Below are 121,896 nucleotides of genomic sequence, written 5' to 3'. Positions count from 1 at the left end.
GGAAATACGAACATTCAATAGTGAAATTTACTTGATATGACACTTATAGAGGATTTGCTAATTTTTTAGAAATCTAATTTATAGCACCCAAACAGTTGAAATATATGAGTGCGCTTATAGGAATTTCACGCACTGTATGTAAAAATGAGTATGTTTGTACAGGGGTGTGATAGTAAATAAATATAATAAATATTTTTTCATACATGTACAGATATATTTTACTTCCAAGAAATGAGATCGTTTCATACTTTACTACTAATATCGTCAACATATTTATTAGATAGAAAACATGTGTCAGGCTACTACACAAGAGGTCACGCTGTAACAGTGAATGCTACACTCACTTCAAAGAAAAATCCCTACACCTCGTGGTCCAAACTCGTCCAAGAAAGGTTACACCGTGCTAATGACCGTCGCAATAGTATCCATTCTCCGTCCGCTGACATATTCAACCGATATCCAGATATGTTTCTACGTGTGCATTGGTATTACCTACATGTAGTGCGACTTCCGATTGCGTACCCCCGAAGAGAACGTGTTGATAATTCGCCAGCTAGTTTCGATGTCCTTCCGCAAGCTATGCCTCTAGAAGCGTTGAACTTGGGCGATCGGTTGGAAAGGAAGCACGTCTTAAGTGGATTCCTCTTGACTGTTGTCAATGCCATCGCCGCCGTCGTCGTCGTCGTCGTCATCGTTGAAAAAGAAAGGTTTTTTTTATACAGGAAGAGAGATCGAATAAATTGTGACGATTAGAACTACGGTAACGGTTTAACTTCAGATGAGTGGTTGGATATGGTTTGTTAACCGGATTTGAGTGGCGTAAAGCGTGCGAACTAATTGGCGGGTTGAGCATCTGTGAAATCAGAGATTTGTTTAATAAAACAAAGCGTTGCGTATTTTCGATCCTCTCACATTTGAGTCTTCAGCTCAGAGGAAACCATAAGTTTCCTTCGAGTTTGTTGTGATACTTCTGCAGAAAAACAGGAAGTGGGTTATATCTATGGTATAACCGCAAGGGTGACGTAGGACTATCGTTGATTTAGAGATCATTTGTTTGAAGTTGAATCTAAATCCATTCTGAATGAATGAATAAATGAATATTTGGGGGACTTCGAAAACGAGAGCGTTACGTTGGAGGCACAAGGTTTTATGCATCCAATATAGGATACGAAAAACCTTGTTCTGAAGAATAATCTTCAGAAGCTAACCTGCTAACTGTACTTGATTGACAAATCATAAACCCAAATGTATTATATGGATATTTTATGGATAGAAAACATTAAAATAAACTCTTTCACATGAATGTATTTTTAAATTCCCAGAGGAACTGGCAGATTATTTTTCAGTAACGATTAGATATTTCCACATTTTCCTCGATACTGGAAGCCCACCAGTGGTTAAAACTAACTCGATAACCACCTGTTAATAGTACTTGATTGAAAAATATTTGGTCACAGTGTTACATGGATAGAAAACATTCAAATAAACTCTTTCACATGAATGTATTTTTAAATTCCCAGAGGAACTGGCAGATTATTTTCCAGCAATGATTAGATCTTTCTGGAACTTTCTCGATGCTGAATGGCATCCAAACGGAAAGAATTCTGCACGTGTATGTGTCGATCCTTCGACGTCCACCTCCTCCAGCACGTTAGGCAACGATGTTGTCTTGTCGATGTCCTCACGAAAAATGAATGCGTCTCACCACCAGAATATCGCTTAAGTATGCTTTTTGTGTGTGATTGAAACGAGAGAAGGTGTGTTTTACGATGGCAATTTGGAAGGCAAACTAGAGGGGAATGAACTCTCTGAGCTAGGAACTTTCGGCGACTGAGCAATAATCGATTGCGGGCGCATACAATATTGGATACGGAAATATCCTACTGATGGGGAAGAATAATCTTCAGAAGCTATCCTGTTAATTGCGATTGATTGAAAAATCACAAAACCAAATGTATTTGGTTACAGTGTTACATGGATAGAAAACATTCAAATAAACTCTTTCACATGAATGTATTTTTAAATTCCCAGAGGAACTGGCAGATTATTTTTCAGTAACGATTAGATATTTCCACATTTTCCTCGATACTGGAAGCCCACCAGTGGTTTATGCTAACTCGATAACCACCTGTTAATAGTACTTGATTGAAAAATATTTGGTCACAGTGTTACATGGATAGAAAACATTCAAATAAACTCAATAAAACTTTTCAATCGCTGTTCAATTAGAACTGAGTGGATTTCCGAGCGGCGCTCGCTTATATACCGATTGGTGATTTCAATAGCCTGTTTTGAAAGCAATTTTAAGACTATTGAAACGAGTTTTTGGATCAAAAAGTAACAAGTATAGAACGCGTAGACATTTTATCTTTCGAATGAAGTGTTTATCATACCATTTCGTTCAGTTGTTTAGGAGCTATTAACGCTCAAAATCTCGGTCTCCGGCATAACGCTTTCGTTTTCGAAACTTTGATTTTACACCCCGGTATAGAAATGAAAGACGTAGTTCTATGTCAAAAAATACGGGTGGGTAATGTCAGGGACATAACCGGAGTGACGTAGGACTATACAAAGGGGACAGCTTTTGTTAAATATATATTTTAAATATATTGTTTTATTTTCTTCTCCTACGTGAATACCTACCTATCTACCTGAAAAATGGATTAGTTCACTGTTTACTCTTTATGAATATGTTGATCTGATGGTTCTGAAAAGAACCTTTGGTGTTGTGTTTTTGTTATCACTCGATATTCCCATCTTGTTCGGTTAAACCTTCCTGTTTAGCTATTGCGTTTGCCACTCGCCACAGCTTTCACAGTTGGAAAATTTCTTCCCATCCAGCTTGTGACATGTTGTTCAGTAAATTACAATTTAATGCAGCTTTGCAAGCCAACTCGAGCACTCCAACGGCCGAAACTCTATAATCGCTGTTAGGTATACTGGTGCTCCGGCACCAATCCGTTCGGCCTAGTTACCCTTGCGGAGCAATCAGTGAATGCGACCAACAGGGAACTGGAGACCTGCACGGTTCGAGTGGGACTTTGCCTTTCCCTTAACTTGTCCTCCTTTGTTACGTCCACGATGCCGATGCCGTACAACCACACGGGTTTACGGTTTGAAAGAAAATAAGATATTTTTTTGGGGTCCGCGTGTTTTATACTCTATCGGTACACACTCACAGGATAGAGACAAATCGGCAGACTCAGCCAGAGGGGCGAGTCCAACGAGACGAACGAATGAGCGTTAAAAGGGAGCGATGGCAAAAAAATACATTCATTACGATTTGTTCGCTCGTTGGATTCACATGCAGGTTAAAAAGGGTCCTTTTAAGGATCACAAAATTATCTTCAATCTAAAGAGTTTATTGTTTTGTTATCACTCGATATCCCCATCTTGTTCGACTAAACCTTTCTGTTTAGCGATTGCGTTTGCCACTCGCCACAGCTTTCACAGTTGGAAAATTTCTTCCCATCCAGCTTTGTGACATGTTGTACAGTAAATTACATTCAATTTGACGTGCCGAAGCGCCACTCAGTGTCGCATTGGAGGCGATTTTAACCTGTAATTGAACATTTGCGCGACCGTGGTACAGTGTCGACTTTCAATGTGGGGTCATAATTTGGATCTCTATGTTTACAAAAATGTCCCACTAAATAAGTCGCATTACATGTCCGTCTAATTAGCTAAATGTCGAACTAATTGTAAATTACTGTACTTTCAATCTGGAAACAATTTATGAATTGGTGAAAATTGAATAATTAGGAAAGTCCCCAACTATCAATAAGCTCAGAACAACTGCCAAATTCACATACTCATCAGATCCTGGCAAACAAATTATGAAAACATCAATTTGTGTTTCATTATTATTTTGGGTAATGGCCCTGATTCTCGAATACACTTCACGGTGGAAACGAAATGAACGGCACGCCATTGAACTACGTTTAACGAGTTAGTGAAGTGTCGAAGATAGTGATGAGTTTTCAGGCAGAATGAGCACTTTTCAAATAAAAATTCATTAATGAAAATTATCTTCTTCGTATCAAACTGGTATTCAATGTGAGTGGAAAACTTTGTTTTCTTCATGTGGTATAATAATCCCATACAAAAATTTCATCTGAAGATAATTTGATATTATAATGATAAATTTAGTGGGAAACTAATCTCGCATCCAGATGTCGACACCGTACCGTTGTCATCGCGAATGCGTTTCATACCGTTTCCACCGTGAAGTGGATTCGTAGTGTATTCGAGAATCAGGCCCAATGTTTTAGAAAGCATTGAACTGTAAACTCTAACTAAACTCTTTTTTGGAAGGTTGAATGGCCCTGAAAAGCTCCTTGTTCCTTCACTTTTCTTCCTTTACCATGTCCAGACATGGCTGCTTGGGTTGGCTTGTTGATGTGTTGTGATGCGAACCGATGTGGTGTACGGTTTGAATGAGAATGATCGTTACGGAAGGAAGGAAGGAAGGTATTGTATTATAGAGACTTTAAACTTTTGCAGTTCATTCGTCTCTAGCCTTGAGAAAGGCCCTTTGAAAACTCTACTCTATTCTACTCCAGCGCTACCACCTCCGCCCTCTTGCCTTGAGAAAGGCACTCGATCCCTCGCCGTCCAGCCCGTCCAGCAACGATGTTGTCCAGTCGGTGTCCACACAAAGAATGACGGAAGAATGACGGTGTGAGACTGCGACCAATGTTTCGTTCATTTTTTTCTTTTTTCTTTCCAATCGTGCGTCATTCTATTTCGCTGCTGCTCTGGTTGCCCGTTTTGGTCGGTACGATTTGAGGAGCACAAAATGGACCAATCAAAAATGGGCACATAGTGCATTTTGACAATGCTTGATATTTCACAATTATTCAATTATTTATCTCAAGAAAAATGAAATGTTATTCGTTATGATAGATGCGTAGATATATTTCCTATCAATTGATGCAAAAACCTTTGCGATCTATTGAGAAATGCTCGAGTTATAAGCGTTCCAAATCTTGCATTTTTTCCTACTTGTTCAGTGCCTAGATTTCCATTTCACCCCCTATATCTTCCGGTTAGACGTAGTCCTACGTCAAAAAAAAATCATAACTGAGCTTCACGGTTAGAAACTGGTTTTTCGTACCATCGAAATATCTATCATTCAACATCTGCTGACAGGATGTCGTTACCAGTTTGATTAGCGTTGTTAAGTTTCCGACATTCTCAATGATATGCAAAAATGCGCATGACTTTCAAAATGTTAGAAACAGTTGCGGAGTTTGCGTGAGCGATGCTGATGACAGTAGCAAGTTATCATTTGAAATAATGATGTGGTAACTGAAAGAGCTGTTTTTTTTCTTGCCAGTATTGTCTGTATTAATGTTTTGATAAGCACTCTTCATTCTCAAGCATTTCATAGTAATTGGTTTGTTCAAGACATCTCATGATTTTATCATTAATTTTGAGTACTCAATTAAACTGTTGATTACCATGTTATAGTTATATGGGATCGTTTGAAACGTACCCTTGTCAAAAAAGAGATCCTGATGAATATTATCTGAAAATAAATCACGAGACTTTTTGTTTTGTTGTGGTTTTGTTTCGAAGGAATGTTTCGTACATGTTGACGGTATTTTATCATTTTTTGTATATAACAAATTATCGGGCAGGGATTTTGGGTGAACAAACAATACACCGTGGTTTAATTCCATGTTGAGCTAACTACTTCCGCTAAGTATTCGCAAAGGATTGTTCGGTTTGTTTGAGCCGCCGCTGCTGATGATCAAATCGATTAAGTTCTCAAGAAAAATCCTCGGTACAACAACAAAAACAACACATAAATTAGCAGATGCTCTAGAGATGTTCAAATCCACCGTTCATGAGCATCTGGTGAAGCTCGGCTACGTGAATCGCTACGATGCATGGGTAAAACCGCACAATTTGACTGAGAAACATTTAATTCGCGTTGACGGCGGAATAGTGTCGACATCTGAATACGACATTAGTTTGTATCTGAGAGAGAGGAGCCAGCTGAATGACAGATAGTTTGTTTTCTTCTTATTCTTTTTGCGCTTTCTCATCAAGAAAATTCAAATCGGACAATTTCAATCAAGCAAGTTGTTGTCATTCATCTATGAGAAAAGTGTTCAAACTTGACGTGAATCTTTGTTTGTGAGTACATTTGTGCGTTTTTATCCTCGATTTGATTTTTGACGTAGGACTACGTCTAACAGGAATATATGGGGGGAAAACGAAAATTTGAACACTGATCATGTGAGATACAATGAAAGATGTACTAGGTCAGCCCACATCATGGCTTCCAGCAGCATCGGCCCACTCAAACAAGTTTCTTTTACTTCTGACTATTTCGATATAGTTGTCCTGAAGAATTATTTCGATGATTTCTAAAACAGTATCCGAAATAATAAGCAAACAAATTTTTATGATTCCTTTGCCGGATGAGATCTTGCGTGAATTTATGGGTGTTTTCGGCTCATTTGTGACTTTTTCCGATCGTTCATTTAGTTTTCGCGAATTCATTCATGGTTCCCGGATTAAAAGTCAAGCTGGGCGTGAAGAAGGCATTTTCCAGCGGCGAGAGCCGTTTTCTTCGATTGAAAACAAAAGGTGTTTCGAATGTTTCGTTTTGCGGCGGTTGCTATCACTACGCTGTCAAAACATTACCGGTTCGGTTCGGATTACTGTAGCTGTTCAGCGAAAGGTGGTGCAGACACAAATTTGTGGATTATTAATTTGGAAACGATGTTTTTCACAGCATTTGAGATGAAGTTTTGCTCTTGGCACCAAACAATCAACATGCTAATGTTGAAGGTGAAGGTTTACTCGGATGTTTTATTGCTTCACTGCTTTGATAATGGTTTGCGCATTTAGTTTGTCTACATTACATCTGCACTGTATATAAATATGAAACAATGAATTACGTATTTTGAGCTTGTTTTTCTGAAGTGAAATAACTTGACCTAAATTCGAACAAATGAAAATAAACCAATATTTATATTTTTTTATCTCGAACCGCCCGAACAGATAGTGAAGGTGAACCAATCAGTCTCGTCCACAAAACTAAAAGGTGTGATATAATTAGCTTCACCATATCAATCTTGATCAGCGATAACATGATCCATTCGCTATACAATCATAATTGAGTGGATTTCCAAGCTGGCACCTGCTTATACAGATTTTTGTGATTTCAATAGCTTGCTTTCAAAGCAATTTTTGAGCTATTGAAACTAGTTTTTGGATCAATAACTAACAAACATTAGACATTCTATCTTTCGAATGAAGCGGTTAACATACCATTTCTATCAACTAACAATGCTCGAAATCCTGTTTCTCTAATGTAACGCTCTCGTTCTTAAAGCTTTGAACTTATACCCCAGTATAGAAATGAAAGATGTAGTCCGACGTCAAAATCATTTTCACATAAAATTTCTTGCAATAAAATGTTATGTTAAAATTTTCTACATATTTCAATACTTCCCCTTGGTTCACCGTGACTGGTTCGCGCTGACATAAGGGCCATCACAACAAACGCGAGCTGGCTCCTCTCTCTCAGGTTTGTATGAGGCCATCTCTTCTCTATCAGATTTGTCTGCCCTAAGGCAGTTTTAAATTACTAAAATTTGTATGAAACTTTTTTCTTGGCGTTATTCACCTACTAGAACTACGTTGTTCTGACCCTAATTTAAACTATTTTCTATGAATTTTCAGATTTTGGCACCAAAACTTTTTTTATTTTAAAAGTGTGTTCATTTCTTCTACAAACCCATATTGTCATGCCTACCCCCCTATTTCGTAATACGAAGCTCAATATCGTCAACGCGGATGGAATGCAACCTCATCTGCGACTCGCTTTAGAAACGCAAGGAAAACAAACCGTTTCTGAAGCAAATCGTGCGATACTGGAAAAATCTTCAGAATTTGTCAATATACTATGGTGTTGAGTTTTATCAGGATAATGCCAGACCGCATGTCTCTGTGGAAACCCAGCTGAAATTGTTGGTGTTTGACTGAGATGTGATACTAACGAGTGAGTCATAAGTGGCGGGACTAAATTCATGTCTCGTTTTCTGCCACATGTGCTAGAGCTGTGTGTGGTTTTGTTCTCCTCTTTGTGGGCGCTGTTCGTGTTAAGTGTGTTTTCGTTTGTTTACGATGAAAGTCGTGAATCAGAGTTTTTCTGTGAGCGCGCCTCTCGGATGCGCATCGATTCGTATTGGGTTATACTGTAACAGTCGCAAAGCCACCACAGCTCAACAACTCAAATTCTGTATCATCAGATGTGTCAAAAAAGTGAACCTAAAGATGGTCCAGACCATGTTGGCGAAGGTTCCGGCAATTTTGAGGAAGACTGAAGACTGAAGGGCCAATTCATACGACACCCAATATGCTATCTTTCGGATCATTCCCATTGCTTTTAAACGATCGGATATGGTTTGCTGAGCTACTCCAAGTGTATCTGCAAGTTCTTGTTACGTTTGTGTCTTGATCGAGTAAAGCCTCCAATTCTTCATCTTAAAACTTTTTTGGCGGTCCGGAGCGTTCTTCGTCTTCCAAGTCAAAATTACCGTGTAAACCACGTCTGACACGTTCACTCAGTTGGAGCATGGTCACCGTAAACTTCCACCAAAATGCGATGACTTTCCGCAGCTTTTTTCTTCATATTGAAGTAATGAAGTAACACTCTCGTTGGTACGAAATTCGACATATTCGAAGTGGCAAAAAAACTATGTTGTTTGCGCTTCAACTTTTTGACAAAGACGCGCAATGACAGTAGCTTTCCAACGAATGTCTGGAAATTTGTTTCACTGGAATAATAATCAAGTTAAGCCATCTGTTGTAAAACGGAATAAACTTACCGGTACATCTAATATTTTTGCTGCGAACAGATTTTGACGATTTGCGTACCAATCGAATCGGAAATTCTCTAAGATTTGTTTGATATTCTATGCATTACAATCTCATAGTTTGTAAATGGTTTAAATTAATGAAAACTGGAAGCATTCCTATTTTCCCATACACTTTTTTGGCTGATTTGTGTGCTGATCCGTCAATAACGAGCAACTGATACATTCGTTTCTACCAGTTATCAACTTAATTGGTATCAATGTGCCATCCCCGACTTGATATCACAGTCTCAATCCTGCAGGCCAAGCGAGCGAACTATATTCATTCTTAATGCAGATATCCCACACATAGAAACACACACGGCTTGAGCTACCAGTCTAGAATAGCACTTCGGATCTTGGTCCCTGTCCCTCTCGTAGAAGGCGACTAATCGGGTGACAACGCGAGTAACGGCGCGGTAAAGCCTATGGAGAAGGCACGGGGGAAATGCCGAGCACATCAGGATCGACGCCAGTTAGATAAGTTAGTAAGGATGACACCTTCCTGAAATGGTGTGTGGGGTAATAGTGCGATTGCCCTCGTTCCGGTAATAACCTGGTAAGTCTCCGGGTACGTTCGTTGCTAGTCTAGGCTTTGGCACTAGGTACTAGGCTCAGATGTCACATTCCTGACCTGCGCTGATCCGGCTCTGAAGGACCGTGTCAACCCTCGCATGGCCTCACTGCTTGCATAGATAACCATGGGATCACAAAAAGGCGACTATGTACAACGAGCGGAGATAGTGGCCCGTAGTTGGGACCCAACCAAAATGGAGACAACCAACAAAAACAACGAAGAACGAAGAAACTGTACTATCCATCGTACCAATACTCAACCGAGTGGGAACACCAGGCTCTAGTGGCAGTAATGGAGGAATACCTGAGACTCAGCGAAGTCGGGGGATCAATCATTTGTTTCTGCCAAAGTCCAGCGGTAGTTTAACTTTAGTTCAATCCTGAATACGATCATGACGAGGGTCAGAGAACTCGACACTTTCGCGCAGGACAAACTCAACGTGCATAGGGAGATCAAGTCCAGGATGTCGGGTCTAAGATGTCTCTTGGGACGAGCTATGAAGGAGCACGATGGACTCGTCGAAAGGACGAAAAACCGCCGAGAAAACACTCGCGGAAGCGTTGCAGAGAGCTGGTGACGCCAAATATTCCTCGAAACCGTTCGAAAAAAGGAAAAACGGATTCACCAGCAAAAGAAGAAATGCTTAAAAACGCTAGGAAGAGCACGACAACGGCGATCAAGGCGATAGTGCCGCCCAGGGCGACTGCGACGACCAGAGAGGCACCGATAACAAGAGACCGACTGGAGCACGGTCGTGAAAAGAAACGAGAAAAAACAACGCAACATGGAAAAAGAGAGGGAGAAGAAAGAGAAAGAGGTTTAAAAAAGAAGAAAGAGAATGAAAAAAGGCAGAGACCGAAAGACAAGAAGCCTCATCTTCGGCGGGCGAGAGGCAAAGGCGATGCACTCATCATCGAAGCCAAGGGTATCATACGCTGACCTCTTTAACGTATCATACGCTGACCTCTTTAAAAAAATGCGAAAGGACCCTGGCCTGAAGAAACTGGACGAGAGCGTGGTTAGAGATGTCTAAATTTTTCGTTTATTCGATTATCGATTAATCGTCGGATCATTTTTAAATATTCGATTCATTCGAATAATTGTCTTTCAGTATTCGATTAATCGAGCGAATATTTTTTTCTTGTAATGATAATGAACAGACATTGCATGATAAAAAAGATTATGATATTATAATTTTAAAAGTTACATTAAATATAATTGTAAAATAAACATGGAGTAGAATCATGGTTTTTGAATGAAATGATGTTTCAGTATATTGATAAATTTACCATTTCATGATTGATGAAAAAAAAATCCATAGCCTAACTCATGACCTAAAAATGTATTAACCTTGAAAATGGTTTCTTTTTTCATTAATCGCGATTACTGTGATAACTATTCGATGCATTCATATTTTGATTTCTCATTATTCGATACCAAATTACTCGATTATAATTGCAGATATTCGATTATTTGAATTAATCGAACGATTAACCGACGTCTCTAAGCGTGGTGAAGTCCAGGCGCACTCGGAATGGCGAAATTCTGTTCGAGCCGAAGAGAGACTGAGAGGATTCGAAAGGATTCTCGGCGTGAGAGGAGGAAAACATCGTGAGCAAAGTTCCGATGGAAATCCGATTAAGAAAGGCATATCGCGGGACACAGATCGCAACGATTCGTCTCCAGGCGGACGCAGCGAACAAGTTGCTGAAGTTAGAGAGTATAAACTTCTGCTGGGCCATGGGTCATTTCAGAATCATTTCGCCTGATTCCAAGCAACTGGAGAGATGTTTCAGATGTTTAAACTTCGGCCACCTGGCGAAAGACTAAATACTAAAAAGTATTTAACTGACAACAAGTGAATTAAACTATATAATATTCTCCAACTGATGAATCTTGTAGGAAATATTCTCAATGCAGTGTGCAAGATAATTTCGACTAACAAAAGGAAGAAAAAATGTTACAGCTGATGCTGTGGGAAATCTTTCAATTAATCTGAATCATCCGCATGATCTCCATTACCATCGTCGCCAACACTCCGTGTTTTCTCACCAATACACCAACGACAGTGTGACCAAAGAGACAAATTGGACTGGAAAGCTAATTGAAGTTTTTCGCACGTTGTGCACAATTATGTATTTTCAATTGAACAACAATAAAACATAAATATAAAAACATAAATATGTGAGAACACATCGGACGCACAAAAATAACAGAGATTGGGGGATCTTCTGTCATGGAGATCTCTTACAAAGGAACTGGTGACTCTCAGTTGCTAAACAAACCTAAAGCGGACTCCTATCTCGGAAGACATATCTTTCGGGAATAAATCTTCCCATTTTCAGAAGTCTATTTATGAAAAACAAGCCTATCCTCTCAACCCTTACACCCAATTATCGTGTCCTTCACAGGGTTGCCATAATAAAATCTGTATTTTTGGTCTCAAAAAGTCTTTTCATCTGTGTTTTTTCTCAGAAAATCTGTATCGAAATCTGTATGAACCCTTTTATCGTTTGTTTACTTTCAGCCACCACAGCAAAGAAGTATACTAATATTATAATTTATACAATAATGTATCAGTTCGAACTTTTTCTAAACGAGTTTTATAGTCATATTCACTTGTTCACATAACAAAACGGTGCCACTATGAATAATAGATAACGGTACTCAGTATAAACATAATTTGTCATCCATACTCGAGGAAAGAATTAACAAGTGTAGATGTAAAGAGCATTTTTCTGTATGTTAAAACAAGAAGATAAAAGTCGAAAGACGCCAAACTAATTATTTTTGTGATTTCGTGATGCGAAGGATATCACACGAAGAAGAATTATAGCAAATATTTAATGAACATAAACATAAAAACATTGTTTAGTAAATACTTATCGTAAGTTTACAAAAATCTTATTCATCTTTCATAATCTCACAAAGCACAAAACCAAGTATCAATTTATGGTTTTCCTTGATGTCTAGTGAACCTGTTCACGAATCAATACGGAGCTCCGATGAGTAATAGATAACGGTACTCAGTATCAAAAAAAGTAGTCACCCACACAAGTCAACGCACAATGGATTAGGCATGTGGGACAGAATATAGCAGAATTTAGCCATCGTAACACTTTGGATCGATGGAAAAGACTGCTCATAAGTATCATAACTATTGTTTGCATAATTGCCTCATGTCATTTGAATAATCGCATAAGTGTTTCAAGCGACAAAATCTTTCTTATATAAAAACATCACACGAAAATACATTGTTAGGTTAATACATATACAAGTTCACAAAAATCACAAAGTTCACATAATCTTGCATGTATCACTTCTTTTTCAAGGAAAAATAACTCCGACCAGTACGACACCCATGCCCAAATTTAATACGACCGCAAAGGGTTAAATCGACAAATGACAACACATGAGTATTTTTGATTCGAATGATAGTTTGTATTCCGTTTGGGTTGGAAGAAATATGAGTTTTCCACAGCAATTGGGATTTTTTTTGACTGAAGTGTAGCTTTTGAAAAGAGCGTATCGATTTCAGTAAGAGAAATCTTTGATAATTTATGTCTCAAAAACTATGAGTTGAATCGAAACAGTGTTTTAGAAAGTGTTATTGAAGTGTATGTATCCTCCGCATTAAAAAAAATATAGGAGGTTGTGTCCAAGGTACGACTGCATTGTTGACGTAGAACTACGCTGTTATTTTATATAAGTCGCTTGTTTATACCTTCTGATATTATTCTATAATGCTGTGAAATTTTCGAAACAACTGCTGTCACCCTTAGTGGAGGATTTTTTTCTAATGGTAAGCGAAACCTAATCACATACAAAACTCCAGAACGACATTTACTTTCTTGGTGACTAAACAAGCGAAATAAACTCTTTTTGTTAATATCAACAACCTCGAAACAGTAGCAATGCTTCATTATGATCAATATTAGCGCAAATTCAATCCTAGTTGAAGGCAGTTTTGCGACTGGCACGCGAACCTAAATAACTTATAACATTTCAGTAAGACATTCAAGATGCTTGGTATTCCCCAAATATTTTTTTGGAGCATAACCTTAACGCCTGCTTCGCCATAACGTCAGTTTAATGCATTGATGCATTCTCAAAGGCACCAAAGAAGCCGTTTACATTTTCGACCGACGCGCCGAAATCGCCTATTTTGCTGTTGTTCGATGCGGTTCGTTTTTTGTAGGGCTAGAGCTTGTCTCCCTCTTCTTCTTGCTCATCACGCACTACACGAAACGTCCAATTTATGACGCGGGAAGAAAAACACACGATACAAATAACGAATAACGAACAGAAAAAGTAAACGACGATATCCAAGTTGGATTACCACTGGTGGGGTCCAATCTTAGATCGAAGCGCAGCGAAAGCAAAGTGAACTGGATTGCTCAACAGTCCGATGCCGAATGAAAGTTTGCCTCAGCGAGATCCACTGTTTATACTCAATACAAATATTGCCCTTCATTCTTCTACTTTTCCTTTGTTCACGGCGACTTCAAATCCTACGATTTCCCCTTCGTTGGTCGTCGATAAGTTGCTCGTTATTGACAGCTCTGTTCGGGAAAGCACACAAATGGACAGAACAAATGTATGGACAAATGGAAACGCATAAAGTTTTCATGAATTTTAACCATTTACAAACCAGGGGATTAGAAAAAAAATAGTTATTAACGTTAACTTTATTTCATAAAAACGTGACCTGTTTTCTGATTTGGTACTCTTAATGAAAGACGTAGTTCTACGTCAAAAAACGTTATAAGTTATAAGAAACGATATACAGGAGAACGGACTATGAAGAAGAAGCATGAACCACTGGCTCAACTTTATGGCGAACCCAGCATCCAGCTAGTCGCCAAGGCTGGACGAGTGCGATGGGCAGGACTTGTTGCAAGATTGCTTCGTGTTTCAATGCTTCTGAACAATTTACAGGGTAGCGCATCAATTCATAAAGGTCGGAAGACCTTTACATTGTTTATTAAGCAGGATCTTCAGATTCTGGAATAGGCTGATTATTTACAAATTCAAAACTCAAACGAGAACTCATGGGGAGCGATCGTATGGAGAATATATGCTGCTAACAAGCAATGTTAGAGTGTCGAGGAGTTCAAACTAGCAGCTACCTCTGGGAGAGGCGAGATAGAAATTTCCACATGCCGTAGCTTGGTCGAAAACACGTCGAATAGGTTGGTTGAATTGACTGAGAACTATGGAAGACCTATGAATTTAAAAAAACTTGTTGTAATTCATGCGAAATTGCTGTTGATTTTGTGAAGGAATGATAGTTTTTCATCTGGTTCTTCAGTTATGGAACAAAGGAATTTTCATTTTTGTAAATGATAGATGGTTGTTATATCTTACAAAATATACTTCATTTTGACCAATCTCTTACACATCCCTGGAAACTCAAAAAATCGAGTGGTTCTAACCAGTCCTCAGAATGCAACTTGGTGCTGATGCGCAACAAGATATTTGTACCCAGTTGAGCTCCCACTCCTTGTGCACACATGCGCTCTGGCAAATGAGCATGCTTCGAAACACAGATGAAATGTTTGTTTGTCAGCGCCGTTCTTACGCAGAGATTTGCGCCCAGTAGTAAGCTGAGTTTTATGCTGAAATTTACGCCGTGCTTGCGCCGTATTTCTATACTGCGCGCTTGAAACTGGATTGCTCTCTCTGTTGAGATATTTTTCTTCACACAAGCGTATAAGGTTCAAATGGGGGGGCGCTGTTGTTTTTATGCTTTGCTTAGAACGAACGAAGACAAAGCGGACGCTGGAATTTGATGTGTATGTGTGTGTGTGTGTGTGTGTATAGAATGAGACGCGCATCACACAAGTGAGAAGAAATGTTTAGTATCTGAGTTCTGCACCGGGTACATTTTGCGCTATCGTGCTTTGTGCTCTTCGTACCAAGAGAGAATACGAGTTTTCTCTGAGCGCGCGCTGATGAAAATTAAACTCAAGCGCTCTGCCGCGTTTGTTTGCTGAAGACTGGTTCTACCGTTACGACATGTAGTGCGTGTGTCGGTATAATACAATATTTACACGATTCAATTTGGATCTGTAACAGGTTTGTGTCAGTTACAGTTACCAATTAAGGTGAAGGTGGAAGCTAGCCATTGTTGTAGTATAGGTAAACCCACGTGTAAAATGGGGTAATAGTGTTTGTGAGAGAAGAGCAAAGCACACTTAAACAGATCAATTCACTTATCAGACTGTGACTGCTTTATTGATACGAGTCTTTGAATACATTTAAAAAAAAAATAACAATTCAATACTGAAGTTAGATGTATGAACAAAATGTTCCGATGAACAATTGCATACATAAATATATATATAGAAGGTGCATTTGCATATGAAGTAAAATTCTGATTATACGCGAGCGTAACATGAGCAAATTCATAACACATGCGAAATGGGGCTCTATTGATATTAACTAGTTCTTCCGCATAGTAACTCGATGCTGATAATTCATTAATATTTTCCTTCGTTGGTCGTATTGTTTCCACATATTCACGTTGGAGAGCCTTAACCCTTCTCTTCGTTGGCCGAGACATTTTGATTGAATGTAATGCTATTCTGTTTATTGTTTTTGAAAGCATAGGCAGTCGTGGCAGTGTTCCGAGCTCTGCAATACAATTTTCTTACCCAATGTTAAAGTCGCTAAAACTTACATTATAGACCCATTAAACGTAAAAACAATGATTGTATTGATATCAACACAATTTTATTCTATTGATTTTTATGACATGAAACGCTATGACTCACGAATAATATTTTATTGAGTGGTTTTGATAGCTGTTCCGATTATGTTGTCTGGCATCAGTGTCGAAAAAATAACGATGCTTTCACCAATACAAACAAAACCATTGCCGAAGATTGAAAAAAAAAATTAACTTTCAGAGCACTTGCTCGAGTTTTCCGACGTTTTTCTCTATACAGTGCGACAGCAGATGAGAATTTAATATCTTGTGAGTAATCGATTAGAGTTTGGTTGATATTACCTGATGGGAAGTGTGCGAAAACGATCATTTTCTTCACACTGTTTCGCAAAATTATTGATTTTCTGGCGAGGGGTGAGGGAGGGAAATGAAAGAAATGAACGCCATTGTGGCAGCCATTTGTGGCTAGCTTCCACCTTCACCTTAAACTATTTTTAATTTTCCGTAATCAAAATTATTGAAACTATTAGCGCAAAACTTGTCCCTGGCATTTATTTACAACGGAACCTTCCGAAAAAAGGTAGGGTTTCTTCGAATATTCACATAGATTGAAGGTGAATCTTTTCTTTTGTCACTGTATGTTAGGGTGGCAGAGAAATTGGTCATGTCAAATTTCTACAACCTACCATGAACATTTTGTTTATCGGCCCAAAAAAATTACCTATGCAAAGTTTCAGCTCAATCGGACATGATTTAGAGGTGCCTCAAAGCACTCAAAGTGTTGACTTTTTGATCCTCGAAAATCTTCCAAGGGGGGAGGAAATATGGAAAATCGAAAAAAAATTTTCTATGCCAAATGACTCAAAAATGCATGAAACATCGAGATCTGGTGTCATCTTGAAAAAAAATTTTGACCGAAAATCGACCTTTTGGGCCTGAGTGGCCAAAAATCAAAACTTTGAGTGCTTTGAGGCACCCCTAAATCATGTCCGATTAAGCTGAAACTTTACACAGGTCATTTTTTGGGCTAATAAACAAAATTTACATGGTCGGTTATTTAAATTCGACAATTATTTTTTTCCATACCTTCATTGCCTCTCAGGCTCAAGTCCCAAAAGGTCGATTTTCGGCCAATTTTTTTTTCGAGATGCATCGAAAAAAATTCCGATTTTCCAAATTTCCTTTATTCCCCCATTGGAAGGTTTTCGAGGATCAGAAGATCAAAACTTTTAGCGCTTTGAGGCACCCCTAAATCATGTCCGGTTGAGCTGAAACTTTGCACAGGTCATTTTATTGGGCCAATCAACAAATGAATGAATTTTTTTTCCATACATCGATTGCTACCCTACTGTATGTATACTAGGGTGCCAATGAATGTATGGTAAAAAATCGACCCTAAAATTTCAAATAGTTACCCTATACAAAATGTTCACCACCTCGAAAAAACACACTATGCCGAATTTTAAGGGAGAGTGGCGCAAAACGGTTTGAGTTTTTTGAAAATCGAAAAATCACCCAAGGGGGGGGGGGTGTTAGGTGTTTGTGTTGTTGGTAAAGGAAATCGGGGTTTTCGAAAAAAAATTGATGCCAAATGTCTTAAAATGGCATCAAACGTCGAGATCTAGTGTCATCCAGATTGTTTTTTTTTGTAAAAAATCGGCACTCTGGGACGAAATACGAAACGAAAAGTATGGTTTAGGGTGCCAAAACAAATAATTATCTCGATTTTTCATTTGGAACCAGCTACGAAATGTTGATTTGCACAATAATATACACTATGCAAAATATTAGCTTATTCGGACTTCACTTACTGGTGTCGCAGACGTTAAAATTTGAGTTTTTTGAAAACCGAAAAATCACCGGAAATCAGGATTTTAAAAAATTGATGCCAAATGTTCTAAAACTGCATGACACGAGATTTACAGTTATCTCAAAAAAAAAAAAATATTTTTGTCAAATATCGATTTTTCAGGCAAAAACCGACCAAGTCCAAAAAAACCTTTTTTAGGACAAAAAAACCTTTTTTTTGACAAAAGAAAAATTTCGAGATAACTGTAAATCTTGACGAGTAATGCAAACTCAAATTTTAACGTTTGTGACACCAGTAAATGAAGTCAGAATGAGATAATATTTTGCATAGGGTATATTATCGTGCAAATCAACATTTCGTATCAAGTTTCGAATGAAAAATCGAGATAACTATTTTTATTGGAACCCAAAACCATACTTTTTATTTCGTACTCCGAAAAAAGTTCCAGAATGCTGATTTTTGTCAAAAAATTTTTTTTCGAGGTGTCACTAGATCTCTACGTTTCATGCAATTTTAAGACATTTGACATCAATTTTTTTTTGAAAACCCCGATTCCCTTTACTCCTCCCTTAAGTGATTTTTCGATTTTCAAAAAACTCAAACTTTGACCGCTTAAGTCCGAAATTCGGCATAGGGTGTTTTTTCGAGGTGGTGAACATTTTTTATGTGGTAATTTTTTTTATGTGGTAATTCGAGATGACCATTTCCATTGGCACCCTAATGTATACTGAATAACGAATTCAACTATTTCCGGAATTCTGGAATGTGAAATGCACATTTAAAAGGCAGACAAACCATTATAACAATCCACACATCTGATACACGAGACACACACATACGCACATTGAAGCTGTCAAGCAATGAATGTCATATAACTTTTGAGGCAAATGCTAGGCGGAAGCATTAGGTGACCCATTTGGCAGTAGCAATAGTGATAGGGGTGACGCTTACATGACACATAAAAATAACATTGACAGCGTAAAGCGACAGCTCTGCTCCCTTCCAAAAAAGTATAGCATGCGGAAAACATTTACCTTCCGTTTGCTTACAGAAAGGGCCCCCGGAGGGGCGAGGAAACTGAACGCCATTCTCCCACGCTTATTGATTGTATTTGCAGGAAAATTAACTTTGATGACATGATGTGCCAGACTACGATGAGCTATGCTCGTTATTTGTTTGGTATTATAGAAAGCGAGTGTCGCTTTTCTCGATAGTAACTACTCAGTTTCATGAAACTAAATGGGGAACTTCGTGTTGATAGCAATGGGGGGTGGGTAAAGGTACACAAGATGGAAAAAGGCTCTCATTACACTTGCAGTGTCGACAGAAAGGAAACTGTCGCCCGATCCGATGGAAGACATTGTCCGAATGCTTCCAGGAGAAGAGGTTCCTCAGCAATTGCTTCCTGATAGTCCTGAAAAGAAACCTATAACAGAAGATTATTTTTTCTATTTGTACACCAGGTTAATAAAATCGAAATTTACCTTTCCATCTTTATCCATATCCAACTTCTTCAACGCAATCTCCACCAAATCCTTCACGCCCTCATCCGGATCCTCCTCCTGCGGCTGCTTGATCAAGCAGTTCCTCAGCAGGGCAAACATTTCGTCCTTCGTGATGTACCCATCGCTGTTCAAATCGTACACGCGGAAGCAAAACGCAGTCTTCTCCGCCTGTGATCCTTTCAGAAACGTCGACAGCCCCAGAATCCATCCCTCCAACCGAATCGGCAGCCCCTCGTATCCTTTCTCCCATGCACAAAAAATCCGTTCCATCAGCGTTTCGTCCGTAACGATGTCGAAGGTGCTGTGGAGCAGCTCCCGGAACACTGACCTATCGATACCATCGGTCGAGGAGCCGGCCTTCGCAATCACTCCCGCATTGTTCGCGGCGAGGGCCTTCGAGTTCAGCGTGGCGTTGGTAACCAGCTTGCGGAATATCTTGCAGAGGGCTTCCACTTCGATTCTTCCGAGGTGAGGGTAAACAAACAAGCAAAAACACAAATTGTTGTGAATTATTATAACGTGAATAAATTTTATCTAGATTAGTGAGGTCAAAGTTCGCCGTGGGAAACATGAGAAATGGTTTCGTTCGTTTGGCTTACAAATTGGCGAACAACACGCACCGCGTATCAGCTGATAGTTTTTAAAATGAAACCTGTTAGCGATGATTATCTTTTTTTCCCCAACGAGGGGGAAAAGTTTTTGGCACACGAAACATGAATGCGACGAATGACTTTTTACTTGTGGCATGAGTCATTAGAATGACATTGGGGAAATTAAAACTAGTTATGATGAGCATGTTTACGCGTGATGATAAGTTGGAAAGTTTTGTTTTCGTTTCAATCTTTCCGATGTCATTAGATCTTTCGTAGCGTTGTCATTCTGGGCGAATTTAGTAAATGAGCCCCGTTGTATATTTAGCATGAAAGTCGCATTCAATACCGCGAATTGTTGTGATGGAATTTTAAAAAAAATTGCAAGGTTAACGCTAAAAAAAATATCAAATGAAACAAACTGACTAAGAGTCTGTTATCGTGTTGACTGGGACTATTATAATATATGAACAAGTTTTTTTTTCCAGTTCAGAATTCGAGCATACTGTCGAAAAATAGAAACAAAAAAGTATCCAATTTGCATAAACATTCCACGGCCAAGTTCAAGCAAAAGTTATGTCCGTTGTTTTTTTCATCCGTTAATGTTGAATGTGCAAACTGGGAAATGGCTTCGTCATGGCGGGTATAATGGACATGTAGTGGGGGGAATATGGACAGGTTCATAATATACGAAGCGTAGAGGTTTATCGCTCGCGAGAGGAATAACTTTGCTTTCTCTCAATGTTTGTGCGTCCAATAACCGAAATATCACAAGAAGAGACAGCAATATAAATAAAACAAGTGGAAAAAACTTTTTAAGTTAAACGGTTTTATTGTGATTAAACATAATAATGTATTAAAAGCTAGAAAACAATTAGGCAAATAGCAGTTAGCAGTTATCACACCTCCCCTTCATTAGTCTAGGGCATTGATAAGACTAAAATAAAATCCAGGGACATACGATGAAGTCGCTAATTGTGGATAATGGAAATCCAACGTGCCCCACGATTTTATTTTAGTCTTATCAATGCCCTAGACTAATGAAGGAGAGGTGTGAGAATTGCTAACTGCTACTTGCCTAATTATTTTCTAGCTTTTAGTACATTATTATTTTTAATCACAATTAAATCGTTTAACTTAAAAATTTTTTTTTTACTTGTTTTATTTTCTAGTTTTTAGTACATTATCTATTTTATTAGAATATTTCTCTACAATAAAACCATTGTACTGTATTCTATTAATAAAAAAAAATCATTTGACACCGATATTGAGTGGATTGCAGAAAACACATAGTGTGTTCTCCAAGTCAAGTTCGTTCGTTTGATACACATATCTCAATCAACCTTTTTTTAAGATGATATGGAATCAGCTATTTTTGTAGCGGCGGCAAAATTGGATTCTTCAAGATAAGCAGTTTTAAAATAACATCAGAGATAAAGGTGTTTTACAAATTCGGTCAGTAATGTGGGACAACCCTACAGACGTACAAACATACACACAAACAGTTCAAGCTACAGTGTCGGACAATAGAATAGGACCACAGCTCAATCCAAAACAGAAAGTGACAAAACTTTGAGAAAAAAATTTCCATTTAAGTGCATCAAACCATTTACATATTGTAAATTCCATTCTTCGAAGAAATTAAAATCATCCGTAGTTAAACCAATTGTCCTTTATTTAAAAATGCGTTTTAAGCATACTTACTGACTAAAATAACGCGACATAAAATAGGACCGCTTTAGAATTCATGGTAAAAAAAAATTGAAAGAAAGGAAATTCATACCGTGATCGATTTGCAGGGTTAGTACTTGGTGGTATAACCCTTATTACGCATCACTTCTCGCACCCGGTTCGGCATCGACTCCACCAGCTTTTGGCACGTTCTCAGCGGGATAGCGTACCACACCGCCTGAATTCTCTCCCACAGCTTCTGCTTGTTTTTTGATTTTTCGGTGTACACCTTACGTTTTACTATTTCCCATAGGTTCTCTATGGGATTGAGATCAGGGGACTGTGCTGGCCACTCCATAACGTCTACCTTATTATCCTGGAACCACTTTTTAACACTTTTAGCGGTATGTTTGGGGTCGTTGTCCTGCTGGAACTGCCACTTTGGGGGCATCTCCCACTCGGCGTGTGGCAGCATTATTTCCCGAAGTATCTGGGCGTAGAGATGCTGGTCCATAATCCGGTCGATCCAGTACAAGGGACCCACCCCGTACCAAGAAAAGTACCCCCACACCATGATGTTACCTCCTCCATGTTTGAATGTTTTATTTGTATACTGGGGCATATACGCACAGCGGAGTGGGCGATGGACCCGGAAAAGGACAATTGGTTTAACTACGGATGATTTTAATTTCTTCGAAGAATGGAATTTACAATTCAATCAAACCATTTAATGCACTTAAATGGAAGTTTTTTTCTCAAAGTTTTGTCACTTTCTGTTTTGGATTGAGCTGTGGTCCTATTCTATTGTCCGACACTGTGAATAAAACCGTTTAATAAAGTAATTTGATATTTTGTGATCGCGGCTATCTTGGATTTGCATTTTTCATAAATAACTGTGTTCTACTAGTCCAGCTCTTTCATTTGATACCCATATTAATGGGGTTTTGAGAAAATATGTAGTCCGCCATTTTGTAGTGGAAGCCATCTTGGATTTGCATTTTTCATAAATAACTGTGTCATACTAGTCAAGCCCTTTCTTTTGATACTCATAATAATAGGGATTTGAGAAAATATATAGTCCGCCATTTTGTAGCGGCAGCCATCTTGGATTTGAATTTTTATGAATAACAGTGTTCTACTAGTCAAGCTTTTTCATTTGATACCCATATCAACGGGGTTTCGACATAATATGTAGTTCGCCATTTTGTTGTGGCAGCCATCTTGGATTTGAATTTTTCATAAATAACTGTATTCTACTAGTCAAGCCCTTTTATTTGATACCCATATTAGCTACTCAATATAGAATTATTATACAAATTATTCAAAATTTTCGAAAATCAAAAATAAAATACTCCGGATAATCGAGTCTAAAATTCCGGATAATCGAGTCCGACCTGTACCTATATTTTGATTTTAATTGATATTTGATCTTCAATGATCAATATTTTGCTTGCGCATTGCAAACATACGAACTACTCGCACGTCAAGTACGCCTTAGTAAATTGTTACCAACGTATTAAAGGTGTCCGGAAAAGTTTGTCAACAAGCAGCAAGCAGGAAGAGGGGGGGGGGTTTGGTACTGCCATTCAAATGAAACACAAATTTCTGCATTACTCGAGAATTAATCAAGCAAACGAAACCAAATGTGGCATGTGGAGGTTTTAGGGAGCAATAAATGTTTTTTGGTCGTTAGACACTCCTCCTCCTCTCACAGGGGAAAGGGGGGGGGGGTTCTGAATAACTCTAGAACTAATCAAGCAAATGGAATCAAACTTGGCATATAGAGGTTTTAGAGATCGATACATTTGAAAAAAAATAACAATTCAATACTAAAGTAAAATGTATAAACGATATGTTCCGATGAACAATTGCAAATATAAATATATATATATATATATATATATATATATATATATATATATATATATATATATATATATATATATATATATATATATATATATATATATATATATATATATATATATAGAAGGTGCATTTGCATATAAAGTAAAATTCTGATTATACGCGAGCGTAACATGAGCAAATTCATAACACATGCAAATTGGGGCTCTTTTGGTATTAACAAGTTTTTCCGTATAGTTACTCCATGTTGATGATTTCTTAATATTTTCCTTCGTTGATCGTATTGTTCTGTGTTCTGTGTTCTGAGCTCTACAATACAATTTTTTTACCCAATGTTAAAGTTGCTAAAACTTACATTAAAGACCCATTAAACCTAAAAATAATAATTGTATTGATATCAATACAATTTGATTCTATTGAATTTTATGCCATGAAACACTATGACTCAGGAATACCATTTTATTGAGTGATTTTTATAGCTGTTTCGATGATGTTGTCTGGCATCAGTGTAGAAAAAATAACGATGCTTTCACCAATACTAACAAAACTATTACCGCAGATTGAAAAATGAAAATTTAACTTTCAGAGCACTAGCTCGAGTTTTCCGACGTTATTCACTATACAGTGCGACAGCAGATGAAAATTTAATATCTTGTGAGTAATCGATTAGAGTTTGGTTGATATTACTTGATGGGAAGTGTGCGAAAACGATCATTTTCTACACACTGTTTTGCAAAATTATTGATTTTCGGGCGAGGGGTGAGGGAGTGAGATGAAAGAAATGAGCGCCATTGTGGCAGCCATTTGTGGCTAGCTTCCACCTTTACCTTAATAAAAACTTGATGAATGTTTTTATACTCTCATCTGCTGCGATGTATTTGAGTGGGTGGAGCTAACGCTGTAAATATTTGGGATTTTCTCTTTTGTGTCGCTGTGTGAGTGCACTCACTGCACAGAGAATGTGCTGTGCATGCATCGATAACGCCATTCTGGAGCGGTCTAATCGGATACGAACAGTGAATGTTCTCTCCATTTGTATTTAGAACGACCGATATACACGCGAATGATTCGAAGTGGGATATAAAAATAGAACTTTCAGTTTATCTTTCTTTTTTTGTTATCAGAATTTCAAATCTTTCGATTCATTCGTCTGTGAAAATAAATAGTGTATGTGTAACAAATGTATGTGAAATAGGGAATGCTTCCAACTTTAATCCATCCAAACCATTTACGAATTCGGGAATTCTAATGTATAGTATATTCAACAAATCCAAGAAAATCCAATCCAAATTCCAATTCAATTGGTATGCAATCATCAGCATCAGTTCACAAGAGTAATTGTTATTGATGTTTAAACTATTTTATAGAAACGTGACTTACGTCAAAAATGCAACCCGGCTGCTGGCTCAATTTCCGAAAATTATGTTACCTGATTTCATATTGAAACTCCAGATTTTATTTCTTATTTGGATCCCAGTTATAATTTAAACACCATTAGATACTCCCCAAAAATAGCGATACATAGTTAATAACAATTGCGCATACTCAAATTAAATAGACAAATATTCATCGAAAAAATAGAAATAGAAAAGTTGTGGATTCGTTTGTTCTTATCCGATACAATCGCACCGTTTATGCTTCGTTATACTGAAATCAATCAAAATCCGTAACTTGGGGTAGAAAAAAAAACACATCGTATTAAAGAAATGCACCTTCCATTATGTGCATACATGCCATCAACATATATCACCCCAGTCCCCGCCAGACAAAGCCAGCCTGGGCAACTTCGCTCGGGAAAATTGAACTCTATCGACGATAAATCGAATCATAACTAGTAAACAAATCAATAATATGTAAATTTTTACGAGTTCTTTTCAAACAAATCGCCGATAAAAGAACAACTCAACCGGGCGAGCGGAACTCCGGAGGGGTAACTTTTGTTTGCTTTTCCATTGCTATTATTGTGTTGCATCGGTGTGGAGTGGGTGGGCGTTCCGAAACAGAAAAAGGGTTTTCCGTCAAAGGGCACTCACCCCTTTTTTCCAGCCCCCGTGCCATGTGTACACGTTTGTTGCAAATATGGCATGAGCGAACCGACGATGGGCGAATGATTCCGGAGTACTCCCGATTTTCGATACAGGCAAATAAGCTGCCGCTATGATCGGGAATAGAAACTAAACCTTTGAACTGTAGGGAGACGACATTGAGTTTTGCGAGAAATTGGCGTTTGACAGTTTGTTTGAAGGAGAAATATTATCGAGCGTTAAAATTCGCAAATACGGTTTAGGCTGATGATTCGGAAGCCTTGTACTGGAGAACTGCTGATAGAGAGTGTTTTGCGTTGATCGGACTAGCATAGGCGTCATCGGTTTTGAGCAGACTCAGTTAATTTTATACAGGGTTTTTAGGGCTTATTCTCACTGCAACGTAACGTCTCAGTGCCAAGAGCATGCCCTGCCTTCCTTTTATCTTTTGTTACGTGCGTCGTGTTTTATTGTGAACTGAACTCTAAATAAAGAAGAGGAACAAATCCATGGTTTCAGCAGCAGCTACCCAAAATTACAATTTTCATTATCAATTTCAGTTAGGAATTATTGTTATAAGGATGTATTCAAAACCTGAGAGCGAGGAGCCAGCTGAATGACAGATAGATTGTTTTCTTCTTATTCTTCTTACGCTTTTTTATCATGAATCGGACAATTTCAATCAAGCAAGTTGTTGTCATTCATTTTCGGGAAAAGTGTTCAAACTTGACGTGAATCTATGTTTGAGAGATCATCTGTGCTTTCTTATCCGCGATTTGATTTTTGACGTAGGATTACGTCTAACAGGAATATATGGAGGGTAAAATGAAAATCTGGATACTGATCATGTAAGAAATAATGAAAGATTTCGAATGCGGATTTATAGGTGTTTTGAGTTGATTTGTGGCTTTTTTTTCGATCGGTCATTCAATTTTCGCGAATTTATTCATTGCTTCCGAGTTAAAAGTCAAGCTGGACACGAAGAAGGCATTTTCCAGTGGCGAGAGCTGTTTTTTGGCGCCAAAACGAAAACGGTACAGTTCAGACTTGTGTTTCTGTTCAACGAAAGTTGATGCATAGACAAATTTGTCGATTATTCATTTGGGAATGATGTTTTTGAGAGCATTTGAGATGTAGTTTTGCTGTAATCGTACTGACAAACTAATTTGATATTCATTAGGTTCAGTTTTTCAGGGTTGCTCTAGGCACCAAACCATCCACATTCCAATGTTGAGGATGAGAGTTAATTTGGAAATTTTATTTCTCCACTGCTTTGATAATGGTTTGCGCATTTAGTTTGTCTACATTACATCTACACTGTATATGAATATGGATGAGAAGCCAAACAACGAACGTCGTGTTTGCAGCTTGTTTTTCGGAAGAGGAATAACTTTACCAAAGATCGAATAAATTCAAATAAAGCAATATAAATATATTTTGACAACCTTTGGTGTAGTCCTACGTCTCCACGGTATGGTCTTGACATTACCCACTCTTTTTGTGTTTTGATCGGACAGTTTCAATTTGTGTTTGCCTTTTGTGATCTGGTGCAATTTTATTTGACGTGGTACAGCGAAGATGAGGCGATGTGGCAGGAGCAAAAAATCTTACCCATTATATCATTTAATTTATTGATTGCTTGGATCGATTTTCGACGTAGAAATACGTCTTTCATTAAGGATTTCAAATCGGAAAACAGGTCACGTTTTTATGAAATAAAGTTAACGTTAATAACTATTTTTGCTGCGAACGGATTTTGGCGATTTGCATACCAAACGAATGGAAAATGCCCTATGATTTGTTTGATATGCTATACGTTACAATCCCGAAGTCTGTACATGGTTTAAATTGGTGAAAATTGGAAGCATTCCCATTTCCTCATACATTTGTTGTGTCCATTTGTGTACTTCCCCGAATAGAGCTGTCAATAACGAGCAACTTATCGACAAGCAACGAAGGGGAAATCGCAAGATGTAAAGTCTCCGTGAACGAAGGAAAAGTAGAAGAACGAAGGGCCCAGAGTATAAACAGTTGATCTCACTGAGGCAAACTTTCATTCTTCGTGAGGAAATCGACTGAACAACATCGTTGCTTGGTGAGCTGGACGGCGAGGGATCGAATACCTTTCTCAAGGCAATGGGGGTAGAGGAGTAATATGATGGATAAATTGAGTTTTCCAAGGGCCTTTTTTTGAAGGTTAGAGACGAATAAACTGAAGAAGTTGAAAGTCTCTCTAATTCAACAAACAAGGAAAGAAGGCAAACTTTCAGTCTCGTCCTGTGTTCACAGCAATGAATATCACTTGTCCCCATTGTATTAATGTTTTGAGCTACACAACTGTGGGGAATCATCAAGCTAGGCTATCGTCAAATCACCGAGAAATCATTCGTTTCATTCAAAGTAACCGTCAGCAATGCCGTGTCCGACGTGGTCGGTGATCCTTGGTATTGGCCCGACGGAGTTACTGTCCGTGTGTTCAATCACAATCAAAAAAACAGCTCTGCTCTGCCACATCCGAACTTGCCTTAGAATCAGCAACGAACGATCGATCACCTTGTCAACAAGCTTCATCAACATCTTGCACTGAGGGCAATCCGGGACGCATGCGAACAGGTTCTATGGGTAGCCCTTATCCTTTCGGCACAGTCGAGCCAAATCTCATCAGTTCCAGCTGCAGTCGTCCCGGTCCTGTGTTCGATTCCGGAGAGGGGGCTGCCCAACCTGTTCAGTCGGGCAAGTACACTTACAATACGAACTCGACGCTTTCTGACCAAACCTCGGCTTTCAGCAACTTACTGCGAAAAGATCGCTGGCATCGACGCACACAATTCAATGGAATTCAGCATTCGCCGGGACGCATATCAAAAAGCACTACGGAAGCCCCTTCTACGCCCAGAACAGTCGCGACCGTTCAACCGACCACTTTGTCGCAACCAAATAAATTCAGTTCCAGCCGTCGCAGTCGTCCCGGTCCTGTGTCTGTGGCTACGGAACGGGGCTTCCAGCCTGTTAGGTCAGGCAAGTACATATCGTTCGCCCAATCATCGCTTCCTGATACTCGACCCGTTTTCAGCTGCACTACCGTCGACAGTTCCACACTCGCCAATGAACCTGCGAGCGGAACGCCAGAGTCTTATCGCCTAGCATCTTCGATTTCTGCCAGCAGCCACCACTGCAACTGCAACGGAGTCTCCATCCTGTCCATCTACTATCAGAATGTTAGAGGACTACGCACTAAAACGAACGATCTCAAACTTGCTTTATCGAGTTGTGACTATGACGTGGTCGTGCTCACCGAAACATGGCTTCGCCCGGATATATGCGACGTCGAGCGGAATCCATTCTTTCTTGTGGTTTGGTACAAGTGAACTCTCTCACAAATTGCAATGGTAGGCTCCTTGATTTGGCGTTCATTGATTCACCGGACGATCTCGAAATTTTCGCACCTCCACTTCCTCTCCTGAATATCGACGTTCATCACGTACCATTCGTCTCGCAAGTAGATACTGCATTTACGACCAGGTAGATTTGCATCCCGCAGCTTTCGATTTTGACTTTCGGAGGTGTGATTTCTCATCTCTGAATGTTGAACTCTCGTCAGTAAACTGGCAGAATTATTTCCAAGGTGACTCTGTCGATGAGAACGTATTGCTGTTCTATGATAAATTACTCGAAATCTTGCACGCTAATGTTCCCCGTCGTCGCCGTGCTATCAGCTCTACCTACAGGAAGCCTTGGTGGAATGCCGAGCTGCGTAACCTGCGAAACAGACTCCGCAAAGCCCGCAAACATTTCTTCGAATCTAAAACAGATTCAAATAGAGATCTTCTACTGCAAGCTGAAGTCAGCTATAAGGAACGTCTTGTCTCTGCCCACTACGATTATGTGATCAGGTCACAGTCATCACTGAAGAAAAATCCTTCGACATTTTGGAAATTTGTAAAACTACAACGAACCAATAATCGTGTGCCCAACAACGTAAGCTACAACTCATCTACGGCTACCTCTGCCGAAGAAGCAGCAAATCTATTTTCAAACTACTTTCAAAGTGTGTTCAGCTCTACCTCGCTTCAAATTTATGAAAGTAGTTTCCAAGATGTGCCTTTCTATAATGTTCATCTGCCCCTCATCGATTTCTCTAGGGCAGAAGTGCGGAATGTATTAGAAGATCTTGACGTGTCAAAAGGAGCAGGAGTCGATGGTTTACCACCACTTTTATTCAAAAACTGTGTTACATCTCTAGTGGAGCCTTTGACACTACTGTTTAATCGATCCGTGCAAGAGAAAACGTTTCCGGCTATGTGGAAAACTGCTTCTATGATCCCCATTCATAAAGCTGGAAGCTTGCAACGAGTCGAGAACTACCGCGGAATCTCGATACTCTGTTGCTTAGGAAAAGTTCTAGAATCCCTTATTCATAAAGTTTTACTGGCTGCAGCAACACCGTCGATTTCTGAATACCAGCATGGATTTGTTCCTCGTCGCTCCACAACATCCAACTTGATGTGCTACACAAGCAGCTTGTTCCAGGAAATGGAACGTCGGAATCAAGTCGATTCTATTTATGTCGACTTCTCGAAGGCCTTTGACACTGCACCGTATGCCTTCGCAGTGGAGAAGTTGAAGCACATGGGCTTTCCAAACTGGATCACGGACTGGTTACTATCTTATCTGACGGGCCGGAAGGTGTTCGTACAACTCAACTCTGCAAGATCGGAATTATTTGAAATAGCGTCCGGTGTTCCACGTACCGCGTACTGGGTCCTCTTATCTTTGTTCTCTTTATAAATGATCTATGCCCCCGATTGTCATCCGGGAAGCTATTATATGCAGACGACCTAAAAATATTCAGGGTAATCAAGACAACACTGGATTGTACAGCGCTACAAACGGATATCAACATCACTTCGCAATGGTGCTCCGATAATGGTATGCATTTGAACATCACTAAATGCAAGGTAATCACGTTCACCCGTGGTATGTCGCCGATCAACCACGTCTACTCAATTAACACAACTCCTCTAGAACGTGTTCAGTCCATCCGCGATCTGGGCGTTGTCAGTGACTCCAAGCTGACGTTCAACGAACATATCGCCACCATAACAGCCAAAGCGTTTTCTGTTCTCGGATTCATCCGCCGAAACGCATCGCAGTTTACCGACATCTATGCCCTGAAAGCGCTTTTCCGTACGTTAGTGCGCAGTACTCTGGAATATGCCTCGCCGATCTGGTCACCCTATCACGTTGCTCAAGTGATCAGCATTGAACGTGTACAGAGGCAATTCGTGCGCTTCGCCCTCCGTAACCTTCCCTGGAACGACCCGGCTAATCTCCCTGATTATGCGGCTCGCTGCCAACATATAGACCTTCAGTTACTATCAGCACGAAGAACCCAGACACAACGGCTGTTCATATTCGACCTTTTGAAAAACAACATCGATTGTCCGGACCTACTTGAAAAAGTTTCGTTTTACGTTCCTCAACGTCAACTTAGACAATTGCCTTTAATTATCGTTCCTAGACATAGAACAAGTTATGGGTTCAACAGCCCATTCAGCAGCTGCCTAAGGGCGTTCAACAATGTTAGTAGCAGTTTCGACTTTAATATGGCTAAAAATGATTTTAAAAACCGAATTATGAACGTAGTTTAAGTTTAAGATCTGTGCGACTAGGTCGAAGATTAATAATAATAATAATAATAATAATAATAAAATAAATGTTCTGGAATTTTGTCTGTGATTTGGTTTTGCATGACGGTAGGAAAACTCTCTCCACAAAGGATGACAGCTAAGGTAATCTAGACCGGCAATATCAACAGAAAGGGCTTCTGTTGAGAAGAGCGCAAAACGAAAATAAGTGTGTGTATATTTAGTTGCTTCAAGCCATCGATATATGGACATTTGTGTACGTACGTGCGTGCTTCATAACCCGTACGTAAAAATAGTGCATCTTCGCTACGCTGAAACCCCATTTGACAAATATAAACATGTTATTGAACATTTCTTAAACTGATTTTGATTCAAAAAAGTACGCTGCTTAGCACGATTCAATTGCTTCCATTTGAGGAAATTTTGTATAAAATTCTGTTGTGAAACAGTGTGGCACCAAGGAAAGAATTGTAGAGTGGTTGGAGAGCTTCAATTTGGTTGATAAAAACAATCCAGTTTATAATGCATTTTTGGAAAATTAATAAAAACCCATAAAAGACACTACATTTTAAAGTTCTTCTTTACTTGTTCAGGTTTCTTAATTACATTGTATTGAATGTTTTCTAAATTTTTTTAGTTAGTAGTAGAGTAGTAGAATTAGTTCAAGACATGAAATTAGGCTCAAGAAAAGTTCTACAACGGTGTCCTACTTGAGAATTGACCATATGCGTAGAAGAATCTTTTTCATCAAATATGATCCTCTATCACCTCCTGAAATATTCCGAATCAGCTACCTAATTCCATGTATATTCTTATCAGAATACTGGCTCAATTGTTATAATTTTTGACGACTAGTGGTGCATGGACAATCTCACGCGAATGTAAATATTAATTCCTAGAAATTGACGAAATTAAAACACTTTGGAAGAATGATTTTACGCGCTATTCTGTATGAAAAACTATACAGACATTAGTATCCTATGACTAACTGTTCTTGAAATATAATAAAATGTATAGGAAATTATATTAGATAAAAAAACCATTTACTCATTTCATAAAACATCAACAATTATGAAATCGTTTATTTTTGTAGCATACTCCGTTACTATAAAAAAGTTCGATCATAGGAAATAGCTTGGTCATTCAGAGTTTACGTGAGATAAAATACATGAACTTTTGACTGGGCAGCTGAATTCATTTACTGATAAATATGGCGAGTTTTGAAATTCTTGAATATGTATTATTTAATTTAATTTTGAATGTATAGATGATTGTGTTTAAACAAAATAATCTTCCTGTTCACGTGGACTCAGTGTATACCCCCTCCCCCCTCTCCGTGGACAAGCGTGGACATTTTATCACCCCCTACACCCCCCCTAAAGTTGTCCACGTGGTATGTGGACAGCCCCATACGTGTGATGATGCGGGACGGCTACGATCGCAAGTAAGATACACACACTCAGCAGAGTGTCGAAACGACTCACTGTGCTCGTGTTTGGGCCCTGTTGTTGGAAATTGAATCGTACGGCAAGGGGTTAAAAAGTGCATTGAAGTGCAATTGAACGGCAGAACTGAGTTTAGGAATAGCATAATCGATTTAGTCATCGGATCGTTTAAATGAGTCAATGTACGATTGGCGGATTGATTATGGTCATACATATGGAACGAAAAGAATAGTTTGCGTTCTTCAAATCACTCAAGACTTCGCTCAACAACTGCCTTCAACGAAAGCGTTGCGTTCAACTTTTTCATAAATCAAGTTATCTATGCATGCACTGTAATAAATTTAATATTTAAAATTGAATAAAAAAAAATTGTAAATTGTGGGTTTTTACTAAAAATCTGTAATTCTGTATCTGAAATTTGGCGAAAAATCTGTAAAATACAGAATATTCTGTATATGTGACAACCTTGCTCTCCGATGCTATGCGAATATGCAGTGCATGTGGAACACATAAAATAAGTGCTAATCCCCCAATGAAAAATGTCAAAATTTATTTCTTACAAGTACATTCTAAGGAAACGGGTTTTGAGACCGATGGAAATAATAATAGGTTGAGTAGAACGGATGCAGCACCAATAGTGTCTGGACTTACAATAGACAGTGATCACGATTCGGATGACGATAAGAACCAGCCTACCAGTCTCTCGGCGTCTTTGCCGCTATATTTCTTTCCATCGCTGGTGGATCATTCATATGCAAATTACAAATTTTACATGCAGGTCGTTAATAAAGGCAGTAGTATCACTGAAGACCCAATTGAATTGACCGATAGTGATGGTGAACTAATCAGTCTCGTTCACAAAACTAACATAGTCAAGAAACAATGTTTTGCATAACGTAATAAGTGAAAAGGACTTGCAGTTAAGTGGAAGAACTCAGTGTTCAGATGAGTTCGGTCGTTGGTTACACACGATTATCCCTAAGGTCTCGAGAAGGGCATGGTTCAAGGGATTGAATGTAGGTCGTGATTTCATTCGCGTGATATCTCGGCTCATGTCCAATCACTACAACCTAAACGCGCATCTCTATCGCATTGGGTTCGCAGCAAACAATCTTTGTGATTGTGGCGATGGCTACCACGACATCGAGCATGTTGTCTGGTCGTGTATCCGGTTCCATACTGCTCGCTGTCAGCTCTCTAGAGCACTGAGAGCACAAGGCAGACAATCGGAGATCCCCGTCCGGGATATTTTAGGTAGCCGTGATCCTGATCTTCTGCTTCATCTATACCTGTTCCTCAGAAACGCCGATGTCAACGTTTAATGATGTTTCCTTCGTTGTGTCCCCGTTTTATATCCCTCCTATCCGATCGATAAACTTTTACTTAGTCGCGGCAATACATACACACACTCTTTGCAGACACACGGGCCAAAGGTTGTGCAGTCCACTGATCATTCAACAAGAGCCAAAGGTTGTACCGCTCATGACAAATCTACACAAACTGATGATTGCGCCGGCTAGTGATCATTCTATCCTGGATTCCTCGAGTCGAGAAAGACGCACCACGCTAGATATGAGGTACAGACTAGGGGGGCGTTGCTGATTAATGGTCAGCTGCATCCCAATAGGAAGTATCCCGTGTCGGGCACACGTACAGAGCATTGGAGACAGCAACATCCCAATTACGAAAACACTTGTAATACTAACCTCGAGCCAACCGCGAGTAATCGGTTACATATTACTAACATAGATAATAAGAAAAATTGTCAAAGTATTGATGGTCTAATGAAACCATTACGGATGGATTCATAATATAAGTGTGCCGGAGGTATACGGAACATATCATCTGGCGGTTGTTTCATTCAATTCGACTTCGTTACCCACACAGATAAACACTCGCACTAAGGCACTTACTGATCTTATCGAGAAGAGTCGAATATTGTATCCACTTTTCGACTTACTGCTGCTGCAGGTTCTTGGTGGAGACTCCGTTCATCAGCGCTTTCTTTATGAACGAAGTTAGCTTCGCCACATCAATCTTGAACAGCGATAACATACCCCAAACGCTATCAGCTATCACTGTGTGGAGTTCTGAGCTGGCACCTGCTTTTATACAGATTTTTCTGATTTTATTAGCTTTCTTTCAAAATAATTTGTGAGCTATCGAAACAAGTTTTTGGATCAATAAGCAACAAGCATATAACGCGTAGACATTTTATCTTTCGAATGAAGCGGTTATCATACCGGGCCTTATTCCCGAATACACTACACGTGAAAACAATGTGTAGTGAGTACAACCTTATTCCGGATTACACGCCACTGTAAACATTTGGTAGAATTCATTATCAATACACCGAGTTCATCCACCGATGTTATTCTAGTTTACACTTCACGCTCTCTTTTGTGTAAACAGCGATTCCTCGTGCTCATCATAATCGCCGATCATACACTCTCCCAAAAAGTTGGTATATATGACGAGCTTTTTGGTAAATTTTACCAATATTTAGTAAATTTTTGCAATACGAATTCTTCGTACATATTACGCGATAACAATGGTAAACAAATGTAAAATCGGTCAATATAACCCAGTATAAGCAGTCGATTCAACATTGGATTAACATATACCCAAAACATGTTGGGCCTGATTCTCGAATACACTTCACGGTGGAAACGAAATAAACGGTACGCCATTGAACTACGTTTCACGAGTTAGTGAAGTGTCGAAGATAATAATGAGTTTTCAGGCAGAATGAGCACTTTTCAAATAAAAAAATCATTAATGAAAATTTATTTCTTCGTATCAAACTGGTATTCAATGTGAGTGAAAAACTTTGTTTCCTTCATGTGATAGAATAACCTCATACAAAAACTTCATCTGAAGATAATTTGATATTATAATGATGAGTTTTAGTGGGAAACTAATTTCGTATCCAGATGTCGACACCGTACACCGTTGTCATCGCGGATATATTTCATTCCGTTTCCACCGTGAAGTGTATTCGAGAATCAGGCCCGTTATGTTAACCCAACCTTTATGCATATATTGTCATGAATTTATTGAGCTTTTGTATGCATCTTTATTCATTTATTGAATTATCTAAACTATTTGAATTATTTATTGAACTATCTGAACTATCGACAGCTGATCCTGCATCCATGGCTACAAATTATGAAAAAATACACAATTATTACTACAAATAGCTACGACAGACTACTGAATTCTCCCTGGACCAGCGTGTAATTAGTTCTCAGCCATACACATTCTGGAGATATCACGAAGCTGACGACACCCAGGCGGCATTAAGTGAGGCTAGCTCAACGCAACATTGACTTAACGCGCAGAGTCTGTGGATACGGAACCTGCGTCGTGACGAATCCGGAAAACATCCAATTGATTGAACCACCGATCACAATCGTCTGCAAAACGTTTATGAAGTTGTCCTTGACCAAATCCAAAAGGATAAAGGTAGAACTAGGACTCGACAGGGCTCGTTTTGTGTATCGAAGTACCCAGATTCCATATTATTGAAGTAATGTCTTCGCATTCTCCCGCAGCAGATGAGCACAAATAATTGCTATCCAATATGTATCAATATTAATTAAAGAACATAAATTGAATTGATTTTCACGAACATTACTTACCTGTCTCGAATCTGAGTTAATACGATCTTCTTTTGTGAAGAAATCAATATCGGAAAGTAGTGCCGTGCAACTCAATTAACAACTCGGTAGTTAGGCTAATAAAGTTATATTTTCATTTTCGTCGCGGTTGCCTGTAATGACAATCGTAAAAGTTACTAATACCGCGAAGTAAAATGAATCAATCGTTGGTAGGGATGTGTATTGCATCTGACATTCATTTTACAAACATTCTACTGTTTGCATTACAAAGGATTTGGAAGTTTTTTTAGTAATCCATTTTCTGGGTGTATCAACACAACTCGAGGATAAAACAAAATACAATTGACGTTTCGCTTGCGGTGGGTATAGACTAGTGATATATTCATGTGAAGAAATATGATGATATTTATAGAAATCGCATCAACTGTTTACACTAGCGCGAACTTATATACTGAATATATTCATATTTTCGGTGAATGTATTCACCTGAAGTAGAACTGTATCCACCTTTAGTAATTTCTCACCAGTGAGAAATTCACCAGCGTTTACATATGCCTGAATTTATTCTATTCATAGTGATTATATATACCTTGAGCAAGTGTGTCATATATGTTCTCACCCGTTTATATCTATTTTCGTGTGAATAAATCCATCTATAGCTATAGATCTCTCTAATGTAAACGCGCCATTGGAAACGACATTGGAAATGAACACAGGGTCATTTTGGTATCCACTCCATTTTCTACACGAAGTTCATTCTTACACTTTACGAAACGGGAATGAGTACAACAAAGTGAAGTGAGATGTAAGCGTAGTGGGAACGTAAGTGTACGTGGATACGGGAATAAGGCCCACCATTTCGTTCAAACGGCAAAGAGGTATTAACAATCAATATCTTGTTTCTCCAATGTAACGCTCTCGTTTTCGAAGCTTTGAACTTACACCCCAGTATAGAACGGAAAGACGTCGAAATTATTTTCTACATAAAAAGCCTTGGAAAAAAGAAATATCATGTTTAAATTTTCTACAGAACAAAATACATCCAAATCATATTCCCCCAAATTCCTATCATCCAAATGGTTTGCTATTTCATAAATTGCAGCTAGAAAATGGTGACCTCAAGCTCGGGATTCTCTATTAGAGGAAATGACAAAAAAAAAGATCAATGATTTTGAACATGCCTTTATACGTCAAATTCGGCTTTTTTTTAGTTATTAGGAGTGGAATTGCTCAGATGTTCATGTTTGATACCTCACTGGTTTTGTATAAAATGTTTATTAATTATGATCCAATACAATTCTAAGAAGTGGGACCTTCATAACTGAATACGGGCAGCACTCGAAATTCCCGACAGAAGTCGTTATGTTTGAAGCTTCTTAACCAATCACTGCGTTTGGTTCACGACAGGGCATGATTTCCGTCAGTCACAACCAGAGCTTACACTGAATTTCTAGATTGCTCATAGTACTTCTTCATAGATGCGCACGAAGTTGTAATGTTATGTATTTAAAAATAACGAAAACAAGATCTCAGAAGACAGATATCGTTCTCTTATTTTTCACTATTTATCCCATAGTCTTCAGTTAGAAATTTTTTATCAAATTATTTATCAAAAGTTCGTCCAATATTGACAGTATCATCAAACTGTGCAAAAAAAAGACTCTCAATTCACATTCACATCACACTCACTTGGAGAAGTGCGTCCTCCGCTTGTACATCTCCAGCATCTTCGGGTTAAGCTTCCCGTTGAGCTCATCCATCCTGGCAAGTATCTTCTTGTTCCTGCGAGAATCGTGCCGACCAGGTTGCTGCTGCTGCTGTTGCTGATCCCGAGCCGCTACACAGCCGCGCACTGTCGTCCGGTCGCCGGATTTGGTCCGCTCTCTTGACACTCCGGAGGCCCGTCTGCCACTGGCGAGGAAAATCGAAACGCTTTTCATTATCATCGTACCTCGTGCATTTAGACCCGTTGCTAGAGCACCGCGACCCCCGCCACCGGTGCCGCTGGCAAAGACCAGCTTGGCAACGGATTGTTGCGCCTGGCCGCCGGGGGGCACCGAGCGGGACCTGTTCATGAGGGCGGCTGTTCAACTGTTTTGGTTACAGAGGGGGTAGCGCACGGTGAATTAACGACGGGGAGCTGGTGGTCGTTGTTTTGATCAGTTCGCTGTAGAATTGTTTAACCCGTGGAAGGTTGCTGAAAAGAAACACGAAAAGAGAAAATCGGAAAAGAGTGACATATTTTCATATCTATTTATGGATTTGTCGAAGCGAGCAAAATCGTTGCATCAATTTCCGATTAGGTATTTCTTCTAGATTTTCGATTAGATACAGTTTTTTCCCCTAATGTTTGTTACTACGTACTAAGTTAAGTAATATTTTTATGCATAGTTATAATAGTTATCATAAGCATAAGCATTGTTGTTCAAAGGCAGTTGTATAATGATGCAGACAAAGTATTATACGTTCAATAATATTGAGTTGTCCCGAAGGATTGTTTCGATTTCTAAGAGAACAATTCAAGACATCACGTACACCTCCAGATGTATACATAAGCAAATGGATATTCGACGTCTAACCGGAAGATATTTTTGCTTCTTCTTCTTCTTGGATGGCACTTACGTTCCCAGTGGAACTACAGCCTTTTCAACGTAAGTATTACTTGCGTCATTTTTATTAGTAGTACTGAGTTGAGAATTCTATGCCGAATAACATGTCTAGAACACGCATGACCACAGTGCAAGTACAAAGAAATATTTCGATGGAAAATTCTTAATTAATTATATAAAGATTTAAGGTAAAAACTTTGGAAGTATATTGATATATTTGGATTTATGTACCGAACAAAAGAAAAATGTCAAAACTGTCTCGACATTATTGAATTTATTATCAACAGAAAAAGTAGAGAAGTTACTGTTGACGGGTTCCAATGAATTGGGTTAAAATGAGCTGGATAGAGTTGTAAAGAATCAAACAACTCAATATGATAACTTCAAAAAGTTGGCAACAAATCGAAGTGATAAGAATTGTTACTAATATGTAATGAAAATTTCTTATCATTAACTTATTTTGTGTTAAAAAATAAATGTGTTAGAAACTTAAACCCAATTAGTTCCACTAGACTCATTAAAATTGAACATTCTTGACATTAATTTTTAGGCAATTCTCTCCTATTATTTTTTACATAGGACCAGGGCTCTGCATAGTCAAAGTCAACTGAAGATAGTCAGCTGACTATCTGACTGACTATATCCGTATTCAGTTAGTAATGACTTTTGGCTTCTTCACGCAGTTTCTCCGCCAAAACAACTAAACAGTCAGCCGGGCGTTAAGTCGATATCTCCCTCTACTACTATATCATTTCATTCTTCCCAGTTCAATTGTCCTCATTGCATTTTGAAGTGACTTCCCCCGAAACGAATTCGTTCCTCTCTTTCTCTCTCCCATGTACATGTGCCTGCATCGATGTTTGAGTTCAACGTGATTTGAGATACGCTACAGGTGAGCTAGATTATTTTGTATCGAACACGAAAACACGAAAATTACTCATACGTATAAAATAGCGTGCAGTGTGTGTGCGCTATTTTGCACGCTATTTACTAATACTAACGCCAAGACGGGTCTATAGTACTAGGTGAGGCCGTTTCGTCACTAAGTTGGTTAGGGGAGCGGTATATGAAAACAGTACGGAAGAAAGCAGAAGGGGAATTATTTGCTCAAAGCGTGAAAGAGACAGACTGATCAGGATCGAGCTTCGGCACTAGCGTACAAAACACAGTAGACTTCCAAGATGGCTGCAGAGTGCTTTTAGCAAGTTGGCCCACCTTAGGATATACTTCTAGGCGCCTTGAGTAACGCGAGGACGAGCTCCCAGATATATAAAAATATTTCTGTCTGTCTGATTGTCCGATCGACATGAAAATTGGTATGTAGGGGTTTTTGGGGTCGGGGAAGGTTTTCATGATAGTTTGAGACATAGTTTGGGGGGTGGTTTCGGGCATACAAATGAAACACAAATTTCTGCATTACTCGAGGATTAATCAAGCATATAGAGGTTTAAGGGATCGATAAATGTGTCTATGGTAGTTCGACACTCCTCCCCCCCTCTCTAAAGGAGGGCTCCCATACAAATGAAACAAAAATTGCTGCATAACTCGAGAACTAGTCAAGTTGAGCCATATTTGGCATGTGGAGGTTTTACGGGGAACGAAACGTTTCTATGGTGAATCGACACTTCTCCTCTCTCTCTGAGGGGGGCTCCCATACAAATGAAACACAAATTTCTGTATAACTGGAAAACTAATCAAGCAAATGGAGCCGAATTTGGCATGTGAAGGTTCTAGGGGGCACGAAACGTTTATATGGTAAACTGGCTGACCCGGCAAACTTCGTCCCGTCCAAAATTTATTTTGCGTTATCACACCCACGTTTTCTTACTAAGCGCTGTTCATGGGTCCAATCGCAGAATTGTCCAGTGATTGATCTTCTAATCTACCCTTTAAAATTATCTTTTACTAAAAAATTCCTAGTGCTTCTACTTCTACCTAGTACTTCTACCAAAACTCGACATAATATCAGATTATTTTCAGACACAATTTTCGTTCAAGATTTTTCAACCACTTGCAAATAACATGTTTCTCCGTAACGTTACATGCCAAATTTGGTTTTATTTGCTAGATTAATCCTCGAGTAATGCAAAAATTTGTGTTTCATTTGTATGGCAGACATGGTTTCGAGAAAAACGCGCTTGAAAATCCATACAGCGATACGGTATCCCTTGAGGGGATTTCATACTTTTGGCTGTAACTTTCCAAAGAAATCATATATCGAAAAATCCTTTTAGTACATCATTTCTGATGGCATAAGCTTCCCAAAAATGCAAAAAACAAAAACGATGTTTTTGCTATTATTCAGACCGGGGTTTCCCCATAAGTTTATTTTGTTTCAAATTTGACTAGCTGTACCCTGCCACGCTGTAGCACATTGAGGTTTTATGACAGAGAAATGAGTAGCAAAACGAATACGGTCCGCATCCGAATATAAATCATACAATTCCAAAGATTGATCTTGAGCAATCCCAATCGAATAAAAATAAATGGATTCAAAACCATTATCAGATACAATTTTAGTTCACGATTTTTAAACACTTTCAAAGAAATCTGCTGCCATCACATAAAATACATATTCAATACTAGAAAACTAATTTACATTCACAGCATAATTTCAGAAGTGTGCTCATTCAATCTGGAAATCTTAAAGGTTCCAGAGGCGTTGGCAGTAGAAACAACAATCTTTGAGGTGGATTGCATATTGTATCATAATAAAGGGTGTGTCACATCAAATTGCATCACGGAAAAAACGCTGTAGAAATTCGCCCAGTAGACCGATCCTTTTGAAAATTTTAGACAGTAAAATAAAAACTATTAAACAACTTTTGGCATTTTCTTTTTATTCATACTTCGAGCCCAAGCCCGTATGCTCGCACCTTCCTCTTTACCCCGTCCATAAGGTTCTGTACAACATCAGGTTGTAGTTTTTTTGAACAGAAATCCATTTTCTCTTGAAGTCCGCCTCCGATTTGACAACTTTTGGGTTCTTCCGGAGGGCCTGCTTCATAATCGCCCAATATTTCTCTATTGGGCGAAGCTCCGGCGCGTTGGGCGGGTTCATTTCCTTTGGCACGAAAGTGACCCCGTTGGCTTCGTACCACTCCAACACGTCCTTTGAATAGTGGCACGAAGCGAGATCCGGCCAGAAGATGGTCGGGCCCTCGTGCTGCTTCAATAGTGGTAGTAAGCGCTTCTGTAGGCACTCCTTAAGGTAAACCTGCTCGTTTACCGTGCCGGTCATCACGAAGGGGGCGCTCGGCTTTCCGCAAGAGCAGATCGCTTGCCACACCATGTACTTTTTGGCAAACTTGGATAGTTTCTGCTTGCAAATCTCCTCCAGAACGCTGAATTTGTCCTCTGCGGAGAAGAATAACAGGCCCGGCAGCTGACGAAAGTCCGCTTTGACGTAGGTTTCGTCGTCCATTACCAGGCAATGCGGCTTCGTCAGCATTTCGGTGTACAGCTTCCGGACTCGCGTCTTCCCCACCATGTTTTGCCTTTCGTCGCGGTTAGGAGCCTTCTGAACCTTGTATGTACGCAGGCCCTCCCGCTGCTTGGTCCGCTGGACGAATGAACTTGACAAATTCAGCTTATTAGCGACATCCCGGACCGAACTTCTCGAATCACGTCTAAACTGCTTAACTACGCGCTTGTGATCTTTTTCACTGACGGAGCATCCATTTTTGCCGTTCTTCACCTTCCGGTCGATGGTTAGGTTCTCGAAGTATCGTTTTAGTACTCTGCTGACCGTGGATTGGACGATTCCCAGCATCTTACCGATGTCCCGATGTGACAGCTCCGGATTCTCGAAATGAGTGCACAGGATTAATTCACGACGCTCTTTTTCGTTGGACGACATTTTTCCAAATTTACGAAAAATTGGCAGTGAAGCATGGCCAACGTGATCTATACACTCTTATCTGATTATAAGCGAAAGCTGAAGATATAATTCCTAAAAATTAAATTTCTACAGCGTTTTTTCCGAGATGCAATTTGATGTGACACACCCTTTATGTATTCCATCAGTGCCGAACTTTTCGAGTTTTTGAAGCGCACAAAAACGAACAGAACAGTTTTATATGCATGCATTAGTTTTTATCAATTAAAAATAATTTCAAGAAAAGAAAAGATTAAATAGGGAGCATGCACTGATATCTATTGATCCTTTGTCAAGATTGAGGAGTAAAGGTTCGAATTTTTTAAGGGATTTTGCAACACCTGTAACTTCGATACAAATGATGACATGAAGTTCAGGGATATCGTACGTACATGTTTTTAGTTTGATGTGTATATGCGTTGTAGACAAAAGACATTGTAAGAAAAGATAAAGCGTTTTTTGTTTGCTTTCAAAGTTTCTATAGATTTTGAAAATGAATGCACAATAGCAATCCAATCAACCTGATTGTTTTGCTTCCATTTGGTTCATAGAAAGTTTCAGTAGAACTATTTACTACAGAGGTATTCTCTATCGAATGGAAATTATCCTTTAATTTTGAATTAGGAATATTTCATGAAATAATGACCGCACAACAAATCGATAATCGAATATGCCCACCGCAAACTTGAAAATATTTTATACAAGGTCCAGTTGTGGCCTTGACGAATGCATTATTTTATAACAGAGTTATAGCGTTTCAAAAATCACTCTAAATGTTCGATGTCGCATTTTGCTCCTCTATTTTTATTTTTTGTCGAGTTTAGTTATTTGCCCACTTCGGAATACGATCGGTCACAGGAAATGTCGGAATATTTAGCTGATAGAAGATCATATAAAATCTTCCACGCTTGTGGTCAAATCTCAACTACGAAAGAACTATTGAACTTTTCCTCGAGACCGGTTTTTACCTTAAACTGACTTTAACTAGAGAAGTACGCTGCTTATCACAATATATCACAAATAAAATTCTGTTGTGAAACATTCAAATTAGTGGAAGATATACAGGATAAGATATAGACCCATTCCAGCGTGACGTGACAACGGTTTGACTCACTAAAAACGGTAAACGATTTTAAAGTGAAATTGAGAAAATATCCTACAATAATCTTTAGTTGGAGAATATTTTGCAGTTGAATGTGCTTGCCAGCCCAATACTTTTGTGACGTGACAACACCTGTCTTTTTGCGGGTTCCGACTTTTGAGCATTAATGTTGTATTTTCAGTTCCGTTTCAAAACATACAAATAAACTTTGTTCTATGATTTGTCAATGAAAGATGAACGTAGATTCCTGTATACTCAGTTTTTCAAAAAACTCGCAGGAACATGCATTTTGATGGCATTTTGTGACGTGACAACGCGCTCTGTGCGAATAGACAGTCTCCACGAAGCGTTGTCACGTCACACAATCAATAAGTTGTATTAAATAAGAATTTTACCGTATTGTAGCGAGCGATATACTATTTTTTATGTTTTTTATTACTCTGAATACTGTTTACTTTCCTCTGAGATCTTCCCTTCCCCTTCCAAAAGTTCATCCTATAGGGAAAGGTGGTCCTAACGCAACCGGTGGTCCTTTGTGTCTCAGGAACGGTATTTTCTACTGAATTTTCAATAGTGTCAAATGAAAGGTGTCATAACGCAGACAATTTGCTCTCTTCATTCTAACGTTTTAGTGCCATTTTACGTTTTCATTCCTTCATAAACAGAGAAGAAATATATTAGACCTGTGCGCAAAATGAGTTCTATGTTCTTTTAGATTGTGAAACATTGTGAAACAAGGCAGTTTTAATTGTTTATGGTATGTTCATCAAAATAAGCTATATGCATTGAATCTACCTGTTTCCTGTAATACACGGTATGTCTTTATTTGGGAAGAATCGGGGTGGTCCTGCACCGACCTCCAGTTTTTATATCGTGATTGTTTAACACGTTTACTCTGGCGCTTGTCATCAATGGCTAGCACAATAGTGGTTCATCGAGTAGCGCTCACTACAGGCGGAACGCATTTGATTTTACTATCAGAAACTTTTGATAAACTCTTTGTATGCCTGTATGTTAATGTTTGCGTGTTGAAGATAACTTTGACTTTGACGTTGACTTTGATCGTTGATCGTTGATCGTTGATGTTTGTGTGTGCATTTTTAAGTGCACTTTCTTTGTAGAACTCCACACACGTCGCTCTAAGGCTAAGTTCTTTCCACTCAAACATTATCTCCCTCTCACCTCAATCCTATCTCTCACTATCAAACATTATTCTTTTTTTATTCCTCTTCGCACACCCATGGATATATGCCGACATTACCATTCACGATCGTATTGTGGGATTTCATGTCATTCCCGGTCTTTTATATCCGTTTTTAACGAACCGGAAGTCACCATCCTCGATTTCAAAATGGCATCGGAATACGATATTCGACTTCCACTGGTAAGCCCAAATCGTATGGGTTTTTCATATTTTTTCAGCATTCAATACTACCATCAGCAAACCGGGAGTTGGAATGAGATTATATCTTATATTATGAAATCTACGTTCATATATTGTTTAGAAAATATAGGAGAAAGATCATTTGTATGTTTTGAAACGGAACTGTTATTAATTAATATAATCGTTAATGATCAACAGTCCGAAACAGCAAAAAGTCAGGTGTTGCCACGTCACAAAAGCATTTGACTGACAACAAGCCAATCTAACTATAAAATATTCTCCAACTGATGATTCTTGTTGGAAACTGGAATGGATCGTATACTTTGCGTGACGTGACAACAACTTCTGGAGACAGTTGATACTCCCTTATTTGTGGATCGATCTCAACCAAATTTTGTGGGTTGTTGACCTTCATTGTTTGCTCAGAGAAACCCAAGTATAAAAATGTTTGAACCTATGTAAACTAAAAAATGCTCTTTTTTTGTGACGTGACAACGCTTCAAAATACCTGTTTTTCAAATGCTTGTTTCTCATGAATTACAAAATGCAACGTAGGTCTACTCACGGCTCTTCAAACAAGCATTGAATCACGTATTCAATGGTATATAGACATTGAAGTTTGGTTAAGCATGTTCAGAGATATCTCAAGAAATATGAAAAAAGTGAAAACCTAAAATATTTTAATTATAATTATGTAGTTTTTTAAACTCGTCTCACTTAAAGGTTGGTGCATAAAAAATAAATTTGTTACAAAAAATTTATGATATAACTAGTGCTGATTCAAATAACGTTTTTAATTTTCGCCTAAAACTAGATTTGAAATTTGGTTCTCTGGTGCATAACCTCATGGAATGGGTCTATAGGAGGATAACAGTGTGGTGTCAAGGAAGGGATTGTAGAGTGGTTGGAAAGCTTTAATTCAGTCGATAAAAACAATCCATTTTATCATGCACTTTTGAAAAATTAACAAAAACACAATATTTTAAATTTGTTCGTTTCGCTACATCTAAAAGTTACTTGGTTTCATTAATTTAAATGTACTACAACTGCATTCAACGCAAAATTCTCTAATCTTTCAAATGAGCAGCATAATTATTCTAAGTAGTGTACTTTCTGAATTTTAGTCAGTTCAAGACATAAAATTAGGCTCAAGAAAAGTTCAACAACGTTCTAGTGACTAGTGATGTATGAGCAATCTCATACAAATATAAATATTGATTCGTAGAAATTTCTAATTTAAAATACTTTATAAAAATGATTTCACACGCAATTCTTTATGAAAAACTATACAGACATTATCATCCTAAGACTAGCTGTTCTCGAGATATAACAAAATGTATAGAAAATTATATTTGATGAAAAATCATTTACTCATATCATGAAATCTCAACTCATAATGGTTACGATTTCATGATATGGATTGTTTAATTTTAATTAGTTTTGGACTGTAAGGGTCTATGCATACCCCGTAACTACAGAAGTTCGATCATAGGAAATAGTTTGGTCATTCACAGTTTACGTGAAATATTTTTACAATACAGATTTCACTGAAGGTCAATGATATGAGAAAAAATATATGAACGTTTGACCGGGCAGTTCTCTCAGGTGGCTCAATCCGTTTTTTGATAAATAGGGAGTTTTGAAATTCTTGAATATGTGTTAATTAATTTCATTTTGAATGTATAGGTGGTTGTATTTAAAAAAAATCTTCGTGGACAAGCGTGGACCTTTTCTTACCCCCTACTCACCCTAAAGTTGTCCACGTGGTATGTGGACAGCCCCTTTTCGTTCCCCTTTATATGGACGTAAAATAAGATTGCGTACGCGGGTTTAAAATTAGTGTCAGGGGAAAATGGAAGTGTGGATTGATGTCAGTTGAATGAATAGGCAGATTTGTATTCATTAGTCGCGTCAGTTAAAATAACCACTGACTGTCAACGCTAGTCAATTCATTTTCTAGTCAAGTCACTTTTTGTTGGCGGCGACTGCCGAACCACTTCTAGTCGAAGCGAAGCTACGGAGAGTAGAGCCGCAATTAGCAATCTTTTTGCCAACATTCGGGCGTTAGTTCACAATGTTAATAGATGCGTATTACGAATTATTCTCTATTCTCTGGTAATAGGCATTTATTAGTTGTTGTATTGAATGTAGTCAAATCAATTCGTGTTTTCATCAAATCAATTCATGTTTTTATCGTATAGTCCTATACGATACTAACTTACTACCAACAGTTTATGCAATTGGTCCAAGATATCATGAGATCAGACATGTTGTTTGGTAATGTAAAAAATGCAAATCAAGAATTTAACTGGCTGCTAATTTAGAGGCTCGAATAGGTATACTCACGCATATCAGATTACGATAGCATCAGTAGTTGCGATTTTAATATATGTATGTCTTCCTTAGAAGCCCGTTTCACTTCCTCGAATGCACTAGCTCATTTTCTTTTCCCTTTCCTATACATAAACAGAACCCAGCACGCAATGAGATCATTTCACTACAGTAGCTACACGAACTTCCCAAGAGATCACTGATGGCTATAAAGTTATTACAACCTCCTACAAACAATGTTGCGGACAACGTTGCATCGAAGGAGAAAATTCTATTTTTATCCATAATACATTTCTGTCGTCATATATTTGTTTGACTTAGGTTTTTATTTATGTAGATCGTAACGATTTTGACATGTATGTGTGTGTGTGTGTGCTTTAATGGAATGTATATTTTTGAACAGAATATGGTTCCGAACTTTCGCCATCTCATCTAACCAGCTTATAAAAGAAACGGGGTTTTCAGGGCTTCCATTTGATGTATCAAAAAAAAATAAAAAAATACAGATTTTGAACAAAGAAAAAGCTCAATTCAAATGCAATTACAACGCACAATCACAGTCGTATGTCAAGATCCCGTCCGGGCGCCTAGGTTCAGACTAGGGATTATTAACCGGTTTTATCGGTAATACCGTGTCATATTCCATCACCGGTAATTTTAATTTTTACACCATAAATAATATTTGTCTTTATGCCGCTTTGAAATATGACTCGAGAACCAAAGTAAGATCGCAAAATTACAACCGGCAGTGTTCCGCCGATTCTACGACCTCCGAACTTCAGTTCAAAAAACGCTGCTCGATCTGAAACCGAAACACAAGATAAGGCGTTTCTTCAACACGGAACAATCGGTATAGTCAATGCACAATGGTCCAGGAGATGCATTCAAGTGGAAATTAGCATTTAGAGCTCGACAGTTATTCTCTAGACAAAAACTGTCTTCGACAAAGTTGTTACATATGATAGAGCGCTCATTGTTGCTAAAAATGGGTGACCAACATTTTCGACTAAATAAAAAATCTAACTTTCTTATCTCTATAGATAGAGGTAAACATAGTTCGATAATGTTGTAGTCCCAGTTATTTGAGACATCTTTGTAGAATAAAAAATGTTTCTATCTCTTGAAATAACCGATATACCACCTGTTTTCTAAGTTGCGTTAGGGTCACCATTAAAAAAACTGTTTTTTTTCTCTAACTTTTATATTTCAAATTCTACATACAAAGCGTTCTCGAAAGACTTGTAGAACATACTGATACAAACATTTTTCTACGCAGAACTTGTCAATATCTCAACTTCACTCTAAGTTATTGATATTACTTTCCAAAAAATACGCTCTCTTCAATCGCTCGCCATCCTTTCTGGGGCAAACATAAACAAAGTTTACTGGCGGAATTTGAAAGAGCAGAGTTCACTCACTACAGCTACAGCACTACAGCTTTGATGTAGAATTCGAAATAGGGTAAATGATCTTGGTGTGCCCAATTTGGGGTGTTTTTACGCAACTAGTAAATGCAAATCGATTTTTCTTTATGAAAATCACACATAAACGATACGAGTTTGGGTTTGTGGTAAAGCCCCAGGTCTCTAGTTGCTAATACTACCATAAGGTGTTGAAATTATTCAAATTTTTATGTTTTTTAACGATTTTCCTTAAAGAAGAATTATGATCATGGTTTGACCACCTCTGATCATGGTTTGCCCAAAAAAATGATCATGGTTTGTCCGGTTTTAGAAATCTCCATTTTTGAATGAAAACATTCGAATTCACAATTAGATGTTGCATTTATCATTGCTTGAGTTTACTGTCATCATATTGATTCATTCATAATTTAGGCTTTCTTCAGAATATTGCCTTTTCTTGGGCATTTTAGAAGTGTTCACCTCAACACAATCAACACAGAAAAACCATACTTCTGCTATGCGCGAAGCACACCACAAACAAACATAAACAAACTGCAGCGCGCCAAGCGGTTGCCATAGAAATCATGTGGACAAAACAACATTATTAAATTGGACAACTCATGATCAGAATTGAGTTCATCAAAATGCGTTAATTTAATGGTTTAGCTATGTAAATCCGATACAAATGGCGAGCAAGCATGATGTTTACAATATTTATAAGTGTTGTAATCCAGAAAAGGACTGAATACGTGCCAAATAATCATCTGGTGATCGATTAAAAGTTAGCTCGAATGAGGGGCGCATTGACACAAATAGAAGGTGTATTTTATAATCCTTTAAAACATGTGATTTCGTAAAAATATACTATCAAACTACTATAAATCATGTAAAAGGCAATTTCATTTATATGTTTCGAAACATTCGAAGGCCATATTTGACACAGGAGCGCTGAATTAGAGCATTCAAAAAAGTGGGCAAACCATGATCATATTTTCGACTGGACAAACCAAGATCATTTACCCTATAAAAGATAGAGCAAAAAACACGCTTTTTCATGGTCACCCTAATGCAACTTAAGAAAAAAGCGCTGAAAAGCGATTATATTAAAAAATATAAAAAGCTTTGTTCTACAAAGTTCTTCAAAATAACTAGAACTACAACATTGTCGAACTATGTTCATCTCTATCTATAAGAATAAGAAAGTTAGATTTTTTATTTCATCGATAATTTTGGTCACCCTATTTTTGATAACATTAAAATGAGCGCTCTATCATATGTAACAACTTTGTTGAAGACAATTTTTGTCTAAAGAATAAATATATCCCACAAGGTTGTATTTTAACTAAGTTACATTGGGGTAACCATGAAAAAACGGTCATTTTACTCTAACTTTTATATTTAAAATTATACATCAAAAGTATCTTCGTACGACTTTTAGAGCTTATCAATACCAATATTTTGCGATGCAGAATTCGTCAATATCTTAATCCTGCTGAATGTTATTGATGGGTTTTCATCCAAAAATCCATGATTTCAATTTTAATTTACTCAAATACAAAAAATAACATATTCTTGAAAATCATATATTATATAGAGTGAAATTTTTTCTTTCAAATTCCATCAACAAACATTTTTTATGTTTGCCCCAGAAAGAATGACAAGCAGTTGAAGAGAGCGTATTTTTTGGGAAGAAATATCAATAACTTTGAGTGAAGTTGAGATATTGCCAAGTACTGCATCGGAAAATGTTTGTATCAGTATGTTCTAAAAGTCTTCCGAAGACAGTTTGTATGTAGAATTTGAAATATAAGAGTTAGAGCAAAAAAAACAGTTTTTTTAATGGTGACCCTAACGCAACTTAGGCAAAAGAAACTATATCGATTAGTTCAAGAGATAGAAAAAAAACTTTGTTTTCTACAAAGATGTCTCAAATTACTGGAACTACAACATTGTCGAACTATGTTTACCTCTATCTATAGAGATAAGAAAGTTAGATTTTTTATTTCATCGAAAATGTTGGTCACCCTATTTTTGATAACATGAAAATGGCACCTCCATTGGAGGAGTATAACTTCCTTTCTCGTTTGATCTATGACAGCGCAGTTCGCGCTCAAACGAAACCCATCCCAGGTTCCACCATTTGCCGAAGGCCTCCCAATCTATGGTGGGATAGCCAATGTTCCATGCTTTAAATAGAAAAATCGAATGCATTTAAAGCTTTTCGGAAACGTGGAACTCCTGAAAATTTTCAAACGTATTTAGCCCTTGAGAATCAGTTCAAAAATTTTATCAAAGGGAAAAAACGTGCTTATTGGCGAAATTTCGTGGGAGGTTTGTCACGAGAAACGTCAATGAAAAAATTATGGAAAGAGGCTCGAAACATGAGAAATCGCTCTTCAACGAATGAAAGCGAAGAATATTCACATCGATGGATTTTTAATTTTGCACGGAAGGTTTGTCCCGATTCCGCTCCCGTGCAGAAAATTGTTCGAGATATACCACAAGATAGGTGCGATCTTGATTCCAAGTTTTTGATGGTAGAATTCTCTCTTGCTCTCCTTTCATGTAACAATTCTGCTCCGGGATCGGATAGAATTAAGTTCAACTTGTTGAAAAACCTCCCTGATGTGGCGAAACATCGCTTGTTGAATTTATTCAATCGGTTTCTGGAGAATAATATTGTTCCAGATGATTGGAGACAAGTACAAGTTATAGCTATTCAAAAACCCGGTAAACCCGCGTCCGACTTCAATTCGCACCGCCCAATAGCAATGCTGTCTTGTATACGGAAATTGTTGGAGAAAATGATCTTGTTTCGCCTTGATCGATGGGTTGAAACGAATGGTCTACTCTCAGATACACAATATGGGTTCCGCAGGGGCAAGGGGACGAATGATTGTCTTGCGTTGCTTTCTTCAGAAATTCAAATGGCTTACGCCGAAAAAAAACAAATGGCTTCAGTATTCTTGGACATAAAGGGGGCCTTTGATTCTGTTTCAATAGAGGTTTTGTCAGACAAATTACACTCTCGGGGACTGCCGCCTCTATTGAATAATATGTTATATAACTTGCTTTGTGAGAAACATTTGAACTTTTCTCATGGAGATTCGAGAATAAGCCGGGTCTCCTACATGGGACTCCCCCAGGGCTCATGTTTAGGCCCCTTTTTGTACAACTTCTATGTAAGCGACATCGACAATTGCCTTACACAAAATTGCAGCTTAAGACAACTTGCAGATGATGGAGTGGTATCTGTCGTAGGATCAAACGAATCCGACCTGCAAGAACCCTTACAAGATACTTTGAACAATTTTTCAACCTGGGCCATTGGGCTAGGGATCGAATTCTCCACGGAGAAAACAGAGATGGTGGTTTTTTCTAGGAAGCATAGACCAGCAAAACCAAAGCTTCAACTTTTGGGTAAACCGATCACTCATGCTATGTCATTCAAGTATCTTGGGGTCTGGTTCGACTCCAAATGTACTTGGGGGGCCCATATTAGGTATCTGAGTAAAAAATGCCAACAAAGAATAAACTTTCTCCGTACAATTACCGGCACCTGGTGGGGAGTCCATCCCGAAGATCTTATAATGTTGTATCGAACAACTATTCTCTCAGTGATGGAGTATGGCAGTTTCTGTTTTCAATCAGCTGCCAAAACACACCTCATTAAACTCGAGCGAATTCAGTATCTTTGTGTCCGTATTGCGTTGGGATGTATGCCCTCAACGCATACCATGAGTCTCGAGGTTTTGGCAGGCGTACTCCCACTAAAAGATCGCTTCAATTTATTATCTCTTCGGTTCCTCATCCGGTGTAAGGTTATGAACCCATTGGTGATCGCAAATTTTGAGCAACTGATCGAGCTAAATTTTCACTCTGGATTCATGAGTTCATATCATGAATTCATCTCCATGCAGGTTGTTCCTTCTTCGTATATTCCCAACCGTGTTTGTTTTCCTGACTACATCAATTCCTCTGTACATTTTGATCTGTTCATGAAGGAGAAAATCCATGGAATTCCAGATTATCTTCTATCGGGGATCGTTCCTACGATCTTTAATGCAAAGTATGGGCGTATCAAATGCGATAATATGTACTTTACTGATGGGTCCTCTATGAATGAGTCCACAGGATTTGGAGTGTTCAACGTATTTTTTAGCACCTCACACAGTCTTCAGTATCCTTGCTCAGTGTATATTGCTGAATTGGCAGCAATACACTGGGCGCTGGACAGCGTCGCCTCACGACCTGTTGAACACTATTACATTGTAACGGATAGTCTTAGCTCTGTCGAAGCTATCCGTTCAGTGAGGCCGGAAAAGCACTCGCCGTATTTCCTTGAGAGAATACGAGAAGTTTTGAGTGCTTTAACCAGACGCTGTTATGTCATTACCTTTGTCTGGGTCCCTTCTCATTGCTCAATTCCGGGTAATGAGAGGGCTGACTCATTAGCAAAGGTAGGTGCGATTGAAGGCGATATTTATCAGCGTCAAATCGCCTTCAATGAATTTTATTCTTTAGTCCGTAAAAATACCATCGCTAAATGGCAACGCAAATGGAACGAAGATGAATTGGGCCGGTGGCTCCACTCAATTATCCCTAAGGTTAGCTTCAAACCATGGTTCAAAAGTCTGGACTTGAGTCGAGACTTTATTCGCACCTTCTCCCGACTCATGTCCAACCACTGTTCGTTAGACGCGCTACTCTTTCGTATTAATCTTGCCGACAGCAATCTTTGTGTTTGTGGCCACGGTTACCACGACATCGAGCACGTTGTTTGATCGTGCGAGTTGTATCTTGTCGCCAGATCGAATTTAGAAAACTCCCTCAGGGCTAGAGGAAGACAGCCCAATGTGCCGGTGAGAGATGTGTTGGCTCGGTTAGACCTTGATTACATGTCCCAAATCTATATTTTCCTTAAAGCTATCGATGTTCGTGTGTGATTATCCTTATATCCTTATATCCTTTGCGTGCAATTGGTGTCCCCTTGCTACAAACAGTAGAATAAGTTGAAATGTAAATACACAATAGATATACGAATAGATTTAAGAATTGAGTGTGTGAGATTATCATTATTGTAACAATTTCCTTATATCCCATCCTTTTCCTGAACAAATATGTCACCCTACTAAACTCGAGTAGACCGCGAGTAATCGGTTTTCTACCTTACTTACCTTAGATTTAGAAAATGTTTATGTATAGTAATAAAAATATAATTAAGAATTCGGCTCCTTTAAACTTATGTAACTGAGCCTGTAAAAATAAACGAATTTAATAAAAAAAAAACTTTGTCGAAGACAGTTTTTGTCTAGAGAATAACTGTCGAGCTCTAAATGCTAATTTCCACTTAAATGCATCTCCTGATTCATTGTGCAATGTTAGGAACAGGCATTGCGGTCTACACAAATGAGGCAGGCAACCTGGTTAGGGATTCTAACAATCCGAACATTGAAAACTATTCCTTTGGAGAAAATTGAAAATTCGGACTCTTCAATCATAATTGATGAGTCTACCGAACTGGGAATTTTAAAAATTTTAGCGATTGTCGTTTGAAGTTTTCATGAAAATAAGTTCCAGATGAAAGATACATTCTATAGATCTATCGAGTTGCATTGAGTTCAACTCAATTCAGCAAATGGTAGAGCTCAAATCATTTAATAATCTGAATTTATCTGCAACAAGCTTGCTCTCACTGGAATCCGTCGTTGAACGCAGTCTGCGGATGTTCAACGAACTGAACCTGTTCTTTAATTTTCAAGTTCAATACGAAACCAAACAGCGAATCGAATTTTACATCATTTGAACGACTCGATGAGCAGATCTATTTTACTTATTTTGAACTACGTTTTGCTATTAAATTTACTCAGATCAACTAGGAAACTAGAACTTTTTATCTTACTCTTTGGATAATATATGCCCAGAGCAATACATCAAATCTAAGGACGCAGGATTAGACTTTGGAAATTTTGAGCAGAATCTATAGAACCCACAAAATCTTCGTGTGAGTTGAAGGTGTTGATACAGGTATTGAACTGGATAAGAGTAGACAAATAACTACTGCTGAAATGATTGGTAAACGGTTGAACAATAAAAGTTCAAAAAATGTTAATATAAATGAAAACATACCTGGAAGTTCTCACCCTCGGAATGGGTAACGACCCGGTGAATCAATGGCCTACGTAGGCATTTTGCTGACAACTAAGAAATAATGTTCACACGATGGAGACCTGCATCAGCAATTATCGGCCCTCCGAGGCGTAATAAAACGCACTACGATGTATGGAACAGAGCGAGTTCCAAGAAATCATCCGTAATCTAAACACAACAATGTTCGGCAGTGACAAAGTTGGAAATTCAATCACCATGCACGATGTCGCGTCCTATTCTGTGCATTTATCGTGGCGATAATAATAGCCATCATCATCTACCATTGGCGGAGGAACGCCAAGCGACTACAACAACTGGAAGGGGCGCAGCGGAGAAACCGCCTGGACCATGCGAGCGCTGTTTGAGCGGACGTCGCGGGCCACCCATGCAGAGGAGCACATTTTGTGCTTACCAAGCACCAAGCATCAAATGCACACGAAGGCAAGAAAATCCAGACCATGCCAAACTCTGTAAATTTAAGAAATAAAATAGACCAGTCTAGATTCAACCTCGGAAGTATAAACTTCATTTTATCCGAAATCCATGTTGGGCTCTTGCCCGACATTAGTGATTCAACAACATTTAGTTTTAATCAAAAACAATACCGATTAATTTATGTAGCACTAGCTGACCCGGCAAACTTCGTCCCACCCAAAATTTGTTTTTTTGTTATCAATAGCAATTAAAAAAATCAATACTTTCAAACATTCACGTTTTCTTACTAAGCGCAAGTTCATGAGTCCAATCGCAAAACTGTTCATTGATTGATTTTCTAATCGACCCCGTTGAATTTACCTTTTGCTAAAAAATTCCTAGTACTTCTATCAAAACTCATCATTATAATATCAGATTATTTTCAGACACAATTATCGTTCAAGATTTTTCAAACACTTGCAAATAACATGTTTCTCCGTTACATGGAATAAAAGTTTGATACAGAAAATATGATAGAAATAAGACAGACCCCTCCCCTCTTGTCCCCTTAGAGAGGGGGGAGGAGTGTCCATTCTCCATAGAAACGTTTCGTGCCCCCTAAAATCTTCAAATGTCAAATTTGGCTCCATTTGCTTGGTTTGATTTCTAGTTATGAAGAAATATGTTTTTCATTTGTATGTCAGCCCCCCTCTAAGAGAAGGGGGAGGAGTATCTAACCACCATAGAAACATTTTTTGCATCCTAAAAACTCCACATGCCAAATTTGGTTTCATTTACTTGATTCATTCTCGAGTGTTGCAGAAATTTGTGTTTCATTTGTAAGGCAGCTCCCCCCCCCCTTTAAAGAGAGTCTAACCACCGTAAAAATATTTTTGACGTAGGACTACGTCTTTCATTTCTATACCGGGGTGTAAAATCAAAGTTTTGAAAACGAAAGCGTTACGCCGGAGACCGAGATTTTGAGCGTTAATAGCTCCTAAACAACTGAACGAAATGGTATGATAAACACTTCATTCGAAAGATAAAATGTCTACGCGTTCTATACTTGTTACTTTTTGATCCAAAAACTTGTTTCAATAGTCTTAAAATTGCTTTCAAAACAGGCTATTGAAATCACCAATCGGTATATAAGCGAGCGCCGCTCGGAAATCCACTCAGTTCTAATTGAACAGCGATTGGAGCATGTTGTCGCTGTTGTGGTGAAGCTCTTCATTTATCATGAAAGCGCGGATGAACGGTGTCACCAAGAGCCTGTTTGTGCACCTTAGGCTAGAAGGGAATCCATCAGGAGGAGAGTGATGCCACAAACGGTTCCCCGGGAAGACATCGCTACACACATACACGCGCGGAATTCTTTCTGTTTGGATGCCATTCAGCATCGAGAAAGTTCCGGAAAGATCTAATCATTTATGGAAAATAATCTGCCAGTTCCTCTGGGAATTTAAAAATACATTCATGTGAAAGAGTTTATTTGAATGTTTTCTATTCATGTAACACTGTGACCAAATATTTTTCAATCAAGTACTATTAACAGGTGGTTATCGAGTTAGTATTAACCACTGGTGGGCTTCCAGTATCGAGGAAAATGTGGAAATATCTAATCGTTACTGGAAAATAATCTGCCAGTTCCCCTTGGAATTGAAAATTACATTCAAGCGAAAGAGTTTATTTTAATGTTTTCTATCCATAAAATATCCATATAATACATTTGGGTTTGTGATTTGTCAATCATGAATAGTTAGCAGGTTAGCTTCTGAAGATTATTCTTCAGAACAAGGTTTTTCGTATCCTATATTGGATGCATAAAACCTTGTGCCTCCAACGTAACGCTCTCGTTTTCGAAGTCTCCCAAATATTCATTCATTCATTCAGAATGGATTTAGATTCAACTTCAAACAAATGATCTCTAAATCAACGATAGTCCTACGTCACCCTTGCGGTTATACCATAGATATAACCCACTTCCTGTTTTTTATACCCTAACCTCCACATGCCAAATTTGATTTAGTTTGCTTGATTAATTCTCGAGTTATGAAAAAATTTGTGTTTCATTTGTATGACAGCCCCCCCCCCCCTTAGAGAGGGTGAAGGGGTCTGGAAATATCATGAGAACCTTCCTCGACCCCAAAAACCCCTACATACCAATTTTCATGTCGATCGATTCAGTAGTTTCCGAGTCCATAAGAATCAGATAGACAGACAGGAATCCATTTATATATATATATATATATATATATATATATATATATATATATATATATATATATATATATATATATATATAGATAAAAATTCCTATCAGAACCTGTCCTTACCATGAACACATGGCTTCATGCGAATTTAATGTCCCCTTTTCATTCGTTGACAGTTATCCACTTTTTGAATCTACAGTTATCCAGTATGTTACCATTGCAAGCCTTACATTTTTGTGTGTGCTCTAGAATATGTTATAATAAGAGTATTTACGTTGCGCAATGCAAACAAACATGAAAAAATGCAACTGTTTAAACTATCATTACACCTCATGAAGCATTGTGTTTTACTACAATGTATATGTTTACTAGCGCTACGTGGTTACCTTCAAAATCGTATAATAACTAAAGCCCAAATTATGGCTAAAAATTAGACGTATAAATACAATACCGATATCGATACAGATTTTCTGGAAAAGAACTAAGATAAAAAGATTTTTTCAGGTTGAAAACACAGATTTTATTATGGCAACTCTGATTTGAAATTGATCCTGACTTGATCAAATTTGATGATGATGATATTTATTCTGTAGCTGGACAACAGGACGAAAAAAATTCACTGGGCGATGCGGAACCTACAGAACAGTTGAGCATCAAGGAAAATTTGAACGACAATTGCAATAAACAAAGGTAACAACGTCCAGCCCAAACTGAACGTCTATAAGCGGATTGATGAAAACCCTCGGACTAGAGTTTTCGCAAAGAGGGATCAGAGACAAATACATAACAATGGTTGTACTCTGAACGGGCGTTTTCCTCTCCTGGAAACTTTGTTAATGAGATCCGATCGAGATTAGAAGACGACAAAATTAACATTATTTGTATCCTTAAGTATTACTTTTACCAACTTTTTGTAGAACAAACATTATCAATAAAAACCGTTTCTTCATGGTAATAGTTTTATTTTGAAATATTATTTTACCGGTAATTTACCGGTTTTACCGGTAATGAAATTTTCGAAACATGCCCCCTTCGATATTCTATAAAATATTTTTATTAGAAATTTCTTATAATTTAACAAAGTTTGACAAATAGTGGCGCTGATTTGCTCGTGGAATGGCTCTATACATTAATTAACGGTTAATATAACCATGTGGAATTTGGATTGTGATAGCATCCTAAAAGGTATACAGCAAAAAAGGAAGTAACATTTCGTGGTAGTTATTCATGACAACCCTACGTTACGAAAAAGGTACCACAATTCACGCTTTACCCTATGACAAGCCTGTGCAACAAATGTGTGAAAGGAAATGAAAACATCATTCAAACCCTGCTACACAGCATGACAAGCAAAGTGAAACAACGTTGTCACGATACATTCGAGCGCACTCATTCAGCGTTCGAAATTTGGTAGCAAATATGTGCCGAACAAAAAGCATACCAACAGGCGCTTTCTCAACCAATCCAACTCGATTTTTCACCGGAGACATGAATTCACAATTAAAACTTTCTCTCACATTTCAAATTGATATGGCACACACCGATGTTTTAAGTAGAATTTCACGCTTTTTCGCTCAATCATGCCTTGAAGTCACTACTGGCATCTCCGCACACATCCGTCTACCAATTATGAGGTGAAAAGCGAAACGAATATTGACTACGTACCTCCTGCTACGTTTTTTGAATAAATAACAAACTTTCCAATTAACCGTAACGCCGAAAGCGGGAAAAAACTACAACAGACACTGAGTAGAATAAACTTTTATCACTTCGGAGAGATCTCCACGGTCTCGTGTTCTTTTCCCTGGCTTTCACAATCAATCCGTCGGCGTGACTTGGCGCTATCTAACCCCAGACAGCTAGACGCGTGTGTACCATGCGGAGAAAAAGGATCCTCGCACTCGGTTTTGTTTCGCGGACTTTTTTTTCCGACCCACACGCGGAGTGGGTGAATTTGCACGTTTTACACTGCCAGAGGGTCACTTCTCAACTCGGTTCCGGAGGACTTCACTTCACGTATAGTATCGCTAATTCAAGGCCGGACTGCTGCAGCAGCAGTAGCAGAGAATCGCTACTCGCGAAGGAGCAGTGTGTTATTTTTATCCTTTATTGATATAAACAAACTTCTGGTGCTCTTCGTTTCGGCGCATTGCGTGGGAGTTTGCATAACGATGGGAAGTAAGCGGCAAAATTTCGGTGTGCATCGTATGTACATGCTGGTCACGTGCCTTTGTTCAGGTGGTCGTGTGCATATATATATATTTCAGGATGATTGATTGTGTGGGTTTTGTTCGTTGATGTTATTGAGAAAAACCTATTTTTTTAAGGAAATGAAAAAAAAGTTAAGATATCGGAAAATTGACAAATAAAGATTACAGTAAATAGATATTAAATCAATTCAATTAAAGGTCTACAGAAGTATACATAAGGGGGGACCCGTGTCTGGAAGGTCGAAACCTAAGAAATAAAGTGAAGTGTTCGGGTATTTTGGTTATTGGTTGAGGTATATCTGAAGATTTATTTCCCATTTTGTGAGCTCACGAATAATGATTATTACGCTTCTAACAGCTGGATGCGTCTGAAAATCGGTACCTTGCTGGTGGTATCGTTTCTGAAGCAATGGGGTGTTGCCACCAACTGAAAAAAATTCGTACAGCAATACTATATCCCTTGAGGTGACTTCATACTTTTGGCTGTAACTTTCCAATGAAATCGAATATCGAACGATCCCTTTAGGACAACATTTCTTAGGGCATAAGCTTCCAAAAAATGCAAAAAACAAAACATCGATTTATTCGAGGTCGCCCCTAAAGTAAGAGCTTGTGTGCCCAACCCTAGAAATTGTAGACTTTACGAGATAAGAATATTATTTAATTGAAGTCAAATTTCAGATTATATTGCTATTTCTAATACATTTACATTTTTACATTTTTACTCAATTCTACGATCAATACGATAGAAAACCAATTGATGCGATGCGGCTCAACGTCAGAAGGATAATGTATACTCTTGAGGAAGAGGAAGGAATATAGGGAGATTGAGATATTTTTGATGATTTAAAGCGAATATTGATAGCTTCACGGAAACAATAAATGCGGGTGTGTTGTCAATTTTTTATTTTTTTTTTCCAAAATATATATTTTTATCAAGGCTCATATGGCGTTAGCCTCACGGGGCCGGGAGTTCAATACTTTGACAATTTTTCTTATTATCTATGTTAGTAATATGTAACCGATTACTCGCGGTTGGCTCGAGGTTAGTATTACAAGTGTTTTCGTAATTCGGATGTTGCTGTCTCCAATGCTCTGTACGTGTGCCTGACACGGGATACTTCCTATTGGGATGCAGCTAACCCTCAATCAGCAACGCCCCCCTAGTCTGTACCTCATATCTAGCGTGGTGCGTCTTTCTCGACTCGAGGAATCCAGGATAGAATGGTCACTAACCGGCGCAATCATCAGTTCAGTGTTGTCAATGTTGTCAAGATCTAACCAAGTCCACACATCCAACATCCAGCACCTTGGGTTGGTTTCCCAGAGCCTGAAGGGAGTTTTCTAAATTCGATCAGGCGACAAGATATACCTCGCACTACCAAACAACGTGCTCGGTGTCGTTATAACCTTGGCCACAAACGCAAGATAAGGATATGTTGATAGTTCTTGTCCAAAAGCAATTTTTTCTTCCCTATATTTTATTCAAATTCATGTAAATTGGGTACCATGGTATTGTACTTGTTGAAATGGATTTCTTGGGTTTCTAAAGTATAACCATAACGGTCCACAATTTATACGTTTTTGTTCAATTAATTTATTGATCCTTAATTTAGCAAAACAACACCGCAACGTATATACACTCGACAAGAAGATAAATAAATAATTCTTCTGAGGCAGGCATTTAAACATTCTATTATTGCAGCTATTTGTGCCTGAAAAACTGTTGGCCAGTTTCCCATAGCCACAGAGATTTTAGTTCTGGAACCGTACACTCCGGCACCTGTTCTGATTTCCATTTTTTTGTAGAACATGATTGAGCCATTACGAACATGGGACCACCTTATGAATATGTTTAGTTATGAGATACTAGCTGTACCCTGCCACGCTTTGCTGTGGCACATTGTGGTTGCATGGTTGAGTTGAATTTTTCATTTTTTTATGTTGTAACAACAATCCTAGACGTGTTTGGTTGTTTTGTATATTGTATCATAGTTTGAGCTCAATCGATTCCGTACTTTCCGAGTTTTTGACGCGTACACAAACGAACAGAACGTTTTAAATCAATTTTGTCAAACATGTAAAAAGGATGTTTCCATCACATAGAACACATATTCATTACTGAATAGTCGATTTTCATTAGAAGCTCAATTTCAGAAACGCACTCTGGTCATATATAAAATCATTTTTCTTTCAATTTTCCAATTTTTATGCCGTCACAACACTCCTTGAAGTGGATTGTATATTGTGTCCAACTTTGCTCAAGCTCAATCGGTTCCGTACTTTTCGAGGTTTTGACACATACACAAACGAACAGAACATTTATATATATATATATATATATATATATATATATATATATATATATATATATATATATATATATATATATATATATATATATATATATACGTTACGACCAGATGTACCCCACACGACCACTTAGAGCAACAACGAATCATAACAACCGATGCAACCAGGATCAGATTGCATCCAGAGGCCTCCCATCAAGACAATCGCGAGCCATAACAACTGACGACAACGGCTGACCACGCGACATCATTCAAAGGAACCCGATCTGGAAACAACGCGACCGTACGGATAACAAGGAATCTGCTGACGCGAGATACCGACATTATAAAAAGGCAGGGAACAGAAGATAGCATTAAGTCTTAGTATGAACGTTGATGTGTAATCTTTAAATTTAGCGAAAATAAATTTATTTTTTATATTGTAATCGCCACTTCGGTCATTACTGGCGCAGTCTTTGTGAAAGTGTTGTGTAGTGCTGCTTCCTGGGAAACCATCCGCGAAAGGACATCGCTGGAGTTACGGGAGCTGCCGAACAACTCACGGAACCACGCTCATCGATAACATTAACAGACTCCGGGAATGAGGTTACTGATACTGTAAGTAATTTTCACTCTCGTTATTAATTAACCAAAAAGTGATCAAGTGCAACTAACAAGTGCAACCATTGCTTCAAGAAGAAAAAATTCTAAACACGAACGGTTTCAACAGCATAGAGACAGCATAATGTCCACGCAAGAGAACCAAACAATGCAAAAAACAGCGCAAGCTGAATTACCAGTGGAAATTACAGCGGAGCAATTAATCGCTCAAATACAAGAGTTAACGAAAAACCAGGCCGCTCTTATTCATACTATAACTAAGTTAGAAAACAAAGCGAAGGATCCATTTTTAAATTTCGTCACGCCGGATCCCGTGAAAAATATTCCGCACTTTAGCGGAAATAGAAAAGAAACGCTCGCGTGGGTGGAAGACACGCAGCAAACACTAGATTTATTCAGTGACTATAAATTCGAGCCAACCTACAAGCAAATCATACGTGTTGTTAGGTCAAAAATTATCGGGGAAGCAAGAGAGGTTTTGATTTCCTCCGGTAACCCTACGGAATGGGACGAAATTAAAGAGGTTCTCTTAAACTCGTTTGGAGACAAGAGAGATATCACCTCACATATCCAATCTCTTTTTTATGTAAAACAAGGGAAAGCATCTCTCACAGAATACTATAACAAAGTTAAGACGATTGATACAGCAATCAAATCGTCTGCTGCACACATGGAAGACTATAAAAATTCCATGGAAGCAGTCATAAAATTAATAAGTTTAATGTCACTTACAAGATACATAGACGGACTGAATGGGGATCAGCTGGCTATGTACGTGCGTAGCTATAGGCCGAATTCGTTAGAAGAGGCCCATGACATAACTATGCAACATTCCAATGCCGCATTCAGGCAAAAATTGGAAAACAAACAAGGTCCTTCGACCTACAGAATTCCCGAGCAGAAGGCTCAGACAATTTCACAAAATTAAAAATCATATAATCCAAAAACCAATCAGAATAATAAACCCGTATCTGAGAGATTCAGATCTCAAAAAGTAAATAATGACGAGGACGTTTCTATGAGGACGTACCAGTCGAAAATGCAGGTTCATAATAATGAAGTGCGCGAACCGGAACCTAAAGCGGATTTGACGTCGAACGATTCAATTTTAGAATCAGAAGACGACGACTATTTTGAAGGCGACGAATTAAATTTTCAGATGGTAAGAAAGGAAAAGCAAAAAACATAAAGAATAATAATTTTATTCCTTATCTGACTATCCAAACAACTAAGGGCAATTTAAAATTTTTAATGGACACAGGTGCCAATAAAAATTATATTTCGCCCAAACATGTTAAACTCGAAAATTGCAAAGATGAAACAGGAATTCACGTCACGAATATCAATGGCAAACATGACATCAATAAATCAGCTTCATTTGACATCTTCCAAATTAGGAAGAAAGTAAAATTTTATGTATTCGATTTCCACGATTTTTTCGATGGATTAATAGGGTACGAAACACTGAGAGACCTCAATGCTCAGTTGGACATCGGCAGAAATAAATTGAAAATTGGTAGAAAAACTTTTAACCTCGAAAAGAAATTTCCAGGAAACCACAAAATCAACATTTCGGAACAAGAGTTCCAATTTGTAGAAATACCAATAAAGCAAAAAGGTAGCTTTCTTGTTGAGGAAGAAACTCCATTTGATTATTTTTCAATTCTCCCCGGTTTATACCAAAGCAAAAATGGCATAGCTATAGTGGCAATAAAAAGTCATTACCCCAATAGAACAGTACAACTGAACTCTAATGAAATTGAAATTGGAACCGATTGTTTTAGATTGAAGGACATTCCAAAAATTTCACCAAAAGGAAAATACTGTTTTAGGAGTGAACACATGAACGATGAGGAGAAAAAAGCTTTAGAAAGGGTTATAGATGCCAACAGAGAAATACTTTATACCGACTCGGATAAATTAACTTTCACCCATAAGATAAAGCACAATATCAGGACTTCAGACAATATACCAATACATACAAAATCCTATAAATACCCACAAATTTTCGAAACAGAAATCCAACAACAAGTGGAAAAAATGCTTAGAGACGGGATAATAAGGGAATCAATATCACCTTATACATCGCCTATATGGGTTGTCCCGAAGAAAACAGACGCTTCTGGGAAGAAAAAGTTTCGTTTAGTTATCGACTATCGAAAACTAAACGAAAAGACAATTAGTGATAAATATCCCATCCCGGAAATAACGGAAATACTTGATAAACTTGGCCGAACTTGTTATTTTTCTACAATTGATTTGGTGTCCGGTTTTCACCAAATTCAACTTGCAAACGAAGATATCGAGAAAACAGCTTTCTCGATTAACTCCGGAAAATATGAATTTACACGCATGCCATTCGGGCTGAAAAATGCTCCAGCAACTTTTCAGCGTGTTATGGACTGCATCTTGAGAGAATTCTTAGGGAAGTGTTGTCTCGTCTATATGAACGATATCATAATCTTCTCAAGTTCCCTAGAGGAACATAAGAAAGATCTCATGAATGTATTGAAAAAACTAAAGGAAGCAAATTTAAAAATCCAGATAGATAAATGTGAATTTTTCAAAAAAGAAGTTCACTATCTTGGACACACTGTTTCAGAAGAAGGCGTTAAACCAAACACCGACAAAATCGAAATAATTAAGAAATGGCCGACTCCAAAAACCGAAAAGGAAATACGTCAATTTCTTGGTACCCTGGGATACTACCGCAGATTCATTAAAGATTTCGCGAAATTGGTGAAGCTATAATCTAAGGAACTGGAGTTCCCTAGATGCTTGCTATGAAGGCAAGACTTTTCGCTCGTCCTCTCTCGAGCGCTTCGTGATTAATCTAGGGAACTTATTTCCCTAGATGTCGGCAATTGAGGCCTGAGAATCACGGTTTAAATTTATTAAAGCCAGGGATCTATTTCCCTGGACTTGGTTGGTCTCTTATGGGCTAAGCCCCTTTGCGTGAACAAATCCCGGCTAGGGCAGCCACAAAACTTCAACCTCTTCCGGCTCCAGTGCGGTCCGGTGAAGCGAAGCAAATGGTCTGCTTTTCGGATTGGGATTTGTTCCTTTTGGTTATACCTTTTATAGCGTGGCGCCTGGTTGCCAACGCTTGGGTGTATCCGGATTCTGATGCGTGACGCCTGGTTGTCAACGCTTGGTGGATTTTCGGATCACGAATTGAACTTTGAACTACGAACTTTGATTTTGAACTAACGAATTAGACTTCTGATTTGAACTGTTTGATTTGAACTGTTTGAACTGAACTGTTTGAACTGAACTGTTTGAACTGACTTCCTAGGCCAGAATCCCCAGTATATATACCCAAGAATTCATTCCTAGGCGTTAAAACTATAAAGGAGAGAAGAGATCTCTCTTTCCTTCTCAGACAACCGAGCCCATATCGATTGTCTGCCTGCTATTTCCCTACATGTTATTACTACCCGCTTATCTCTGCGGACCTTTGTCGCTCTCGCTAGAGGGGTACAATTTAGAAAGTTTATTACTCATCGTCGGCTTAAAATGTTATTTTTGTTTATAGCCCTTCGTATATTCGATAATGGGCGAGGCCAGGCTTATTACCAGCAATAATCTTTCGCCTGGTGCCTTGTTGTCTTTGTGTATTCCAGGCGCCTTATCTGTCTATGCTGCCTGCTCACGGTCTCAAATGAACACGTGATTTCCTATCTTGTATGCCTGCGCTACACTATGAGTAATACGATCTATTCAGAGGATCGTGCGGGTCACAGATTTGTTTATTTATTTGTCCCTACTTTCTGGTGCGTCATGCACCGCTTGTCTGAAGCTATACAAAAGGAAAAGAAAAATAAGAAAGGGATGAATCACATGGCCGTATCTGGTGATTCATTGGGCTATAAATTTTCTATGCGCTCGTTTGCACTTCAATAACATTATTTTGTTTATTGGCCGGCCTTGCTATCTAAATTGGGTCCGTAACATTCCGGCCCTGATAAATCTACTTGTTCGATTTATAAAATTCCTGAACGGACCCTATGCTACCTGTGTTACTTATATCTCTATTTGTTTACATGTTTTCGGAGCATCATTTATTTTACATTCATCCTTATATTCTAACAGAGTTTAAAAACACTTTTAAATTTCAATTCTTCGGCACGTTGCCTGGTTCCAAAGGATGTCCTCTTCAATGCTTGGTCCATGGATCATACATCTTAGCTCTGACGCGAGCTTACATCAGTTGGCTGCATCTTTCGGATATTGGTGCTCTGGTAGCGAGCACTGACGTCTTCTTCCTGATTAGTTGATGGCTGGATCATTTCCCTTGATAATGTCCAGTACTGCAATTTTAACTGCCGGTCGTTTCAGGACACCTTTCGCGGTTTGGATCTTTGCTTGGCGAACTTGCCCGTCGCTCGCCACAAACGTTTCGATGACTCGTCCTTTAAGCCATTTTCCTGGTGGTGCGTCGTCGTCCGTGATTAAGACGATGTCGTTGACTTTGATCGGTTCTACTTTCTGCGTATTTTTATTACGCTTTAACAGAGTTGGTAAGTACTCCTTCTTCCATCGGTTCCAAAACAACTTGGAATAATGTTGAATGCGTCTCCATTGCGCTGTGTCATACTGACTGGTCGTTGGTGCATACGGTGGGGCATACTCTCCTGCTCTTCCTATTAACGCGTGGAATGGCGTCAACACTTCATCGTCGATGCAGGAGACTGGTATGTGTGTCAACGGTCGAGAGTTGACTAAAAATTCCGCTTGGATGAATGCAGCTTGCAACGTTGCTGCTGATGGCTTGCTCCTACCCCAAACTTTCAGGATCTCTGCTAGTGCTACTTTGACGTTTCTTATTAATCTCTCCCAAGCGCCTCCAAAATGTGGTGCTGAAGGTGGGTTGAATCTCCACTGGATTTCCATTTTTGCTGCTTCATTTTTGCCCATCTTCTCGTTGATTTCATTGACTAGCGACTTTAACTCTCGCTCTGCTCCAACGAAGTTCGTTCCGTTGTCGCTGTAGATACTGGTGACCTTTCCTCTTCGGTTCTGGAAGTTCCTTAACACGACCATGAACGCATCAGTACTGAGATTTTCTGCCATCTCAATATGTACTGCTCTTGTTGAGAGACAGGTGAATATGACGCCCCATCTCTTCTCGAGCGATCTCTTTACCGCTACTTCGAAAGGTCCGAAGTAATCTACTCCGCAGTTTGTAAATGGAGGTATATGCGCTTCTGTGCGGAAATGTGGTAAATCTGCCATCATCGGCTCTACCGGAGTTGCACGTCGTATTTTGCACCTATTGCAATTCTTCTTGACGTTTGCTAATACTGTTCTTATATGCAGTATCCAATACTTCTGCCGTAATGCTGCTATGACGGTGTTTTCGCCGTGGTGGAAATATCTTTCGTGTGTTGCTTTCACGATCAAATATGTATATGGATGCTTTTGTGGGAGCAATATTGGCGTTCTTGTAGTCCATGGTACTGACATGGCTTTCTTCAAACGTCCTCCACTTCTCATTACCCCTGCCTCGTCTAGGAAGGGTGCGTAACTGACCAATGGTCCTGACGATATTGTTCCGCCATTGAATAAAGTTTCCATCTCTGTTGGAAATGCTTCCCATTGCATCTTTCTATAGAGCACGTTCTCAGCTCTTTGGTAGTCCTTGTACTCAATGTCTGGAATATATCCACGACGTAATCTTTCCTTTGTCCTGTTTAATACACAAAGGTTCTTCACCAATTTCCACCAATCTGAGTATTCCTTGTACTTATCGATGAAACTAAGTTTGCTTAGTTCTTCGTGAACTAGCACTGTTTCTCTCAACTCTTCGTCTGTTTCCTTCTCTTCAATGGAAGGCCATGACGATTCTGAGAGCTTTAGGAAATCAGGTCCCTCAAACCATTGTGATTTTCCTAGCTTTTCCTTTGTGCCTTCATCGGCTGGATTTTCATCTGTTGGCACCCATCGCCATTCATTTTTCCTGTTATCTTCCAGGATTTCACCTACTCGATGCATCACAAATACGCTTCTTCGTTTTGGACTCTTGATCCATGACAATACGGTCTGTGAATCACTCCAAAATGTTTTGCTGACGATTTTCAACCTCGTTTCATCTATTATCGTTTTGGTTAATCGGCTTCCTAACACGGCCGCTTGTAGCTCTAGGCGTGGTATGCTCAATGGTTTGACTGGTGCTACTCTAGACTTTGCTGATAGAAGTCTTACGTGTGGTGTGTTTCCAGATATACTTCTTACGTACACACATGCACAAAATGCTTTCTCAGAAGCATCTACAAAGGTGTGTAGTTCTACTTCACCTGTTCTTTCTTCGAGGATGTATCTTGGTATCGTTACGCTATCAGCAGATTCAATAATTTCTAACCAGTGTTGCCAGTCTGACTGCAACTTCTCGGGAATTTCGTCATCCCAATCTATATTTTCTATGTGCAGCCTTTGCATGAGGATTCTTCCATGCACAGTTATATTTGAGATGAGTCCAAGTGGATCGTAGACACTCATCACGAAAGCTAGTACCTCTCTCTTTGTTGGTAAACGTAGCATTTGTGTAACATCACTTCCTAGCTTGTCTAATTTGATTTGATAGCCGAGTGTGTCAGACGTGGTGTTCCAATATACACCAAGTACCTTTTCTGTCATTGAATCCTTTTCTTCGAACATTTTGATTCCGGAAATTTGTACACGTTCCGAGGGTAAACTTTGCAGAAGTTCTCTGCTGTTTGACACAAAGTTTCTGATGTGGAAACCCGCGTGATCGTGAATTTTCATAACATGTAGTACTATCTCTGCTGCCTTATCAAGCTCTTCGAAACTATCCAAATAATCGTCGACGTAGTGTTGCTTGATGATTGCTTCAGTCGCCACTGGACAATATTTTCTGAATTTTTCTGCGTTGTGGTTTTTAACCGCTTGTGCACATGACGGTGAACAGGTTGATCCGAATGTCATCACCTGCATTACGTATACATCAGGTTTCTTACTGCTATCACAATCTCTCCATAAGAATCTCTGAGCGTGTTGATCTTCAGCTCGGATTCGTACTTGGTGGAACATCTCTTTGATGTCTCCACATACAGCAATTGCTCCTTCTCGGAATCTTACTAAAACACCGAACAATGACGTAGTAGCATCCGGCCCTGATAACAGTTCCGTGTTGAACGATACACCTTGTGTCTTTGCCGCCGCATCGAAAACCAACCTTGGTTTAGGTGGCAACTTATTTTTGTTGTGCACAATAAAGTGTGGAAGATAATACACTCTTGATATCGGCTTCATAATTTCTTCCTCTGACAGTTTGCGGATGTAGCCTTTCTTCTCGTAATCCGCAAATGTTTCTATTGCCCATTTTTTCAACTCTGGGTCTTTTTTTAACGTTCTCTCACTCGTTGTCAGCCTCTTTGCTGCATTGTTGTAGCTATTTGGAAATTTCGTTTCCTCATCTTTCCATAGAAGTCCAACTTCGTATCTACCATCCTTGTATTTCATAGTACTTCTTAGAATTTGTTCAGCCTTTTCTTCTTCAGCTGATTTTGGTAGATTCTTGACTACCTTAACGCCGAAGTCTTCGGTGGAGAAATATTTCTGCAAAGCCTTGTTCATTTCATCTTCTTGCTGAATGACCATGATGTGTCCGCCTTGCACATTGGACGATATGTTGCCGAACATGAACCATCCAAGTTTGGTTCGTAGCGCTGTGGGCTCGTTCGGTTTTCTCATTCGCCTTTCGAATGGAATTAACAAGTGACTGTGACTCAGTCCAATTAATATCGTCGGGCGTATACTGCTGTAACTGCTCAACGGCAGATTCTTGAGGTATGGATACCTTTTCTCCATCACCTCCTTGTTGAAGCTTTGCTCTGGGAGTTGGAGATTCTTTATCGTTCTCACTCCTTTCATGACGTATTCTTTTTCATTGTTGCCGTTGATTCGTACCTGAACTCTACGGCTGTTTTGTTCGTTTCTCGTGACGTTCTGCGTCCACTTTAGCATTAACGGATCAATTCTTCCGTTGAGCCCTAACTTGTTCGCAATCTCCTCGTCTATTAGAGAGAGTGATGACCCCGCATCCAAGAAAGCGAACGTGTTGATGATTTTGCCATTATTTTTCAACGTCACAGGAACTATTTGGTAGAATACGTTGGATTTTGTTAGTTGTTGGTGATTGTGTATCTCACCATCTGCTTGTGTATCTGGACTATGCTGTCCTTCCGACTGATTTGAATCACTTGATTCTCTCTCATGAGATTTATGAATTAATGGATGATGTTTGAACTTACATCCATTAATTCCACATTGTTTTGCTCTTTTGCAGTCTCGCATCATATGGTTTGTAAATGCGAGACAGCTCAAGCATACCTTTGCCTTAAAGGCTAATTCATTTCGCTTTTCAGGCTTCATAGCCTTAAATCTGGTGCATTCGAGGAGTTTGTGGTTTCCCCGACATGCTTCACAATTGCGTTTTATTATTGTCGATCTATTTTCCTGATGCGTATTTACGTTAAATCGACGCTCAGGCCTCGTGTCTCGCGGCTGCGATCTGTTAATTTCTCGCGGCTGCGGTCTGCTTGTTTCTCGCGGCTGCGGCCTGCTGGTGCCATTCAGCAGTCTATTGGTTCTCGAATGAGGCTTCAGCCACTCATTGAGATCAGCTAAAGTCTTTGCCCCGTCGTACATTTCTTCAGTCCACTTCACCTGTAGACCGTAGGGCATTTTCCTTATGATCTCTTCCACCAATCGGTGGTCAATCAGGAATTCTTCTCTATCCATAAGAGAAACATTACAGACGAGATTATCCAGTGCTTCGGATATCTCGGTAATCAAATTCCGACTCTCCCTTTTGATATTGGTGAGTTCGGCTAGTAGTTCTTTATAGACTAGTTCGGGTCTTCCGAAATTATCTTCTAGTCTATCAATTATTTGGTCCATATTATTTGGATCCATCATTAACTGTCGGACGCTCCTCTCTGCGTTCCCGTACAGCACTGTTTGCAGGCGATTCAAATTTTCAAGCCTGTTAAATTGACCTTGTTTTGTGGTCTCATCAAAGGCCTTTTTAAATTTCGGCCATTCTCTGGCCGCACCTCCATATTTTGGCAAGCTCATGAGTGCTTGTCGCTTTAGGTAGACAGTCCATTCTGGCTCTGCCTCCTGATTTTGACCTTCGATGCTGTCATTATTGTGTGCTGAACTTGTACCTGGTTCAGCTTTGAATCTCGTTGTCCTCATGGACTTTACCAGAGCCTCCATTGCTGCTCTGTTCTCTTGCAAAATTTCTTGCAAGCTGTCTCCGGAAACTGATTGTCTGACTTTGACTTTCAGTTCCATCATTTCCCTTTCTGTGCTCATGCACTTAGGGCATACCCACCTTTCATCTTTCTTGGGTAGGTATGTGAGTCCCACACATGAAATGTGGAACCACCGATCGCATTCATCGCATGCGACCATGTCCTCTTTCTTGTCTTTGTCCGTACACAGACGGCAGTGCCCATTAGGGTTGGCTTTATATGCGTATGTAGCCATTTTAATTAACGTGATTCCTTCTTGAATACACGTGAGTTCAATTCAGATCTTTTTTGAGTGCTTAAATTTTCAAGTCTTATCTCTTTCTTATAAACGTGATTCCCTTTTGAATGCACGTGTGTTCAAATCAATTTCTATGAGTGCTTGAGTTCCAAGTCTTATCTCCTCTTACAACGTGATTCCCGTTTGAATACACGTGAGTTCAATTTCACTCTCTGGCGCGAGAGTTCAAATTTCAATTCTTGACTTCTTAGTCTTTTCAAAAAGGCGTGATTCTGAGCCTCCCGATTTACTCCTCTTGCGCGAGGGATCGTGGTTCTTTTCTTGGCGAAGGTGTGAGTTTTAAATCTCCTCTCTGGAGCCACCAAAATATAATCTAAGGAACTGGAGTTCCCTAGATGCTTGCTATGAAGGCAAGACTTTTCGCTCGTCCTCTCTCGAGCGCTTCGTGATTAATCTAGGGAACTTATTTCCCTAGATGTCGGCAATTGAGGCCTGAGAATCACGGTTTAAATTTATTAAAGCCAGGGATCTATTTCCCTGGACTTGGTTGGTCTCTTATGGGCTAAGCCCCTTTGCGTGAACAAATCCCGGCTAGGGCAGCCACAAAACTTCAACCTCTTCCGGCTCCAGTGCGGTCCGGTGAAGCGAAGCAAATGGTCTGCTTTTCGGATTGGGATTTGTTCCTTTTGGTTATACCTTTTATAGCGTGGCGCCTGGTTGCCAACGCTTGGGTGTATCCGGATTCTGATGCGTGACGCCTGGTTGTCAACGCTTGGTGGATTTTCGGATCACGAATTGAACTTTGAACTACGAACTTTGATTTTGAACTAACGAATTAGACTTCTGATTTGAACTGTTTGATTTGAACTGTTTGAACTGAACTGTTTGAACTGAACTGTTTGAACTGACTTCCTAGGCCAGAATCCCCAGTATATATACCCAAGAATTCATTCCTAGGCGTTAAAACTATAAAGGAGAGAAGAGATCTCTCTTTCCTTCTCAGACAACCGAGCCCATATCGATTGTCTGCCTGCTATTTCCCTACATGTTATTACTACCCGCTTATCTCTGCGGACCTTTGTCGCTCTCGCTAGAGGGGTACAATTTAGAAAGTTTATTACTCATCGTCGGCTTAAAATGTTATTTTTGTTTATAGCCCTTCGTATATTCGATAATGGGCGAGGCCAGGCTTATTACCAGCAATAATCTTTCGCCTGGTGCCTTGTTGTCTTTGTGTATTCCAGGCGCCTTATCTGTCTATGCTGCCTGCTCACGGTCTCAAATGAACACGTGATTTCCTATCTTGTATGCCTGCGCTACACTATGAGTAATACGATCTATTCAGAGGATCGTGCGGGTCACAGATTTGTTTATTTATTTGTCCCTACTTTCTGGTGCGTCATGCACCGCTTGTCTGAAGCTATACAAAAGGAAAAGAAAAATAAGAAAGGGATGAATCACATGGCCGTATCTGGTGATTCATTGGGCTATAAATTTTCTATGCGCTCGTTTGCACTTCAATAACATTATTTTGTTTATTGGCCGGCCTTGCTATCTAAATTGGGTCCGTAACAGAAGCCTTTAACTGCTCTACTTCGTAAAGACACCGAATTCGTTATATCTCCAGAAACAGTCGAATGTTTTGAGAAATGTAAACAACTTCTTACAATGGACCCTATACTCATTTATCCCGACTTCACGAAGGAATTCATACTAACCACCGATGCCAGCGATTTTGCCATAGGGGCAGCTCTTTCACAAGGACCCATAGGCAAAGATCGACCAATCGCGTACGCATCTAGGACCCTTAACAACACCGAAGAAAATTATTCCACGACGGAGAAGGAATTTCTAGCCATCGTTTGGGCTGTGAAACATTTCCGACCATATCTTTATGGACGAAAATTTAAACTTCTTACGGATCACCAACCACTTACTTACTCCATGTCAGACGCTAACAGAAGAATTATAAGGGGGAAAATAGCATTGGAGGAATTTGATTATGAACTCATTTATAAGCCTGGCAACCAAAATGTTGTAGCAGACGCTTTATCGAGGATAAAACCAGAAGAATTAAATAATAATGAACTTGATCTTGAAACTGTTCACTCAGCAGAAACCAGTGATGATTTTTTCATATGGTGTACCGAAAAACCAATCAACAGTTTTAGAACACAAATAATTTTTAAAATAAATCATTTTGATACGACTATACACGAAGAAACATTTCCAAAATACCACCGATTCACTATTGTAAAACCAGAATATACAGAAGCAGACATAGTCGAAATTCTCAAAAGTTACCTTAACCCCAGAGGAATATCTTGTCTAAAAATTCCAATATCATTAGTACAACTTCAACTTCAGGAAACATACTGTAAACATTTTACTAACAATAAATTCAAAGTTTTCATTTCAGAAAAGCTTCTAGAAGATGTCAGAATAGACGAGCAAAAAGATGCCATAATACGGGAAATACATGACGCAGCACACAGAGGAGCAAAAGAAAACAAAATGCAAATCCTGCAGAAATATTTTTTCCCCGAAATCGAGCGAAAACTGAAAATATTTGTTAACTCCTGTCATATTTGTAAAAGAAGCAAATACGACAGGAAGCCCCCAAAATTAATTCAGAAATCATTTTTCGGCTCAAAACAATTCGAACGGGTTCACATGGACATATTTTTCATGAAAGGCCAAAAATGGCTGACCATCGTGGACTCCTTCTCCAAATTCGCCAACGCCATACCACTGACAACAAGAACGATAATAGACATAAAACGCGCTTTTTCCGAACACATCAGGCACTTCGGTAGACCGCAAACGATAATTTGTGATCAAGAGCCCGCTTTTACATCAATAGATTTCGTCGGCTTTTTAAACGAGCTCGGAATCGAAATTCATTTCGCGAGTAGTTCTAATTCCAACGGAATAGTTGAGAGATTCCACTCAACGATAATCGAGCTTTATAGAACACTAAAAACAAAATATAATGAACTTCCGATCAACGATCGGATGAATATAATTACCGACATCTATAATAATACATTTCACTCCGTGACGAAACGAAAACCACGTGAGCTAATATTTAACACAAATAATGTTACGAACGCGGCTGACATAATTGAACAATCCAACAAAATCCACTCTGCAGTAAAATTGGAACTAGATAAACGTAAACAAGCCTTCGAAAAGAAGCATGAGAATCGTGAAGAACCCAAGCCACTCAACCCTAACGACACGAAATACATAAAAATTAGTCAAAGGTTGAATAAAGATAAAGACATTTATATACTTTCTACCATAAAAGAAGACAACCATCTAACCTTCAAGGACACAAATAACATTAAAATCCATAAAAATCGCATAAAAAATTAACAAAGACCACTAAAATGAACACCATATTAAAGAAGCCATTTGTTTTTCTTGCAGAATAATACTCATCAAAACAATAAGCACCACCAACTATAAAGAAATAACGAACAGCAATGGATTGGTTGCGTTCAAGATCAAAACAGCAAGGATTAGAATCGGATATGACAGAATGTTGCATAGAATCAACCTAAATACATTAAATGACAATATAGAAAACATAGAAAAAATCATGAAATCGTTTAAAACTATAGAACACCTAGAGCAAACACTACTAGAAAAAACCAAACTAGCAAAAGATAAACTCAGGAGCCTCCTACCACATAGAATAAAAAGGGGACTTATGAACGCATTAGGAACAGCCATTAAACTCATCACGGGAAACCCTGATAACGATGACCTAATAGTCATGCATCAAAGTTTGGGAATATTAAAAACACAAGGAGACAAATTAGTGAACAATCAGATGAAACAAATCCAGATCAATGAACTTTTTCAAAATAAATTGAATAATATTACAGACTCTATTAGTAAAATTGAATCAAAAATTACTAAGGAATACAACACAGTACAGGGAATAAAAACAGATTTAGAATTCGTCAACCTTATCTGGAATATGGACAAAATTATCAGCATATTAGAGGACATCGAGGAGCAAGTAGAATTTTCTAGAGTAGGCTTGATAAACAAAAACATACTCTCATTGGAGGAAAAACAGTTAATTTTAGACAGGCTTAAGACACAAACAATAAAGCTAAATTACTTAGACGAAATTTTCCAATATACCTCAGCGAGTGTCGGTATCAGCAACAATCAAGCAGTCATATTAATAAAGACCCCCATTTTGGATAAAAAGACGTACGATTTGTTAGAAATCCATACTTTGAGAGTTAACAATTCACGGATCGATACGAACATCAACCTGGTAACGAAATATGGCAACACAGTTTATTACCAACCAACAGAATGCGATATTTGCGATGGAAATAACCTAATTGAGGACGATTGCATCTATAAAATATTAACTCACCAAACACCCAAATGCTCGTTTGTAAAATCAAAACAAACAACACAAATCAAAGAAGTCAAGCAAGGAATCATCCTGATCGACACAACAGAAATCGTAGAAGTAAAAGACTCTTGCGGAGATTCAAGGATGGTTAGCGATGCCACAATAATCGAAACCGAAAACTGTACCGTCAAAATACGAAATTTCACATTTTTTGGACAACCTGACGTAACCTACCAGCAAGAATACCTGATCCCAATATACAGCAAGCCCCTCCAAAATGGAAATTTTACAGATCTTGACGATGAAAACGTCATGCTACGAATACAGAACTTGGAAGAACTCAATGAAGTTCAACTTTACTTGAACACCACACAACACCGGGTAACAATTGGAGGTACAACCCTCCTCATAATAACATTTATCTGTTTCTTTTCTGTATATTTCTACAAAAAAGGTAATAAAAGAAATGAAGTAACCAAAAATCCGCCAGAACCTCTCGTGGCTACTCAGGTGGACGAAACTGAAAACAACGGAAGTATTCCATTATCCCTACTTCCGGGGAAGAAGGCAGAGCAAAAATGCATCCCGAAACCATGGATCGAGCTGCCGAAACTTCAATCGAGGACGCTTGAAACTTAGGGGGGAGACGTTACGACCAGATGTACCCCACACGACCACTTAGAGCAACAACGAATCATAACAACCGATGCAACCAGGATCAGATTGCATCCAGAGGCCTCCCATCAAGACAATCGCGAGCCATAACAACTGACGACAACGGCTGACCACGCGACATCATTCAAAGGAACCCGATCTGGAAACAACGCGACCGTACGGATAACAAGGAATCTGCTGACGCGAGATACCGACATTATAAAAAGGCAGGGAACAGAAGATAGCATTTAGTCTTAGTATGAACGTTGATGTGTAATCTTTAAATTTAGCGAAAATAAATTTATTTTTTATATTGTAATCGCCACTTCGGTCATTACTTATATATATATATATATATATATATATATATATATATATATATATATATATATATATATATATATATATATATATATATATATATATATATATATATATATATATATATATATATATATATATATATATATATATATCGGTACATTTTACAGTTTTTCTCCGATAAAGGCGAAAATGCAAGCCAGGCCACTGCAATGTGAATGACGTTTATGTTGCCGATACTGTAACGGCTAATTACGTGCAATTTTGGTTTCATCGATTCCGCTCAGGCAGATCCGTCGTCGAAAATTACCGAAATAATCGATGTTGACCGGCATGTTAGTAGTCGTAGCATCGCCCAGGAGCTAAAGAAATAATGAATTGCCATTCTTGAGTGCACGAATAATATTTATTATTCTGATGACAGCTTGATGTGTAGATGCAGTCTGAAAATCGGTACCTTGCTGGTGGTATCGGTTTTGAAGCAACGGGGTGTTGTAGAAAGAATATTTTGAAACTTGAGGATAATACCTAAAGCGTTACATAGGGGTTTTTGAAAATTCGAAAAACTGCAGAAATGTCGGCCATTTTTGTCAAGAAAAATCGCTGTTTAGAAGCTCATAAAAAATCGAAAAAATAAGACAAAAAACGGCTATGTAACGCTTAAGATAATTCAATTCTTCATGCTGATAAAAATTTCCAGCCAAATCGGTCAAGTAGATTCTGAGATATCGATACCACTAGTTGGAAAACATGGTTTCGAGAAAAACGCGTTTAAAAATTCATACAGAAATACTTTATCCCTTGACTTAATATTTTTAGCTGCAATTTTCCAACGAAATCAAATATCGGAAAATCATTTCAAGAAAACATTTCTGAGGCCATAAGCTTCCTAAAAATTCAAAAAAAAACATAAAAATTTGATTTTTCGACCTCCCAGTCCGGGGTCCCCCCCTTAAACGAATGGTGACCACATACTGGGTCACATACGACAATATATTGCGAAAAGGATTGTGGTCATGGCGTGATGAGGCAGCTCTAACGGTGGCCAAACCAGGACTAATGGCCAGGAAAGTTGTACTGTGTATATTATGGGACTTGAAAGGAATAACTTATTATGAATAATTTCCGTATGGCCTAACACTAAATTCAGCTTTCTACTGAATTTCTAGAATTGGCCCACAAAAGAGATGTTGTTACTTAATGTGACATAGAGGGGAGAGGGGGGAAGGGTGGTTTAGCCGTGATCATTACGTAACAAAATTTAATTTTTATTCCTAAATAAATTCACGGACCCCTATATTCTCGAGCTGCTAGGTTCGATGATGGGACCGAATGAGGTGTGCTTCCTGAGCCAAGATGATAAGACCGTTTAACAGCAGCCAGTAAGCAAGCACCGATAGATGCATCTCGAACACGGTTACCATATCTACATAATAATCTGTATTTCTACAGATTTTTTAGCCTTTTTTTTAACCAAGAATTGATACAGATACAGTTTAAAATTTTATTGTGTTTCATACAAAATTTACAGATTTTCTAAAATAACGTTGCAATAATGGCTTGAGGTTGATAACATTTTTTTCCCATCTCACTTCATCTTTTTCTTACTAAAGTACAAATAATGTAAATTCCAAAAGTGCGCTCATACTATCGTGAAAAGTTCAAATGAATTGAAATTGCACAGCTCAAAGCGAAACGAAGTGATTAAATCAGTCCAGGAAATATGATTATTACGCTTTAGTGGAGGCGATCTGGCGTAGTGGTAACATCCATGCCTCTCACGCTAAAGGTCACGAGTTCAATTCTCACTCCCGACATTCTTCCAAAAATGGAAGTAAAAGTGACGAACCAGCCTAATGAGTTGAAAATCACTATAATACAGATAAAAAAAAAGTCCAGGAAATATTGAAACTCGAACCATTGAAAATGCTGCATTCGCCCACTCACACTGGAATCTGGAATAACCTAGAGAGATTCAATTACGATCGAAATCCTATGTTACTGTTTTTTAACTACGTTTTGCTACGATTGTTGAATTGAACAAAACAAACTGAAACACCTGAATTCACTCAGATTGATTCGGACACCAGAACATTTTATCTTACTTTCTTGAGTAATACAATAGAACCTTGATTATCTGCGAGTCACCAAATGGTTGGACGACTAAATTCTGCCGTTCTACGCATAGTTGTCCCATGTTACTTTTTGACAATTTTCACTTTTCTTCATAAAACGATGTTTTGATGCCAAATCCTCCGGAAAAAACAAAAGAAAAGTTAAAGTTTGATCACAGCTTCTAAAAAACAACATCAAGCTCAATTGTCCCATGTTGATATTCTAGGCATAACTGTACCATCATAAATTTTTAAGCCCGTAACCAAGATTGATTGATTCAAACGAGGGGATCTTTTCACATTTCATTAAACAATAGTTTTCTGCTTATAAAAAAACCCAGTATATTGCGAAACTAAAATGCTTAACGCTTCTGGTAGACAAATATGTTAGAAAACTTCGATTGCGTTCCTCTCAGTTGCTGATTTTGGAACATGGGACAACTATGCGTAGAACGACAGTAAAGTTTTGATAAAAAACAGAAATTTAAATAAAAACATACCCGATTAACTTGTGTAGAAAGAAAAATTCCTGTCCGTTGCACCTCAATAAAGCAATGTATTTCAACTACAGTGTATATGTTTCCTGGCATTACATCGTTTCCTGGCATTAACATCGTCTAATCAATAATTTCTATGCCAATCAATGATACTAAAGCTGAAATTATGCTTAAAAATTGGACTTACATTACCCAATACAGATTTCAATACAGATTATTTGAGAAAAAAAAACTAAGATAAAAAGATTTTTTCAGACCAAAAACACAGATCTTGATTTTGTCATGGCTGCTAAACAAAAACTTATTCCGTCTGTTATCGCAGAATGCTAGGGCACCTGAAGTAATTTTATACAATGGTCCAATGTACGTTGCAGTTGGATCAAGAAGGCTGGAAGACTGTTCTTTGAACGAATTTTCTCATGGGCTCGATTTTAAAAGAGTGAACGAGCTGCCTGAGTTCGGGATTATTAAGCATCAATGAATAATCAAGCTAGCAATCATAATTAATGTGGATGGAGGACCAGATATCATAGATATTTTCGATTTATCATTTAATCAATTGAATTTTGATCCAATACGCTGCTCCTACAAATGATCCAGGACGCAGTAGTAGATTCAATACTTCCTCATAATCATGAGGGATCTCAACTGGAAACGAAACATTTTAGGTATGCAGAGGAATCGTTAACTGATTTGTGAAATAATCTAGCGATCGACGGACATTCCCTTAAAACAGAATATATTGAGTTCGCACACTCCACAATCGATGAAGCGGAATTTGTAGGATATTAAGTCGAGTGGTTTACTCGTCACGTAAGGACATCCCAGGGCCTTTTGCAAGTAGTGAAATGTAACGACAGGAACTGCTGCATTGAACCAAGGAGTCGTGTAAATCAACATTAATTTATATCAGTCCATGTTTCTCTCAGCTTAACGCCAGATGGGTTGAAAGTACCAATCCCAATTGATGTCAGTATTAATTTTCCGTGTAAATTTCTTCAAAATTCTATGAATTTTTCGAAAGTTCTTCCGGTTGCATATATGACTACTTGCATATAAGGAACTTCCGTAAGAACATTTGATTGATTTTCAATCCGCCCAAATGGTATCCCTAGCTGTGGGCAGTGTTGCCCCACGTACAGATTAATCTGGAAAGGTATGAAATTTTTCGTTATTTTTGATACAGATTCTGTACGGTACAGAGTACAGATTTTCGTCGAAAAGTACAGATTGGTATAGATTTTATCCGCATGTGAATGACGGCTTTTATGCCGCAGTATCGCTTGGTGCGGCTGATAAAAAAGAATTTATAATGCAATAATTGATCACTTTCATAAGGACGAAATTCGTTTCCAGTGTTCTACGATGGTAATATGCAATATCTGGAGAATGAATTCATACTCTAATTGTGGAATTACTCCGTAAGGAAACCACAGTTTCAGAAAACGAGCATGTGTATGATTGGTTGACAAAAATGTGTTGTCTAAAAAAAATTGATAGTATGATGTCTAGAAAAAATTGACGCATACCTGTTTGTATTGTTCTGAATACGCCTCACTCCTCAGCATTTTTTCTAAATACAATCAGAACTAAAATCGGCTCAGCAACGATGCGATGAACACTATTTTGAGACCAAAAGATTTGATTAAACATAGTGACTTTGTATAAGCATCACCAAACACTCGAATGACTTGCAAATGTAAATGTAGTAAATAAACGGGTTTTTTTTCATTCTAATAAAATATATATTTTTTTTACAACGAATATTTTCGATGGTACAGATTTTTTGAAGAAAAAACACAGATGAGAAAGATTTTTAACCCCTCTGGTACAGATTAAAAATGTGGCAACACTGGCTGTGGGTCCAAATCGTCTCAGGTCTTTTGCGGAGCTGCAAAATATACTTATCTGTATGTAACACCTGTTTTGTCCAACTTATTGTCGAGCATAGTCCATAGATTTTCCATTGGGTTCAAATCGAGACTCTGTTTTTTTCCACTCTATTCAATGCGGGACGATAGAAAGAGTGCTTGTGATTCTACGTCGATATACTTCTCTGCCGTCATAATCCCATAAATCTGGGCCGATCTTCCCAAGTCCCAAACCATGAGGAGCAGCATCAAATTATAATATTGCCAACGCCATTATTTATGGGACGCGGGTCTCCGTAGCCACATTGGTTGCGCGTTCGCTTAGTAAGCGATCGATCGTGAGCTCAAAACTCAGGGCCCCCATGGACCATCTTTGTGTTGTTACAGAATAACTACGTCCACGCAACAATCATCAGCGATGGAGATCGATCCACGGTCGAAATAAGATCGATTCATCCATACAACTGCTCTGCTCTGCAAGAAACATCGGGCTGCTGTTCTATAAATAACTCAACAATGGATCAACGACTGTCTCCGCTGTCCAGTCTTAACTGTGGATAATGGAAGAACAGATAGAAAACTCTTTCGCCTAAATGGCTACTGTGTAAATGTGTACCATTTTCAATGGTATAGAAGGGAATACTCTAACGCCGAAAAATGGCAACTGTGTAATGTGCTAATTATAGATATGATAAATATGTGACATGTACACGATTAAAATTCGGCTCTGTTACAGCTAAAATGCTAATGAGCCTGAAATAAACAAAAGGGATAAAAAATATATATATATATTTATGGTTGTTTGGAGACGTCTGTCTTGGAGTCTTTTTGACGTAGGACTACGTCTTTCATTTCTATACTGAGGTATAAGTTCAAAGTTCCGAAAACGAAACCGTTACGCCGGAGAACGAGATTTTGAGCGTTTATAGCTCCTAAACAACTGAACGAAATGGTATGATAAACTCTTCATTCGAAAAATAAAATGTCCACGCGTTAAAACAGGCTAATGAAATCACACCAATCGGTATATAAGCGAGTGCCGCTCGGAAATCCTCTCAGTTATAATTGCGCAACAATTGGGGTGCGATCGCTGGAATGGATAGATGTTTCCCTAACACAGATTTCAAAACCATGGAGCCTGAGGAAATCAGCATAGCAAAATAGATGCAAGCAGCGGAAACCTTTGTACTCGCTTGCATTTTTGCAAACCGGAATGTGTTTTCCCAATACAGATTCCCAAACCAAGAAGTTGGGGAAATCGGCATTGCAGATACATTCAAGTCGGCAATACTTTTATAACCCCATGCATTTTTGCACTCCGGAATTCGTTTTGCTAACACGGTCTGCAAAAGCTGGTACAAATGCAACGCTTTGGCTTAATTAAGACTGCATTGGGAGATATCTCTACATGTCGCCAGTTCACTTAACTTCTACGCATACCGTTTGATGATTAGGAAATATGTTGAGAACTATTTGCTGCGATAAATACTATCGTAATACATAAATTGGCTTAAATTGGGATTCTTTGCAATTGAATTCGTAAATAGTTGCATTCATTCACTAGTTCAATCAATAATTTAATCAATACACACAAAAAATAGCTCTGCGCAACGGCGGTATCGTACACAAAAAGAAACATCCGTGGTGGGATTATTGCTAATTGTATTTCTTCAATTACTTCAATTACAATTGACTACTAAGCCAACGGCAGTCCTACGTCAATCTTGCGGTTATATCATAGGTATAACCCATCCATAGTTTTTTATCTCAGGGTAGTTCGCTTTGTACCTTAAATTTACCGAGAAATAAGAAGAATACAAGTGCAAATATTGTGGAAAATCCTGATAGTACCTAATACCATCCCGCCATGCAAATACGATACTTTAAACATGCTTTGGAAAACAATAGTAATAAATTTCTCTCGACGCGTTTTTCTATGAATTTTTCGCATCACATCTGTAATGTTTTTTTTTTTTGTTAAAACCGATTCAGAGACGAAGCTGTATGTTGAATTCATTGAGTTGAATTTTTCAGTGGTTGTCTCAGATGAAAAAAAAATTGTCAAGAAAGGATGCATTTTCTTTGTAATTCGTTTCAGTTTTATTCCGTTTAATTTTTTTTTATTCGTTTCATTTTATTCACTCGATAAAACATTAAAGGAACAGAGTATGAAGTCGATACTTTTAAGTGGTGTTTGAAGTGATGGACTCACCTTCGTGAAAAAAACAATCAATGAAGTTGAGATGTGAATCATTTTAAAGCTTCAACTTTTAGAACCTTTTTTCTGCAACCATTAGAACTTACCGCAATATTTGAAATATAATAGAAGATTTTCTAATACAACACAAAAAACATGATGTTGGAGCTTTTGAAAAATCGATGCAAAAACATGAATTTATTTTTTGTCAAAGCTATAAACTAATCTTGTACAGAACTTATTGGAGTTTTGAAAACTGCGTTTCGCTTTGCAGTGCGATCTTGTTTTATTGAATTATTCATCATCAAAGATAAGGGGGTCATTTTTAATTCAAACAGAAATATCTCTGTATTGAAAGATCCTACAGGAATGTTGTAGGATTTAAAGAAAAGCTGTTTAGTGAGGTTAATGGGGTTTGCTATTGATTTATTTAGCATAAAAATGTGTTAATTCACAAAAACTTTGGAAAGTCGGAAATAAATCTGTTTTTTTTTCTTCTCAATATTTTTGGGCACCACATCTATCCACACCAAGATGAAAATAAGTTCGTCAAATATTTAAAAAAAAGTTGAGGCTTCAAAATGATGTGCATCGTCATGCGTCAAGTTACAGCATTTCGAAAAACGAATAAGGTGAACTATATTCGACAGAAATTTTGTTTTTTGTCGAATGTAGTTCACCTTCGACCGGACAATTTTCTAGTATTGAACGCTTCACCTAAGGAGTGTATCGAAAAGTAGTCTTAAACATTTTTTACACACAAACGGGTGAACTTTTTTTGTCGTGTAATCAGAGCACGCTTTGTTTACATGTCAAAAATCGAATTACAAGTAATTTAGTCGCGGTGATAAAGTTTTTTTCAAAATGTCGCGGATTGATTTAGAATCTAAAAACAAAATTCTGCACAATTTGTGCACCGGAAAGGGTGTTACATACCACAAAATAAAAACAAATCAAAGTTCGACCAGAATCGCTGCAAAATTCGGTAATGAGTGTTCTTTCGACGATCTCAGGCAGAAGTGGACGAAACCCCGGACCAAGTAATCCCGAATTGAACCGAAAAGTTGTAAATTATATTCAGAAGAACAGGTCTGCATCTATGCATCTAGAGATATGGTCTGAAGACCTATAAAAAACAAAAAGTGGCCAAACAAACACCGAAGCAGCAAGATCGCGCTAAAACACGAGTTCCAAAGCTATATGAGCTTGTTTTGAACAATCTCAACCAGTGCATTCTCATGGATGACGAAACATACGTCAAAGAAGATTCCAGAACGCTGCCGGGACCTCAATTTTATACCAAATCGATTAGAGATAGTGTACCATTTGCGGATAAGACTGGCCAAAAAAAAGCCAAAGCAAGCACGTGTGGCATGCGATCGTCACCTTTTTTTCACAAAAGGGACGATAAATGCTCAAATTTATGCGGATGAACGCTTGAAGAAGAGATTGCTTCCACTTTCTAGAAAGCTCGAGGTTCCTTCTCTATTCTGGCCGGTTTTGGCATCGGAACATTATGCCAATTCCACTCCACAATGGTTTCGGAAAAAAACATCATGTTCGTCGAAGAAGACCTCAACCCACCTAACTGTCCCCATCTGCTTCCAATTGAACGTTACTGGGCGATTGTCAAGGCCAAGTTCAAGAAGGAAGGTACAATAAAATATGTCAGAGTTCAAGAAGAATTGGTCTGCAGCGTCCAGAAAGTGTAAAAAACTATAGTGCAGAATTTGATGAGTGAACACAAATCTAAGGTTCGATCATTTTTAGAAATCAACAATAAGCTTGTTTTTCATTTCATTGCACAATAGTCCAGGAGGTACATTTAAGTGGAAATTAGCATTTAGAGCTCGTTATTCTTTAGGCAAAAACTGTCTCCAACAAAGTTGTTACATATGAAAGAGCGCTCGTTTTTATGTTATCAAAAATAGAGTGACCAGAACTGTCGATGGAATAAAAAATATAACTTTCTTATTTTTATAGATAGAGGTAAACATAGTTCGACAATATTGTAGCCCCAGTTATTTAAGACATATTTGTAGAACAAAATTGTTCTCTTCAAATAACCGATATAGCGCCTTTTTTCAAAGTTGCGTTAAGGTCATCATGCATCGCAAAATGTTGGTATTGATAAGCTCTAAAAGTCGTACGAAGACAATTTTGATGTAGAATTTTAAATATTAAAGTTAGAGTAAAAAACCCCCGTTTTTTCATGGACACCCTAATGCAACTTAAAAAGAAAGCGCTAAAACCAACTCTGTGGGAGATATTTATTCTCCAGACAAAAAACGTCTTCGGCAAAGTTGTTACATATGATAGAGCGCTCATTTTTATGTTGTCAAAAATAGGGTGACCTAAATTTTCGATGAAATAAAAAATATAACTTTCTTATCGTTATAGATAGAGATAATCATAGTTCTACAATGCTGTAGTCCCAGTTATTTTAATCAACTTGGACTAATCTCACTTCTTAACTAGGCGAACCTAGCCAGAATTTTCACCTGCCCCCGGGCTTCTGAATGCCAAAGGGGGACTAGGCTCTGCGGAATGCACGTATCTGCATGCTCGTGCTGTTTTAGTCCTGACCGAGGAATTGTCGGACAATCGCGCAGGTGCTAAGGATGACCGACTTTTGGATGCCGGCCAATTCCTTCTCGATGTTCAACACCTTTAGCGCTTCCAGAAGTGTCTTCGGGATAATTCCAGTTCCAGAGAGAACGACTGGAACAATTCTTGGGACCTCCCTTAGCCCCCACAGTTCCTTGAGCTCCACGGCCAATGGTCGGTACTTGCAGATTTTGCGACCGTGGGTCTCCTCCAGATTCTGGTTCAGTGGAATAGCGACATCGATGATGGTGACTTTGCGGTCGCTCTTGTCGTAAACCATTATATCTGGGCGGTTGTGGTGGATCGAGAGGTCGGTCAGAACAGTGCGATCCCAGTACAGCTTGAAACGGTCATTTTCCAGGACAGGTGCAGGCAGGTACCGGTAGTTTGGTACGTTGTCTTCCAGTAGAGCACATTGGAGCGCCAGTTGTCGATGAACAATACGGGCCACGTTGTTGTGGCGCTCGGTGTAGGCTGCGTTGGCCAAAACGGGACAGCCTCCCATAATGTGCTCTATGTTTTCACCTGGTTGATGGCACATCCGGCAAATGTCATCAACGTCTTGATGCCAGACGTACCGCCTGCAGTTTCTCGTCGGCATTATCCTGTCCTGGATGGCTATCATGTCGGCTTCTACTACTGAAGAGAGTTCACCACGCGTTAGCCACAGATTAGATGCGGCCTTGTCGACGTGTGGCCGGTCCAGTTGATGGGGGTGGGCACCATGCACTGCCTTCTGCTTCCAAGCTGCAATCTTCTCCTCCACTGTCTGCAGATTGCAGTTGAGTTGGTACTCCGCTTGCGCCAAGTGCAGAGCGCTGTATCCTCTGTCGGCGGCGCAGACAGCCCGGTATAGCGCGTTTTGGTTGGCGCGTTCTGCGAAGTACTCGCGCAGTTGTCGTACCTGGGCAACACACAGTGCAGATATGTCGACTATTCCAAGTCCCCCTTCTTTGCGTGGCAGTGAAACTCTCTCCAGTGCCGATTGAGGATGGTGCATTCCGGCCTCTTTGAATGCTTTCCTCATCCTCCTCTCAAGGTCCTCTAGGTTAGTTTTGCTCCATTTGACTACACCAAAACTGAAGGTCAGTAGGGGAACCGCGAATGTGTTGATCGCGCGTACCTTGTTCCCCGCATTGAGGAAAGTCCTCAGGACACAGTTCACTCGACTCAAGAACTTGTCTCGCAGCTCCGTCTTGATGTCGGAGTGGCGAATCCCGGTGAGCTGTCGGAATCCAAGATATTTATAGGATTCGCCACGAACCATGTCTCTTATGAACTCGCCGTCATAGACCTCGTAACCTCCGGATTCGGTAAGCTGCCCTTTCAGCAGATGGACACAGCGGCACTTGTCGAGGCCGAACTCCATGCAGATGTCCCTGCTTATGTCTTCGACAACCCGGATAGCTACACCTAGACGCTGACGTGAATCAGCGTAGACCTTGAGATCATCCATGTAGAAGGTATGGGTCACTTCTTCGTGGGCGCCGTCGCCATACCTTATTTTATAGCCATGACCGTTTCTATTGAGCGTCCTACTGAGGGGGTTCAGTGCCAGACAAAACCAAAGCGGGCTGAAAGAGTCGCCTTGGAATATCCCCCTCTTTATCTGCAGCGTTCTAGACTGCAACACATTTTCCCCATCACTGAGGTGCAGAGACGTGCTCCACTGCCTCATCGCATGCTGCAGGAACCTAACGACGACGGGATCAATCTTGTATAGCTCCAATACCCGGACGAGAAACGAGTGAGGTATGGAGTCATAAGCCTTCCTGTAATCGATGTAGGCCATACTTAGGTTCCGCTGGTTATATACCGCCTGGCCGACTATGGCTGCGTCGATGATGGCCTGGTCTTTGCAGCCATGCGTATTTTTCCTGCATCCTTTCTGCTCTTCTGCGATGATATGGTGTTGTTCGCAGTGGGTAGAAACTTTGGCGGTTATGATGCTGCTTAATATCTTGTACAGACTCGATAGGCACGTTATCGGCCTGTACTTTGATGGGTTCAATGTGTTGCTGTCTTTCGGGAGGAGGAATGTGACGCCACGGGTGGCGAATTCAGGGAGGTTGTGTGGGTCACGTAGCACCTTGTTGAAGCACTCAGCTATCTTTTGATGTGCGACGGTCAGCTTCTTGTGCCAGAAGTTCTGAACACCATCGGGGCCCGGTGCTGCCCAGTTCCTCAGGTACCGCGAGGCTTCGCGGACATCGTTCTCTTCGACGATGATAGCTGGCATCTCTCCAATTTCACCACAACTCTCCTCCTCCCGTCTTAACCACATTTGCCCGTCACGATGTTGTACTGGGGTCTCCCAAATACCAGCCCAGAAGTTCGTCACATCGCTAATATCTGGCAAACCTTCGCGGTAGTCGGGCTTCTCGTCGCTAATGTGGTCGTAGAACGCTTTTTCGTTATCTCTGAACATCCGATTTTGTTCCTGGCGCTTTGCAGAGTCAGAGTAACGTTTCAGCCGTTTAGTTAGGACGCTCAATTGCTGTACCAGTGTGTCGAGTTTTTCCGTCAGCTGGTGAGCTCCCAGCTGGCGAGGTTCAGTAGGCCGCACGATCACAGCAACTTGGCGACATAATTTCGCCGATCTGTTGCCTCTTTTGTACGCCATCAGTCTTCCAATTGCGGCGCGCTTGTTTAGGATCCGTTGCTCCAATCTCCTTCGCCATGGAGGCTCACGCCTTTCACGGAGATGTTGGAGCAGTCCGCCTCTTGGCCTAATACGGTATCCTAAACTTTTGGCGGTCGCCACAGCAGCACAGTAAACTTTCAGTTGCAGCTCCTCCATGTTCTCAGCATCAACCAAGTGCAGCGGAAGAACGTGCTCGTTCATGAGCTTTACTGCACTTGTCAGCCTGCGGGAATGCTGCAACTTCGGGATCCTGGGGCGCGACAATGGGTCTGTGTCGCGGAACTGTGAGATCGCCTCGTCGTAGTGGAAGACCAGATCGCGTAGTAGTTGTTGATCTGGCTGTGGGTCTTCCGGCTCAGGGGGTTGTAGTACTGTGGCCTCCACTGGTGCTGATTCGCGTGCCCCACTCGCGAATGAATTGCTCAGCCGTACTGAACTTCGTCTCGACACATCGCTTGCTCTGTTGTTCCTGGAGCTTATTTCTCTCTGCACCTGCTGCTTGATCTCGTCGATTTGCGTTTGGGAGAGCATGTTGTTGCGTACTATCGCTCTACGCCTCGCGTTCATCGCGTTCTGATCAAGCCTCCCGACGAACTCTGGATACGCTTCCTCGAACATTGTTAGTATTCGAGGGCGACCGCTCATGTCCGTCTCCAAAGCAGTGCAGATGTAATAGGCGCGGATCACGAATTCATTTATTTCGTGTGTCCACATGATCCGGCGCCTAGTGGTACCCACAAGTGTGGACGACTGTCGTCTGGCAGTCGCAACACGTCTCGTAGGCGCAGCGTTTCTTGGGTGATGTCGATGGCTGCTGTTTCCGTGTGGCGGTAGCTCTTCGGGTTGAACCCGGCTGGTGGCCCGCTCTTGCACATCGCCCTCCAGCCGCTGGCCGCTCGCTCTTACGCCCGTTCCAGGACCAGCTCCAGTTCGGGGACCCTCCTCGGGTGATCGCATTCTAATTACTCTTCGTGAACGTAGCTCCATTTTCTGGGTGTATCTCCTTTGCCCGGGAGACAGCGGGTTGGCAAGGCCTCCATGACCCGGGAGGCCTTCCCCGGGAGAGATATAGCGATTTTAATCAACTTTTTTTTTTTTTTTTTTTTTTTATCTTCGCTTATTTTTCGTCGGCCTATTTCCGCCACTTTAGTGCCAATCACCGACATCAGGGAGGCGACTCCACCTGTTCCTACCTATCAGACTCAACAACTCATGAGCCGGGCCAACTTCTTTTACTTCCGCTCCGAAGGAAGACGTAACCAGAGATTTTTCGCCTCAGAAAATCCCAACGACGCCAGCTGGGATTGAACCCAGGCCGATCGGATTGTGAGGCTGTTACGCTAACCATACAACCACTGGCGCCGTCTTTAATCAACTTTGTAGAACTTAGCTTTTTTCTATCTTTTAATATAATCGATTTAGCGCTTTTTTTCCAAGTTTGCATTTTGGGTGACCATGGAAAAACGGGTCTTTTTGCTTTAACTTTTATATTTGAAATTCTACATCAAAACCCTCTTCGTACGACTTTTAGAACTTTTAGAATACCAACATTTTGCGATGCAGAACTTATCCCAAAGTTATTAATAATTTTTTTAACCAAAAACTCATGATTACAATTATGATTTACTCAAACGCTAAAAATGACATAGTTTTGAAAATCATACATTGTGTAGAGTGGAATATGTTCTTTAAAATGTCGCCAATAAACTTTGTTTATGTTTGCCCCAGAAAGAATGACATTTATTTATTTATTTATTTACATTTACATCTATCAACAGGTTCAATTACAACCCAAATGATACAATAATTATCTTAATCTATCTTACGCTATCGGTTACGGAGGAGGCGCGAGCCATGCTTGCAACGGGCTCATGGTAGGAATAGTTAGTGCGCGATGAAGAAAATCGTGATTGCGCAGATTTCTCCTTCTGGTATAGAAATTTATTTGTCGTAGTAATTCTGGGCAATCGATATTCCCTTGTAAGAGATCGAAAACAAACAGAGCTTTCGCTGTATTGCGTCGCTCGCAGAGCAGATTTAATCCCAAAAGCTTGCAGCGATCTTCGTAGCTGGGGAGGTTCTGATGATCATTCCAGGGTAATCGACGTAGAGCGAAGCGTACAAATTTGCGTTGGACGGACTCAATTCTTCGAATGCTGTTGTCGTAATAAGGAGCCCAAACTACGGATGAGTACTCCAAGATCGAGCGAACCAGCGAACAGTATAAAGGTTTGAGGCATTGTATGTCGGTGAAATGTTTGGTGATACAAAACGTAAAACCAAGAGCTTTTGATGCCTTGGAAACAACGTATGAAGTATGTTCTTGGAGCGTTAGTTTCGAATCTAAAATGATTGCTAGGTCCTTAATGTTTGAAGTTCTATTCAACGTCGATCCATGAAGCTCATTATCGAATCGTATCGTTGATCGTTTCCGAGAGACAGAGCACTTTGAAGCGTTGAGCGACATACGATTGGCTTCACACCAACCGGCAAAAATTGTTAATTGTCCTTGTAAAAACACTGCATCTTCGTAGTTCTCCACGCGCATAAAAAGTTTAAAGTCATCCGCATAAGAAAGCTTCTTGCATTCTAATATTAGGTTGACATCGTTGAGGTACAGTGGAAAAATTAAAGGTCCTAGGTGGCTTCCCTGTGGAACGCCCGATGTTACTTCGAATGGGGGTGATATAAAGTCAATCATGACAAACAAAAGAGGGTATATTTTGGGAAAAAGTATCAATAACTTTGAGTAGAGTTGATATATAGACAAGTTCTGTATGTTTGGATTAGTAAGCACTAAAAGTCTTTTGAATGCAGTTTGCATGAAGAATTTGAAATATAAAAGATAGAGCAAAAAATTTTTTTATCGTGGTTACCCGAACGCAACTTAGAAAAAAGGCGCTATATCGGTTATTTAAAGAGATGAAAAAAAAGTTTGTTCCACAAAGATATCTCAAATAACTGGGGCTACAACATTGTCGAACTATGTTTACCTCTATCTATGAAGATAAGAAAGTGATATTTTTTTTATTTCATCGACAATTTTGATCACCCTATTTTTGATAACATAAAAATGAGCGCTCTATTATATGTAACAATTTTGTCGAAGACAGTTTTTGTCTAGAGAATATCTGCCGAGCTCTAAATGCTAATTTCCACTTAAATGCACTTCCTGGACCATTGTGCATTGCTATGCAAACTTAATATTCTTCAATAAAATTCACTTTTGTAAACACTTACTGAACGTTTTCAGTTTTATTTAGATGTTTGAAAGTTTAGGACTACTTTTCGTTGCACCCCTTATGTCAAACAAATTCCATAAAACATTTTTTAATTTTTTTGAATAGATTGGTACACTAAATCAACAAAAATGACATTACATTTCAAACAGCAATAAGCATCTTGCCACAGAAAGGTCCATTAAATCGTTTGGTTCCTACGGCAGTCGCGATGATTGCACACTTAATTTTACAGCAATCTCTAGTTTTATGCAATACCCTCAATCTGCGGCAGAACAATGTGAAAACAAACTCTCATAACGCAGACCCTCCATTCGACAACGTAATCTGGTGGAAACCGTAGGTGACCATTTTTATCCTGCCTCAATCCACGGTATGCACCAGAGCCAAAAGAAAACATGAGTAACGAAGAAATTAAATGGAAACAATGCTGAAAGTAAAAGTACCCTATCGTGGCGGTATGTTTCACGCGGTAGTACACGATGGTTCAACGAAACAATGGCCCCGCTAACGAAACCTCAGAAAAAATCGAAAACAATGCACCCACTCACGGTATACATATCTGCATATGGTGACAACGTATTTTTGACACCGGTGCGAAACATTGAGCGAAGTTTGCAGCAGCTGATTATGCATCCTCTCTTGACATGCAATTCTGCGCCATTTTTATCTAACAAACTGTTGGGTGGTGGGAAAACAGAAGGCTGTTTCATGTGACAAAATCCATTGTTCGCCACCGGCTGAGAACAATAGGCGGAATTCAATTATTACATTAGCACGCGATGTGTGGAAATTCGAGCCCCCTTTTATTTTTTGGCTGAAATGTGTTTGTGCATCTCTCACACGCTTCAATGCCACCTGAAAACTGTGCGCGAACAACAACAATGATGACAATCGGCAGAGTTTTTCTTTCTTTCTTCTTGTGCTTGTTGACAAAAAAAAAATCGCGAATTCTGCGTATTTCCTCGTTTCGGTGGCTGGGAAAACGTTGTTGTTCCCTCTCGATTGTTATTTGACGTTGCTACAGACTTGTTTGACAGGGATTTGACAGCGCATGACATGATGCAATGACATTCGTTTCGCAGCGATTTGTGTTGATGATGGCTTTGGCCATGTTTTGTTTGAAAACAAGTTGCTGCGAATGATGATAGTATGGAAGCAAAAAAAAATCTTGGATGCGATAGAGAGAATGAATGCGTCTGCGCATTTGCTGCAGTAGCAGTGTGTGTCGCAAGTGCAATACAGCTCCAACAGAGATAAATAAACAGATGAAGCTGCCAGTGAACATCTCGTTGTGAAGGGTGAGACATGAGCAAGGAGGAAATCTTCGAACTATGGGAAATAGTTCATCGTATGCCAGAATTGTAAATCTTGTCGTTTGCATTTCATATGCCGAAGCTTCGGAAAATGCGTTATATAATACTACTGACAACTCACAAACGATATACTGTAAATAAGACCGAATGAACAGTATTTTATATTCAATTCCTACATGTTTTCTTGGCATTAGGATTTCGGACATCCCTACTTCGCTACCAACATTGACGTAACAAAAACAGTCAGCGCGAGCGACAACGTGAAGACTGTACTTATTCATTCCAAATCATATCTTTGTACGATAAAGACGTGATTAAATCTTGTTTCAATCTTGTAGTCCGAGTGTCATTATTATAGAAGTTTCTTCCCTGTTTTACTTAACACAGCTTTGCTTCCTGTTATCTACCATTTCACAACAGGTTATGGGCCCAGAGTTTGTGGCCATAGTTAAATAGTGAAGAACTTGTAAAGAAACTGTGAAGTGCTTGTTTTATACGAACGGAAAAAATCCACGTGGTCACGAGTTACAAAATGGCTGATAGTGCGAAAATTTCTTTCCCAAAGTTGAACCAAACAAATTGGGGCTCCTGGAAGCAGCGTATGGAATGGCTGTTGGAGAAAGAGGACTTGTGGGGAGTGATAAATGCCGCTAAGCCGGATCCGGAAACCGAGGATTGGAGAAGCCGTGCAAATTTGTCGGAAGGTGATTGCATGGAAAAACACCTAACAAACATGGATGACTTGTTTGATAAACTCTCTGCGGCGGGGCAACAATTTTGATGAAAAATTGCAAATCGCAATGATTTTTCGGAGTGTGCCTGAATCGTATCGCGGTCTAGTGCAGAGTTTACAAAGTCGGAATGATGCCAACTGTACTGTTGCGTTGGTCAAAACGCGGTTGTTGGATGAATATAATCAGCGACGTGATCGTAGGGAAGTGCCAGTGAAGCCAAATAAAGCCATGAAATCGCAAGCGGAAAATGAGAAGAAAGAAAAAGTGTGTTACTTCTGTTAACTACCGGGACATTTCCGTAAAAATTGCCGAAAATGGCTGGCGCAGAAAAGTGATTCGAAAGGAAATTATAGTAAAGATGGTGATAAAGCGAATCAGGTGAAGAGTTCCCGTGATCCTGTTTGTTTTTTGGCAGGTGAAGTGACTCCAAATTGTTGGGTCATTGATAGTGGAGCGACGTGTTATATGACCAGCGATAGTTCGTTTTTTACAGTGCTAGATAAAAGTGTGAAATTAAACGTTACACTCGCGGATGGAAACCGCACGACGGCAGTCGGTGTGGGTGAAGGTTTAGTTTTTGGTGAAGATGTTTTTGGCAATCGAGTAGAAATAACCTTGAAGAAAGTGCTTTACGTGCCCGGACTTGATGGAGGGCTGATTTCGGTAAGCAAATTAGCTTCGAAAGGCTTTACAGTGAAATTTGGCAATTCTTTGTGTGAAACCCAGAATGCGGATGAAGAAACAGTGGTTGTTGGTGACAAGATAGGGAGTTTATATCGACTTCGTGTACAACAACGCTCTCTCAAGATGAAAAATGAGCATCACGAGTGGTGTCAGCACACGTGGCATCGTCGTTTTGGCCACAGAGATCCTGGAATTCTGCAGCGCCTCGAGAAGGAGGGTTTAGTAAGTGGATTTGATTTGAAAGATTGCGGTATACGAATTACGTGTGAATGTTGTCTGAAAGGCAAATTATCGCGCAAGCCTTTCTCAAATATTACAGAGAGGGAATCCGTTCGTCCACTCGTGATTATTCACACTGATGTTTGCGGTCCGATGGAAACCATGACGCCATCGGGCAACCGTTATTTGATGACTCTTATAGATGATTTTAGTCGTTATGCTGTTGTTTACCTATTGAAAAATAAAAGCGAAGCTGCTAGTAATATAAAACATTACGTTCGCTGGACTGAAAATTTATTTGGTAGGAAACCACAAATTATTAGATCCGATGGGGGTGGCGAATATATAAGTCGCGATCTGCAAGAGTTTTACAAATCAGAAGGAATCAAAGCTCGATACACAGTACCTTATTCTCCGCAACAAAATGGCGTAGCTGAGCGGAAGAATAGATCGCTACAAGAAATGGCCAAGTGTATGTTGGCCGATGCTGGCATGGTAAAATTATATTGGGGTGAGGCTGTCATGAGGGCAGCGTATGTTCAAAATAGTTGCCATCAAGTTCTGTTAGTAAGACGCCGTATGAACATTGGACGGGTCAAAAGCTAGATTTGAAACATTTTCGCGTATTCGGTTGTGAAGCTTACGTACACATACCTGATGTTAGGCGCTTGAAATTAGATCAAAAAGCCATTAAGCTATATTTGTGGGATATTCTGAGGATCACAAAGGGTACCGTTTTGTGGATCGCTCGAATAATCATCGAATAATAGAGACCAACCATCGAATGACAATGAGGAAGATGTTGATGATACTAATGATTTGCATCGTAACAGAAGAAACAGAGGTGTATTACCGGGTCTTTTAAAAGATTTTGTCGTTGGTGTTGCTGATCATTCTTCAATTGAACCGAATAGTTATCGAGATGTATTGAACATTCCGGAATGGAAATGTGCGATGGAAGCGGAGATGAATTCTCACGCAGTTAACGAAACGTGGGGGCCTCCGGGAAAGAAAGTGATCGGGTCGCGTTGGGTTTTCAAAGTGAAGAAAAATGAAACAGGCAGCATTGTTAAATACAAAGCAAGGCTAGTCGCGCAAGAGTATAATCAACAATATGGCGTGGACTACTTCGATGTTTTTGCCCCAGTGATACGTCAAGCTACTTTGAGAGCAGTGCTGGCAGTAGCGGGTAAACAAAATATGGTTTTGCAGCATTTAGATGTGAAAACGGCTTACTTGCATGGTAACATAGAAGAAGAAATTTACATAATCAAGTGCCCGGTTTCGAGATTGCTGATCACCAGGGAATGGTGTGCAAGCTCAGGAGGAGCATTTACGGACTTAAACAGTCCGCTCGCTGCTGGAATCGTGCACTGCATCTTGTGTTGGTGCGGCTTGGATTTGTGCAATGTAAATCGGATCAATGTCTATATATTCGACGCAACAAAGAGGAACAGATAATATTGCTGGTTTATGTTGATGATATTTTGGTGGGAAGCTGCGACACCAAGAAAATTATTGAAGTGTATGAAGATTTGAAGAAAGAGTTTGACATTACAAATCTCGGTTCAGTGAAACATTACTTGGGTCATGAGGTGGCTCGTGAGAATGGTTTTTATAGTATTCGTTTAACAAGTTATATTGACACGGTAATTCAAAAGTTTGGACTTGAAAACTGTAATCCTTCAAAAGTGCCCATGGATCCTAGTTATATGAGTGTTAATATTGAACGCAAGTTACTATCTGACATAACGGAATACCGGAGCTTGGTCGGTGCACTCCTATACATTGCAGTCAACGGAAGGCCTGATATTGCTGCTAGTGTGTCGTTCTTAGGTAGGAAAGTTAGTGCTCCAACGGAAGAAGATTGGAAGGCAGCTAAACGTGTTGTTAGGTACCTAAAAGGATCAAAGCATTTGAAACTCAAATATGGTCCCGCAGAAGGCTGGGAGCTCGTCGGATACTCAGATGACGATTGGGCCGGTGATCATGCGAGTAGGAAGTCGACAACAGGATTTATTTTCTTGTTTGGCGCTGGACCGATAGCTTGGATAAGCCATCGTCAATCTAGCGTTACGTTATCATCCATGGAAGCTGAATATGTTGCATTGAGTGAGACTTGTCAAGAACTTATATGGTTACGACGGTTGTTTACGGATCTTGGAGAGGTGCCCACGAATGCCACGAAAGTTTTCGAGGACAACCAAAGCTGTATTAGTTTCATAAAAACAGAGAGATCCAGTAAACGTTCGAAGCATATTGACACAAAACAGCATTTCATAAAGGATTTGAATGACAACGGGACTGTCGAGCTGATATATTGTCCGTCCGAGAGAATGATAGCGGATGCTCTCACGAAGCCGCTAGGGGCTACGAAGTTCCGGAGGTTACTGGCTGATATTGGACTAACGAATTGAGCGACTGTGGTGTCCATTGACGAGGAGTGTTGGAGTAGTGCAATGTACACCCCTACATGTTCTCTTGACATTAGGATTTCGGACATCCCTTCTTCCTACATCCCTGTTTTACTTAACACAGCTTTGCTTCCTGTTAGCTACCGTTTCACAACATTCACTACCTGCTTGCGATGTCACTGACATACTAAATCGTCGAAAAACCTTCTATAATTCCGGGATTTTATTCTCTGATGGTAGTTTGCGTCATTTTAGAAATCGATATAAAATGGATGTGATAATCTGCAATAGCTAAAACATTCTGGTAATAGTCAGCAGCTTGTATCCGTAAAAATAATTAATGTCTCTATTCTAGCACAGGGTCTGGAATCTATGGTGAACAAATATACCTAAGCTTGGCATATGGAGTCGATTCGAATACCAAACTACTTTTATAAAGACATATGTAGAAATCGTTAGAGCCTCCTTATCAGTCTGAGCGTATTTCTTTTCCGCTTCAGTTAATGGTTTAGATGCATTAGTCTCAATTGATTGACTGATTCCACCAGCAGAAAAATTGTTTCAATTCTTCAGTGGTTAGTTTCAAGAATTGAAAATTTCATTACTATGATGGGTGCGTAGAAATATTTCCAATCGATTGATGTAAATTTCTCTACGATTTATCGATAAAGTTATAATCGTACGGAATTGTTATTGTTTATTGCGTGTTCACAAGCTAAATTAAAAGTTTATAAGTTTCATACTCATACTCCCAAGTTAAAACAGGAAACAACAACAGATCATTGAAGACAACAACATCACAATTACGAAAACACTTGTAATACTAACCTCGAGCCAACCGCGAGTAATCGGTTACATATTACTAACATAGTTATAAGGCAAACATTGTCGAAATATTGAACTCCCGTCAGGTTGACGCCATATGAGCCTTAATAAAAATATATATTTTGGATAAAAAAAAAAAAACAACTTGGTTACGGTATCATTTAATTGTTGATCTGCTACCGTGCGGCTCGAAAGCGCAGAATCGTTACAAAACTTGAACTCCGTCCTTGAACCGGGCGCGTATTTATATAAGAGATTGCATTTGCGATTTTCATTTTGAATTAACCAAACTAGCAGAAGCTAAAAAATATATATTACCGCTTAAACACATGGACATCCAACGCAACGCTTTCGTTTTCGAAACATTTAACTAATACCCCACTACAGGAATGAAAGACGTAGTCCTACGTCAAAATCAGTAATACTAAGTAAGTAGGTAAGTTGAGTCGGCGATATTCCTCTTGAAATGAAAAACTATCAAAGAACAAGATAAAAACGCCAACGACTCGTTACATTGATAAAAAAAATTGGAAGCGCCTATGCCCAGGAACACGGACGGAAGCTTGACGTAGAATTGTAATTGTTGGGAACAATTAATTTCTCAGTTGAGTTTTTATAACTGTTTAGAAATCTTTCAAACAGTGACCTTGAAAAAGCGATTTGCTACATAAACTGGTATTCTTCAATCGAATTGTCAGAGGAAAAATCCGGAATCATAATTTTTTAACTATTGAGAAAAATTGCAAGATTATGTCCGAGACACGACCGCATAGTTAACATGGGATTGCATCACGATATTTGTTACATGTTGTTTTTGAAAATCTTTGAAAAAGATTCACAATCGCAGTTGACCACTAACAACAACGACCTTGCCACTAATGACTTCACCTTTCTCTTGGAGAGTTCTTTTACATTCTTTCACATAGGTACGACCGTCCTCACAGTGTGCTTGCATCGTCAGTTCTTTCCGTAGTCCGTCGTCTGTTTTAGGGAAATACACTCTGTCCATCTTTTATAAGAACAGGTACTGATCTTTGTGTCATTATAAGCAAGCAATGCTTCAATTTATATTCTAGTGTGTAGGTATTGGTGATTACCATACATTACATGATTTTCATATATGTGTGTACAAGCACTTAGCGTAAACGAATGTTTTAGTATTTTTCAAGTGTCAAGTCTCTATAACACCAGTTACATTTGCCGTTGTTTTAGTTGTTTTGATCAATAAATCTGGAAAATGCCGAAGGAAAAAGTGCTCACGGAGAGAGAAGAAATACAAATAGATGCATTTCACCAAGAAAATGTTGGTATAAGAGAAACTGCTAGTCGGATTGGACGAACCCATCAAGTAGTGCTCAGTTATTTGGCGAATCCTCAAGGATACGGTAAGAAGGAGAGAGCTCCACGTAAATCGAAGCTCTCTGGCCGGGATAAGCGGGAAATAGCTAGAACAGCTTCGAATACCTCAAAATCGTTTATGCAAATTAAGCAATATTTAAATTAAAATGTTTCTCGGGTGACAATTTGTCAAGTTTTGGTTAAATATCCTCACATAAAGAGGGCTAAAAAGTTTAAAACTCCTCATCTTACACCATCTCACATCGGAAGATGTCTGGGTTTTGCCAAAGCTCACATGAACCGACAGTGGGACATGGTATGTTGTGACAAAGAATGTTTCCAAAAGAATACATTTTCCTATATACCATAACGAAAAGTTCTTCAATGTATAGGTTCACTGACGAAAAAAGTTCAATTTGGATGGTCCTTATGGTTTCAACGGGTACTGGCATGATCTACGGAAGAAGGAACAGTATTTTTCAACCAGGAATTTTGGTGGAGGCTCGTGCATGGTTTGGGCGGGATGCTGAGTAACCGGAAAGCTCAAGATTACAAGGATTACACATATGTTCTGGAATCCTCTTTGAATTTTTCATTGATGACACTTATGAATTTTGAAGTGGTCTTATAGAAACTGGACAGCTGAAATTATCATATTTAAGCACAATAAATAAACAAACAACTCTTTTGAACGAAATTAACGTTAAATATACTTTATTCTAAGCATTCAACAATGTATGAATGTATCTTGTTGAAATTCTAACTGTTTGTGTTGTAACGAAATAGAATCAGGGTGGTCTTATAGAAGTTGGACAGAGTGTATAAATACTCTAGTGGGATGTTTTTTCATACGATTTTTTGGAGATGCTTACAATATCATGGAGTTTTATATAATTTTTAATGCCTTACAGAGCGTTCATAATTCACGAGTACTTATACGAGTATGTTTACATTCACCGGCTCCAACAAGGACACTCGGGCAATAAACTTTTCAAACGAAAATGATAAATTGCTCTGGGAATTTGGAACCTATCTTTTCATCATTTTTAAACTTTTTTTTTTTAACAATGGACAAGTACACGTTTATTTCAGTTGTTTTCAAATAAAAAGGGAGGGAGATATTGTTTGAAGGTTGTACACTCTGTCCAACTTCTATAAGACCACCTTGAATAAATTTTATTGTACCAAAACAGTTAGAATTTCAACAAGATATACATGGTTGAATGCCAAAAATAAAGTATGTTTAACGTCAATTCCATTCAAAAGAGTCGTTTGTTCATTTATTGGGCCTTAATATAATAATTTCAGCTGTCCAGTTTCTATAAAACCAGTTTAAAATTAAAAGTAAAAAATTCATAAGTATCAACAATCAAAAAGTTCATCGATCATGGCATACTGCTATCCCTCAGCATAGATTCTGTGTGCTAGGATCCCCCAAAGATTTTGAACAAGATGCAAGCCTGGAGAGCGAGTCGGCCAGTCCAATAAGTCAAGGTTTTGGTTCTTAATCCATTGCTTAGTTTCATGGCTGGTACGAATAACGGCATTCCCTTGTGGAATGAGAATTTTTTGCGACGATATCTACGTAAAAACGATAGTAGACGATACCCGAACATGTATGTGATCCTTGCTATTCATTTTGAAGGATGTGAAGGTTATCTTGAGCCTCCACCAAAGTGTCTCTATTGTTCCTTTCCATAAATCATGCCAGTGCCCGTTGAAACCATCAGGACCACCCAAATTGAGCTTTTTTCGTCACTGAAGATAACCTAGCAAAGTTAATAGTAAAGAAATTCCGACTTAAATTTAAGGCCTTTTCTTTTTGGTATATAGCAAAATGTGATCTTTTAAAATATTCATTGTCATAACATACCATGTCCCACTGTCGGTTTATGTATGTTTAGGCAAAATTCAGACGTCTTTTGATGTTAGATGGTGTAAGATTAGGAGCTTTAACCTTGACAGCCGTCTTTATGTAATGATTTTTTGCCAAAACATGACGAATTGTCTCCCGGAAAACATTTAAATTCAAATATTGCTTTATTTGCAAAAACAAATTAGAGGTATTCGAAGCTGTTTTAACTATTTCCCGCTTATTTCGGCCAGAGTGCTTCGATTTACGTGAAGCTCTCTTCTTCTTACTGTATCCATGAGGATTCGCCAGATAATTGAGTGCTACTTGATGGGATCGTCCAATTCGACGAGCAATTTCCAACATTTTCTTGGTGAAATGCATCGATTTGTCCTTTGCACTTTGTGAGCACTTTTTCCTTCGGCATTTTACAGATTTATTGATCAAAGCAACTAAAACAACGGAATATGTGAGTGGTCTTATACAAACTTGACACTTGAAAATACAAACACATTTGTTTAAGATCAGTGCTTGCACACACACACACACACACATATGAAAATCATGCAGTATATGGTAGTTACCAATACAAATACACTGAAATATACATTTAAGCGCTGTTCGTTTACAATGACACAAAGCAGCAAGATCATATCTTGGTCTAATAGAAGTTAAACTGAGTGTAATGGGCATCCAAATGATGTCCCTTGAGGTCCTTTTATAATCGAGGAAAAAATTAAGTACTTTGTACCCAACATTTCACGGGCCATTGACGAGATGGTCAGTGGGTCATAGCTAGCATTTGCATGAAATTATCTTCATAGAGTGTATGACCAGAGATGCCAACCAAATTTTTAAAAAATCTGGAATAATTTGAAAAAAAAAACTGGATAAAGCTGGAAAAAAATTGAAAAAACTGGTAGAATTTTTTTTTTAAATTTTTTTCTCAATTTTTTTTATATCAACAATACAAATAAGGGTATATTTTCAATATGAATTTATTTTTTTCTTAGTGAAATGTATTGCTTACAATTTGGTGGAAACAGGTTTGCTTGCGAGAGGCCGCCGCTTCTGACAGCGAGCCGGCGGTCGACTCGGATTGCGTCACCACGATGAATTGGAATCGTCTCAGTTCCTTATCGTTAAATGGGAGCTTCGCCACCCTATTACTTTACCCTCAGAATAAACTTTATAGCAAAATAATAAACTCATAAAAATTGCGCTTCGTTGGCGTTAATACGTAATAACCGTAGCATTTTTAAATTTCCTCAATCTGTTTGGTCATTATTAACATTATACTTTTGTTTTACATTCTGTGTGATTCTTACTAACCCTGACTGTTCTTTATGCATGTCTACACAATTTTTGGGAGCTAGAATTCCGCGCATAGTTTCTGTTCCTGTTCTATTTCGTAGTTTTGTTTTGTTCAAATTGTATTCTGAAAACAATCGTTCAACGATTGCTGAGTAATGCGGCAAAATCAGAAATATTGGAATAATATTTTTCAACTTAGGATAAGCAAAATGATTGTCATTTCTTTTTAGTGTCAAAATTTTACCCCAAAAGAAAGAAGCATCCTAGCGTTTGTTTACAGTGAAGTCAGTAAAAACCAGGTTTCGGATCTCCCCAAACTCGTTATCAATATCCTGAATTTTTCGATTTCGATCGCAAATATTCGGAAGTCTTTGTAGAAGGAGAACAATTGACATATGCTTCTTTTTTATGACATTAGTTGGATCTGTATTCGTCATGTTGATAATCAAAGGATCATTGAAATTAAATGCAAGATTTCCAAATATTCATTGATCAACAATTCTATCGCGGCACCTACATAAACGTTATCAAAACTGACATAATTTTCCTGATCGAATTGCACGTTATTCAGGTTGATTATATTTTTCATATCTGTCTCAAAACAGTTATCAAAAAGTATCCTGAACAATCTTGAAATGCTCGAATGCAAAGTAAATAGCTCCGAACTTCCGCTTTGAAATATTCTGGGTACATTGTACACCATGCTTAGAGTATGAGATGAGATGGTTGAATAAATGATCGTCGTAGGATTATTTAAACCGACGGTACTCTATGCAAAATATTAGCTCATTCGGACTTCATTTACTGGTGTCACAAACGTTAAAATTTGAGTTTTTTTAAAAAACGGAAAATCACCCAATATCGAGATTTTATCTCGTTATCTCGAAATTTTTTTTGTAAAAAAATTTTTTTGGGCGCTAGGGCGTTTTTTCGCCTGAAAATCTATTTTTGACAAAAAAAAATTTTGAGATAACTGTAAATCTCAACGTGTCATGCAATTTTAAGACATTTAGCATCAATTTTGTTTTTTAAGGCCCCGTTTTCCGGTCATTTTTCGGTTTCCGAAAAACTCAAATTTTAACGTTTGTGACACCAGTAAATGAAGTCCGAATGAACTAATATTTTGCATAGAGTATATTATCGTGCAAATCATCATTTCGTAGCAAGTTCCGAATGAAAAATCGAGATAACTATTTTCAATGGCACCCTAAACCATAATTTTCTTTTCGTATTCCGAAAAAAAAACCAGAAAGTCCCAGAGTGCCGATTTTTGACAAAAAAAAGTAGGTGGGTTATATCTATTATATAACCGCAAGGTTGACGTAAGACTACCCTAGCCCAACAATCATTTGTTCGTATCGATTGAATTTTTGATTGAATGAAACTATTTCTGAACTCAATTGACTTCAATATATTTGCTTTGTGAGTAAAAATATTGTATAATGCCATGTAAAGTCAATTCATGCATTGTGATATATTCGGAACAAACTAACTCCTGACCTGCATGTATTTGCAATGCCAATTTCCCTACGCTCCATGGATTTGAAGTCTATGTTAGGGAAACACATTTTAGTCAGAACAAAAATATCCTCAACTTTCATGTGTTTGCAATGCCGATATCCCCAAGGCTGATTGGTTTTGATGGCTGTGTTAGGAAAACCGTGAATCGGGCCAATCAAAACCAGGCAGTTAGAGCGTTTAGATAATGCTTAACATTTTACAGTTATTCTATTGTTTATCTAATGAAAAATAACATTTCATTAATTGCGATAGAAGCGTAGGAATATTCCCTATAAATTGATGCAAACATCCTTCCGATCCAGTAAGAAATGTTCGAGTTATAAGCATTCGGAATCTTTCATTTTTTCCTGCTTGTTCTGTGTTTAGGTTTTCATTTTACCCCCCATATACTCCGGTTAGACGTAGTCCCACGTCAAAAAAAATCGAGATGACACTAGATCTCGACGTTTCATGCCATTTTAAGACATTTCGCATCAATTTTTTTTTCGAAAACCCCGATTACCTTTACTCCCCCCTTGGGTGATTTTTCGATTTTCAAAAAACTCAAACTTTGACCGCTTTGCGCCACTCTCCTTTAAGTCCGATTGAGCTGAAATTTGGCATAGAGTGTTTTTTCGAGGTGGTGAACATTTTGTATAGGGGAACTTTTTGAAATTTTAGAGTCGATTTTTTCCCATACTTTCATTGGCACCCTAGACTACAGCTAAGATAGCAGTAGTTATCCTTACACAGTTGCTCAATTCTCTCAGGCATGTGTTCACATGCATGTATTGCACACAGAACCATACTATGGCAAACACATTTTAGTGTGAACGAACTTGGGCAGTACTTTTCTAGACACGTTCTTTATGACTTCTCGGTACCGGTATGGTATTCCGTCTCTATTAAAACAGGCAACGACAGTCTCGTAAAACGTTTCTGAGTCAGTTTCGATAACCTCAACCAAGTCATGGAAGCAGTCTTAACAATAGGGAGTAAAAAACTTGAAAATGCCCAAAAAATAAAAAAAAAGCTGGATAAAACTGTGAAAATTAAAAAAAACTGGAGATTTTTGGCCTTTGGCTGTTTTGCTGGCATGCTCAAAAAACTGGCAATATACAGGAAAAACTGGAAGGCTGGCAACTCTGTGTATGACAGATACGAATTTAACAGTTCAAATAAAAATGTCGTAAGTCCTCTGTAATTTGTGTTTTTTTTCGTATGAAAAACGAGTATTCCATGAAAAATTATGCGACCATGTTTACATTCACTGATTTGCCATTTGCATGATTCGCAGTATAAAGTTGGAATTTAACCATTCTTCATCAAATGCAGAACACATCTGTTTTTTCTCAATCACTACAGGAATCTTTTCACCCCATGCAGAACACGTGACCAATTTTATCTTTCATTTTCCTACTGTGCGTTCTCACCCACTCTTTCCCACGGTTCACGCTGAATCACCTGTCCCGCGAATGCTGGCGATGTGTGGCTCATGAATGAATCACGCTGGATGTATGCGTGTGCTTTCTATCGAGAGGGAGAGCAAATAAACACCGTCATCGAAACACACCTGAGAAACAGGAGATACAGAGAGCGGCCAGAACCATTCAACGGTTTGCCCGTGGCGTCAAACAACGCAACTTCCAAACGCTCGCTACGTTCACTCGCGGATGGACGTAAGTTTCTGTTTCGCTCTCTTCTGGCATCCGGGATTGCCATTAATAGTAACTACTAATGTAAGAGGTGAATTGTAATGGTTTGTTGTGTTGGAGAAGAAGTGATTGTGGGGGAATCCTCCAGTTGAGTGCGCTTTCCTAGAAGCAAAGCAAAGTTACAAAAAAGTTCTTGTCTGCGAGACGAGATTGATCCACAGGAAACACCATTAATGAGCTGTTCTGTGGTAAAATCTCGATTGGATTGTGTGTCGCTGTGAATCGCGGTGCCGGAAGTGTGTGCGAAGATACGCAGTAAACTCAGGGCTTTGTTAGAGTTCTCCTGACAACCATTCCGTCGTTTGTTTTCTGGTTCTGCGCCCTGCGGGAAAATAAAGTACCGTACAAAGGATTGTGCAAAACTGTGTCCGCGAATGTACATGTGTCTGTGTGTGAGTGTGAAGCTGGCAACATAAAAGCCAAAACACAGAAAGGGGAAGCTGAAGCATAGAATTTATGTCAGGTCAAGAGTTTATTGACATTTTGGATACGGACGAAAGCTCCGTTGCAATGTTTACATATTATCCGCAACATAACATCATCACGAATTGCTCGCGGAGGTTTTAATGATATCTTCGTGTGGTCCTAATAGAACACGACCAAACATTCAGTGCATGCTTCTGCTGGAGTGGAGAGTAGCTTAAAATGTCTATGCGCGGAATTACACGAAACGCAATAAATAGTCACGAGCAGTAATATGTTCCGTTACCAATAGCGTTTCAAGTCGCGATACGCGAGAGGCAAACAAAAAAGTGGTATACCAGATTTAAGCGTGGGGCATAGCGAATGGGCGCAGATTGGATCCATTGCTAACAATTCACGCGAAAGGAATTGCATAAGTGTAAGCAATCATTAATCGGTGGAACGATCGGAGGCATAATACGACAACAGTGTTTTACGCTGTTATTGACACTGCTGAAAACCGGATTACTGGCCAGCAGCGCGCGGAATCGTGATCTTTGCACCTGAACTGATCTCTGGTACAAGACTGGAATTGAAACGGTAAGTTTCGTGGAGGCCGCCTTAGGGTGACTTTGGTCACCTAGTTTCGCAGTGTAATTTACCATGAAATTGGGTAAACTGTACAGGGTTTCTCGTGTGGAAGGTTCATAAGCACAACGCCAAAATGAAGATACATGGACAGGTTTCAATCTACTGTATGAGTTTATGTTTACGATTACCTGCTATGTCACTTTTGATTTAAGTTGCTATTAATCATGACGTCAAAACACGTCATTAAATTACGAACTGGACTTTTATTAGCGGTCTAGTCTATTAACAGGTTTATGCCATTAAACCGGAGTGTTTTAATTGTAAATACACGTTTATTGCTGTTCAATGGATTTAAATATTCTTTTCGAAGTTAAGCCTATTGCATAATGGTCCAGGAGATGTATTTAAGTGGAAATTAGCATTTAGAGCTCGACAGTTATTCTCTAGACAAAAACTGTCTTAGACAAAGTTGTTACATATGATAGAGCGCTCATTTTTATGTTATCAAAAATAGGGTGACCAAAATTGTCGATGAAATAAAAAATATAACTTTCTTATCTTTAGAGATAGAGGTAAACATAGTTCGACAATGCTGTAGTCCCAGTTATTTGAGACATCTTTGTAGAACAAAGTTTATCTCTAAAAATAATCGATATAGCGCCTTTTTCTATGTTACGTTAGGGCCACCATGAAAAAAACCATTTTTTTGCTCTAACTTTTATATTTCTAATTCTGCATGCAAACTGTCTTCGAAAGACTGTTAGAGCTTGCTAATACAAACATTTTCCGATGCAGAACTTGTCGATATCTCAACTTTACTCAAAGTTATTGATATTTCTTCCCAAAAATATGCTCTCTTCAATTGTTTTGTCATTCTTTCTGGGGCAAACGTAAACAAAGTTTATTGGCGGCATTTGAAAGAGCATATTCCACTCTACATGATGAGTGATTTTCAAAACTATGTTATTTTTCGTGTTTGAGTAAATCAAAATTGAAATCATGAGTTTTTGGGTGAAAAACCAGCTATAACTTTGAGTAGGATTAAGATATAGACAAGTTCTGCATCGCGAAATGTTGGTATCAATAAGCTCTGAATGTCGTACGAAGACAGTTTTGATGTAGAATTTGAAATATAAAAGTTAAAGTAGAAAAAAAACATTTTTTCATCGTCGCCCTAATGCAACTTAGAAAAAAGTGCTAAATCGACTATTTTAAAAGATAGAAAAAAACTTTGTTCTACAAATTTGTTGAAAATAACTAGGGCTACAACATTGTTGAACTATGTTTATCTCTATCTATAAAGATATGAAAGTTAGATTTTTCATTTCATCGAAAATTTTGGTCACCTTGTTTTTGATAACATAAAAATGAGCGCTCTATCATATGTAACAACTTTGTTTAAGACAGTTTTTGTCCAAACAATAAATATCTCCCACAAAGTTGTTTTTAGCGCTTTCTATCTGAGTTGCATTAGGGTAACTATGAGAAAACGGATTTTTTACTCTTACTTTTATATTGAAAATTCTACATCAAAATGGTCTTCGCACGACTTTTAGAGCTTATCAATACCAACATTTTGCGATGCAGAACATGTCAATATCTCAATTCTGCTCAAAGTTTATTGATTGAAATAACATAGATTTGAAAATCAAATATAGAGTGAAATTTGTTCTTCCAATTTCCGTCAACAAACATTTTTTACGTTTGCCCCAGAAAGAATGACAAACAAATGGAAAGAGCGTGTTTTTTGGAAAGAAATATCAATAACTTTGAGTAAAGTTGAGATATTCACAAGTTCTGCATCGAAAAGTGTTTGTATTAGTAAGCTCTAAAAGTCTTTCGACATTAGGGCATTAGGGCGACGATGAAAAAATGTTTTTTTTCTACTTTAACTTTTATATTTCAAATTCTACATCAAAACTGTCTTCGTACGACTTTCAGAGCTTATTGATACCAACATTTTGCGATGCAGAACTTGTCTATATCTTAATCCTACTCAATGTTATAGATGGTTTTTCACCCAAAAACTCATGATTTCAATTTTGATTTACTCAAACACGAAAAATAACATAGTTTTGAAAATCACTCATCATGTAGAGTGGAATATGCTCTTTCAAATGCCGCCAATAATCTTTGTTTACGTTTGCCCCAGAAAGAATGACAAAACAATTGAAGAGAGCATATTTTTGGGAAGAAATATCAATAACTTTGAGTAAAGTTGAAATATCGACAAGTTCTGCATCGGAAAATGTTTGTATTAGCAAGCTCTAACAGTCTTTCGAAGACAGTTTGCATGCAGAATTAGAAATATAAAAGTTAGAGCAAAAAAAAATGGTTTTTTTCATGGTGACCCTAACGTAACATAGAAAAAGGCGCTATATCGATTATTTTTAGAGATAAACTTTGTTCTACAAAGATGTCTCAAATAATGGGAGCTACAACATTGTCGAACTATGTTTACCTCTATCTATAAAGATAAGAAAGTTAGATTTTTTATTTCATCGACAATTGTGGTCACCCTATTTTTGACAACATAAAAACGAGCGCTCTATCTTGAGTCACCACTTTGTGTAAGACAGTTTTTGTCTAGAGAATAACTGTCAAGCTCTAAATGCTAATTTTCACTTAAATGCATCTCCTGGACCATTGTGCATTGGAAGCTGCACATTTTTCCCATCTTTCAGGTAATTTATGAATGAAAAAAAGATCACAGGAGGGTTATGTCCGTGATAGGACCGCATAGATGACGTAGGATTACGTTAATCTGTTGATTTTGGATGTTTGAAATTCTCATAAATCCATTATGAAATGACTGAGCAACGAGCGTTTGAAGTTGGGCAATTTTCACAGTGTGATAGATTTTCATTTTTCAATTTGTACTTCCAAAAGACGCAAATCTATGTCAAAATTTGGAGATGCGCGAGATAAAGGACACGGCACTAGAGGCTGCGATTCTACTAAGAAAATGAAAATTTCTACAGAGTACAGACGCACTGGATGTGAGAGAATAGATTACTTTTACGGATCGACCGATCAGAGCAAGGAATTTCCATTTGGAGATTTTTCGATTGTTTGATAGTTAGCTTCATATAACATATTATTTTATTCATTGTAATGAATTGTTATGGAGTGCTCAGATCGGTTATGGCAAAAATCTCGTCAATCCTTCAGGAAATAACTAAGCAATAATTGTAAGTTTTTTTCCCTGTTGGATGTGAACCACTGCGTCCATTATTCTGAACTATTGTGGTATATCCTATTTTTTATACTCCACTTCAAGCTTACCTACTGCTTATTGATGAAGAAGTAGACAGAAAGCTATAGCGAGATAGGTGCCAATCAGGAATACTCTGTTTGATACATTTTATAATCCTGATCGGCGACGCAGACCAAATTTCCTTGGGCTCCAGAATAGCCTTATCAAGGTATTGAAGTCTGCGTCTAGTTAGAGCTCCACAATTACAGAGCAAATGTTCCGAGGTTTCGCTTTCGGTGTTACAAAAGCGACAAATATCATCTTGCACTAAACCTATGTTTTTGAGATGGTATTTACTCGGACAGTGTCCTGTTATAAGGCCCGTGATTGTGCTGAAGTCTTTCTTATTAAGACTCAGCAATTGTTGAGTAATTTTAATACTCGGCGTGATAAATTTTTTTGACTGGTTAAGTTGTACCGCCAACCAGTTGGCTAACACTTCCCGGTCTTCAGCTCACCTTTCAACACACAGTCAGAAATTCCACAGAATGGTTCTGGACCAGTGAAAGGTGAGCTTGAGCCGTTCCTGGCAAGTTCATCTGCTCGCTCGTTACCCTCTATGCCGCAATGGCCAGGAATCCAGTACAGTTGTACCGAACTTATCCGACGTAGTTGCCGTAAGAGGAGAATGCATTCCCAGACAATTTTTGAGGAGCATTTAAAAGCATTTAAAGCTTTAAGTGCCGCTTGACTGTCTGAGAATATGCAGATGTTAGCATGTTTTAGCTATATTTTCTTTTAAGGCAGACATTTGAGCATTCTATTATAGCAGCTATTTCTGCCTGAAAAACTGTTGGCCAGTTTCCCATAGATACAGATATTTTGTTCTGGGACCATACACTCCAGCACCTGTTCTGATTCCCATTTTTGACCCATCAGTGTAGAACATGATTGAACCATTACGAACACTGGGACCGCCTTCATCCCATACTGAACGAGAAGGTTCGATTACACTGTATGGAATGTCGTAGTTAGTCCTAGGTTCCATCCAATCACTGTTCATCTCTGAGGATGGTCCTACGGGTAAGAGATTCAGGATGCTCAAGTGACCAATTTTGTCTCCGTCTAGTATTTTTTTCCATTGTTTAAGCTTTAGAGCGCTTTTCTTAGCCTCTAGCTGTACATGTTGGTTCAGAGGTAGCAAGTGAAGAATAGCCTCCAGTGCCTTCGAGGGTGTGCTTTGCATTGCTCTAGTAATTGCAACGCATGCTAGTCGTGGGAGTTTGTTTAGCGTTTTTGTAGCTACAGTCTCCTTGGTCTTCGGCCACCAGACTAATGAGGCATAGGTTATCCTAGGCCGCACAATGGCAGTGTAGACCCACATTACCATTTCTGGTTTAAGGCCCCATGTTCTTCCTATCATTTTAGAACATGCCCATAGGGCTGTATTGGCCTTACTGATTATTGCATCTAAGTGCGTATTCCAGTTGAGTTTAGCATCTAGGATAACACCTAGATATTTCACTGAAGTGCTGCATTTTATTTCCACTCCCCCAAGATATAAAGACTGCAGATGCTGTTTTTTATTTTTGGTGAATGGGACAATTGTTGTTTTTGAGGGATTTATGCTCAGACCTTCTGTGGTACACCAGGTTTGTGTAAGGTTTAAGGCCATCTGCATTCTGCTCGATATCACGTCGTCGAACTTGCCTCGTATCATTATGACTAGATCATCAGCGAAGCCCACAATTTCAAAACCTCTTGCCTCTAAACTTGTCAGAAGGTCGTCAACTACTAGTGACCAAAGGAGAGGTGATAGAACGCCTCCTTGTGGGCAACCCTTTGTTGCAATCACGTAATTAGACGACCCGCCCAGCTCCGAGGTGATTTGTCTGTGTGTGAGCATGCCATGGATCCATTCGACTATACAGTTATCGAAGTGTCTTCTTCTCATTGCCTGTGCCATTGATAGATAAGAAGCATTATCAAAAGCACCTTCGATGTCAAGAAACGCGCATAATGCGGTTTCTTTTGACAAGAGAGATTTTTCAATTTTTGTCACAAGCATGTGTAGTGCTGTGATTGTGGATTTGCCTGATTGGTAGGCAAATTGGTATGTGGATAGTGGGTGTTTGGACATGAATACAGACTTTATGTATTCATATAATACTTTTTCCATAGTTTTCATCAGTATTGATGATAAACTAATTGGTCTGAAAGCCTTTGGAAGTAATTTGTCGCGTTTTCCCGCTTTTGAGATGAAAACTACTTTCACAAGTCTCCATATCGAAGGAATGTGCTCTAGTATCAGACTTGCCTTAAAGATCTCGATTAGAGATGGAATTAGTTTTGATTCTCCATTTTGAATCAGGGCTGGAAAAATCCCACCTGCACCTGCAGATTTGTAAGGTAGAAAGGATCTCATCGCGTTTACTACCCTGGCCCTCGTGAAAGCTAATCCAGCAACTATATTTGCGAAATCCTTTGCACTTTCGGGTCCTGTGAGACGCCTTCGAGAGCATATTGTGTCGCCATTATAGCCAGGATTTGTATCCGAGTGGACAGATGTAGATCCCAGAAAGTGAGTCTTCATCAGCAAGTCTAGTACTTCTGAGGTGTCATCCTTTTTAAGCGATCCAAGCCCGTTCGAGTGGTCTTTTGCCAAAGTCTTGTTGAGTCTAGCAACGATTGGAGTATTTTCAATGCTTTCGCAGTTATATACCCAGGATTTTCGTTTAGATCGTCTCAGTTCTCTACTGTACTCAGTTAGGGCTCTCTTATATTGAGACCAGTCCGAGGTAATTTTTGCTCTGTTGAACGCGCCGTTTTGCGAAGCCGTTCGAGCCTTTTATTCCACCAAGGAACGTTTCTTGTCGAAGAAACTTTTCTCAGTGGGCAATTACTGTTGTAGGCAGAGACTATCGTTGCATCTAATTCTTTTGTAGCTGATTCAAGCTGCTGAATCGACCTTATTATCGAGTTTAGAGTTTTTGACTCGAGTTCAAGTGCATACCGATCCCAATTGGTTTTTTTGAGATCTCGGTATTCTCTATGAACTTCCATGCCACCATTCCATTAAAAAAAGTGTGTCTATGATCGGACAAAGACGCCTCTTCGGAAACGTGCCAGTTATGGATATTTTCTTGAACAGCCGGGCTGCACAGCGTTAGATCTAAGACTTCTTGTCTGATAGCGTTAATGAAGGTTGGTTCATTCCCTTTGTTAGCAATATCTATGTTGTTTAACGAGAGAAATTCTAAAAGACACTCACTTCGGTAATTAATATCCGTACTTGCCCACAAAGTGTGATGAGCGTTGGCATCACATCCGATGATGAAGTCCTTGTTAATTTCCCTGCAGTAGTTTACAAACGCCGCTACCTCTCGTGGAGGAACCTCAGGAACGTCGTCTGGAAAGTAAGCCGACGCAATTACGATGTCGGCCCTTCCTTTGGCGGTAGGAACTTCCACTCTGATCGCGACGATGTCCCTTTGAATGAACTCTGTAATAGGAAAGCATTTAATGTTTGCATTTACTAAGCAGCTCTTGCGGAGTCATGCTTGTCATCATAGAACAACTTACATGAACCTGTTTGAATACCTAGTATTCTTCCTTTGTGAACCCAAGGCTCTTGTATAAGAGATCCACAGCGTCTTTTGTAAACCTCCTGGATAGCACGCTCGACGCTGCTTTGGCGTGATGGAGGTTTATTTGCAGAACTTTAGTGTTCTGCATTAGGTTGGGTTGTCCGATCTGGTAGTTCATTTGGGAGGATCGGAGTCCCATCTGTTTTTTTTTTTTGAAAATCAGGTCAGGTTTTTTGCTTGTTCCAGTTTCCGTATTCGTATTGGATCTGGGATGGGTTTGAAGAAACTCACCTTTTTTACTTGGCACAGTCGAGGCTCCTAACCTGTTTGCGATAACCGTTGAGTTTGTACCGCTTGGGCCGGGAATACTCAGAATGCCAAGCTTCTTGTTTTTCGGAGAAGCTTCACGAGGGCGCTTTGGTTTACCAGAAACCCTTCTGACAACTTCTTGAGCATTTTGTGGTTCCACTATTTTGGAGTCACTAGTCTCTGGGTTATGACTTGGCGCTGCTTTGGATTTGTTTTCCTCAGCTTTGTTCCGCCAAATTGGAAGTTTTTATTGAAGTTTGTGCTAATTAGTTTACGCATTGAAGCTTCGTCGACTGTTAGCGTCCAGTCCGCGTGAATTTCGTTGGGATTGGATCTCTTTAGTATTCGCCATTTATCGGTGGAGAGATTTTCATTTTGACTCTCAATGAGGCTTTTGAGTCTCTCGTCGCTGAATGTTGCGCTTTGTGGGAAAAAGGCATGGAGAATTTCTGGACGCGGAATATTTTTAGCGTCTAGAGCAACCAGTTTGATGTTGTCGTCTAGGATTATCCCGGGAACCACTTTCTTCAACCATTCCGAAGTTTGATGGTCTTTGCACGAAAGGATTAGATAACCTGACTTATACGAGCAATTGAAAAATTTGGGCTTAACCGGCTCGTTTCTTTCTATTGCAGTGAGTAGAGAATTTCGGATGGAATCTAACTGAGCCGTAGTAGGATCGGTGTTGGGATAGTCCTTCGGGAGTATTCCAACTTTGATCTGTTCCAAAGCTTCCTTGAAGGAGATTCCAGTTTCGACAGAAGTTATTGCGGAGTCTTTGTTTTGAAGAGTGTTTTGGGCATCTTTTTTTTTGCTCATTCAACCCCGCTCTTTTACGGGGGCAGAGATTTTGTTTAGATTTTTTAAGAATCGGTTTTTCATCACTACCAGGTAGTTCCGATCCTCGGGGGCGTTTTGCTGGTCCAGAGATGTGCTGACTCAGTGCTTGCTGCCGAGCTTCCTTTGCAGGGATCCCAGCTGCGACCAAGTTCTTCAGCCTCCTTCTCTGACCCTTGGTGAGGGTTTTTCTTCCACGAAGAGTGGACCTCAGCTGAATCTAGCACTTTAGGTTCAGTTTTTGTAGTGACGTTACTTTCGTCACTTTCATCCTCTAGCGACTCACAACGAGTTTCATGATACAGACCCTGTTCGATTTTGGCACGTTTCGTTTTTGGCACGGTTCGATTTAGGCACATGTGCCAAAAATGAACGGTTTTTCTTGAATCCTGGTTTTTTCGTCTTCCATTCAACCAATTTAAGCTCAAAACGAATGATATTATGATTCTTTACGTTAGCAATAAAAATAGCCGGGGTTTTCGAAAAAAAAAATTGTTGCAAAATGTCTTCAAATTGCATGAAACGCCGAGATCTACTGTCATCTCGAAAAAATTTTTTGTCAAAAATCGACACTGGGACTTTTTCCGTTTTTGTAGGAATACGAGGCAAAAAGTATGGTTTGGGGTGCCAATGAAAATCGTCATATCGATTTTTCATACAGGACTCCCTACGAAATGTTGATTTGCTCGATAAAATACCCTCTGCAAAATATTAGCTCATACGGACTTCATTTACTATTGTCGCAGATCTCAAAATTTTAGTTTTCTGGAAATCGAAAAATCACCCAAGGGGGGAGTAAAGGAAATCGGGGTTTTCGAAAAAAGTTTTTTGATGCTAAATGTCTTAGAATTGCATGAAACGTCAAGATTTACACTTAAACCTGTTTACGTGCGGTTTTTTTTGTGCGAATTTTTTTTGTACGATTTTTTTGTGCGGTTTTTTGTTCTTGTGTGGTTTTTTTGTGCGATTTGTTTTGCGCGGTATATGAAAAAAAGCATATTTGACGAAGTTATCGTCCACTTAGTTTTTTTCGATGGTTAATACGCATTTCAGTGCGATAAAAAATATTTGCGTCTCAATTATCCACTTCTGAAATCAGTCTCTTCCTCCCATCAAATGCTCTAAGTTTTTGCAAGTTTTTTCATGACATGATTTCTAACAGCAACACGTTTCGACATGCAACTAAAAGCATAAAACAGCCACGCGCAACCGAAAAAGCAAACTGTCCCATCGTAAAGCAGGGAAACAAAAGGAAATTGAACGGTAAACGGCGTGGGTTTGAGTTATTTTCTTGGGGGAAACTTTTTTCATGAGGTCCCTATCTACCGCACAGAAAAAGTTTTTTTCTAAATGTGTACCGAACACGATTTTTTAAAGCTACTGGCGAAGTTTTGCACGATTTTTTTTATGCAATTTTTTTTCATGCGGTCCCTATCCATTTCCAATATTGCCGCAGTCCCCTTATAACTAATTATTTTTTTAATAGTTTCATTCAGCTTGACCTGTTTGTCTGTATGTTTGACTGTTTGTAGGGTTGTCCTACATTAATAGAACATTGACCCCGTTCCCGTTGACTGATTGATCTGAAATTTTGGAAGACACCTCTAATTCTACTGTCATTATGAAACTGCGTATTCCATGATCTTTAAAAATTCAATTTGACCGCCGCTATAAAAATGACTGCATGCTTGACTTGGAGAACCCAAAACGTAATAAACAACATAAATTCAAAAAAGGTCGCCCCCACTAAATGGTCGACTATGTATTTTTTGCAATCCCCTAAATATCTGATTTGAAAAATGATTTGACTAATAAAATACAGTACACAATGAAATTATTCCGAAGTAAATTAGGTAAGAAATAAACGTTAGATTTCCATTATCCACAATTAGTTGTTTTATCAAATACCCCACGATTTTATTTTAGTCTCATCAATGTCCTAGATTAATAAAGAAACGGATGTGATAACTACTAACTGCTTCTTGCCTAATTATTTTCTAGCTTTTAGTACATTAAACCATTTAACTTAAAACTTTTTTTTTTACTTATTTTATTTTCTAGTAAATTATCTGTATCATTAGTATACTTCTCTACAATAAAACCATTAAACTTTTTTTTTTCAATTTTTATTTTTTATCTAACATTCTTTGGAATATTTTGATGATGTACTGTATTATATTAGTCAAATTATTTCATTTGATACCAATATTAAGGGGATTGCAAAAAATACATAGTCGACCATTTTGTGGCGGCGACGTCAAGCCATTCCAAGCGACCAAATTGAATTTTTCAAGATTATGGAATACGCAGTTTTATAATGGCAGTAGAATTAAAGGTTTGTTCCAAATTTCAGATCAATGAGTGATCAGGAACGGGGTCAAATTTCAATTAATGTGGGACAACCCTACAAACATTCAAACATACATACTAACAGGGCAAGCTGAATGAAACCATCAAGAATTAACTGTTTATTTGGGAACTGCGGCCATCTTGGATTTGGATTGTTCATGGTCTACTGTGTTCTACCAGTCGAGCACTTTCATTTGATACCCATATTGATGGGACTTTGAAAAAAATGACGTCGTTTTGTGGTGGTGGTCATTTTGGATTTGCATTTTTCATAAATAACTGTGTTCTACTATTGAACCCCTTCATTTGGTAACTATATTGATGGGGTTCTGGGAAAATATGTAATCCGCCATTATGTAGTGGCAGCTATTTTGAATTTTGCATTTTTCATAAATAACTGTGTTCTACTAGTCAAGCCCTTTCATTTGATACTCATATTGGCTATTCTATATGGAATTATTATACAAATTATTCAAAATTTCCGAAAATCAAAAATAAAATACGCCGTATAATCGAATCCCGGATAATCGAGTCTCCTGATAATCAAGTCTCCGGATAATCGAGTCCGACCTGTACTTACATTTTTTATGAAAATGTTTTTTAAAAATATTTCTCGATACACCATAGTAAGATGCACTTTCAGTATTTTTTTCAAATTTTTATCTCGAAGATATCGAGAATGGCATGAAAAACATTGAAAAGTACATTTTTTTTCCATAGATCCTATGTTGAACCTCATAAGGGGTTCAAAAAAAAAATAGTCAAAATTTCTTATTTGGTATCCTATACAATATTTGCCATAGAGCGGGTGATTTGGTTTGGGGGTACTTTTTACTTCCATACTCGGCCAGACCCTTTGACATGACCATTTTCGTTGCCTCACTAAATCGATACCTCAAACTAAAGTCAATTATTTAGTTAGTCTTCTTTGGAAAAATGTAATGCTCGCAAAAAACTGGATTTTGCTTTGTTATTACTGATTGTATTTGTTTCTTATAGTTTACATGGTTTCGGGACCAAGGGCGCTATATCGGTATCGATACCTATAAATGTTGTTAAAATAAAGTCTATAACCCAAAGAATGTCAGGGTTTTGAATATTAAATTATTTATATCATTAAAGTTCAGTAAATTCACATTTTAAAATGGAGTATTCGCAATTTGAATCATGCGTAGAAACTTGATTCATATTCCGAACACTAATTTTAATGAAGATATCTGCATAAAATATCATTTTATTTCATCCATTTATTGTAGATTCTTACTATTTCTAGTACTTAACATGAAAACAACAAACGAAATAGTTGGAAAAACTACAGAAACTGAAAAATTAGCGATATTTGTCTTTTGCAGAATGTGCTAACGCAAACATTTTATGATTGGTTTTGACTGTCACTTTCTTGCAAATGCTATAAATTATAAATTATAGGCTGTATCGATACCTGTAAATGATGTTGAAATGAAGGCTATTACCCAAAGAATTTAAGGGTTTTGATTATTCAATTATTTATAACATTTTTCAGTTTTTCAGTAAATTTATATTTGAAAATGACGTGTTCGGAATTTGAATCATGCGTAGAAACTTGATTCATATTCCGAACACTACTTAAATATTATTTTCAATGAAGATTTTTGCATAAAATATCAATATGTTCATCTATTTATTGTAGGTTCACACATTCTCTAGCACTTAACATGAAAACAACATACAAAATTGTTGAAAAAACTGCGCAAACTGAAAAATGGACGATGCTTGTTTTTTACGGACTTTGCTAACGCAAACATTTTATCATTGGTGTTTTCATTATTCAATTGTTTATATCATAAAAGTTTGGTACATTTATATTTGAAAATGAAGTGTTCGAAATTTGAATCATGCGTAGAAACTTGATTCATATTCCGAACACTACTTAAATATTATTTTCAATGAAGATTTTTGCATAAAATATCAATATGTTCATCTATTTATTGTAGGTTCACACATTCTCTAGCACTTAACATGAAAACAACATACAAAATTGTTGAAAAAACTGCGCAAACTGAAAAATGGACGATGCTTGTTTTTTACGGACTTACGGCAAACATTTTATCATTGGTGTTTTCATTATTCAATTGTTTATATCATAAAAGTTTGGTACATTTATATTTGAAAATGAAGTGTTCGGAATTTGAATCATGCGTAGAAACTTGATTCATATTCCGAACACTACTTAAATATTATTTTCAATGAAGATTTTTGCATAAAATATCAATATGTTCATCTATTTATTGTAGGTTCACACATTCTCTAGCACTTAACATGAAAACAACATACAAAATTGTTGAAAAAACTGCGCAAACTGAAAAATGGACGATGCTTGTTTTTTACGGACTTTGCTAACGCAAACATTTTATCATTGGTGTTTTCATTATTCAATTGTTTATATCATAAAAGTTTGGTACATTTACATTTGAAAATGAAGTGTTCCGAATTTGAATCATGCGTAGAAACTTGATTCATATTCCGAACACTACTTAAATATTATTTTCAATGAAGATTTTTGCATAAAATATCAATATGTTCATCTATTTATTGTAGGTTCACACATTCTCTAGCACTTAACATGAAAACAACATACAAAATTGTTGAAAAAACTGCGCAAACTGAAAAATGGACGATGCTTGTTTTTTACGGACTTTGCTAACGCAAACATTTTATCATTGGTGTTTTCATTATTCAATTGTTTATATCATAAAAGTTTGGTACATTTATATTTGAAAATGAAGTGTTCGAAATTTGAATCATGCGTAGAAACTTGATTCATATTCCGAACACTACTTAAATATTATTTTCAATGAAGATTTTTGCATAAAATATCAATATGTTCATCTATTTATTGTAGGTTCACACATTCTCTAGCACTTAACATGAAAACAACATACAAAATTGTTGAAAAAACTGCGCAAACTGAAAAATGGACGATGCTTGTTTTTTACGGACTTACGGCAAACATTTTATCATTGGTGTTTTCATTATTCAATTGTTTATATCATAAAAGTTTGGTACATTTATATTTGAAAATGAAGTGTTCGGAATTTGAATCATGCGTAGAAACTTGATTCATATTCCGAACACTACTTAAATATTATTTTCAATGAAGATTTTTGCATAAAATATCAATATGTTCATCTATTTATTGTAGGTTCACACATTCTCTAGCACTTAACATGAAAACAACATACAAAATTGTTGAAAAAACTGCGCAAACTGAAAAATGGACGATGCTTGTTTTTTACGGACTTTGCTAACGCAAACATTTTATCATTGGTGTTTTCATTATTCAATTGTTTATATCATAAAAGTTTGGTACATTTACATTTGAAAATGAAGTGTTCCGAATTTGAATCATGCGTAGAAACTTGATTCATATTCCGAACACTACTTAAATATTATTTTCAATGAAGATTTTTGCATAAAATATCAATATGTTCATCTATTTATTGTAGGTTCACACATTCTCTAGCACTTAACATGAAAACAACATACAAAATTGTTGAAAAAAACTGCGCAAACTGAAAAATGGACGATGCTTGTTTTTTACGGACTTTGCTAACGCAAACATTTTATCATTGGTGTTTTCATTATTCAATTGTTTATATCATAAAAGTTTGGTACATTTATATTTGAAAATGAAGTGTTCGAAATTTGAATCATGCGTAGAAACTTGATTCATATTCCGAACACTACTTAAATATTATTTTCAATGAAGATTTTTGCATAA

At 38.6% G+C, this 121,896-nt stretch overlaps 4 protein-coding genes across 8 annotated transcripts in view; 2 read left to right on the top strand and 2 right to left on the bottom strand.

The window, feature by feature from the left end:
• Positions 1-211: 211 nt before the first annotated feature.
• On the bottom strand, positions 212-59,845 carry LOC129763094 (calaxin-like). 2 transcript variants are annotated; one of them, XM_055761865.1, is made up of 5 exons: positions 59,451-59,842; positions 37,992-38,499; positions 19,418-19,898; positions 19,244-19,359; positions 212-649 (listed from the first exon to the last, which is right to left on the bottom strand). In XM_055761865.1, the coding sequence occupies exons 2-5, from the start codon at positions 38,375-38,377 to the stop codon at positions 631-633; spliced, it is 1,002 nt and encodes a 333-aa protein (XP_055617840.1). In that variant the 5' UTR covers positions 38,378-38,499; positions 59,451-59,842; the 3' UTR covers positions 212-630. The 2 variants fall into 2 exon arrangements, with proteins under 2 accessions (XP_055617840.1, XP_055617848.1); XM_055761873.1 differs by lacking the exon at positions 212-649 and having other exon boundaries at positions 19,240-19,359; positions 59,451-59,845.
• Positions 59,846-62,431: 2,586 nt separating this feature from the next.
• Positions 62,432-77,782, top strand: LOC129763081 (uncharacterized). 2 transcript variants are annotated; one of them, XM_055761846.1, is made up of 2 exons: positions 62,432-62,904; positions 75,859-77,782. In XM_055761846.1, exons 1-2 carry the CDS (start codon positions 62,888-62,890, stop codon positions 77,447-77,449), a joined length of 1,608 nt encoding a protein of 535 aa, XP_055617821.1. In that variant the 5' UTR covers positions 62,432-62,887; the 3' UTR covers positions 77,450-77,782. The 2 variants fall into 2 exon arrangements, with proteins under 2 accessions (XP_055617821.1, XP_055617828.1); XM_055761853.1 differs by having other exon boundaries at positions 62,438-62,904; positions 74,834-77,781.
• A 28,995-nt stretch (positions 77,783-106,777) lies between these two features.
• Positions 106,778-121,896, top strand: part of LOC129771711 (uncharacterized) — a 109,915-nt gene continuing 94,796 nt past the window's right edge. For all 3 annotated transcript variants that reach the window (XM_055775661.1, XM_055775669.1, XM_055775679.1), the window contains exon 1: positions 106,778-107,867. The gene's annotated coding sequence lies outside the window, so the exon portion shown is untranslated. The remainder of the gene's footprint in view (positions 107,868-121,896) is intronic.
• On the bottom strand, positions 115,110-115,769 carry LOC129761458 (uncharacterized). The gene has a single exon (XM_055759180.1). The coding sequence runs from the start codon at positions 115,767-115,769 to the stop codon at positions 115,110-115,112; it is 660 nt and encodes a 219-aa protein (XP_055615155.1).

This window comes from Toxorhynchites rutilus, chromosome 1 (assembly GCF_029784135.1).
Source record: "Toxorhynchites rutilus septentrionalis strain SRP chromosome 1, ASM2978413v1, whole genome shotgun sequence".
NCBI classification, from domain to species: Eukaryota; Metazoa; Arthropoda; class Insecta; order Diptera; family Culicidae; genus Toxorhynchites; species Toxorhynchites rutilus.
This window is presented reverse-complemented; position numbering and strand designations above follow the sequence as displayed.

Excerpts from the sequence above, each read along its gene's own strand:
- LOC129761458 (XM_055759180.1), bottom strand. The coding sequence starts at position 115,769 with ATGAGCAAAAAAAAAGATGCCCAAAACACTCTTCAAAACAAAGACTCC.
- LOC129763094 (XM_055761865.1), bottom strand. The coding sequence starts at position 38,377 with ATGAACAGGTCCCGCTCGGTGCCCCCCGGCGGCCAGGCGCAACAATCC. Across the intron at positions 19,899-37,991 it reads CGGAGGACGCACTTCTCCAA|AATCGAAGTGGAAGCCCTCT; the intron begins GTGAGTGTGATG and ends TCACCTCGGAAG. Across the intron at positions 19,360-19,417 it reads ATATGGATAAAGATGGAAAG|GTTTCTTTTCAGGACTATCA; the intron begins GTAAATTTCGAT and ends CTTCTGTTATAG.